Source organism: Muscardinus avellanarius (assembly GCF_963383645.1).
Source record: "Muscardinus avellanarius genome assembly, chromosome: 6".
Lineage (NCBI taxonomy): Eukaryota > Metazoa > Chordata > Mammalia > Rodentia > Gliridae > Muscardinus > Muscardinus avellanarius.
The window spans coordinates 94,426,981-94,556,167 of record NC_137791.1 but is presented as its reverse complement, the minus strand read 5'-3'; the positions used below and the strand labels follow the sequence as shown (position 1 = coordinate 94,556,167).

The 129,187-nt window shown below is 39.9% G+C and overlaps 2 protein-coding genes across 2 annotated transcripts; one reads left to right on the top strand and one right to left on the bottom strand.

The window, feature by feature from the left end:
* Positions 1–32,305: 32,305 nt before the first annotated feature.
* Positions 32,306–59,794, top strand: TMEM165 (transmembrane protein 165; the record flags this gene model as incomplete). The annotated part of the gene is made up of 6 exons (XM_080697427.1): positions 32,306–32,512; positions 47,591–47,816; positions 53,038–53,213; positions 54,294–54,476; positions 58,936–59,041; positions 59,718–59,794. 6 exons carry the CDS (start codon positions 32,306–32,308, stop codon positions 59,792–59,794), a joined length of 975 nt encoding a protein of 324 aa, XP_080553553.1.
* Positions 59,795–69,001: 9,207 nt separating this feature from the next.
* CLOCK (clock circadian regulator) lies at positions 69,002–121,748 on the bottom strand (the record flags this gene model as incomplete). Its single annotated transcript, XM_080697064.1, has 20 exons — positions 69,002–69,178; positions 74,753–75,014; positions 80,850–81,052; positions 81,741–81,950; positions 82,858–83,010; positions 85,647–85,736; positions 86,888–86,988; positions 88,133–88,274; positions 94,545–94,620; positions 95,128–95,275; positions 96,509–96,615; positions 96,920–97,002; positions 99,439–99,557; positions 99,694–99,807; positions 102,895–103,015; positions 108,186–108,275; positions 113,729–113,820; positions 118,062–118,210; positions 119,454–119,513; positions 121,702–121,748. 20 exons carry the CDS (start codon positions 121,746–121,748, stop codon positions 69,002–69,004), a joined length of 2,544 nt encoding a protein of 847 aa, XP_080553190.1.
* Between the last annotated feature and the right edge of the window lie 7,439 nt (positions 121,749–129,187).

Here is a 129,187-nt window from a genome sequence, read left to right as displayed (position 1 = left end):
AAACGGTGGAGGCAGTGGCAATGCCAGTGGTCAATACTCGGGGGAGGCAGAGATCTGATACATTACACCTGGAACCTTTGAAATAATAACCACAGAGAAAGTGATCGGAACCTGCTGAGGGGTTAGGCGGGCGCCGGGGCCAGTGGCCGACATCAGAGCTTGCTGTGAGGCAAGGCCACTACTGAGGCCTCCGTGGCCGGGATTGGAACCTGCAGAGGGGTTAGACCGATGCTAGGACCAGCGAGGCCGGCATTGGAGCCTGCCATGAGGCAAGGCTTGTGCTAGGGCCTCCGAGGTCGAGTCCGGAACTTGCTGAGGGGTTAGGCCGGTGCTGGGGCCAACGAGGCTGGCATCGGAGCCTGCCGTGAGGCAAGGCCAGTGCTGGGGCCCCCGAGGACGGGACCGGAGCCTGCTGAGGGGTTAGGCCGGTGCTGGGGCCAGCGAGGCTGGCATCAGAGCCTGCCTTGAGGCAAGGCCGGTACTGAGGCCTCGAGGCCAGGATAAGAGCCTGCCGAGGGGTTAGGCCGGTGCTGGGGCCAGCGAGGCCAGCATCGGAGCCTGCCATGAGGAAAGGCCGGTACTGGGGCCTCCGAGGCCAGGATCAGAGCCTGCCGAGGGGTTAGGCCAGTGCTGGGGCGAGTGAGGCCGGCATCGGAGCCTGCCGTGAGGCAAGGCCGGTGCTGGGGCCTCCGAGGCCGGGATCAGAGCCTGCCTTGAGGCAAGGCCGGTACTGGGGCCTCCGAGGCCAGGATAAGAGCCTGCCGAAGGGTTAGGCTGGTGCTGGGGCCAGCGAGGCCGGCATCGGAGCCTGCTGTGAGGCAAGGCCGGTGCAGGGGCCTCCGAGGCCGGAATTGGAGCCTGCCCTGAGGCAAGGCCGGTACTGGGGCCTCTGAGGCCAGGATAAGAGCCTGCCGAGGGGTTAGGCCAGTGCTGGAGCCAGCGAGGCCAGCATCGGAGCCTGCCATGAGGCATGACCAGTGCTGGGGCCTCCAAGGCCAGGATCGGAGCCTGCCAAGGGGTTAGGCCAGTGTTGGGGCCAGTGAGGCCGGCATCGGAGCCTGCCTTGAGGCAAGGCCGGTACTGGGGCCTCGAGGCCAGGATAAGAGCCTGCCGAGGGGTTAGGCTGGTGCTGGGGCCAGCGAGGCCAGCATCGGAGCCTGCCATGAGGCAAGGCCAGCACTGGGGCCTCTGAGGCCAGGATAAGATCCTGCCAAGGGGTTAGGCTGGTGCTGGGGCCAGTGAGGCCGGCATCAGAACCTGCCTTGAGGCAAGGCCGGTACTGGGGCCTCCAAGGCCAGGATAAGAGCCTGTCGAGCGGTTAGGCCGGTGCTGGGGCCAGTGAGGCCGGCATCAGAGCATGCCGTGAGGCATGACCAGTACTGGGGCCTCCAAGGCCGGGATCGGAGCCTTCCGAGGGGTTAGGCTGGTGCTGGGGCCAGTGAGGCCGGCATTGGAGCCTGCCATGAGGCAAGGCCGGTACTGGGGCCTCCGAGGCTGGGATCGGGGTCTGCCGAGGGGTTAGGCTGGTGCTGGGGCCAGTGAGGCTGCATTGGAGCCTGCCTGAGGCAAGGCCGGTACTGGGGCCTCCGAGGCCAGGATAAGAGCCTGCCGAGGGGTTAGGCCGGTGCTGGGGCCAGCGAGGCCGGCATCGGAGCCTGCCGTGAGGCATGACCAGTGCTGGGGTCTCCGAGGCCGGGATCAGAGCCTGCCGAGGGGTTAGGCCAGTGCTGGGGCCAGCGAGGCCGACATCGGAGCCTGCCTTGAGGCATGACCAGTGCTGGGGCCTCCAAGGCCGGGATCGGGCCTGCCGAGGGGTTAGGCCGGTGCTGGGGCCAGTGAGGCCGGCATCGGAGCCTGCCGTGAGGCAAGGCCGGTACTGGGGCCTCGAGGCCAGGATAAGAGCCTGCCGAGGGGTTAGGCCGGTGCTGGGGCAGCGAGGCCGGCATCGGAGCCTGCCTTGAGGCATGACCAGTGCTGGGGCCTCCGAGGCCGGGATCTGAGCCTGCCGAGGGGTTAGGCTGGTGCTGGGCCCAGTGAGGCCGGCATTGGAGCCTGCCTTGAGGCAAGGCCGGTACTGGGGCCTCCGAGGCCAGGATAAGAGCCTGCTGAGGGGTTAGGCCGGTGCTGGGGCCAGTGAGGCCGGCATCGGAGCCTGCCTTGAGGCAAAGCCGGTACTGGGGCCTCGAGGCCAGGATAAGAGCCTGCCGAGGGGTTAGGCCGGTTCTGGGGCAGCCAGGCCGGCATCGGAGCCTGCCTTGAGGCATGACCAGTGCTGGGGCCTCCAAGGCCGGGATCGGGCCTGCCGAGGTGTTAGGCCGGTGCTGGGGCCAGTGAGGCCGCCATCGGAGCCTGCCTTGAGGCAAAGCCGGTACTGGGGCCTCGAGGCCAGGATAAGAGCCTGCCGAGGGGTTAGGCCGGTTCTGGGGCAGCCAGGCCGGCATCGGAGCCTGCCTTGAGGCATGACCAGTGCTGGGGCCTCCGAGGCCGGGATCTGAGCCTGCCGAGGGGTTAGGCTGGTGCTGGGGCCAGTGAGGCCGGCATTGGAGCCTGCCTTGAGGCAAGGCTGGTACTGGGGCCTCAGAGGCCAGGATAAGAGGCTGCTGAGGGGTTAGGCCGGTGCTGGGGCCAGTGAGGCCGGCATCGGAGCCTGCCTTGAGGCAAAGCCGGTACTGGGGCCTCGAGGCCAGGATAAGAGCCTGCCGAGGGGTTAGGCCGGTGCTGGGGCCAGCGAGGCCGGCATCGGAGCCTGCTGTGAAGCATGACCAGTGCCGGAGCCTCCTAACCCGGGAACGGAACCTGCTGAGAGGTTAGGCCGGTGCTGGTGCCAACGAGGCCGGCATTGGAGCCTGCCATGAGGCTAGGCCGGTGCTGGGGCCTCCGAGGCCGGGATTGGAATCCTGCCATGGGGTTAGACCGGTGCAGGGGCCAATGGCCAGCATCGGAGCCTGGCGTGTGGCACGTTCACTCCTGCGGCCTCCAAGGCCAGGACCAAAGCCAGCTTAGGGGTTAGACCAGTGCAGGGGCCAGCGAGACCAGAACTGGGGCCTCCCATGAGACAAGGCCGCTGCTTGAGCCAGCAAGGTCTGGATCACTCCACTGAGTAGCCAGGCCTCTACTGAGACCATCAAGAGTGGGATCGGTACTTGCAACGCAGCATGCACAGAGAAATATCGCAGAAAATATAAATTAGACGCTTCTCTTAATCAGCAATAACTAGGAGGAAAAGGGCAACAGGAAGAGGTTGAGCTATAGAAAGGGCCCTATAGTGAAGCAACTAATGTGACCAATCAGAGGGTATGTAATACTGGAGGACGGAGCCTCTTTAAAATGCAGGAGGTACATAAACAAATGTATCAAAGTAAATCACCAAAGAAGCGTGGGATGGAGGGAGAGGGAGGGAATAGGATGGGGGCTGGAGGAGGGCTAATTGGATAATGTGTGCTTGTATATCCTCTCAAGTCTTGTACTCCAATGTGATTGATATATGACTACAATGCACCAATTTAAAAAATAAATTAATTTAAAAAAACCCATAAACAAGGTCACGGTGCAACTCTCCAGCCCCCAATCACTCTCAGATCAAGATTAGTGTTTAAAGCCCAGCGTGGTGGTGCATGCCTGTAATCCCAGTACATGGGAGGCTGAGACAGGAGGATCAGAGATTCAAAGCCAGTCTCAGCAACATAGTGAGATTCTCAGTGACCTAGCGAGATCCTGTTTCAAAATTTTAAAAAATGGGGCTTGGAGTGTAGCTGAGAGGTATAATGCTCAATCCCTAGTAGAGTGCATATGAACACACACACAGTACGCACACACAGCAAACACACCAAGATTCATTTTTAATGACCCATTCATTGGGCCCCACCATCGGGCCCCAGGCCTCTGTAGGAAACCCTCTCTCATTCAGGTTTCCTACACACTGGCCTCTGTGCTGTTCCTGGGACAAGTTAATCACGCTCCTTTCAGGGACTGTGAACCAGTGGGTTCCCTCTGCCTGGGATGCCTGCCCCTCCCTCACTTTCTTCAAGTGTTGTTCAAACATCACTGTATTAGTTATTCATTGCTGTGTAACAAAGCACTCCAAATCTCAGCTGCTTAAAACAACAAACATCTATTGTCTGCATTTCTGGCTGTAGGATTACAGATGCAGTTTAGCTAAGCCAGAGGATTCTCTGCAGTCGAGGTATCCCCAGAGCCATAAATTTGATTGAGGTAGGACTGCCTTCAAGCCCACTCAGTGGTCAGAGCAGGAATCAGCTCCTGTGGAGGGCCTAAGTACTCCATGACTGGGAGCCTCCCTGGGCTCCCACAAGGGACCAGGTTCCTTTGGAGAAAGGGAGGAAGGGTGTCCAAGACAGAAGACACAGGGGGCGGAGGTGGGGTGAAGCCTGAAATCTCAGTACTTGGGACTGAGACAGGATAGCAGGTTCGAGGTCAGCCTCAGCAACTTAGTGAAGGCCTATTTCAAAATAAAAAATAGGGCTAGGGTGTAGCTCAGAGGGAGAATGTCCCTGGGTTCAATTCCCAGTCCAAAAATAAAAACACAGTCTCTTTGTAATCTAATCCTGGAAATAACATCCTTTCACTTTGGCTGTATTCTGTTTGTTAGTCTAACCCACATTCAAAAAAAAAAAAAAGACTTACTTCTTTAGTAAGGTGACCTCCTATTCAAAATTGCAGTTGCAGCGGGGTGTGGTGGCACACACTTGTCATCCCAGCATTTGAGAGGCTGAGACGGAGGATCTGGGTTCGCGACCAACCTAAGCTACTTAGTAAGGCACTTTGCAACTCAGTGAGACCCTGTTTCAAAATAAAATAAAATAAAAAATAAGGCTGGGGATGTCACTCAGAGGTAGAATGCCAGTGGGTTCCATCCCCAGTACTGCAATAAATAAATAAATACAAAATTGCCTTTGCAACCTAACCCTCTCACCTTCCCCACCCCCACCTTCTTCTCTCTCACAAGTGTTTGTTTTGTTTTGTGATACTGAGGATTGAACCCAGGAGCTACTACCTCTGAGATACACCCTCAGCCCTATGTTTTATTATTTTTTAAATTTGGAAATAAAGTCTTGCTAAATTGCTGTGGCGGGTCTTGAACCTGTGAGCCTTCTGTCTCAGTCTCCCAAATACTGGGATTATAGGCTTGTACCACCATGCTTGGAATCACATAAATTTTAATTTTCCTTTACTATGGAATAAATGTGTGTTTGGAGCCAACTAGTTTTGAGTGGTTTGTTTTGTAGCAACAGCAAATGGTTGCACTATCTTCTAAAAAAAACCTCTGCAATACCCTTTTCAGTTATATTTGTTATAGATTGTCTGTGTTCCTTCAGTGAACACACTAGGGCAGTTCTTTTGTTTCTTTTGGGCTGGGTTGGGGGGGTTGTTTGCTTTTTGTATTGAATATTAAACCCAGGGGTGCTCTACCAGTAAGCTATATCCCCAGGCCTTTATTTTATTTTATTTTGAGACAGGTTCTCACTGGGTTGCTTGGGCTGACCTCAAACTTATGATCCTCCTGCCTCAACCTCCTGAGTCACTGGAATCATAGGCGTGTGTGAAAGCACCTGGCTAGGATCATTTTTATTATTATTGTTTTGTTCACAGATGTATCCCTGGCACAAAAAGCATGCCTGATATGCAGAAAACAATATATATTAAATGAATAAATTTATTGTCATTGTGGGGGGTATTTGTTTGTGTGTGGCACTGGGGATTGAACCCAGGGATGTTATACTTCTGATATTCATCCCAGCCCTATTTTATTTTTATTTTGAAACAGGGTCTTGCTAGGTTGATGAAAGTCTCACTATTTGCTGAGGCTATCCTTTAACCTGCAATCCTCCTGTCTTAGCCTCCCAAGTACTAGGACTACAAGCACGGGCAACCACGCCCAACTTTCATCACTGGTCATTGTTATTTATCTATATAAATTACTAATTCTCTGCCTTACTATAGTGCAGGATTGTAATATATTTTTTTACAAAGATTGATCACACCTTATATTGACATGTGTATAAAGCAGCCATCCAACCACTTCCTAAGATTAGTGAGAATCCAGTTGCTGCGCCTTCTTTCCAGTCTAAAACTGAGCAAGGCCCGTTTTAGCAGGAATGCTGCACGGCAGACTTCCCCTGGAACAGGTGCGCAGCATCTCCTTCTGGGGAATAGTATTAGGCACGGGGATTTGGGGATTTTTGGAATTGGCCTTGTTATCAAAAAGATACCTGAGACTTATGTTATTAATAGCTTCAAACTGTTTAAAATAATTCAAGATTTACTCCCTGAAACTGTAACATTTATGTATGAGTTGCACCTAAATTACCAAATGACTGATCTAAGAATTCTATAAAGACTCAGACAATAACAAGCAGAACAAGCCTTAAAGACAACTGATCCTCCCCAGGTTTTTCCCAAGCAAATATTAATGATAAACCTAAAACAGAGCCAAGACAAGTTATTCCTACCATTATAAATTCTAAAAGGCCAGCATGTTTAATCAGAGGTAGGCTATGGTAGAGTGGCTACTGAACCCCCAGTAACCCTACCCCCTTTTGGTTGTACAATGGGTGCGTGGACAGCCGCAGAATAGATGGGTACCAGGCACAGCCTTGGGACATGGGAAAGTATGAAATGTTCCTCTCCTTAGTAGTGCCTATCGGTTAAAAAACAATTATATATTAATATATATATAATATATATTATATATATTATATATATATTAATCAGAGAGTATAATGCTTAGCATAGTATATTATTTTGATATTATATTAGTAGTTAATAATAAACTCCTGATCTTTTCCATGATTGCTTGTAAGAGGAAATGTTCCCTTAAAAAAAGAAACTGGCCGTCTGTCACCTTGCCTTGATGTATTAGTTCTTTGTATACTTACTGATGGATTAGTTCTAGAAAAAACTGTAAGACTAGAGTGTAGCCAAAAAAGAAAGTATAAAATGCTCGCCAAAACCGAAAGTAGAGAGAGCCAAGATGTAAACTAAAGAGAGCAGCTTCACTCTCCATTGGGTCTGTGAGCTGTTTCTCCGCCGAACTTCACCGACTCCTCACTTCACTGCTCGCGGACCCCCGACCTTTGCTAGGGCTGGACCCCGCATCCAGTCATCATTCTGAGCAGTAGAAAATAAAATTAAATCAGTTAAAAGGAATGTTGAGTCCCCAAAATGTCACAATCTCACTCATATTTTTTTTTACCAGCTTCTAGAACAGGTATATTAAAGTCTGTTTTGGGAAAAGGACAATGATTAGTCTTTAACTGTTCCTCTCTCATGAACTTAAAAAAAAAAAAAAGAATTAGCACTTTGAGGTTTCTTGCTACCCTGTGATCTGTTGTTAACTAACTCTGACCATGACTTCTTAATATGGAGATTGTGTAAAATCTTTGAGGTTTAAAAAAATAAAAAATTTTCATACCAGAGCAACCATGTAATCTAGTTAATGGGAAGGAACTTGTTCCTCTATAATATTATTCCTCCTTTGAATCTGCCTTTCTGAAATGAAAGTAAATAAATTTTAGTGCAAATGTGGCCTGTAGTAAAATATTCATAAAGGATCGATCAGTCTTCCATCTCTCCCTTCCACCTCATTGTCACAGCTAGCTTGTACTTTCAATTCATCTCTCTCCTTTTCCATCTGAAACCAACGATACGATTTCCTTTTATGATTTTGTTTTGTAGGGGGTGGTACTAGAGCTTGAACCCTACCTCAGCAGAATGTCCTCATACATGTACCTCATACACCTCCGGCCCTATTTTATTTTTTCTTTTGAAACAGGATCTCGCTAAATTGCTAAGGGTCCCACTAAATTTCTGAGGTTGGTTTCGAACCTGGGATTCTCCTCTCTCAGCCTCCAAGTACTTGGATTACAGGCTTGTACCACCACACCAGCTATAATTTTGTTTTTAAGACATAGAAGCAAATGTCAAGTTTCAGAATTTCCATGCAACTAGAAATTAAAGCAATTGAAAGAAAAAAAAGCAAAGAAACAGGAATGTTCCCATGGTCTCCATAGTCTGCAAGTCTGAGAGTGAAATCGTTGGACATTTTCTGTTAGGCCCTTCCATGAAACTCAAAAGCTTACAGATGGAAGGAACATCAAAACCCTGATTTTTCTAAATTATTTATTAATGTACTGCATTATAAATTTCCCTAAATCTATTTTGAGTCCCAATTAGTAATATTTTTGGTGCTTTTATATCCTCTAAGTTTATTATATAACTTTACTCTCTTATAAAATTCCCTCTTTTATTCCTCAAGAAAAGGGTCCAGTGGCACATGCCTCACAGGTTTGAAGCCAGCCTTGGCAACTTAGCCAGTCCATCTTTTTTTGTTTGGTTTTTTTGTTTGCTTTGGTTTGGGTTTTTTTTTTTTCCCCCCCAGTACTGGGGATGGAACCCAGGGCATTCTACCTCCAAGCTATACCCCCAGCCCTACTTTTAATTATTTATTTATTTATTTATTTGCAGGTCTGAGGATAGAACCCAGAGGCATTTGACCTCTGAGCTACACCCCCTGCCCTATTTTATATTCTTTATTTTGAAACAGGGTCTCACTAAGTTGCGGAGGGCCTCACTAAGTAGCTGAGGCTGTCCACAGACTGCGATCCTTGGGTCTCAGCCTCCAGAATGTTGGGATTACAAGCATGCGCCACCACACCCGGCTCTTTATTTTTTTTGAAACAGGGTCTCACTGAGTTGCAAAGGGTCTCACTAAGTATTAGCTGAGGCTGTCTGAGAACTGTGATCCTCCTGTATCAGCCTCCAAAATGCTGGGATTAAAAACTTGCGCCACCATGCCCGGCTCCCATGTTTTCAAATAAAAAATAAAATAAAGCTGGGATTGTAGCTCAGAGGTAGAATGCTCCTGGGCTCAATTCCCCAGAACTACGGGGAGTGGGGAAGGTTTTGCTTTCTATTCTGGAATTCCATAGCATGTTGGACAAGATAGTTCTCCCTATCCATGATTATGATGTGATAGTCTTCAAAATTTTCATCTTCTCAGAACTTTTCAGATTGTCAGTGGTTATGTTTTGCTGTTTTATTCAAGAAGGACACAGGGTTTTGTTTTAACCCATATTTATTTCATTTACATTCCCTGGATCACATTCTCTGGAGTGTCTTGGGGACGAGGGATGGTCACTTAGAGACCAAAGAGCCTCATGTTCTGACTGTGTCAAACACACTGGTGACTTTCACTTATTCACACAGTATAAACTTATCAAGATCAAAAGGAAATACAGAGACACCTTAAAATTGTTTGGCAGAGGTTCACAGAGGCCATGCCTATCTATAGACGGAGCGCTCATTTTAACCTGCCTTGCAATAAATACCCAGGCCTACCTTTTATTTTATGACTTGATGGGATATATCTTCTTAACCATATAATTCAAACTTGACACAGTAAGTTAAAGAAGAAAGATCTCCAAGGCCATTATTACTCCTATTAGTGGAACAACAGCTCCTTGGCTTATCTACTCTAGGGGCAGTGTTTAATAAAGTCACAACAAAATGATGGGTTAAAAAAAAAAAAAAACCCTTGCTCTCTGCCTTCTGAAGCTCTGTGTTCTCTGATTAGATTTCCCTAGTCAGTCCTTCATGGTTTTGTCTAAGACAACCTTACACAATTACCTTTGGAAACTCTTGGTAAAGAATAATACCATCTTGCCAGGCGTGGCTGCGCACGCTTGTAACCCCAGCATTCAGGAGGCTGAGACCAGAGGATCATGGTTCGCGGACTTAGTGAGACCCTGTTTCAAAATAAAGAATAAAAAATAGGGCTGGGGGTGTACCTCGGAGGTTGAATGCCCCTGGGTTCCATCCCCAGACTCACCCCCCCCTCCAAAAAAGAATAACACCATCTTCATCTTGAATCTGGAAAAGTCTTCTTAGGAAACAAAGGAGGGGAGAGAATGGAGATGAGTTGAGAGTCTCTGTAAGAGCGGGCAAAGCCAGACATTCTCTTACTTAGAGCACATTTGCAGAGTGGGCGCAGGAAACACTAATGATATTCCTCCTCCTGGATCAGACAAGTAGCTTGGATTGTTTTTGTACCAACTTTAATCAATTCAATGTCTTAAATAAATGAAATCCTAACTCTTTTCAATTCCACGTCACTGCTATAAAAACAGAAGAGCAATTTATCTATCCGAACAAGTTTATTTAACATTTACAATATGCAGTGCATAGATGAAGGCCCTGGGGGAAAAACAGGTCTATAGAAGACAAGATTCCTAGTCTCAAAGAGCATGAATGTCAGTAGAAACATGATGCAAGTTTATCAACAGCCTTTTGTTTTAAATTAAGGATATGGAGGAAATCTGTCAGTGCCCATCATTGCCCAACTATTTCCCTATAACCAGCCCAAATTCTAATATTTTTAATTTTTAATTTTTTGTGGTACTGGGGATGGAACCCAGGGACATTCTACCTCCAAGCTACCCCAGTAGCCCTTATTCTTTTATTTTTAAATAGGGTTTCACCAAGTTGTGGAAGGCCTCACTAAACTGCTGGGGCTGCGATCCTCCTATCTCAGCCTCCCACGTTCTAGAATTACAATTATGTGCCACCATGCCCAGCCTAGATTTTGAAACTATTCTTCTTCTTCTTCTTCTTCTTCTTCTTCTTATTATTATTATTATTATTATTATTATTATTATTATGTGTGTGTGGTAATGTGGATTGAACCCTAGAGCATTCTACCTCTGAGCTACACCCCAGCCCATTTATTTATTTATTTATTTATTTATTTATTTATTTATTTTGGTAGTACTGGGGATAGAACCCTTCTACCTCTGGGCTAGAACACTTCTATCTCCGGGCTACACTCCCGGACCTATTTTTACATTTTTTAAAATTTAGAAACAGCTGTTAAGCTGTTAAGCTGTTGTCTTCAAACCTGAGCGATTCTCCTGTCTCCGCCTCCCAAGCTTGGGGATTACAAGTGTGGACCACCAAACTGGGCTTATATTTTTTTTATTTTGAAACAGGAGCTTGCTAGGTTGGAGAAGTGGAAACTCTAATACATTGTTGGTGAGATTGCAAATTAGTGCTACCACTTTGGAAAACAGTACGGAGGATCCTCAGAAGATATTATTTGATCCTGTAATACCACTTCTGGGCAACTACCCAAAATAATGAACACCAAGCTACCAAACTAATGAATGCGTACCTATGCTCATAGATGCACAATTCACGATTGCCAAACTATAGGACCAGCCAAGATTTTCATGAACAGATGAATGGATTATAAAACTATGAGATATGTACACAATAGAATTTTACTCAGCCATAAAGAAGAACAAATTTGTCATTTGCAGAGAAATAGATGAAACTGAAGAACATTTTGCTTAGTGAGATTAATCATTCACAAAAAGTTAAAAATCAGATGTTCTCCCTAAGATGCAGAAGCTAGGGAGAAAAAGGGCCATAGGAGGAACTCTGGATGAAGCAGGAGAAACCATAGATGAGCAAATAAGGTGACCTAGCTGAGGAGGATTAGAAGGGTAAAGAGGAAAATTCCCTAATGTGCATGATGTACATTCACAAACATATTAAAATGAATCACTAAACCAAACATAAGCAGGAGGGAGGGGGAGGGAATGGGGTGGGAATTGGGGAAGGGCTAAATGAGTGAGGTGTGCATGTGTGCCTCTACCATCTTGTACTCCATTAAAATATATTACTACAGCCGGGCATGGTGGCACACGCTTGTAATCTCCGCGCTTGGGAGGCGGAGACAGGAGGATCGCGCAGGTTCAAAGCCAGCCGCGCGCGCTGGCTTAGGAGACCCTGTTTCCAAATAAAAATGTAAAAATAGGTCTGGGACTGTAGCCTGGAGGTAGAAGGGCTTCCAGGAACCCCAGTACCACACACAAAAAAGAGATATATGACTACAATGCACCAATAAAAAATTTAAAACTAAAATAAATAGGGCTGGCGGTGTGGCTGCTCAGTTTAGTAAAGGGTGCCTGGGTTCAATTCCTAGTATCACCACCATCAAAAAAAGAAAAAAATGCTTTTTTTGTGTGTGTGTGATGCTGGGGATTGAGCCCAGGGGCATTCTACCTCCAAGCTATAGCCCCATTCCTATTTTATTCTTTATTTTGAAACAGTCTCACTAAGTTGCAGATGTCCTCACAAGTTGCTGAGGTTGGCCACAAACCTGCAGTCCTCCTGTCTCAGCTTCCCAAGCACTAGGATTACAGCCGTGTGCCACCACATCCCGCTGAAAAGAATTCTTAAAAGGCTTAGATTCTCTAATTTTGAAAACTGCTGTAACATTACAAAGCAAATAACCATAAGTCAGGTATGGAGGTGCACAGCTGCAATCCCAGAATTTGGGAGGATAAAATAGGAGGCTCACAGGCTCAAGGACAGCCTCAGCTACAGCAAGACTCTCAGCAACCTAGCAAGATCCTATTTCCAAACAAAACAAATTTAAAAGGGCTGGGAGTGCAATTCATAGGTAGAATGCCCCTGAGTTTAATCCTCAGTACCACAAAAATAAGACAAACATAGGTTTAGAAATAGAAATTACAGTTACGTCCAGACATAGTGGCATATACCTGTAGTACCAACTGCTTGGGAGGCTGAAGTGGAAGGATTGTTTGAGCCCAAGAGTTTGAGACTAGCCTGAAAAACACAGCAAAGCCACATCGTATGCGTGTGTGTGTGTGTGTGTGTGTGTGTGTGTGTGTGTGTGTGGTATTGGGGATGAAACCCAGGGGCATTCTACCTCCAAGCTACACCCCCAACCCTATTTTTTAGTCTTTTTATTTTATTTATTTATTTTATTTTTATTATTTTTTTTGTGTGTGTGGGACCGGGGATGGAACCCAGCGGCATTCTACCTCCAAGCAACACTCCCAGCCCTAATTTTAATTTTTAGTCTTTGATTTATTTATTTTATTATTTTTTATTATTTGTGTGTGTGTGTGTGTGTGTGTGTGTGTGTGTGTGTGTGTGTGGTACTGGGGTTCCTGGAAACCCTTCTACATCTGGGCTACACTCTCAGACCTATTTCATATTTTTATTTGGAAACAGGGTCTCTTAAGCCAGCAAGGCTGCCTTCAAACCTGCGCAATGATCCTGTCTCCGGCTCCCAAGCGCGGGGATTACAAATGTGCGCCACCACGCCCGGCTAGTCTTTGGTTTTTGAAATAGGGTCTCATTGAGTTGCGAAGGGCCTCATTAAGTAGCTGAGGCTGTCTGTGAACTGCGATCCTCCAGTCTCAGCCTCCTGAATGCTGGGATTACAAGCGTGCCCCACCACGCTCGGCTTAAGCCACATCTCTTAAGCACACACACAAACACATACACATGCACACACATCCCAGGTGTGTGTATACCTTTAATTCCAGTAGTTGGGAGGCTGAGACAGGAGGATTTGCAGGTTCAAAGATAGCCTCTGTGACTTAGCAAAACCCTATTTCAAAATAAAAAATAAAAAGGACTAGTAGTATATCTCAAAGGTAGAATGCCCCTGGGTTGACTCCCCAGTACCAATACACACACACACACACACACACACACACTCAAACACCTATAAGACTAGAAATAGCTCAGTGGTAGAATGCTTGCCAAACATGAGTAAGGCCAACGATCCCCAACATAAGGTTCAATCCCCAACACTGCAATGAACGGAAATTACATTTAAAGATCATTGCATTTTTCAGAAAGAAACGCGTTTTCTTTTCTTCTGTTTTTGTTTGTTTGAGATGGGGTCTCACTATGTTGCCCAGGATTGTCTCAAACTCCTGGGCTTAAGTGATCCTCCAGCCTCAGCCTTCCTAGTTGCTGGAACCACAGGTGTGCCAGTGGACCCAGCTCAAAAGCATTATTTTATATGAAGCGTTATTTTATATGAAGCATTATTTTATATGAATCAATTGTTGACAAGAAAGACAATTAAATTTTTTTGTAATATAAGATACAGTGACAGGATATAGGAAGAGTCCTTGTGAATTATTTACAAATCATTTAGACAGTTTCAGTTTCTTGTACAACTTCTACATGTTTGAGGAAACATTTTCTCATGTCTACGGAAACATTAAAGTGCCATCATATCCAGTACTTGGGAAGCTGAGACAGGAGGATGGCAGGTCCTAGGACAGCCTCAGGAACTTAGCAAGGCCCTCAGCTACTTAGCATGACCCTATTTCAAAATAAAATAGGTCTGGGGGTATAGCTCAGAGAGAGAATGCCCCTGGGCTCAATCCCCAGTACCACAAACAAACAAATGCCATCATATAAGTTTATACTTGAAATTAAGTTCAGACTTATACAAAACTAATATGTATGAAGAATTCATTCTGTTTAGAAAGACTAAACAGTAGGCCCACATTTTCATTTTGTGCTGGGCTCAGCAAATCAGCCCTGACCACAGGGAAGCATATTGCTGACTTTTGCTCTGAGTCTTGATGGAAGATAATGCACGCCCGTGAATGCTTAAAGAGTGAAATGTGAGAAATGCATGTTGTTAATGTGTTCCATGCAAAATCTACGAGGCAGTCGGCATTTGATCTATGTGAAAAATAAAATGTGCTACTATGGGCTATAGTGTAGAATTTGGTAAAAGTTAAAATCTGTTTGCATTTGGTCCAAGACTGTTTTACACAAGAAAAATTTGAGACAACGCCTTTAATAAGAGGCATCCATGTTAAAATGATGGTTTTTGTTCTTAAAAGTATGACTTTTTAAGGAGAAAACATCTATTCAAATGAGGGTTAAATTCAGTACAGCAAGCCTATTGGGTTATCCTTCTATCAGCATTCTATGATTTCTTTGAGGTACTGAGGATTGAACTCACGGGCATTCTCCCTCTGAGATACAGCCCCAACCCTATTTCTTATTCTTTATTTTGAAACAGGGTCTCACTAAGTTGCTGAGGGCCCCACTAAGTAGCTACGGCTGGCCGAGAACCCGGATCTTCCTGTCTCAGCCTCCCAAGTACTGGGATTTCAAGTATGTGCCACCATCCCTGGCTAGCATTTTTGTACAGAGAACTGTTTTTAAAAAAAATCAGATAAATGGCCACAAGGATTTGGGCACAGTTTCTATTTATATTTTTTTTTAAATGAAGACTCTTAATAAATTACAGTATAAACAAAATCACAATAAAGATGTCTTCACTTATTGTGGGTGAGGTACTGGAGATTGAACCCAGAGGTGTTCTACCTCCAAGCCACATCCCCCAACCTATTTTATTTTTTCATTTTTAAACATGCTCTCACTAAGTTGCTGAGACTGGCTTCAAACCTGAGCTCCTCCTGTCTCAGCTTCCCAAGTGCTGAGATTACAGGTGTGTGCTACCATGTCTGGCTAAAGATGTCTTGCTTTTGAAAATGAGACAGCAGGGGAAAGAACTGAAACCAGATAAATCAAATCTGTTTCCTATGGGGAGCTAAAAAGATCCACACAATTATAATTGTTCTTATTTTTGTATGATGATTGTTATATAAAACTAATTTATTGCAGAAATAAAGAAATACAAAGAAGATGCATATTTACCCAAAATAATTTTAGTTCTATTTTCTCAACTTTTAATGAAATTACATATTCCTAAGTGGTACAATTTATGTGTCAATGATGTCCAAGGGCTCTTTTGAAGTCACATATCTAGTACTTAAATTGTTGAAATAGATTCAGAAAAGCTGTAAGCATATACAGTATTACAATGCACGACATCATAAATGATACTTTTAAAATTAGGAAAAACAAGCCAGGCATGGTGGTGCACGCTTGTAATCCCTGCACTTGGGAGGCTGAGACAGGAGGATCGCATGTTCACGGCCAGCCTCAGCTACTTAGGCCCTCTGCAACTTAGTGAAACCCTGTTTCAAAATAAAGAAAAAGAAAAATAGGGTTGGTGGTGTAGCCCGGAGGTAAAATGCCCCTGGGTTCAGTTCCCAATTCTGCAAAAAGGAAAAAAGGACTGTGTGAGGAGAGTGCAGCGTCTCACTCCTGTCTGGCCGGTCAGGGTGAAGGGAGAAGGGAGGGGCCAGGGGTTACATGCTGAAAAAGCCACTGGCTTTTCTTGGCTCTGGTTCATTGCCTCCCCCTCTTGCCTCCCTCCAGTGACTCTCTAAATCACTACCTACCCACAGAAGTTTGGGTTTTACAGTGAAAATAATTTAATGAGTTAGGAAGAGGTCAGGAAGAAGAACATTTTGTTTATCAGGTAACATTCCATTGAAACAGTAGTTAGGAAAAAACAAAAACAAAAATCCCAGAGCTAGCTATTTATGTACAGGGCCCAGAAATAGCAGGACTTCACCCCCTCACTGAAGTGCTCTTATCATTATCACGGTGTACGTGGGATTCCAAATAGATGACGGGTTAGGGCCACTTTTGCACTGCAGGCCTAGAAGGGGCTGACCCCCTCGCTCCACTAAGTGGAGAAAAGACTGCACACATCAGGCTGCAGGCCAAACTGTTGTGCCACAATTTTTAAATGTTTTTAATTACTATGATGGTAAATGTTATATGTCAACTAGGCATATAATTAGGGCTCCTTTCTTTTCCCCCTAAAATCTCAATATAAATGTTACTGTAAAGATATTTTGTGAATGTGACTAACATCAATTTTTTTTTTTTTTTTTTTTTTTTGGTAGTAGGGATTGAACTCTGGGGCATTCTACCTCCAAGCTACACCTCCAAGCCAATTGTATATATTATTTGGAAAGAGGGTCTTACTAGGTTGCTGACAGTCTCACTAAGTTGCCAAGGCCGGCTTTGAACCTGTGATCCTCCTGTCTCAGCCTCCCAAGTACTGTGATTACAAGTGTGCACCACCATGCCCGGTTTCAATCAACTTTTAAATAAATAATGTGAGTGGGCCTTACAGAATTCGTTGAATGCTTTAAGAGAAAAATCTGAAGTTTTAGGAAAAAGAAGGAATTCTGCTCAGGACTGTAATTCAAAAGTCTTGCCCGTTTCTAGCTTGCTGGCTGCTTTAACAAGTTCAGATTTTCTGTGTGTCTCCTTTTGGTTCTTGTTTCTCTGGAGTATCCTAATGGATATAGTCACTATGACATAGACAACTAATTGTTGACACTAATAACCTTTCTCTCCTTTATTTTCTGTGGGGGGTAAAAACACACTGATGTAAAGACTACATTTCCCATGTCCCTCACAGGTAGTTGTAGTCACGTGGTTAAGATTTATCCAATAAGATGTGAGCAGAGGTGTCCATGTGTGCTCAGTATGATTTAAGACTCATATCTCCTGGGTACTGCGTGTCCCCGCGTTTTCCAGGCAGACCTCCATCTTGCTGCCTGGAACTGGGCTGCTGCGCTCTAGCAGCTCACCGCCATCCCCTGGGCTGTGAAGATAAGTGCCACACCCTGAGAAGGACAGAGCACACAGCTAGAAGGAACCTGCATTCCTGATCTCTGTGGGCTGCTGGGTGTGTGTTGAACCACCTTTAATGAAGAAAACATTTCTAATTTATGCTAAAGTTGTTTGGGATTTTATATTCTATTTAGCAAACATAATCCTTGTTTGATAAAATGGCCAACTGTTAAAATTAGGACATTTTACATAAAAATTCAGAATTCTGGCTTCTCCCTTGAAAATAGGGACTATATGATACACTTGAGGTCATGCTCCCCGTCACAGCAATTGACCCACACAGGAGGATGGATGCTTACTCCAGACAGGGATGGAGAGCTCATTGAGATTGCTCCCTTCCTGTACTTTTTACATTCCTTGGGGGCGGGGAGTTAAAAAATAGAAAAGAGCAAGTGCAAAGATCCAGAGATGGAAACAAGCTTAGCTGGGCGCGGTGCATGATGAATGAGGTGGAGAGAGTCCAGACATGAGAGTCCACACAGGGAGGCAGGGATTGATAGAATTTCATTCAGAGACGGGGACTTAGGACTTTATTCTAAGTGCATTTAGAAGCCATTACAGAATTTCAAGCAGGCAAATAACATTTATTTTAGTTCTGAAAGCCCATTCTGGCTGCTGGTTGGGTTATACATCAGCAAGAGCTGAAGGAAGGAGACCAATGAGGGGGCTATTTAACAGTCCACTTGAGAAATGGCACCTGGTTTGGACGGGTGGTAATGGCACCTGGTTTGGACAGGTGGTAATAGAGGAGGTAGAAGTGAATGGATTTGGGGTCTATTTTAGAGGTTGAGAAACAAAACTTGCTGGCAGATTGGACGTGGGCTTTGAGAAAATGATAGGAATCCAGGAAGTGGCTGCTGGTTCCAGTTACTAAGCCTGAATGGAGAAGCCTGAATGCAGAGCAGGTGTTTGAAGGGCAATCGAGAGCCCTGCTTTGCCCAAACTTTGTTTGAAATGCTTGTGGAATATTTAGATAGAGATGATAAGCAAATAGTGGGAGAAAGGAAGGGAATGGAGCATTATTTAGCATCTTTTGTCACTTTTCAACCTTTTATTCTAGACAGGAACCTAGGAAATTCCATTAATTAGTTCTGCACTGCCTTTTTTTTCTTTTTCTTCAGTGCTGAGGATTGAGCTACACCTACAGCCCCGTTTCATTTTATTTTATTTTTCCTCCCTTTCTTTCTCCTTCTCCTTCTCCTTTCCTTCTCCTTTTTCTCTTCTCCTCTCCTCCTCCTCCTCCTCCTCCTCCTCCTCCTCCTCCTCCTCCTCCTTCGTCTTCTTTTATTTTACTAGGGATTGAACCCAGGGACATTCTTCCTTTGAGCTATACTTTCAGCCATTGCCGCACTTTGAGGCTGGTCACAAACCTGCAATCCACCTGTCTGGGTGTCCCAAGTACTGGAATTACAAGTGTGTGCCACCACACTGCTTGAACTGCCTTTTTTTTTTTTTTTTTCGGTACTGGGGATAGATCCCAGGGGCATTCTACCTCCGAGCTACACCCCCAGCCCTATTTTTTATTCTTTATTTTGAAACCCGGTGTTACTGAGTTGCGAAAGGTCTCACTAAGTAGCTGAGGCTGTCCATAAACCATGATCCTCTGGTCTTAGCCTCCCAAATGCTGGGATTACAAGTGTGCACCACCACACCCAGCTCTGAACTGCCTTTAATGAAGAAAATACTTCTAATTTATTGCTAGATGTTATTTGGGGTTTCCCTTGGATGGGCCTTTCTGTAAGGATCCAGGGCTTCTTTCTAAGGATCCAGATCCTAATGATTTCAAGGGGTTTAGCATGTCTTGCGGGTAAAGCCATGTTTCATTTCAAATATTAGATGGACTTTAAAGAAGGTCAAGCAAGTTGCAAATTGCTATTTGTTCTTATCTGGCAATTCAATTTATCTAGTGTCTTTGGCTTAGCCGGGAGTAGCAGCGCAGGCCTGTAATACCAGTAGCTGGGAGGCTGAGAGGACGATCATAGGTTTAGAGCTAGCCTCAGCAACCTAGTGAGATTCTCAGCAACTTAGGGAGACCCGGTTTACAAATTAAAAATAAAAAATAGAGCTGGAGGTGTAGGTTAGAAGTAAAAGACCTCTGGGTTTTTATCCCCAATGCCTCAGTCTCTGTCTCTGTCTCTCTCTGTCTCTGTCTCTGTGTCTCTGTCTCTGTCTCTGTCTCTGTCTCTCTCTCTGACACACACACACACACACACACACACACACACACACACACACACACAATTCCTTTGCTTTCATTTTACATGATCTTCTGCTGACCCAGTGTGAAGTTTTTTGGTGTCTGCTTCCTCTCTCCTTTCTCATTTCTCCCTGACCTTTTTTTTTTTTTAAGTACTCAAGAGGGAACCTAGGGGTATTCTACTTCTGAGCTACATCCCCAGCCCTATTATTTATTCTTTACTTTGAAACAGGGTCTCACTAAGTTGTAGGGGGCCTCACCAAGTAGCTGAGGCTGTCTATGAACCGCAATCCCCATCTCAGTCTCCCAAGTACTGGATTACAAGTATGAGACACCATGCCCGGCTCTCCCTGCCTCTTGTCCTTGTCCTCTTTAACCAGCCTTTACTTCATGGACTATTAAAAGAAAAAGAAAAACAAAACAAAATGCCCTTTAAGTCACTCTTTGATATTTCTGGGGTGTTCTTTTAGCTCAGGAAATAGATCACCTCTTTCCTTCTTCTGAAAAGTCGAGGATAAGAACAAACAGTAAGAAAACAGACAGGAGCCAGGTTGAAAGAAGTGATTTTAGGTTGGGGAGCCAGGTTGGCTGGTCTAATACTGATGTTCAGATTCAAGAGCTGTCTCTACCCTGCTTCAAGCAGTGCTGGGCTTGGGGCAGACCCCAGGGAGAGAGCAGGTGTTTTCCCCTGATGGTTGTATCTCCCAAGAGGAAGACTGCTGTCAAGGTAGGCTGCCCAAATTCCTTGAGAGAGAAATGCTCACCGTGAAGGAACTGGCTGGTCCTGTGTGTTTAATTTTTCATAAGTTTGAGCTTCAGTAAGTAGGGCACTGTTAAATTGTTGTTAAATTCAACAAAAACATTTAAATTTCTCATTTGTAAAAAGGAGATAATAGTGCCTATCTTATGAAAAAGCTCATGTAGCCTATTGCTCTGCCAGGGCCAAAATAAGCCCTTGATTAAAGTTTATTACTACTGTAATGATAATGATCACCATTACCATGTTAGGTAATATGCTAGGTGCTGGGAAAATAAAGATAAAAGGTATAGCCTTACATTCTGGATGCCTTAGGCCCAGTAAGGACATGTGCCATTTTGGATCTTAAGTGTCCCCCCAAAGTCTAGTTATAATAATAACAATAATAAATTATTATTATTGTTATAATTATTATGATTGTTGTTGTTGTTGTTATTAGGTACTAGGGATTGAACCTAGGGGCATTCTACCTTTAAGCCACACCCTCAGCACTGTTTTATTTTTTGTTTGAAAATGGGGTCTTGCTAGGTTGCTGAAGCTGGCTGTGAATCTATGCTCCTCCTGCCTCAGCCTCCCAAGTACTGGGATTACAGGTGTGTGCCACTGCACCCAGCTAGCACTTTTTATTTTTTATTTTGATGAGGGTCTCACTAAGTTGCTGAGGCTGGCTTCAAACTTGCAATCCTCCTGTTTCAGTCTCCCAAGTACTGGGATTATAGATATATACCATAGTACCTGGTTAAAAAGTCTATATATTAAAGGCTTGGTCCCTAACTTAGTGGTACTGGGATCTTGTAAAATGGTAGAAACTTAGAGCTGGAGTCATATGAGAAGTGTTTTAGTCATTGGGTATTACCTTTCCCACTCCCCAAAGCAATAGTGGAACCTCAGCCTGGTCCTCTCTTTTTCATTTTCCAGCTATGAGGTAAGCTGCTTTGCTACACCATGTGTGCTTCTTTGACTCACAGACCCAAAAGCAACAGGGCCAACTGATCATGAACTGAAATCTCCAAAGCTGCGAGCCAAAATAAACCTTTTCTCTTTATAAGTTGACAGTCTTGAGTCTTTGTCACTGTAACAGAAAGCAAATGAGGTAGGATAGGAGAAATAAAATGTTAGGTAGAAAGGAGGCAAACTGGAAAGAAAAGGGAAAAAGTTTTAAAATAAATTTTTATTGGTGCATTATAGTCATATATCTCAATGGGATAAAAAAAAAAACTTGTGGAAATATACATGCACACAACACCCAATCAGCCCCTACCCAATCTCTAACCCCTTCCCTCCTCCTCCCTCCTACCCATGCTTGGCTTCCTGATTGACTTTGATATGTTTAAGTACATCATGTGCTTTAAAGAGTTTCCCTTATCCTCCCTCTTATCCCCTCAGATATGTCACCTTCATTACTCCTCTATAGGGTCCCTTCTTCATCTAGAGTTCCTCCTGTTACCCATTTCTCCCTAATATCTTGCACATTAAGAAAAGCATCTGATTTCTTATTTTTTGTGACATTTCACTGTAAATGCCATAATTTTGTTCTTCCTATGGCTAGGCAATATTCCATTGTGTACCTATCCCATACTTTTGAAATCCACTCATGTGTTGAAGAACATCTTGGCTGGTCCCACAGTTTGGCAGTGATGAACTGTGCAGTTATGAACATAGTTGTTCATGCATTAGTTTGATATTATGGTTCTCATTCTTTTTGGTAGATACCCAGAGGTGGTATTGCTGGATCATATGGTAAGTTCATTTTCCTTCTTCTGAGGATCTTCTATACTGTTCTCCAAAGTGGTTGCACCAACTTGCAATCCCACCAACAATGTATTAGAGCTTCTATTTCCCCACACTTAATCCCACTTCCTGAAAACCTGAAAGCCAGAAGGTGAGTAATTTTGTCAGGATGATCCACTCACAACCAATTTTTGTTTTTAAATAGAGGTCACTTGAGCTGGGCGTGGTGGCGCATGCTTGTAATCCCTGTGCTTGGGAGGCTGAGACAGGAGGATCGCACAGGTTTGAAGCCAGCCTCAGCTACTTAGTGAGGCTCTCAGCAACTTAGTGAGACCCTGTTTCCAAATAAAATATAAAATAGGTCTGGGAGTGTAGCCTGGAGGTAGAAGGGCTTCCAGAAACCCCAGTACCACCAAAAAAAAAAATATATATATATATATATATATATATATATATATATATATATATATAAATGTCACTTGGATCTGGAAATCTGCTAAGAGATTAGGCGAGGCAGCAGCAGCTTCTATTGCTTCCTGGCCACACAGTTGAAGAAACCTGCTGGCTCTTTGCTGTGGAGTAGGCCCCAGTTCCAGGCCTGCCACGCAACAGGCTCTGGGCCCAGCCTCGCTGGCTCCTGACCCGGACTTGCCCCACTGCAGGCTCCGGGCCCAGCCTGCTGGCTCCAGACCCAGTTTTGCCGCCTGGCAGGCTCTGGTTCCTGTCACTGTGGGCATGACGTTTATAGTGGTTCCCATTTTTCCCTCCACATATATTTTAGTAGGAGAAAACAGCACGTGTCCTTTGCAGAAGCTAAGAGCCCAATTCTCTAGCAGCAATGGATTGTATCTCCCCACTGAAAGTGGAGGCTCACAGCCTCACCACGGAGAGCGAAATCCGCTGCTCCAAGCACACCCTGACCCTCAGTGAAGCGCAGAGTAGAGGCCTTGAGTTGAGGTCCCCTGGGACACCCAGCACAGTGAATTGGTCCATCAATATGGGCGGGGTCCCTCCGACTTGTCCTGGGCATTTTTCTTACATAGTATGTTGTCTAGTATTCCTGCATATGTGTGGCAAGAGCAGCCTACTTTTTGTAAGGTGTGAGTCACCCCCCTGCCCCACAGGGGGCAGGGCCGGAAGCTAGGAGGTGGAGCTCTGCAATTCCGGAGGGGACCAGGCCTCCCGGCCCGGAAGAAGAGAGTGCAGTGCAGAGTTCAGAGAGGAGCCCGAGAGGGAGGGACGCACGCTCTTCCCTGCCACCGGCCCCCGCGGCCACGCGGGGGCTGGAGGCTGCTCTCCCATGAATAAAGATATCCGTAAGACCGATTATAGATCTCGGCGTGTCTCTATGCGACTGGGGGACACACACGCTCATTCAATCATTCATTTGGTGCCGACCCGTGTCGAATTGGACCTTAATCCACTGAGCCCCAAGGACCCGCGGCCCCACAGAGCCCGGCCAGCGCTGCTGGACCCTCCATCGGCCGATAAACTCGTATCGGACTTATGGGACTTGGTTTGGATCTCAGCTTATTTACCTGCATGCGCGGCCTCTGCGCGCCCGCCCGCCCGGCCAGCGGACTTCTGCAAAATGCTGAAAAAAGGTATGCGGCGCCGCCTCTGCTGGGATGGGCCGCCGTGCCCGCCCGCGGCACGCCGCGGCTTGAGCCACCCGCTGCTTGTATGGGCTGCACCGCAGTGGGCCCGAGCTGTGCCCCGCCCGGACCCGCCACGTCCTGGCCAGACCCGCCGCGCCGCGTGCCGGCACAAGACCACGCCTGGGCGGGCCTCTGCCGTCCCACCCTGGCCCCGAGCCGCTCGCGGCCTGGATGGGCTGTGCGGCCGGCCCGAGCCGCGCCCCGGCTGCGCCCTGGTCCGAGCCGCGCCGCGTGAGCACGCCCGCGGCCCGAGCCGCCAGCCGCCCGCCCGCGCGGCGTCTGCGGACCCCACCGGACTGTGCCACTTGGCGCGCCTTGGCTTTCTCTGCACCTGGCGTTGCTTAGACCCGCCGCCGCTGCCTAAAGGCACCGCACCATGCCCCGCCGCCTGGACAAGCCGCGCCAGACTGTGCTGCTTTGCGCCGCCACTCTGCCCCGACCCGCCAAGTCCAGCCTGTGCCGCACATGCCTTCTCTGCGCCTGGCGTGCTTAGACCCGCCCGCCCCTGCCTGCCACATGGCGCAGGCCCCTGCGCCCGCTCTCTGCTGATCTCCCGCGCTCCTTCCGATTCCTTCACCCTATACCCGCCCACCCCCACTGCCCGGACCCGGCCATTTCGGTAAGCACCCACATGGCATCACTGTGGGGTGGGGGAGGCCGCAAGCTTTGGCCCGCCATCTTTTGGCCCACGTGTAATCACTGGGGAGCCGCCATGTTTTTTTAACCCCTCCCACCTCATGGCCTCGCTGGAGGTCCGCCATATTTGACCCCTCCCACCTCATGGCCTCGCTGGAGGCCCCGCCATCTTTATCCTCGCCCAGTTTCCATTCCTAACCAATCCTAGGAGTCGGCGGCCATTTTTAAAAAAACTTTTCGCAGCCATCTCAGGCCAGATCTCCACAGCAGCCTCCCAGCGATAAGCTTCCTCTTAAGTGAGTAAGTGGGTTCCGCCTAACTCGGAGGGTTCTGACTGACTGACTGCTATTAAACCCGGTATACCGGTATCCTCCAGTTCTCCGATCGTCCAGGACGATTGCGAGGTGTGTAAAAGAGAAAAGAGACGTCTTCTCTCTGGCACTCCTACTCTGTACCGAACTAGGCAGGGCCCTGGGACGCTGGAGTTTCCTGCCTTTGTTCTCGCCCACTTACAACTCATGGGGGGAAGTCAGCCATCTAAGATTGAGATTGATTCTCAATCCCCGCTGGGCCGTGTATTATCTAATCTGCAGGCTCTTGGATTCTCTGGAGAACTGTCTCCTCAAAACCTCATATCTCTTTGCACTAAGGTCTGGCCGACATATGATTTAGCCAATGATAATCGATGGCCTGCCATGGGCACGCTAGACCCTAGGACGCTGATGGCTCTCAGTAAATATTGCACGCGTTCAGCAAAATGGTGTGACCTCGAGTATTTACAGCCCTTCTGGCGGCTGCATTTTCTGTTTTCCCCCTCTACCAGTTCTACTGCTGCCGAATCCAGCCAGCCACAGCCGCCATCTTGGACACCACGTGGCAACTCACAGGCGCCACCTGGTGGCCATTCTGGGTCACAGGCTTACAATTCTGCGGACCCACAGCAGCCATCTTGCGATAAAATGTGGGGGCCGGAGTCTAACCCAGCTGGGTTACAAGCCCCATCTTCCTCTCTCCTGGCCCCACTTCGCAAAGTGGCTGGGGCAGAAGGGGTGGTCCGGGTCCATGTTCCTTTTTCCCTTCCTGACCTCACTCAACTGGAAAAGAGACTGGGATCCTTTTCTTCCAATCCTTCTGGTTTTATCAAGGAATTCCAGCATATTGTGCAGGCATATGATTTAACTTGGCGGGATTTGCATGTCATTCTAACCTCTGCTCTAACTCCAGACGAACGTGATCGGATCCTGAAGGCAGCCAGAGAGAGGGCTGACCAGACTCATTTAACAGATCCAGGGCTTCCTATTGGTACGGCTGCAGTTCCATCTGAGGAGCCCCATTGGAATTATAATGTAAAGGAGGGAATAGAAATGAGAAATTATATGATACAATGTCTTCTTGATGGTATGTGAGATGCTTCCCATAAGGCGGTTAATTATGATAAGCTTAGGGAAATCACCCAGGGTCCAAACGAAAACCCAGCAGTTTTTCTTAATCGGTTGCGAGAGGCCCTTACACGCTATACCCGTCTAGATCCATCCTCTGAGGCAGGCTCGATCATATTGGCCACCCATTTCATTGGGCAAGCGGCTCCTGATATAAGAAAAAAGCTAAAGAAAGTTGAGGATGGCCCGCAGACTCCTATTCGAGACTTGATGAACATGGCATTTAAAGTCTTTAATTCCAGAGAGGAACAGGCCGAAGCGGAGCGTACTCTCCATCTTCGTCAGATGGCGGACTTACAGTCCCAGGCCCTGATTGCAGCCCTGAGGCCGGAGGAGGAAGGTCAGCCCTCCGGGTGGCAAGCGCCACCCAGGAGAGGACGACAGTAAAGACAACCACCTCCAGGAGCCTGCTTCAGGTGTGGAGTATATGGCCATTGAAAGGCAAATGTCCTTTAAAAAGCAGTGGACCTCAGGTACCTCACTACAGGGGGTCTACCCTTCTGGACAAGGACCCGCCGCTGGCCCTATTTGGTCTGACCAAATACTGACAGCTCCTGGAATCCCTCGTCCTTCTTTCTCCATCTTCCTTGCTGGCCCAGGGTAACTGCAGGTACAGGGTAAGCCAGTTTCCTCTTTGGTGGCCTGCTCGATCTTTCAGGCCTTAGTCTCCTTCTCAAATCTCGGTTCAGGGTGATGACAGCAGGGACAAATTCTCTTGCACGGTGTTGGGACCCACTAAACTTTGTTTCTCTTGACATAACTCTCTTTGATGTTTATATTTTAGCAGGTCCACTTGTTTACATACTATGATGCTCTCCCTCCTCGGATGCCAAATTGCCTAAGTACTAAACTTCTAAAATGGGTAACTGATGCTCCTAATGCAGTAACAGGTGTTTGACCAGACAAATCCATACTCACTCAATGCTGAAAAGAGTGGTGTGGGTCTGCTTCGGAAGTTGCTGCCATTAATAACTCTGGTCTAATGAAAAACTGCTAAAGGGGCGGTAGACGTTCTCCTCAGAAAAATGTTGCTATTTAAGTTAGTAGATCTAGTGACTGCCTTGCGTCTAAAAGGGCTTCTGCCCAGCCTGGGTTCCGCTCTCACAATTTTCTTTTTCTTTAATAGCACCTTGCCTGTTAGTCTCCTCAAAGCAAACCAGTCACCGAGCTCTCCAGGGTTACCTCCAACTCTCGCTGCGACCACAGCCACCTGCTCCCTTCCAGCGGCTCAGATTCCGACTTCTCCCGACCTGGGGCCCCTGACTGATGGCGCCCTGTCTCAGCTTGAAGCCGCTAGATGAGCAAAAACTCCATCCTTCTGCACCCCCTTAGTCAAAGCCCTTCTGCACCCCTTAATCAAAGAGGTTGGAATGTAAGGTGTGAGTCACCCCCCTGCCCCACAGGGGGCAGGGCCGGAAGCTAGGAGGTGGAGCTCTGCAATTCCGGAGGGGACCAGGCCTCCCGGCCCGGAAGAAGAGAGTGCAGTGCAGAGTTCAGAGAGGAGCCCGAGAGGGAGGGACGCACGCTCTCCCCTGCCACCGGCCCCCGCGGCCACGCGGGGGCTGGAGGCCACTCTCCCATGAATAAAGATATCCGTAAGACCGATTATAGATCTCGGCGTGTCTCTATGCGACTGGGGGACACACACGCTCATTCAATCATTCACTTTTGGGGAGATATTTTCAGAAATTCAAGGTGGATTGGATTGGATCTGTCTGCCTCTCCTGAATACTGGCCGCCGCTGCTACCGCCATTTTGGTTAGTATCCACAAAACTTTTTTTTACATAGTATGCTGTTCAGAATTCCTGAGCATATGGGACAGGAACAGTCTACTTTTGGAGTGATTTCTTCAAAAATTCAAGGTGGATTTTGTTGGATCTGTCTTATTCTTCTCAATACTGGCCGCCACTTTCTTGGTCTCTCCTCGAGTATGTTATTGTTAAGTATTCCTGTGCATGGTGTCAGGAGCAGTCTACTTTCTGATCTCTTCTGGAATATTCCTCCTAAAATCATGTTTCTTACAGTGGCAGGTGCTGCGCTGCAGTCTTGCCTCTAATTCCGCCATTTTCCACTTTCTCTCCTATGTTTCAGATAGGAAGTCATGACTGGAAATGTTTCTGTGTGTTGTCCCAATCAGCTATTAAATCAAAATCTGTTGTCCAGGGTTTCTCAGGGGGATGCATATCCTATTCAGCCGCTGCTAACCATCACCGCTGCAGCTGCAACTGCAGCCGCCGCCATCTTCCTCCCTCTTCAATATTTTTTTTAATAAAATAAAACACCAAGTGTCTTTTGCAGGAGTTGGGGGCCTAAGTACTTAGTAGCAATATGTATTATTTCCCCCTCCATGAGCGGAGGCCCACAGCTTCACCATGGAGAGCAGGTTCTGTTGCTCTGAGCACACCCAGCCCCAGCACTGCGCAGAGGCACACAGCGGCCAGGAGCGCCCTTGGCTCCCAGGAGGCATAGCCGACCTGATTATGCGGGGCTCCATCTGATACGCCACGAAAGTTTTTCTTACATAGTATGTTGTCCAGAGTTCCTGAGCATGTGGGGCAGGTGCAGTCTACTTTTGGGGAGATTTCCTCAAAAGTTAAGGGTAGATTAGAATGAATTTACCTGCCTCTCCCCAATACTGGCTGTTGCCACCGCCACTATTATGGCCCCGGAAAAATAGTTTTATTTATTTATTTTTGGTGGTACTGGGGTTCCTGGAAGCCCTTCTACCTCCGGGCTACACTCCCAGACCTATTTTATACTTTGTATTTGGAAACAGGGTCTCTTAACCCAGCCAGGCTGGCTTTGAACCTGCATGATCTCATTAAGTTGCAAAGGGCCTCACTAAGTAGATGAGGCTGTCTGGGAACTGATCCTCCTGTTTCAGCCTCCCACATGCTGGGATTACAAGCATGAGACACCATGCCTGGCTCCTCCCGAGTTTTAAATCTTTTTTTTTTTTTTTTTTTTTTTTTTTTAAAGGGAGTTAGTCACCAATGAAGACAAAAGGATAATGGCTCTACACTCTCAAGGTGGTGAGCAGGCACTGTTTCAGCCCTGAGCAGGCACTGCTAAGCAGGACTCTAGAGGTCACCAAGGAGAACAGAAAGAACTGATCGTTTTGGAATCTGACACCCGGAGCCTAGCTCTGCAGAGCCCAGGGCTGCATTTGGTGACCCTGGAACAGGCTGGAAAAATACCATTCCGGGCCAGACTCTGACAGTGTTTAGACTACTCTGTGCCAGGTACCCCCTAAGGATAGGGCTTTATCACCTCTTACTGCCTTATCTCAGTCTCCTGCTAAAGAGCATTGCTGCTTTGCCTGTGAGCCACTCAGCTGAGAAGCCAGGGTCCTCTCCTGCCTCCTAGCTAAGCCCCTGAGTCCTCACTGTCTATCCATTACTCAGGTGACTGGAATTTGGCCAGGAGCCCTTCCAGTGAGGAAGCCCTGGAGTGAGGGCTAACCCCGGGAAATAAGCCTAGCGCTTTCCATGAAGCAGGACAGAGCTAGTATTGCCCCATTCACCCTTTGGCCTCTATCTTTAGACTGGGCCACTCCTTTTGGGTTCCTGAAGTTGATCTTCAAGCCTCTACTTCACATCCCCCCCCTTTTTTTTTCAGCACTGGGGATGGAACCCAGGAACATTCTACACCCAAGCTACACCCCAAATGCATTTTTTATTCTTTGTGAGTGTGTGTGTGTGTGTGTGTGTGTGTGTGTGTGTGTGTGTGGTACTGGGGATGGAACCCTTCTACCTCCGGGCTACATTCCCAGACCTATTTTATATTTTTATTTGGAAACAGGGTCTCTTAAACCAGCCAGGCTGACTTCGAACCTACGCCATCCTCCTGTCTCTGCCTCCCAAGTGCGGGGATTACAAGCGTGCGCCACCACACCCGGCTTTTATTGTTTATTTTGAAACAGGGTCTCACTGAGTTGCAAAGGGCCTCACTAAGTAGTTGAGGCTATCCACAAACTGTGATCCTCCTTTCTCGGCCTTCCAAAAGCTAGGATTACAAGTGTGTGCCACCATACCTGGCTCCCTCTTTTTATTTTCTTTACGGTACTGAAATTGAACTCAGGGCATCCTACCTCTGAGCAACATTCCCAGCCCTATTTTATTTTTTATTTTGAAATGGAATCTCCCTACATTGCTGAGGCTGGCCTCAAGCCTGCAATTCTCCTGTCTCAGCCTCCCAAGTAGTGGGGTTACAGGCATGTGCCACCATGCATAGCTTCACATCCCTCTTATGCAAAACAAATCTATGCATAAAGAACAGGTAGCTGAAGACTTCCAACTTTTCTGTGAGTTTTACATTATGAGAGCTCAAACATTTGCAGTCCAGGGATGAACTGAGGCCAACAGTTGTACCAGAAGCAGTGTAGGAGGCATCCTGATAACTTACACAATACCAGAGCATGCATGAGCTGTAGCATGAAGAAGTAATACTATTTATTTATTTATTTATTTTATTGCAGTACTGGAAATTGAACCCAGAGGCATTCTACCTCTGAGCTACAACCCCAAGACTGATTTTATTTCTTGTTTGGGAACAGAGTCTCACTAGGTTGCTGAGAGCCTCATTAAATTGCTGAGGCTGTCCTCAGATCTGTGATCCACCTGTCTCAGTTCCCAAGTGCTAGGATTACAGGCGTGTGCCACCATGCCCTACTAAAGAAGTAACATTTTCTGTAAGGGCTACACTTAGGAAAGTTTTCCTTAACAGGTTTGAAAGTAGGAGTAGGACTTGACGAAGTAGAAGGGAATCAGACAGGAAGAAAAGCACTGACAACAGCTTTACTAATGGATGACAGAGGGTGGTACCTTCAGTGAACTCAAAGTTATCTTTGCTCACTTTACTACAAACTGCTATTTTTTTCTTTTTTTGTGTGTGGTACTGGGACTGAATCCAGGGACACTGTATCTCTGAACTGCACACCCAGCCCTATTTTATTTTTATTTTCAAACAGGGTCTTACTAAGTTGCAGAGGGCCTGATGAGGCTGCTGAGGTTGGTGGTGAACCTGCAATCTTCCTGTCTCAGCTTTCCAAGAACTGGTATCACAGGTGTGTGCCACCCTGCCCAGCTCCACAGACTGTTTTGATGCATTCATTACCTGTTCTAATATTTAGTCATAACCTCCCCTAGCTCTTTATTGAGTACAGGTGCTTTTTTTTTTTTTTCAGTGCTGGGGATTGAACCTAGAGGCTCTACACCACTGATTGACACCTTCAGACCTGTTTATTTTTTATTTTTATTTTGAAACAAGGTCTTGCTAAATTGCCCAGGCTGGCCTCAAAATGGCAATCCTCCTGCTTTGGCCTCCCTAGTAGCTGGGATTACAGTTTTGCATCACATAGCTTGGCCCAATATAGGTTTAATATATGCAAATGTATGTGAAGTACTTAGAATAGTGGTTGGCACAAGGCTAAAACTATTCTTTTTTTAAAGAATATTATTATTAGGGGTTGAGTCTCAGTTAAATTTTTGCTAAACATATTCTGGTGCTTCACCAACCATCCTTTCTGGTTGGTCTTCTAGTCTTACCTACTTCAACCTCCATTTTGCAAAAGTGCAAAACAGTCTATTTCAAAAGCCAAACATTTAAAAAATATACTTTTATTAGCACATTGCGATCACACATCATAATAAAAAAATGAAAAAGCCAAACATTTTAAGAGACCAGTCCAAGGTGTAGCACAAAACTAGACATGCAGAACGGAATGGCATTCCGGGACAAGGGCAATGTTAGACGGTTTTGGTTTGGGGGTATTTACAGGCAAACGATATCGTAAGGTGTGACATTTTACATGTTATTACCGAATCCCATTTCAGAGCTTCAATAGAAACAACAGCATTCTGACCTCCTAAGAACATTCTCTGTAGCAGGTCGTCACGCCCAGAGTGGCGCTGAAAATCGGCGAGGGAGCGCGGAACCTGGCGAGGTGTGGCAGTTCCTGCAGGGAAGTGCCACGTAACTAGCGGCGTTGGAACGAATTTGACACCCAAGAAAAGATGAGAACAGGGAAAGGCAGGTCTGGATATGAGGGCCGGATGCTCGGGAGGAAGCATAAGTAACAGCCGTGCAGTCCTGGGACGTGGGAACCCGAAAGGGGGCCGGGGGAGAGGCGCAGGAGAGATGCGGGACCAAAAAGATCCGCGGGAGCCGGGTACCTGCCCTGGGAGTCCTGTCCAATGAGAGCAGAGCACGAGCCGCACCTTAACCTGCCGGTGACGTCACGGCGCCGAGGCGGACGCCGGGCCAATGGGAGGCCGCCAGGGAAGGGGCGGGGCCGAGAGTCAGGCCAGGCCGGGCCGGGCCGCAGGAGGCAGTTGGAGCCGAGTGGCCGCTGCGGGCCCGCAGACTGCCGAGCGGCGGTGCGTTCGCGGCCTCCCGCCTCCCGCCGCCTCGGTCCCCTCGCGCATGCTGCGGGCCGCCCCCTGAGCGGCGAGGCGACGGACGGCGGCTCGGGCGATCGGGGCTTCCCGTCGCCCGCGCAGCTCCAGCTCGGCGGGCGGGATGGCGGCCGCGGCCCGGGGGAGCGGCCGCGCATCGGCGCCCCCGCTGCTCCTGCTCCTGCTGGCTCCGCTGCTCTGGGCCCCGGCCGGGGTCCGCGCCGGCCCCGACGAAGACCTCAGCCACCGGAACCAGGAGCCGCCCGCGCCCGCGCAGCAGCTGCAGCCGCAGCCCGCGGCCGCGCAGGGGCCCGAGCCCGCCCGGGCCGAGGTGAGCCGGCCGGGGTGGGGCGGCCGCTCGGGTACCGGCTCCGCAGCGCCGCCCCGGGCGCCGGGGGGAGGGCAGCCCGCCCTGCTCGCGGGAGGAAGGCGATCGGCGGAGCCGCGCTCCCCGCGAGGCCCGGCCTCGCCCGGCTGCTAGTGGGGGAAGGGAGAGGAGAGCCCCGCAGTGAGCCCACCCCGAACCTTAAGTTCCCGAGGACCTGGATGCTGCTCGGGAAAAGTCGGGGACTTAGGGATCAGTGTGTATCATCCTGGAAAGACGGAGCCCAAGGAGAAAGTTTTTAGCAGAGGGCGACTGAGAGACTTTTTTTTTTTTTTTTCTTTTTCCTCTCTTAGTTCACCCAGGATAATCACATCGGCCATTTCGTTGTTTGGAAGGCAGCAGTATCCAAAACTGCTTACCGCAATCCAGCTTGTCACAGCCTGTGGTTTTTGCCAAATACATATGGATTATGAACCGCGACTCTCACTTTTAAAAAACGTGTTTTGGCTTGGAGAAAGTAGCTCTGAGGAGCGCCGAGGAATAGTCAGTTTTTGACAGTGCAGAGTGCTGTGACCGTGTGGGATGCCGAAGCTAAATTTCTAAGTAAACCAGAATCCTGTATTTTGTTTGGCCTTCACTTATAAATTCTTAATCGGTGTCTTAGTCACTTGGCAGCTCTCAAAAAATTTCCTCTGTCTTGGGCTCCCTTGCCATTTTTACTTCCTACATTTCTACTTTGGTAGTAGGTCAACCTACTACCTCCCAGGGAGGGCCACCTCTTCCCTCCTCTGCATGTTCAGCCTCCCACCTCTACCCAATCTACACATCCAGCCGCTCTCCACCTAATCTTCTTTTAAGAATTCCGTCCTCAGAGATCTTGAGCGAATTACTCCTGCCTACTAATTTCAGTCCAGGCCTCTTAATAGGATGGATATTCAGGTTTCTAAATGAAACAAACCCTAGGTTTTTAGTCATCACTCCTTTGCGCGTATGTTATACTCTAAAAGACACGTGCTTCAGGAACTCCGAGACATGCCATGCTCATTTCTCACAACAAAAGACCTCCCTAAAAAAAGGCTCAGATCATGAAGCCAGTTGGTCAGGCAGGACCCTTCCCACCTTAAAAAACCAGCGGATACCTATTCTTGGTGGAGCCTGCCCTAAAATTTCCTGGTTAAAAGTGACTTCTCTCTCCTTTGAATAAAGTGACTTCATTTATTCATTTCATTTGGCCTTTCCAGTCTTTTGCTTTGTTTTTCTGTGTATTACCTGAGGCTGGAAATTTCTGAGAGGCTGATTTTAGTTTCATATAGAAAGAACTTTCTAAGAATTAGAGATGTCCCAAATGTACTAATTAATCTTGAGAAATAATGTAATTCTTCTTACATGGAAGTACTCAGGAAGAAGCGGAATAACTGGCCACCTATGAGGAAATTTGAGGTTACTGGGAAGTTAAGATTCTGTGAGCTGATTTCATCCTCAGAGCTGCCCAATAAGCAGGTCGAGCAGGTGCCTTTTCCTGTTCATGGATGGGGAAACCGAGCTTTGAATGAGTCCAGATCTTTGAGTCTTATCAGGTGTTCTTAGAATACATTTCATCATACTATAGCTTTTTTAACCCATTTATTTAATTAATGGATTTTAATGGTTGATTGGATATTGTGCTGATGTAGGTTTTTGATTCTGAGGCTGGGCTTTCCTTTTCCTCTTTTGGGATGCTTTAACATTTTGTTTCTGTGTTTATACTTGCATCCTGTTGTCTTGGATTCTCATAATTTGTGTGCACATTTCATCTGCTCCTGCTAGTCGGGTAGTGTCATGAGAGGATAGATACATCTTACTCATGGGTTTCTTCCATAAGACTTAGCCTATTTTTGGCACTTACTAAGTATTTTCTAGGAGTGAATTGAAGTATCTGCATCTCAAGTTTCTATGAGTTATTAAATGCTTTTAATGGAAAAACTGCCTGTAAAATGAACTCACCCAGAAAGAAGCTAGTGTGTGTGTGTGTGTGTGTGTGTGTGTGTGTGTGTGTCTGTCTGTTTTGCTGGGGATTGAGCCCAGAGGAATTCTACCTTTGAGCTGCACCCCCAGCCTGTTTTTTATTCTTTATTTTATTTTTTATTGGTACTGGGGGTGGAACCCAGAGACTTTTCTACCTCCAAGCTATACTCCCAGACCTATTTTATATTTTATTTGGAAACAGGATCTCACTAAGTTGCTGAGAGCCTCACTAAGTAGCTGAGGCTGGCTTCAAACCTTTGTGATCCTCCTGTCTCAGCCTCCCAAGTGCGGGGATTACAAGCATGCACCATCATGCCTGGCATATTCTTTATTTTGAAACAGGGCCTCACTAAGCTGCTGAGGCTGGCTGCAATCTGGATTCTCCTGTCTCAGCCTCCCAAGTACTGGGATTACAAGCGTGTGCCACTATGCCTGGCTAGGAAACTATTTTTAATGGTATATGTCCAAGCCAGGCATGGTGGTACATACCTGTAATCCCTGTACTTGGGAGGCTGAGACAGGAGGATCACAGGCTCAAGGTCAGCCTCAAAAACTTAGTGAAGCCGGGTGTGGTGGCACACGCTTGTAATCCCCGCGCTTGGGAGGCGGAGACAGTAGGATGGCGCAGGTTCGAAGCCAGCCACGCTGGCTTAAGAGACCGTGTTTCCACATAAAAAAGTATTAAAAAATAGGTCTGGGCCGGGCGTGGTGGCGCACGCTTGTAATCCCCGCGCTTGGGAGGCAGAGACAGGAGGATTGCGCAGGTTTGAAGCCAGCCGCGCACACTGGCTTAGGAGACCCTGTTTCCAAATAAAAAATGTAAAAAAATAGGTCTGGGAGTGTAGCCCGGAGGTAGAAGGGCTTCCAGGAACCCAGTACCACCAAAAACAACAACAACAACAACAACAACAACAACAAATAGGTCTGGGAGTGTAGCCCGTGGGAGTATAGCCCAGAGGTAGAAGGGCTTTGAGGAACCCCAGTACCACCAAAAAAAAAAAAAAAAAAAAAAACTTAGTGAAAACCCTCAGCAATTTAGTGAGACCCTGTTAAAAAAAAAAAGACAGCTTGTAATCCCAATACTTGGAAGGCCAAGACAGGAGACAGGAGGATCGCAGGTTCATGGCCAGCCTCTCCGCAACTTAGTGAGACATTATTTCAAAATAAGGAATAAAAAATAGTGTTGGAGGTGTAGCTTAGAGGTCGAATGACCCTGGGTTTGGTCTCCAGTACCACAAAACAAATATAAAGAGGTCTGGAGGCTTAGCTCAAAGGTTGAATTCCCCTGCAATCCCCAGTACCACTATCACCAAAAAAAGTATATGCTGTGTGGTATGGTGTGGTGTGGTGTGGTGGTGGTGGTGGTGGTGGTGGTGGTGGTGGTGGTGGTGGTGGTGGTGGTGGTGGTGGTGTGTGTGTGTGTGTGTGTGTGTGTGTGTGTGTGTGTGTATGTGTGTAGTTGCTAGAGGATCCACTAGATAAGATTAAGAAAAACTGGATATTTGTCATCTGCTTGAAATGTAGTTATATCCATTAATAGATTGGTTTAGAAATGTCGTTTCAGCTGATTATGTAGTTGTTAATTCTGGGGGCCTTATGAAGTTAAAAATAAAAGATGAGAAGCATTTGAAGTCAAGGGTTAATGTCCTGTGAAAACAGAGATGTGTAGTCAGGTCAGAGGTGTACAAGAACTGAGTCATTTACTATGATGAGAAGCCAAGGTCTCCAGCTCACTGGTGAGGGGAAGTGGGAAGTTGGCTTCCCAGCCTCTTCCCTGTGTCCACGCTACCTCCCTAGCTGGAGGACAGGGGCGGGGCAGCCACCAGGCCTGACACTGCCTGGCCCAGGTGACCTCACATCTACTTCTGAAATGGAACTGAAATGCTGATTCATGAACTTTAGTGTTCATCATTTACCTGCTGACAACTGAGTATCAGAAGTTTGTTTTAAAACAATAACTATTTAGGAAGATGGGAAAAATCTAGCTATGCAAAATAAAGGCCATGGTGGTAGAAACAGTGCCTGGTGACCACATTTAACTGGTCTTAAGGATCCTTGTCTTTAAAACTAGGGATGTGGTAGGAGGGACAGGTACAATATAATAAAAATTTTCCCTTCAATATTTTCATATGTTCTTGGCTTTTTTTTTAAGTTGGAAATTTGTTATTTTTTTTCTTTTTCTCCTTTTTTTTTTTTGTACTGTGGATTGAACCAAGGGACATTCTAATTATGAGCTGTACCCCCAGTCCTTTTGAATTTTTAATTTGAAACGGGGTCTTGCTGAGTTGCTAAGACTGACCTTGGACTTTTGATCCTCCTGTCTCAGCCTCCCAAGTACTGAGATTATAGGCATGCACTAATTCAGGCTTGTTCTAATTTCTTACATGTTATAATGTTATAGCAGACTATAAGTGTCTTGTTTTATTTATTTATTTATTGATTGATTGATTGATTGATTGATTGCAGTACTGGAGATAGAACCCAGGGGCATTCTACCTCTGAGCTACACCCCCAGCCCTATTTTTATTCTTTATTTTGAAACAGGGTCTCATTGAGTTGCAGAAGGCCTCAAAAGTAGTTGAGGCTATCCTCAAACCATGATCCTCTTGTCTCAGCCTCCCAAATGCTGGGATTATAAACATGTTGTTTTAATTATATTTTCATGTAATTTTTTTTTTTTTTTTTGCAGTATTGGGGATTGAACCCAGAGGCATTCTACCTCTATGCTACATACACCTCCAGGCCTGTTTTGTCCTTTATTTTGAAACAGGATCTTGCTAAGTTGTATAGGGCCTCACAAGTTGTGAAGGCTGGCTGCGAACCTGCAATCCTCCTGTCTCAGCCTCCCAAGTACTGGCATTACAAGGTTGTGCCATTATTGCCAGGTTCGTGTAATTTTTTTAATATGGTTCAAGTATTTTTTCCTTTATCTACAGTATGTTGATTTTTTTTCTTATATTATATGTTTTCTAAGCTATGTAATAAAAATGTCATTTGTGGTTTTTATCTACCTGATGGAGGTAAGGAATGATCAAAGTCCAGTTTAAGAGTCATATAAACAAGGGCTCACATTGCTGAATATCCATGTTCAGTTGATGTGCTCTTCACCTGCACATATTTAAATTGAACCTTTATATATCACTGTGAGAGTGGACTTCTGAAAGTGGAGGGGGAAGGAATCCCTTCTTCAAAGGTAGGCATTCAGGTGGAAGACACATTATAAACAGCCAGTCACATCTACAGGGTGCTTTAAATCAAGGTGGCTGAAATTCTAACGTGGGTTTTCTACATTGAGTATATTTTTTTCAGGTTAAAAAAAAGTTGGAGGAATTCACTCTGAATTCACAGTGATGAATAAAGCTCGGTTTATAAATCCATGAGAAAAAGTACTATTGATTGTTTGGATTCTTCCTTTTATATAGCTTAAATTTCTAGTAACGACTTAGTTTTTTTCTGTTGTTGTTTTCTTATTCCTTCACTGGGTAGAGTATACATACAAGAAGCATAAATACTTTTAGTTGGGAGATATCAGGTAGATTTAATAAAGGTAATTTATCATTTACTGCATATTTCAAAGTCCAAAGGAGAACCATTTTGATAGTAGACCAATAGATAAAACTATAAAATTCTACTCTCTAACCCAGTACAGGTCCTTGTTTTTATATTTTTACTTAACCGTTTCTTGGCATTTCTTCTGTTTTTTTTTTTTTTTTTTTTAACTGTGGTAACACCTTCCATAGAATCCTTTAAGCCTTTTTTTAAAGTTATTTTTATTAAGTTGCAATGCTACTCCATCCAGTCCAACCTCTATCTTTTTTTTTTTTCTTTTTTCTTTTCAGTACCAGGGATGGAACTCAGGGGCATTGTACCTCTGAGCTACACCCTCAGTCCTATTTTTTGTCTTTTTAGTTTTGAAACAGGGTCTCACTGAATTGTGAGTAGCTGAGGCTGTCCGCAAACCAGGATTCTCCGGTCTCCGCCCCTGAATGCTGGGATCAAGCTCTTTGATTTAAAGCTAAGATTGAGGCTATTCCCATGATGACTCTTATTTACTCATAATTACCTTCTCTGAATGAAATGCTTGTTATATTACTGAATTTATTTGGTAGTATTCTATCATTAAAATAATTCATTAAAGAAAATCAAGCCATACATGTAATCCCAGCTACTCCAGAGGCTGAGGATTGCAAATTAAGGCCAACATTGGCAACCTTAAGTGAGACTACCTCAAAATAAAAAATAACTGGATAGGATGTATCTCAGTGATACTATGCCTTGTTTCAATATCTGATACTACAAAACAAAAACAACCTTGTTTTTAATTTCCAGTACTAGGTATTGAACCCAGAGACATTCTACCTCCAAGCTATACCCCTAGCCCTATTATTTATTCTTTATTTTGAAACAGTTTCTCACTAAGTTGTGGAAGGCCTCACTTAGTACCAGTTGTGGAGGCTGGCCAGGAACCTGCTATCCTCCTGTTTCAGCCTCCTAAATACTGTACAGGCATGTACCAGTACACCTGGCTAAAGTATTGCATTTATTTATTTATTTATTGTGATACTGGAGATTGAGCTCAGAGGCATTCTACCTTTGAGCTGCGCCCCAAACCCTATTTTATTTTTATTTTGAAACAGAATCTCACTAGGTTAATGAGCGTCTCACTACTTGTTGAGGCTGTCATTGAACCTACCTCCAAGCGACACCCGCAGCCCTCTTTTTTATTCATCATTATTATTATTATTATTATCATTATCATTATCATTATTATTGCTGGTACTTGGGTTCCTGGAAGCCCTTCTACCTCCAGGCTACATTCCCAGACCTATTTTATACTTTTTTTTAATATTTGGAAACGGTCTCTTAAGCCAGCATGACTGGCTTCGAACCTGCACCATCCTCCTGTCTCCGCCTCCCAAGCGCGGGGATTACAAGTGTGCACCACCACACCCAGCTTTTATTCTTTATTTTGAAACAGGGTCTCGCTGAGTTGCAGAGGGCCTCACGAAGTAGCTGAGGCTGTCTGTGAACTGTGATCCTCCTGTCTCAGCCCCCCAAATGTTAAGAGAGACTTTGGAAACTGGGTTTATTTATAGTGTAATTGTTCAAGTCACATGTATATTTTTTGTGTCTATTTTTACAGTTTCTGAAAAATCTTTATGCTTTTCTTTTTTTTTTTTTTTTTGGTGGTACTGGGGTTCCTGGAAACCCTTCTACCTCCGGGCTACACTCCCAGACCTATTTTTTTTTTTTTTTTGAAACAGGGTCTCTTAAGCCAGCACGGCTGGCTTTGAACCAGTGCGATCCTACTGTCTCTACCTCCCAAGCGTGGGGATTACAAGCGTGTGCCACCATGCCTGGCTAATATGCCTTTAAAAATGAACATTTAGGCATTATCTATATAAAGATAAGACTATGCGTGTATAGTTTTATTTAAATTCCTCAATAATCTAGTTAGTTCATACATAGTTTAGATGGTAAAGCTAAGCCACAAAAAATTATTTAAATATTTCTGTTTAGATTTGGCATTTTAAATAGAGCATGAAGTTTCCAGATAATTCAGAAACAAAATTCTGGAAATGATTTTCCTAGAATTTCCATATTTGAAATAGGAGATGTGGTTTTTGGATTCACGTTCCTAAATGAATATCTTGTCAATATGGTGAGACAGTAACTTGGGAACCCTACTTTTTTTTTTTTTTTTTTTTTTTGCGGGTCTGGGTTGGAACCCAGAGGCATTTGACCTACGAGCTATACCCCCTGCCCTATTTTTTATTTTTTTTTATTTTGAAACAGGGTCTAATTAAGTTGCAGAGGGCCTCACTAAGTAGCTGAGGCTGTCCGTGAACTGTGATCCTCCGGTTTCAGCCTCCCAAATGCTGAGATTACAAGTGTGCGCCACCAAGCCCGGCTAGGAACTCTACTTTTTTGAAACCCAGAGAAATGATATAACTCTATTACCTCTGAAGTATTAAAGTATAGGCAAGCTCACAGTGATAATAGAGAAGTGCCCAGGAGAAGAAATGACAAGACAGGTCAAGTCCATGGTGACGGGCGGGAGCTGCTAGAGAAATGGGAGTGGCAGGAGATGTAGTCTTAAAGTGTGGTTGGGAGTCAAGCTAGAGTCTTCATGCACTTTGAAAGACAGGACCTAATGCTGTAGTTAAAGCTAAAATGTTAACCTGCATGTGCTTCCACTTGCCTGTAAGATTCTGGGGTTGCACCTGGGGCATTTTACCTCCGAGCACACCCCAGCATTTTTTTTTTTTTAAATAGGTTGCTGAAGGTCTTTCTCAGTTGCTGAGGCTGGCCTGGAACCTGCAATCCTCCTGTCTCAGCCTCCAAGGTACTGAGATTACTGGCTTTATCACCACTCCAGGCTCCCCTTCCGTGTGACTAACCTGGAGACACAGTAGCTCGGGAAGGGCATTGTAAGTCTGCTTTGTTCTTTCCATGTCTGCTGAACAATAGAGCTCAGGTTTCATCTAAAAGGTTCATTTTTTTTAAGCCTTTTTCCTCTACTTCTTTCTTGGAAATTGCATCTACCTGCAGAGCTCTAGCTAGTCTACCCTCTAGCAACCCGATGCTTACCTTGAGGCCGTCCTGTCCTAATCTCTGGAGACTCACTTCTGAGGACCTCTTGGAACCCTTCACTGGAAATGAGTCTTGTGACCTCAAATTGGACGTGTGTGAAACCAAACTCCTTATTTTAATATACTTTTAATTAATTAATTTTTGGTATTAGAGATTGATCCCCAGGGGTATTTTACCTTTTGAGCTACATCGCCCAGCCCTTTTTAAATTTTGTTTTGTTTGTTTTGAAACAGGGTCTTGCTGTGTTGCTGAGGCTGTCCTAGAACCTGTGTTCCTCCTGTCTCAGCCTCCCAAATACTGAGATTCCAGGTGTGGACAACCACATCTAGCTACATACCTTTTAGAAGTAGTAATATTTTTGTAAACCAGGCAAAAAAATCTCACAGCCATCCCTGGTTGTATCTCCTCAGCTTTTAAAGCCTATGGATTTTCCTCCTTTCTATTATGTGCATATATTTTTCCTTCTCTAGTTTGTTCTCAACATTGGCCTTATGCAGCTGACCTCGTAATTCATTGATCTTGTAGCTGGTATTCTCCACTCTTATTACTTGTAGTGCCTGAATTGTGGTTGTCTTATAATTAAAAAACTTTTAAGGGCTTCCTTCCTGCCCCAATATTAGGCCATAAATATAGAGAATTTTCAACCGAGGTCCAATTTATCCCTCATTTTGCCCAACTATTCATCAGATAGTTTGCTGCCTGGTCTCAACCTGCCTGCATTCTTCCTCATTGCCAGTGCAGGAAAGGAGGTGCTTGTATATACTGTACTACTCATTCAAGTCAGAAGCGATTAGTACTAGTACTGGATCCCTCTGAGGGGAAATGAATCTCACACCCAGCTTCCTCTATTGGTCAAAGGTTGCCCTACAGGTATTCTCCCATATTATCAGGTAGTGAATGAGCAAGGTTAACCTGCCTGATGAGGTCAGCAATGGCCTGCAAGGAATTGATCTCCTAGAACTGAAGTGGTTGGATTATGGGGTTTTTTTTGTGTGTGTGTGGGGGGGAGGTACTGGGGTTCCTGGAAGCCCTTCTGCCTCCGGGCTACACTCCCAGACCTATTTTTACATTTTTATTTGGAAACAGGGTCTCCTAAGCCAGTGCATGCGGCTGGCTTCGAACCTGCGCAATCCTCCTGTCTCTGCCTCCCAAGTGCGGGGATTACAAGCGTGTGCCATCACGCCCGGCTGGATTATGGGGTTTTTGATGTGGTGCATGGCAGGTATCTATAATTGTGTGGTTGATAAAAAAAAATCCAGAAGGTGGAGAAGAATGTAAAGTGAGAAGTACACCTTTTTTTCTTCTCTTGTATTAAAGTTTAGAGGTCAGCAAACTGTAGTTGACCACTGACTGTTTTTGTAAATAATTTTTATTTTATTTTTTTTAGTTACTAGGGATAGTACCAGGGGGATTCAACCTCCCAAGCCACACCCCTAGCCCTAATTTTTTAATTCTTTTTTATTTTTTATTTTACTACTTTTGTGGTACTGGGATGGAACCCAGGGGCATTCTACCTCCCAAGCTACACAGCCAGCCCTGATTTTTTATTCTTTAATTTAAAACAGGGTCTAAATGAATTGAAAAGGGCCTCACCAAGTGATTGATGCTGTCCGCGAATCACAGTCCTCCTGTCTCAGCCTCCCAAATACTGGAAGTACAGACATGCATTACCACGCCCAGCTATTTTGTCTTTTTTTTTTATTATGATTAATAGCTTTACATTTATACATGTTTGTAATACACTCCTGAGTGCTTCTTTTGTGGTACTTAGGATTGAACCCAGGGGCACTTTACCACGGTGCTACATCTTCAGCCTTCTTTATCTTATTTTAAAACAGAGACTCACTAAGCAGCCCTGGATCACCCTGAACATGATCCTCAGTCCTTTGGAGTAGTTGAGTTTATAGGTGTGCACCACCTTGTCCATTCCCTGAGCATTCCTATTTTTGTTGTGTTTTGTTTTTGGTACTCTCCAGTAGTGACTGAACCCAGTAGTGGTCTATCTCTAAGCCACAGCCCCAGCCCTATTTTTATTTTATTTTGAAAGAAGTTCTCACTAAGTTGCTGAGTGTTTTGTAGAGTTATTGCTGAAGACATGCTGACATGTTTGTGCCATGACTTATTGCATATAGTGTGCATTCAGTTTTATTTTAAGGGGGCAGGAGTTCAAGAGCTGGAGTTAGGTCTTGCTCAAGAAGTTGTACTTGAGTGGGAGCTTGAGGAATCTCGATGACTAGGCAGATAATGAGGAGGGTAAGATAGGACTGTGTCCCTTGAGGCTTGTGGTCAGCAGAAGCTTGGGTGCTTTCAGGGCGCCACCCAGTCCTGTGAGTGGTGAGCAAGCATGCACTGGAGTTTAAAGACAGTATAAAAAAAGAGACTTAAAATATTTTATTAGTAATTTTAAAATGTTACTTATCATTTAAATAGTATTTTAGATGTATTAGGTAAAGTATTACCAAAAATAATTTCATGAGTTTTGGGATTACAGACCTATGTGCCAGGCCCAACCTATTTTTTGTTTTAAAATGTGGCTATCAGTAAATATAAATTTACATCACCTGGCCCTTTTTTGTGGCTTTCATGGTTTCCTGTTAAGCAGTGTGACTCTGGCTTCGCCCATCCATCCAGATGGAGTGGAGCATAAAGTTCACCTTGGGAACTGGGGAGTTACTAAGTGGGAAGTATTGGATAGTTATCAGAGAAGTATTGAGACTTTATTTTCTAAGTATAAGAAGGTCCCTACAGTTTCTTAAGCTGTGAGGCGACATGAAATAATTGATGTCACGAAGATTAATAAGCTGGCCATGTTGTATGTGGTGCTACAGAAACTGAGTGCTGCTTTTTACTGGCTCTGTCCTAAGGACTTTATTCATTAGACCTCACGAGAGTCCCATGAGACATAGTTATCTTATTTTACAGATGAACTTGAGTCACAGGAAAGTGTACCTCCTGGCTCAAGGTCACACAGTAAAGCCTGGGAAGTAAATCCAGTCAGTCTTGAGTCCAGAGCCTATGAATTTAGCGACTGTTCTCTGTCACTGTGAAGGTGGAGTAGACAAAGGAAGTGAGCCTTGCATGTAGTGAGCGATAAGCAGGTGGGGACTCATCATTTTTTCTGATCCTGTTAATATTTTAGTTTTTAAAAATCTATTTTTACAGTGCCCTGATACTTTTCCCTTTTTATCACCATGGTTGATTATTTAACAGGAGGATTTTGGCCACTCAGGGCTGGCTCAGTATGTAACAAAAGCTATAAATTGAGAATTCTTGTGTTCTCTAGAATAGGGAGGTTTTAGGAAAACGTAGCTTTGTTGGATCTTTTTGTCTTTTTGGTGGTACTGGGGATTGAACCCAGGGTTCTACCACCAAGCTACACCCCAGCCTTTTTAAAAAATCTTTTTATTTTGAAACAAGAGTCCTGCTAAGTTAGCACACACTGGTCTCAAGCCTGTGATCCTCCTGTCTTAGCCTCCCAAGTACTGGGATTACATGAGTACACCACTGCATCCAGCTATATATATTTGTTGTATTCTCAAGGCAAGTTTTATTTTATCTTCTGTATTTTATAGAGGAACAGAGACTAAATAATTTAGTCGGGTTTGTATGGCTGGAAATTATAAAACCCGAAATAAGTAGTTTTGATCACTATTATGGCTTGACTTAAAAAGTACACGTTTTCTTTTTTAGTTTGGAACTAATTAGTCATAACTGGTATATAGTTATCCTTGAAATTTTTTCTGGATTTCAGATTCTTAAATTTTACAATAAATTTCTTCCTATAAGATTATATAGATGAGCAAATAAGGCAACCTAACAGGGGTGGGAGGGGGGAAGAGGGAAATTCTCTAATGCACATAATATAATTGAACACACATATCAATCACTAAGCCAAACATGAGAAGGAATGAGGTGGGGAGGGAATGGGGTGGGAACTGGGAAAGTGCTAATTGGGTGATGTGTGCATGTATAACTCCAACATCTTGCATCCCATTAAGATGTATGACTATAATGCATCAATAAATTTTTTTTTAAAAAGTATCCATTTGTGAGGCTCTCTGCAACTTAGTGACATTCTGTTTCCAAATATAGAATAAAAAATAGTGCTAAGGGTATAGCTTGTTGGTGGAATGCCCCTGGGTTCAATTCCTAGTACTGAACAACAACAACAAAAAATTATCTAGCAGAAAAATGTGTTAAGGAGGGTCTAGTTGAAACATCTTTGTCTTTAGGATGCTTACTGCTCATTGGATATCAGAAGAGAAAGGAACCTCATTTTTAAAGGAGCATAGGTAGAGTGAAAATGATGATGTAGAGAACCTAGAAGCCCTCAAGTGGCTTGCTCAAGAGCTTACTGCCAAGGTTGAAAGGAACTGCTCCGGTGTTAAATTTCCCCAACTTTTAGCTCGGAGGTCTAGTCTCAGTAATGCTTCAGTTTTTCTGGTCTGTCCTGTGTATGCCAAGTGTAAATCATGTGTTAAGGAATGACAGGCACACCAAAAATTTAGTGTTGCACCCCTTTCTCTGACATCTCTGACCAGGGCCTTTGTAAAATATGCTGTTTGTGTTTTTACCCTGTCCAAAGTGACTTGCAGTCTCAGGTTTCCTTTCATATCTTAAGTTTCTAGACATTGATAGGTTTAAAAAAATTAAAATGAGCTATTAGGATCAGAAGAGGCCTCTAGAAGTGACGTACTAGCCCAGTGTTTCCCAACTTGGGGACTCTTGATACCTTGGCAGATAATTCTTGGTGTGTGTGGGGCTGTCCTGTGTATTGTAGTAGCTTAGCAGTATCTTTGCTTCCACCCCGTAGGTCTCAGTAGTTCCTCTTTAGTTATGAAAACCAGAAACATCTCCAAACATTACCACATCCACGTGAGTTGCCCTGTGTAGTCCATTTCCTGTAAGTTATTAACCTAAAACCTTTTACCTGTACCTTTTTAGTTTTTCCTATTGGGACCAAAATGAGTAGAGAGACTCACATACACACCTTCCCATGATTGCATTGTGCTATCTTGTTGTTCCTGGCTGCTCATGAGCTTGTCTTAGAGCCTGAGTCAGCAAATTAGTAATGAACAAGACAGTAAATATTTTAGGTTTTGCAGGTCACTTCTGTACTGGCTACATCAGATCTCTGTTGTATAATTTTTTACTTCTTTCTCTCTCCTTCCTTTATTCCTCTTATCTCCTCACATCTCTTTCTTTCCCTCCCTCTTTTTTTTCTACTTTTTTTTTTTTTTTTAACAAAGTCTTAAGTATGTAAAAAAGCATTGCTTGCTCAAACAGGTTGGAGTTGGCCCTAGCAATAGCTTGTCAGTCCCGGTTTTAGAATCTCTTGCCGTCTTCTTTCTTTAAAGGATGGGGTCTCAGAACTATGGATATACTTTGGGGAAGGACTGAGCAGCACACAATACTGTTAGGCTTGTCACCAGCTCTTACTGCACAGTGCTTAAATATGTAAAGAAAAAAGGGCTTACTGTCCTTTCGGAGCTTTGTCTTTTTTTTTTTTTTAATGTCTTGGGGAATTGAACTTGAGGGCATTCTACTTCTGAGCTATACCCCCAGCCCTTTTTAAAATTTTTGTTGTGAAACAGGGTCTCACTAGGTTTCTGAGAGTCTCCCTATGTTGCCGAGGCTCTCCATTAACTTGCAATCCTCCTGTCTCAGCCTCCGAAGCATCAGGATTACAAGTACTACCATGCCTGGATCACATTTTCATATTAATACTAACCAAGATTCTGATTTGTCTTTTTATATGGCCGCATCACCTCCTAGGATGCTTTAGACTTCATTGTAAGACCATCCAAGCATTTAGTCATAGCTAGAGTCAACTCTTGCTTAAGCCTGCGTGAACTTTCTAGATCCTACTTTGTCCTTTAAGTGTCAGTGAAATTTCTCTCAGCTTCATGCCATTTAAATGTTTGAGAAACATACCTAGGTCTTCTACCCAAGTTATTAATAAATATTTGAATGAGACATAACTAAGAATGAAATCCTGTATAACACATACTTGGAAAATAAGGTAATTTTGCCGGGTGTGGCGGTGCACTCTTGTAATCCCCGCACTTGGGAGGTGGAGACAGGAGGATCGCGCAGATTCGAAGCCAGCTGTTCTGGCTTAAGAGACCCTGTTTGCAAATAAAAATATGAAATAGGTCTGGGAGTGTAGCCTGGAGGTAGAAGGGCTTCCAGAAAGCCTATTACTACCAAAAAAAAAAAAAAGGAAAAAGAAAAAAAAAAAGAAAAGAAAAGAAGGTAATTTTAATGTATGGACATAGCTGGTCTTCTAAAACGTTTGGGAGAATTGTACCTAGGTCTGCATTGTAGCAGCACCATCAGAGATGACTGTCAATGCTAGTGGCTTTCAGAATGATGGCAGTAAGAAAGTGTGATGACCATGACAAAAAACAAAAATTGAATCTTATATACACAATAAAATAATTTTGAATGATTTTTTAGAAAGTAACTGATAATTTTTTTTTCCAGAAAGGATTTACAGCAGCAGTCCCAGTTCATACCAATAAAGAAGACTCAGCTACCCAAACGAATTTGGGGTTTATCCATGCATTCGTCGCTGCCATATCAGTTATTATTGTATCTGAGCTGGGTGATAAGACATTCTTCATAGCGGCCATCATGGCCATGCGCTACAACCGCTTGACTGTGCTGGCTGGTGCTATGCTGGCCTTGGCCTTGATGACCTGCTTATCAGGTGAGTATGTTTCCCCAAGTGTGTTTGCTGAATGAAGGCGAAAGCATGTGTGTGGCACCAAGCCATTGAATCATTCATCTAGTTATCCTGGAATTTGGTTTACGGTTCATAATTTAGTAAAGAGCATTTTTTTTTTTAAAGCCAGGTTGCACTTTTTTTTTTTTTTTTTTTGACAGCAGGAACAGACTTTATTCTGGAGTAAAACCTGTAAGGAAGCAGCTAATTGGGGGGGGGGCAGAACCCATGAGGGTCAGAAGCACCCCTCCTTACAGGCTAGGGGCTTTTTATGTGGTGTCAGGAGGAGAGAGAGCAAAGCAGTCATGTATTTCTCCAACTGGTGGGCTTGACCCCGGGCCAGAGCAGGTAAATTTATGGGGCTGGGGTCAGGGGGTGGTTAGAGGAACTTCTCTTTATTCTCCGCTGTTCCTGGAGTCCTTAGTGCTCTGCCTCCTCCCGCCAGGCCTCACAGTCAGACCTCATGGTGCCCACTCTTATGGCAGCTACATTTATTTATTTATTTATTTATTTATTTATTTATTTATTTATAATATATTTTTATGCCGGGCATGGTGGCGCACGCTTGTAATTCCTGCACTTGGGAGGTGGAGACAGGAGGATCATGCTGGTTCAGAGCCAGCCTCGCTGGCTTAAGAGACCCTGTTTCCACATAAAAAAGTTAAAAAATAGGCCTGGGAGTGTAGCCCGTGGGAGTGTATCCCGGAGGTAGAAGGGCTTCCAGGAACCCCAGTACCACCAAAAAATAAATTAAATTAATAAATAAATAAATTAATAAATAAATATATTTTTATTGGTGAATTGTAGTCATACATCTTAATGGAATAAAAAACTTGTGGAGATACACATGCACACATCACCCAGTTAACCCTTAGGCAATCCCCATCCCATTCCCTTCTCTCCTTCCCATGCTTGATTTAGTGATTGACTATGCTATGTTTTTTAAAGTACATCATGAGCTTTAAAGAGTTTCCATCTTCCCCCCTCTCATTTCCTCAGATAGGTCACCTTAATTGCTCCTCTGCAGGGTCCCTTTTTTTTAATCTAGAGTTCCTCCTGTTACCCATTTCTCCCTAGTTTTTGCATATTAGGGAAAGCAGCTGATTTCTTATTTTTTGTGACATTTCCCTATAGATGCCATAAATTTGTTCTCCTTTATGGCTGGGTAAAATTCCATTGTGTTCATATCCCATAGTTTTATAATCCACTCATCTGTTGATGGACATCTCGGCTGGTTCCATGGTTTGAGAATGATGAATTGTGCAGCTACGAACAAAGATACTTGTGCATTGGTTTGGTAGTTTGGCCGGCTGTCTGTCTGTCTCTTTCTTTTCCTTTCTTTCATCTTTCTTTTCCTTTTCTCTCTGTTTCTTTTCTCTTTTCTTTTCTTTTCTTTTCTTTCTTGCAGTACTAGGGATGGAACCAAGGGGCATTCTACCTCTGAGCTACATTCCTTCCCTATTTTTTAGTCTTGTTATTTTTTGAAACAGGGTCTCTCTGAGTTGTGAAGGGCCTCACTAAGTAGCTTAGGCTGTCCGCGAACCATGATCCTTCCATCTCAGCCTCCTAAATGCTGGGATTACAAGTGTGCACCACCATGCCCAGTTTGCACTTTTCTAAATGAAAGAAATAATTTTTTTTTTTTTTTTTTTTTTAGTACTGGTGATTGAACCCATGGCCATTTTACCTCTGAACTATACCCCAGCCCTGTTTTATTTTGTATTTGAAGACAGGGTCTCATTAAGTTGCAAAGGGCTTCCCTAAGCTGCTGAGGCTGGATTCAAACCTGCAATCCTCCTGTCTTAGCCTTATAAGTACTGGGATTTACAGGCATGTATCACTACCTGGCTTTAAATGAAAATTTTAACTATTCTGACAAGATACATACTACTTTGTCATTTATTCAGTGGTGTTTTATCTTGACTTTTACTCTTTATTTAGCTTTTTTTCTTTGCAGTTCAGGTAAGCTTATCTATATTTGATGTTTTAGACATAGAGTCCAGGAAACCACAGAGAATTACATATTTTCCTATTGAAGGACATTTGGGAGGTAGTTAATAACTGAGAAATGACCTTTGGTTTATTGTTTTATTAAGCTCTCCTTTCACATTATGGTAAGGGAATCCCTGTGTGTGTTTATATTTGATTTATTACTTCATAAGCATTAATTATATGAAACCAAAAATAATTTTTTTTGCAGTACTGGGGATGGAACTCAGGGGCATTGTACCTCTGAGCTACTCCCCCAGCCCCATTTTTTAGTCTTTTTTATTTTTGAAGAACGGTCTCAGTTGCGAAGGGCCTCACTAAGTACCTGAAGCTGTCCACGGACCGCAATCCTTTAGTCTCAGCCTCCCAATTGCTGGGATTACAAGCATGAACCGCCACACCCAGCTCAGAAGAAAAGATTTTTAATGATTTTTCTGCTGATAGACTGATCAGTAAGGTCTTCTTTCAGTTTTGCTACAAGCAGAGAATTTGAAACCATCAGGTATACAAAAGAAAGTTTTCCTGAAATTTATCAAAATACCATTCTCTCTATATACATATATATGTATATAATGTATACATATATACAACCTAATTTATATAAGTATAGGATAGAGATAAATATATAGTACTTTAATATACCGTACATTTTTTTTTCAGTTGAACTAGCAGTGTTTGTGGGTGTGTAAAACCCAGGGCCTAACAGTGCTAGGCAAGCCCTTTACCACTGAGCTACTTCCCCAATCCTTTTTAAAAAACAGGGTGTAAGTTGCCCAGGCTGGGCTTAAACTTGTGATCTTCCTGCCTCAGCCTCCTCAGTAACAGGGATTTATAGGCATGGGCCACTGGACCTGGTCTAATATTCTTGTTGCTGAAGCTGGCCATGAACCTGTAATCCTGCTGTGTCAGCCTCCTAAGTGCTGGGATTACAAGTGTGTATTACCACACCTGGCCGCAGTTTTTTGTTTTTTTTTTTCTCCCAGAACTGGGGATTGAACCCAGGGAAATTCTAACTTTGAGCTACACTCTCAGCCCTATTTTATGCTTTTATTTTGAAATAGGGTCTGACTAAGTTGCTGAGGCTAGCCCTGAACCTCCTAAGTACTTGGATTACAAGTGTGTTTTAGCTTTTTTTTTTTTTTTTTTTTTGCGGGTCTGGGGATGAAATTCAGGGGCATTTGACCTTTGAGTTATACCCCCTACCCTATTTTTTATTCTTTGTTTTGAAATAGGGTCTCACTACGTTGCAGAGGACCTCACTAAGTGGCTGAGGCTGCCCGCGAACTGCAATCCTTGGTCTCAGCCTCCTGAATGCTGGGATTACAAGTGTGCATCACCATGCTCTGCTTACAAATATGTCCCACCATACCTGATGCTTATTATCTTTTTAGACTTATAATTAGAAATATTTCCATAGCCTTTTTTTGATCTATGACATCAATTTTTGAAGAATTCATTGTCCCTGTATTCTTCATGAAATATTCCTCATTTTTTGTCTTTATCTTTGATTTTTTTCATGATAAATTGAGACTATACATTTTGACTATAAAACATAGCTGATATTCTGTTCATGTAGCACATCTGGAAGCACACAATGTCCATTTCTTTCATTGGTTTGTTAATTTTGATTACCCACTCCAGATTTCTCTTTAGCTTCCCTTGTGACTAATATGCTGTTTGTAGGGAGACACATTAAGACAGTATAAATACCATGCTCCTTATCTTAGTTTCCTATGGATTTAGCTTGATTCTTTGATGATGTTCTAATTCCAGTATCTGTCCCACATTTACCACTGAGCTCTGGCATTCTACTGTAAGCAAGTGTTCTTTTTCTCCTATTTGTTTGCCTGTTTACTATCAGTAGACTCTTTTAATTACTTTTTCCAACAGTTTGTATGATTACATTGTCTCAGGTTTTGGCTAGTGGGAGCCTCTTCAAGCTGTCTGTCCCTAATCCAGTGTCCTTGTGATATGCTGCCATCTCTCTCTCCTTTTTTTTTTTTTAACTGGAGATTGAATCCAGGGGCATACTACCTCTGAGGTACACCCACCACTTTTTTATTTTTACTTTTTACATTTTGAAACAGAATTTTAATACATACCTGAGGCTGGCCTTGAACAACTTGTGATCCTCCTGCTCCAGCCTCCCAAGTACTGGTGGGATTGCAGGTGTGCAGCTCCACTCCTGGCAGCTTTCACCATCATCCCTCCCCCTTCTTTACTTTGCCGTGTAACAAGATGTTGCAGGTTCATCTTGTACCTACTCTACCTAGTCTCGAATTGCTCGTTTCTTGAGAAAACTTAAGACTTTTAGTGGCAAGACCTGGGTTTGGAAGGTGGTCTCTGTTACTTGAGATAGCTTTGTTTCTTTGGTTTTCAGTGGACAGCTAGAAAGTAGATGTCTGTATTGTTTATGTGTATATAAAGAGCTATATGGAACTTTTAGTTTTCTTTTATAAAATGTACTTATTTTAAATAGTTAAAAAGGAGCAGAGTTTGAATCGTGTTATGTGAGAATCTTGTCATGATTCTTCACCATAGTTTGTAATTTAAAGATTTGCGATAAAGAAATACCACCTATATATGAAAGTTGTATGGCTTCCAGGTTATAAAACCTTGGGATCTTTAGAGAGCATCAGAGATAACCTATCTTAAGTGCTGTGCCCTACACCACATAGGTGGTGAGCCAGGCCCTGGCCACATGGGTCTCGAGGGAAAGTAGTATCTTAGGTAAGGTCCCTGTGTGAGACATGCCATCTTCAACTGGGCCAGTGATGCCTTGGTAAGCCTGGGTAGGGGCTAGGTTAGACTTAAGGTTTTAGTACTGGTCAAGGAAAAGAAATGGAAATTTTTTTTTTTTTTTTTTTTTTTTTTTTTTTTTTGTGGTACTGGGGTTCCTAGAAGCCCTTCTACCTCCAGGCACTCCCAGACCTATTTTTACATTTTTATTTGGAAACAGGGTCTCCTAAGCCAGCATGCGTGCCTGGCTTCGAACCTGTGCGATCCTCCTGTCTCTGCCTCCCAAGCGCGGGGATTACAAGCGTGCGCCACCACGCCTGGCAAGAAATGGAAATTTTTAAGGTTAATTGATAAAAATTTCTAATGGGAACCATTTTTCCTTTAACAGTGGTCCTTTATGATTTCTTGAAGTTAACTGTCTTTGGTTGGTTGTGATAAGTACTAATTTACCAGATACACTCTTGGCATTTTCTTCCAGTTTTGTTTGGCTATGCCACCACAGTCATCCCCAGGGTGTATACATACTATGTTTCAACTGCATTATTTGCCATTTTTGGCATTAGAATGCTTCGAGAAGGCTTAAAGATGAGCCCAGATGAGGGTCAAGAGGAACTGGAAGAAGTTCAAGCAGAATTAAAGAAGAAAGATGAAGAAGTAAGTTGCCACACTGTTAAATTTCTGGGCTAAAAAGGCCCTCAGTGATGAATAAACACTATTCAGAGTTTTGGTGTTGTTTTTTTTTTGGTGGTTACATCTGTATGTTATATCTGGGCTATACAAAAACAGCTTGTTTATCTTCCTTTTTTAATTTTTTTTCCTTTTTTGCAGTACTAGGGATTGAACCCTGGGGCATTCTACTTGTAAGCTATACCCTCAGGCCTATTTTTAGTTCTTTATTTTGTTCTTAGCTTATTTTTTTTTAAAGGGGTTCTTTTTTTTTTTTTTCTTTTTTTTTTTGGAACCGGGGATCGAACCCAGAGCGCCACACCTGCAAAGCAGGCGTTTTGCCACTGAGCTACATCCCGGCCCCTTTAGTTCTTTATTTTGAAGCAGGGTCTCATTTTCAGAGGGCCTAAGTAGCTGAGGCTGTCTCTAAACCCATGATCCTCCTGCCTCAGCCTCCTAAGTACTGGGATTACAAGTGTGCGCCATCACACCCAGCTATCTTCCATTCTTAAAGCTGACGGTTCTGAGTTAGTGTGAATGTGACAAGAAAGGAAGCAGAAGGATGTATACTGAACATGGCAGGTTCCTTCATTAGATGACTATAAGTTCCTGAAAAGCAGAAACTATTTTATAATGTATATGTTTCTTCCATAGCATCTAGGATAGTGATTGGTAAATGCTGGGTTTTTTTGTGTGTGTGGTTTTGGGGATGGAACCCAGGGGCATTCGACGTCCGAGCTACAACCTCTGCCCTATTTCTTATTCTTTATTTTTGAAACAGGGTCTCACTGAGTTGCAGAGGGCCTCAATAAGTAGCTGAGCTGTCTGCGAACCGTGATCCTCTGGTCTCAGCCTCTGGAATACTGGGATCACAAGCGTGCGCCACCACGCCCGGCTTTGATAAGTGCTGTTTGATTCAGCTTGTTGAGGATGAACAGAATTGAAAATGTAGTAATAATCAGTGGTTCAGAGGAGAACGGAGGCCATGTAATTTAAACACGTTTAAGAGAAAGATTATTTTGTGCTATTTTGGTTTGATCCCTAGTATTAATGTCATTTTTGTTTTAGTTTCAACGAACCAAACTCTTAAATGGACCAGGAGATGTTGAAACGGGTACGAGTACAACGATACCTCAGAAAAAGTGGCTGCATTTTATTTCACCCATTTTTGTACAAGCTCTTACATTAACATTTTTAGCAGAATGGGGAGATCGCTCTCAACTCACTACAATTGTTCTGGCAGCTAGAGAGGTAAGTGACATTGGGAGAAGACTTTTTATATCAAAATTGAACATGTTACTTCACTCAGGTAACACTGGAAAGTGTTGTGGCTCAGGGATTCTTTCTCATGCTGGACTTTCCCATTTAACCATATTGCCACACCCTCACATTAGTATCCCACTTTGTTTTTGGTCTGAAATTCTTGTATCCAAATTTAATTGATCTCTCTTTTTTTTAATCTTGCCAAGTCCTTTTCCCTAAATTTTGCCAAAGCAAAGCTTTGTTTTGCCTTGATTGGCTTTCTTTCTCAGAACTTATCTTTTGTGTCTTTGTTGAGAATACAAATTGGTATAATATTGAAGGCCAGGTTAGCAGTAAATACCAAAGGCTAGCTGGGTGTGGTGGTGCATACGTGTAACCCCAGTATTTGAAGCCAGCCTGTCTCAACAACTAAGTGAGACCCTGTTTCCAAATAAAAAACAAAATAGGTTTGAAGGTGTAGTTCGGATGTAGAATGAACCTGGTTTAATCCACAGTACCACAAAAGAAGAAAAAAAGTAAAAAAACAAAGGGTTTTTATAATATATAACTTTTTCTGTTCTTATACTAAAGAAACAACTGAGAGACAAGGGTTCCATGGGATATTTATAAACTTTATTGCAATTGAGTGTAAATTTAGAAGCAAGACTGATTTCCAATAAAGGAGACATCATTTTTATGATGAGAATTTTTTTTTTCTTTTTGGTGGTAATGGTGTTTGAACCCAGGGACACTACCTCTGCCCCAGCCCTGTTTAATTTTTTATTTGGAAACAGGGTCTCATTAAGTTGCAGAGGGCCTAAGTTGCTGAGGCTGGCCATGAACCTGCCTGTCTCAGCCTTCCAAGTTCCGAGATTACAAGTGCACACTACCTTCCCTGGCTGACATGGAGAAATTTTAAAAGAAAGCAAAATGTTGACAGTTCTCATCTGTGGGTACTACTGTCATGGGTAGTTTATTTCTCTATAGAAAATTTTGTTAAGTCTTAGCTATAGAATACCAAGTGCTAGAATGTAGGCTAAGAGACCTCAGATCTTCTTTCCAGCCTTTATATTGATGAACAGAAATAACCTGGGGCCCAGATTGATGGGGCAACTCCAGTGAGGAACAAAGGTGGTTGACAGCAGAACAAGGGCAGACCCACAGTGGCTGTTTGCCCTGGCGCCCTTTCTTTTGCGTCTTGTTCGGGATTATTGAGCGCCATTTATTTAAAATACACTGATTTTCTATTTACAATACTTTCTCCCTTCATAGGGGAACAGTAATGTTTTATGAGAGGTGCATCTGTTGGGATGGAGTTTGCAGCTACCTTTCAGGCTCTTCTTGATCTTAACTAATATCTATTTTTGTGTCAAATTATACTGTTATATGAAAAGTTTTTAAATCCTTGCAAATGTCCACCATAGAAGAAAAAGTTTCTAAACATAGATTGCAGTTTAAAATATTAAGCATCGTGAGGGCCAGGACTAAGGTAGTTGGGAGAGGCTATTTCTGTTAGAGAAGCCTCAAAAACAGTATGTTTGGGGAAGGGAGGGAAAAACATCATAAAGAGGAAGTGCAATTTTTTTTTTTTTTGGTTGCTTCTGGGGGTGGAACCCAGGGGAGTCCCTACCTCCAGGCTTTACTTCCAGCCCTATTTTATATTTTATTTGGAAGCAGGGTCTCACTAAGTTACTGAGAGCCTCACTAAGTAGCTGAGGCTGGCTTTGAACCTGTGCAATCCTCCTGTCTCAGTCTCCCAAGTGCTGGGATTACAAGCGTGCGTCACCACGCCCAGCAGCAACTGCATTTTTTTTATGATTCCTATAAAATAAACTTTTTTTTGGCAGTACTGAGGATTGAACCCTGGGGCAATCTAACTCTCAGCTACACCCCCAGCCCTATTTTTTGTTCTTTATTTTATTTTGAAACAGGTCTCACTGAGTTGCAGAGGGCCTGCCACTTAGTGAGACTGTCTGAGAACCTGTGATTCTCTTCTCACCCTCCCAAGTATTGGGATTACAAGAATGTGCCTCCACACCTAGCTTTAAAACAAACTTTTTTATTGGCTGTGCCCTATATCCTTCATTACTTCCCTTTTTACCAACTTTCAGTTTATAAGAATTGGGATTTGAAGTGGCCACATGGTAGATGTGGGCTGGTTCTCCTATAGGCTTTTCAGTTCCACAGGGACTCGGGAGGCTCTTGGCTCCCATCCGTACAGGCACACTGGTCCTCGGCATCCCGGCAGCATGGCAAGTGCCACCTTCTTTGTGTGTCATCTGAAGTGAGGGTGGACCTTCGTCACATAACATACTGCCCCTAACACAGCACTCGGGGTGAGCCACCTGCACACCACCAGCACTTTGGTGGTTGAGTCTTAGCTGTAGAATACCAAGTGCTAGAATGGTAAGCTAAAAAAAGAGCTGGTCCTCTTTCCAGCCTTTACATTGGTCAACAGAAGAATAACCTGGGGCCCAGACAGACTGGGTGACTGAGGGAGAAAGCTGGGATGAACTCTTAAAGGACAGAAATAGTTATTTTAGTTCCCTTCATATTTCTCTGTTTTGTATAATCCTTGTGGTACTCTAGTTAATACATTTTACTCTGCAACTCTTATTACTGCTTCTAATGTAATCTAATGTTCCCAAGTTGGATTTTATGGAATCCTAGTTTCTTTAAATGTTAATGGGTACTAATATTAATGAGTACTAGGAATGAAAGGGGTGGGGTGGGGAATGGAAAAGTTTCAAATAAACTTGTCCATAACATACCCTCGTTTTTTTTTTTTTTTTAATTCAGTATACAGATTAACAAAGACTGAAAAATCCTCTCTCCAAGGAATTATTTTTTTGGTGGTACCTGGGATTTAACCCAGGAGCATCATAAAATCGCCTCTTGGCGATTTTATTTTTTTATTTTGAAACAGGGTCTCATTAGGTTGAGGAAGACCATGCAGTGTTGCTGAACTGGCCCTGAATCTGTGATCCTCTTGTCTTAGCCTCCCAAGTATTTGGATTACAGGCATGCACACCCATGCATTTTTTCATTCCCACCTGTAACTGGTAGTCCCTTTCCTCCTCCTGTATTCTGGGATTCTGGACCCCGTCTTCCCCACCTCTCCCAACTTAATTAAATCTTTGCCTTTCTCCCATCCTGATTTTGTGAGCATTTTTAGCATGCACATTTTCCCCACGCCACCCTCATCGTTAGGGGGACAAACCCTTTCCTCAGTTCCATTTCTCTTCCAAATGCCACTTCTCCTTCCTAGTCTGATGGCTTGGCTGTGACAGAAATAAACACCAGCTCTAGTTTCCTGCTTACTGAACCCAAAGAACTCTTGGTGATCTCACCAGGGATATTGGTTGGTGCTTTGAGCTCCCTGTAAGCGATTGACAGTACTTGCTATGGTTCTCTTGGGAGGTGAATTGCCTGGCTACCTTTTCACCTTGAGTTGCTTAGCAACAGCCTTCTTTTCAGGGTGATCATACTGATTCACTATCAAGCTCAACTGATTTTTGACCTTCACTTGTGTGTGTGTGTGTGTGTGTGTGGTACCTGGGGTGGAACCCAGAGGCTTTTCTACCTCTGAGATATACTCCCAGACCTATTTTATACTTTAACAGGGTCTAAGTTGCTGAAAGCCTAAGTAGCTGAGGCTGGCTTCAAACCTGTGTGATCCTCCTGTATCAGCCTCCCAAGTGCTGGGATTAAAAGTGTGCGCCACCACGCTGGGCCGGCCTTCACTTTTAACTTATGTCCACACCCACAAACCCTTTCTCTGTTTTTAATCAGACTGGTGTTTACCATGATCCAGAGAATTTCATGTCAAGCCAGATAATCTCACTGACTCTCACCAAACAAAATCAAATCTTTTGCTAACACTTGCTCATTGTGTGTGCGTGTGTGGCACTGGGGACTGAGCCCAGGGGCATTCTACCTCTGAGCTATACCCCCAGCCCTATTTTACTTTGTAACAGTCTCACTACTTGCTGAGGCTCTCCTTGAACCTGTGATCCCGTCAGTCTCCCAAGTACTGGTTTGACAGGGATATACCACCACACCCATCTGTGCTCATTTTTCAGGGCTATCTTTTCTGAAAAAGATCTTTTCTTCACTGATTTCCCCCACTTTTTGCCTCTAGCTTGCTCCTGTAATTTGTATTTACTTATCAGTAGTTTTTAACACTGAGCTAAAAGCATGGAGAATAAGGAACAGGGTTTCTGTTCTCATGAAGCACAGCCATACTAGTTTTTAAACTGTGTTTAGGTCTAAGGTATATATTCCTTCTAGCAGCTATTATGCCTTTCTGTAGTTTTAATACACCAGAATTTTTAAAAATGTTTATGTACCCCACACACACAACTTGACTACCGTCGTTCATGCTTTGTAATAGTTACCTTTCTCAAGTAGCAGTTTCAACCTTTGGTTTCAAACTACCAGCTTCATGCTAGTTAACTTTTGCTTCCAGGATCCCTATGGTGTAGCAGTGGGTGGAACAGTGGGACACTGCTTGTGCACCGGATTGGCAGTAATTGGAGGAAGAATGATAGCACAAAAAATTTCTGTTAGAACTGGTATGTTTTTATTCTTTTTTAATTATCCTAATGTTTTAGAATTACCAAGAGATTACAAATAGGGTCTCTTAAGGAGTAATTAATTACAAAGGCCAGGTGTATCCTGTAAGAAAGAACTTAAATAAGAACACTCTAAATATCACCTATTACTGCAAACTCAGACTGCTTTCCCCATAGTTGTAGACTTTAGTAAAATGCAAATTCACTTAAAACATTATTGAATTTGTATAGCTTTTTAATTACCATATTTTCTGACCCAGTAAAAAGTCGTTTTGTAGACTTAAGACTGGAATCATAGGTAAAGACCATATATATTGATTCTACTGAAAATTTCCTATGCAGCTATAAATACTTAAGCTCTAAAGATTAGATAGTGTTGGTCAGAAGCTGCTGAACATTCTCTTATGACTGGGCTTATGTAGAGCTGTAGCTTTGCTATTGCTTGTCAGCACTGCTAGTTACTACCATTCTGCCTACAACAATGCTAGAGAACACAGCTTGTTACTGTTCAGTCAGCCATGCCCAGTTACTCTGCTGTGTGAATGGGTTGTTTTCAGAACTAGTTTACTACATTGAAAGAATGAGCACAACTTCATTGGCTCCCTCATAATATTGCTTGCAAAGTATCAGGATAGGAAAATTTTGCCTTAATTAACTTTTTTCTTTTCTCTTCCAGTGACAATCATAGGAGGCGTTGTTTTTTTGGCGTTTGCATTTTCTGCTTTATTTATAAGTCCCGATTCTGGTTTTTAACCTGTATTTAGTATAAGATAGGTAACTCTTACCTTTCTGTACATAGTGTACATTACAACTAAAAGTGATGGAAAATACTGTATTTTGTAGCATTGATTTGTGAATTTGACCCTTAATGAAAGTATTATGTCCAAAAGAGATAATCACTGATTCTACTCATGAAATGGATTTTTTAAAAGAAACCTTCTAAGTGTGGACCTTTTTTCCAGCTTAATTATGTATTGCATTCCCATTTCTATTGTTATATATGGAGCCATTATGCAGTGGAGTCTACCACTTGATTTTTTTCCTGTGTGAGGCATTTTTATTTAAACAGAATTTTTTTTTCCTGGCACTAGGGATTGATCCCAGGGACATTGTCTCTGAGCTTCACCCCCAGCCCTATTTTATTTTGAAATAAGGTTTCACTAAGTTGTGGAGGGCCTTGCTAAGGCTGGCCACAAACTTGCGATCTTCTTGCCTTGGCCTCCCCAGTACTAGGAATGGTTACAAGCTAATGCCACTGCACCTGGCTTACTGAGGCATTTTTAAATGTTTACCTTAAGATTTTTTTTGGGGGGTGGGGGGAAGTTTCTATTTTTTTTTTTAACACTTCCCTAAGCCAGTAAGGAGTAGTTTAATCAGATGTCTTTTCAAAATTAGGTTGTTTTTACTATTATATCAGTAATATGATGCAATAAAAATTGTTTTTGCTAGTTCCATTCTTTTAATTGGGTAGGACACCCAATATAAAAATGGTCAATATTTGACAATGTGGAATTACCAAATTAAAAAGGAATACTATGGATGTATTCATATTTTTTCTATATTCAATAAACAATGTGATATGGATACAATGTAAATAAAGTGGTATCACTGGTGCTTGTTTTTTGTGTTAATACGTCATTTAACTTTTCATAAGAGTGTTATTATTTATAGACCCATTCTAAAGTAGATGTAAAAACCATACTATGTAGTTAAGAGCCAGGTATTATTCCAAAGCACTGTCTTCACTTAAGTTCTATGAGGTAGTAGGTACTAAGAAAAAGCAACTTACCTAAGATCAGCCAGGCAGTGTGTCTCCAGAGGCTGCGGTCATTCATTAGGCTGAGATGGCTTCCCTTGCCAGCCAGAGTCCAAGTACAACTGAACTTTTACTACTCCACCCAAGCAGCATACAGGCTAAGTTCTAATAGCATAGGTGGCAATTCTGCCATTAATAGCCTCTCTCAACCTGAAAGACAGTCTTCTATGCAAATACCCGTGTGTTCCTTGTGTGGAATGTGACAGATTCAGAGTGATTCAGGTTTACTGAGCTACTACAGAGGCCTATGATTTAATTTGTAACCTGAGCTTGTGAAAGAACTGAGTTAATTCTAACATTGTTCTGCATAACTACCTGAGAAGGGCTGCTAAGCAGTGAAGAGAACTAAAAGTGGTACTCGGCTAAAGAGTAGCACCTATTAATGAAGAAAAGCCTTCCTACCCTCCCCCCCCAAAAAAAAAAAGTATGCACTACAAGGTAGAAAAACAATGTTCATGAATTGAGACAAACTTCAGATTAGGTCCCCATAGTTCACGTTCACTTAGTGGTCTACAACCCTACCACTGCCTTAATTTATAATAAATAAAAAGAGGGAGGAATTATCACCAGAAAGGACAATTCCTTGTGGAAAGTAGCCAATCACAAACACATGGACTCAAGAGATTAGGTAAGTGGCCTGGTTCCAGTACTAGCGTACCATGAGTAACAAGCAGAGCTTTTTGAGTCACCACAATCTTGTAGCATGACATAAACTACTTAACACATTTTGATTATTCAGACCCAAGCTACAAGGTAAAAGTTAGGCTCCACTGTTGAATAAAAGAAAGAAAAATGTCGCTGACAGTGATTTTAAAATATTTAATAGTCTTTCTTGAAACTCCAAAATGTGGTTCTTACAAGTTATGTGCCACATAAAGCAGGTGTAACTTTTGGAGAAATGCAGGTGATACTAAAAAACATAGCACTGAGGTATTTTTTATTTTTAAAATTGAAGGAAACAAAGTCTGGATCTAATAATTTTTACATTTACTAAAAGAAGAAAAATCCCACAATGCTACTGCTTGGCTCTTTTGCTATAATTTTAGGTTCTGAGTACATTACAAGAGTCTATGGGAAAGCATTAGAAGAGTACATGTAGACTTGAAAAGCTGTGCACATCATAACCTGGAAAAATCATACAGCAAGAGGCCTGAGTGGAGGTAGGCTAATAACACATTCTGAATTTCTTAAAGGATAGCTTTGAAAAACAAGTGTAACCAATTATAACACCAAATTAAAATAGCAATATTAAATTGGTAACAAAATGATCCACATATTTTATACAATATTGTATTTCCAAACATAGCTCATGAAAATCTGAGAACCTAATATAGCACCGTTGAAACCATTCATGCTTTTCTGCAATTCAGGGTTTTGGCAGAATACCTGAAAAATGCTATTCTGATTTATATAAATTAATTTGGAGTTCATTTAAATGTTTGCTTTACAATAAACATGATATTCTTATCTCAAGATCAATCACCATTTATAGTTCTACCCTTTTGGAAGAATGATGGGCTGCATCTACCTTTTATTTTAAAATCAAGAACCAAGCAGTAAAGACAGTAATTCAAGAACAGCACACTAAACCACACAGAACATTAGAAAGAATTTGGTGTATGTTTTTACAATTACTAACTTGATGTTAACAATTAAAAATTTACAAAGATAAAACTTTTTTTTGCACTAACTGGTTTCAATACAGCGCTGCCTTTAACCTGTCTTTGGGCTTCAATCTTAACATAGAATGAATATGAAAAGCGTCAAACTCGAGGCTCTTTACCAACTTAAACCTTATTAAAACAGACTTCAAAATAATCTAGAATGGTTTAAATTACAGCTGTTTTGTTTAAAAAAGAAAAGAGACACATTACCTGGACAATTTTTTTTTTTTTTTTTTTTTTGCTTGAAGGTGATTGTCTAGTTATATATCAATTTGAAGATAACAGCTCTTTCTACATTTTACCTTCTTAGTACTGGCATACCCATTGCCAGCAGTGAACTTGCACCAGTATAGGCCAACTCAAAAACATGAAACATCTGAATATCATTTCTTAAAGCGATGTCACAGTTTCCTCAGATTTAAAAGAATACATTTGAAAATAGTGTATCTTCAATTTAACCCTCAGAATTAAAATGATTCTACATAATTAAATCCAACCTGTGGTTGAAGCATCTTTATGACCATTCTGAGGGATCTCCCTGTGTGTTATCACCTAGCTTAGGAGATACAGGAGCTATTCTGGGAGTCCCAAAGTGGAGGATTCTATTCCAACATATGTGAGCAAGAAGGATCTTCAAATATCTAGGCTTTAAGTGTTTAGGCACTGCTTTATGGTACAGTGCTATGTATGGAGGTTTTATTTATTTTTTTCCTTAAAAAAAAAAAAAAAACAAGCAACACTACAACTCTATAAAGAAAGCAAACTTTTGTGGTAGCTTTTCAGTGTGTGCACCCATTGTTTCATCTTTATTTAAGGATACGGTAATGACAGCCATTTAGAGGATGCTGTTTCACGAATACTTCCCTAAATGGCCAACATGAGGCCACGTGTGCCAGTGGTTCTGTCAGAATGGTCTTTTGGCTGTGTTGGAGAATTAATCATACAAAATGTGCCCATGAAACAGAAAAGGCAACAAGTGAACCTAAAAACCAATGGGAGCTAAGGAGAAAAAGCAGAGTTGAAATGAGTTACCTTTTAAATATTTTCTTAAGGGGAAAGAGGAGAGTGTAGGGGCAACTGGATCCGGGCCCTCCACTGCTGTCCTCAAGGGGATCAGATTTGGATTATTAGTGGAAGTCCTCAGGGCTGATGGCCAGCCCAAGGAAAAGCCAATTCTCTAAGTACAAGATGGTGCAAAACAAAACACAAAGCCAAAATTAAATACATGACACTGAGATCACTTATGAGAAGACAACGCAGATATTAAACATATAAATAAATACATTTAGCCATTTTTATTTAAGAAACCCAGAAAACTGCTGTCAAAGCAATTATTTCGGCCACTTTCTAAACTCATAAATACCATTTTGATTGTCATTTAGTGCAGCACCTCAGTGTTTGCTGGTGGTGGTGATGGCAATTCACTTAATAGTCTCTTTAGAAACCATATAATTACATCCTCTCACACTGAAGAACATTTCCCTAGGAAAATCCAGGCAACTTACAAAATATTGTTAAGTACTCAAAACAAAACCCTGCAAGTAAATTTAAGAAAAACAAGGAATGTAGTGTTATGACAATGGGGGAAAAAACTATGCAAAACAATCATGTGGAAAGAAAATACTTTAATTTTTAAATATCCAACTTTGCTTAATTTCTTGTGAGCTGCTCAACACTGTTTTAAATATCCTAGATTAGCGATACCAACAAAATTCATCCCCAGTGTTTCCACAAGAGACATAAGACCAAAATTACACTTTTCAACCAAAGTAGTCTTTTTTGTGCAAAAATATTACAAGAGCTTGAAATTTCAAATGGAAATGCTGAAATGACATGCCAACATTTCAGGGCACATTTAAAACACTCAGAATAATTCTTGAAATTACTGTATTCTAAAATAGTACTACCAATCACTTTTAGATGAGTTCTGCACATCTACTCATATGGATGCAATTTTCCTAGACCTCTGAAGATAAACAGGCTCATTGGTCTCTTTTGGTGTCCACACAATAGGCAAGATAGGTTTACAATAGTGTTTAAATGGAACTAGGCATCTACAATCTCTTAATTCCAACACATTCAAAACAAAAGTCAAGGGTTCATTTGGCTACCTTGAAATCACTCCCATAAACCTACTACGGTTCACTGGATCTAAACATTTCTCAGAAATGTGTCATTTTATAATTTCACCTAAGTGATGATTTGGGGATCCTTTAGAAATGGTTAATGCCTAAGATAATAAACTTTATCAAAATGAATAATTGCAATAAAGTGCTTGTTATATTTCAAAATGATGCTTTCAGACTGTGGTATGTTAAGTATGTGCTATTTTTCCCATAAAGGATCCCCAGGCATGAGAGTCTGGTCTTCTCACCTGTCTCAAAAAGCAGCAGCACTATCTTTTGGTAGGCTGACAATAGGCACATTACCCATGCGGATGAGGCTATACTAGGGCTATGGCAAAAGGGGGAGGAAATTAGAAAAGTGGGAAGCATGTGGAGGGTTCCTACTATACTCATAATTATATACAAATATATTAAATATGCTATAAAAATAGTCAACTCTTTTCCTTTGCAATTACTTCAGAAGCTCCTTTTAGAAGAATGCTCACCTAATCCAGACAAACTTAAAAGGTCTCTTTCTCCAAATGTCCACTCCCTTTGTGCTGGTTCTTCTCTGCCACTGAAAAAGTTCCAATCGGCTTACTACTGACTAGACACACTCAGCAATATTAATATCCAGTGTTTATACCTTCCGATGTGGACTTCCATGGGACTAAGAACAGGACCAAAGATACAGGAAAAGTTACAGATTGAATGAATTTTACACACATGTTGGTCAGTAAGTCTTCAATCACCGAAGAAATAGAAAAAAGTAGAAACATAGTAAAATGCAATCTGCATCTCACTTAAAAAGAAGTTTGCCTCAATGTAATGAAAGCATTTTCAAACACAAAGAGTAATCCAGTTGAAAAGAATGTCCACCTGTGTAGACTACTATTTTAAGGGTCCCTTTCTAAGGCTTCTCGAATCAGGGCTCATCTCCCTTCAACACAATGCTCTTTACAGAGCTGCACTGCTTCAGTACTCCTAACTTCAAGAGACTGCTTTAAGGCAATGACCAACAAGTACAGCACATCTAAAGAATTCAAACACCTTCACTGTTCTGCACTGCGTATTCTAGAGTAAACGATTCAAAATCACTGGCATTCTCTTATTACTAGTACATTCCTATGTCACATCTAAGTGACAAAGCAGAGCACAGCACTCTAAAATCACCCCCTGAATTTAAGATGGAGTTTGGAAAAATGAACTGTAGTATTTACTTACATCCCGTTCACCACATTTGCTTTTCCTCCCTTATTTTCCACTGAAAAATGGGGAGTACTTTTAAGTGTCTGGGTTCAGATCTGACATCACTCCCAGCAACAATTTTATTAATCCCTGCAGCTTTTCATTTGTTTTCAATGCCACAGCAGTCCAAAGTAAGGTAACTAACTATAGAGCAGCTAGCATTTTTCCTTCCCCGCCAGAGTTTCTTATCAAAACGCCACCCAGAATAAACTGTTTTCTTAAGAGAAATTGAATCCCTGTGACAATAAAGTGGAGGGAAGGCAAGATTTTTAAGAAGCTGAAAGGCGTTCTTGTTTGGAATCTTTTCGTGATTTAGGTTTGGGATTTTAATTAACTTTGGCTACAGAAATGAAAGAACAACAGGCAACTGCTGAATCTTCATCTGAATGCTCAAGTGGAGAAGGGGACAGGACCAGCTCTCCAACCTCACTCCAAGAGAGACAGAGAAGGTGCAGAAGCTGAGAGGCAGCTGGTACTGATTCATGTATCCAACATAACTCCCCACACTGACAGCAAAGGAAAAGCAGCCTGATGCTTGTTTAGCGATTGTTCATTTCATGCAGAAAAGAGACGATCTATGAAGAGCAACAGGAATTTTAAAGAATAAAATTTGCTTTTCTTCCCTAAGTCTTTGAGAGGATGGAAAATATTTAAAGGGGTTGGGGTAAGAGAGCAAGTAAACAGTTTCACTGGCTTATTTTATACTTTGCTTCTGTTAATAAGTACATAGTAGTCACAGTTCATGATCTTTCTTTTAGGTATGGTACTTAGACAGTAAGCCTTAATGTAACAGTTCATAGCTTTTGTTAGCTAAGTCCTTATCACTAGGTACTGCCAATAATAAATGAGGCACAACTCAGATACACATGGAATGGCATAAGATTGACAAAGGCAATTTGGAAGGGGAGAGAAGCAATGCTGTTTCTGTATTGTACAATATCAATTTTGCCATGTCTATGTATGTTCAAGTACATACATATCCTGACAACTATTCTTGGTTGATATTCATGGGAATGTCAGGGATCTTCTGGATGGTCATTTAATTAGAACTCCAGGATGTGTTAATTATAAACTGGTATCTAGCCACACTTCCTTTATAGAAGGATAGGTACCATTTTCTTTGGTTCTTTTCTTTTTCAACATTAAGCTAATTTAATTGTGGTCAGATATGGGTTTTTTTTTTTTTAATAGAAAAACAGTATATCCCTAAAAGATGGTAGCAAAGCTGAGGACAGAGAACTGACTAAGCATTCCCCTGAGCCCTTTATCTAGTAATTCTGCATTAGCTTAGTTTCACTGATTGAAAACTTTTCTGTTTAAAATCCTCAATTGTTATATATTTTCTTTAAAGTTCTATTTTGACTTACTATTACACTTGTTCTCTCAATATTTTTATATTGTAATATTTCTACTAATTTTTCTTCTATTGTTGTAAATTTAATTATTAGTACCATAAAATCTAAAAATGCCTTTTTAATATATGTAACTTATGTTGGAATTTATTATCATTAGAATGATATTGCCAGATGAAATCTTAGTCCATGTTTAGAAAGCATGTGAGTTATAATATTCTAGTGTTATATTTAAGTCAAAACCAATTCCTACTCCCTTTCATTGTAGGAATATCAAGATCATATTGACCAAATATTTACTGGTAATTCTTAAGTGACTAAGTTTTAAAGGAAGATGCAAATTTTGGAAACAATTTTGGGATCACATTGGTATCTTTAATAATATCAGGTTGTCATCTTCTGTTTCTAAATTATTTGTACCTTAGTCCAAGAGACTCATAGCAGTCTTCACTGGAACTTAGGAGAATAATGACATGGACACTCACATGCTGTTAAAAATGTACTAAGGTTTCAAAACTGCTACTGAAACCAGACAATAAGTTCAAGATGGTGAGTTATCACCTGAATTAAAATCAAGGCACTATGGGTTTTTTTTCCCCTTCAAACAACCCTGAATCATTTCTGACTAAAAGAAGCATTGAATTGTGAAGGATAATAAAAAAAATTCCAACAAATCCTAAAAGTTAAAATTCCCACCATACGAATGGTAAAAAGTGCCAAAAATATTTTGTGTGCAAATTTTACTCCTATAACTGAAACATTCTTGAAATTACTTTCAGGCTTGTTGAAAACCATTTACATAAATATTTCCAACTATGACATATATCAAAATATGTGATCAAACTCCCAACCATCTAAAATAAAGCAGTGCAAATCCTATTTTCAAATATAACTGAAAAACAATGAAATGAGGGATATTTCTGAACAACTGAAAAATTCTGTCGCATCAATAATTTAACCTGAAAAAAAAAAAATCCATTTCCAGCAGCACATCATACCTCACTGAACAAACTGTGACATCAGAGCCAAAGTATAATCAAAAAGACATGTGCCCCGGAAAAGTAAATAGAACACTATTATATTGTAAACAAAAGGAAAAGTAGAGGCTGATGTATCAGTTTGTACATGGTATCAGAATCTAATGAAATGTAATCATAAGGAAGATTAAATGCTTTCATGCATCATACAGAATGTTTTGCTTTTTCTCCTTCATCCAGACATACTTATTTTTATAGCATCTGTACACAGAGAATTCGAACCCACACAACATTCTGAAATGACTGTTCCATCATTATCTGAAAAGGGAGAGGGGCTTAGGGGTGGAGGATACTGACTACTGAACTATCTTCATGGCATCACTGTAAGCAAACCCCTGACAAGATAGTGGTGTGTCCTCTGTAACACTTGATAACAGGCACAGAACCACTAAAAGTTACTCACATTGTTAGTGCCTTTCTGATTCACTGGAGGTCATTTGTAGCTGAGCTTCTTAACATTTGGCAATATACTCTTTTTCCATCAAGAAATATCAGGGCAACTGAAACACTGTCAGAATTGGCTATATCTCTATGACCACTTCCAGCTGGCTGGTGTTTAAAGTACATCTGTACTACTAGGCCACATTTTCCCTATCAACTGATTTCAGGAACTAGAACACCCAATACTGTATCTCATGAAACTGCTGGAACTTTTCCTCCTGTCCTCGGGTCAACTGAGCAACTCTTTACAGGCCACCGCCTTCCTCCTTTGGTGTCAGAGAGGAAGCATATGTGCTCCTATGGTTGGACCTTGGAAGGATCAGTCAAGCTGTCAGTCCTGTGCCGACTAAGTTGCTGCTGTTGCTGAGACTGGTGCTGCTGGTGATGTGCCTGAGGGAAGGTGCTCTGTTGTAGTGGAAATGCAGCGGAGAGGATGAGCTGAGTTGAAGGATTCCCGTGGAGCAACCTAGAAGTCTAAAAAGACAAACAAGATTATGCGATACTGCTTTACCCCATTACACTGTCCACAAAAGATTTACTCAAGTGGTCCACTATCCAAAGAACCAAGATCTTTAAGTTTTTATTTTTGCTTTTTATGAGGTTTTTTCTCCCATAACAAAATTTTATTTTTCAAAGGTATTTGGGCTGGATATTCCACAGTATAGAAGAATTGAGACAACAGCTACTCTTTCACTTTATGTCCTACTGGCCCATTTTAAGCAGAGTAAAACTGAAGCATAGGTTTGACTATTTGAGACAGGAATATCCCATGATCAATACAGAATGCCTTCTGCTGGTTAAAGAAGCAAAGCCAGCTGAAAGGGCAGGCCCTGAAGAGGCAGCGGTTTCAAACTCAGGTGGCTCTGTCTTTGGATGTGTGATTTGGTCAAGCTGTTTACTTTTCTGGGTCTCAGTTTCTTCATTTACAAAATAGGAGTGTCTATTACATCAGATTTTAAAAATTTTTCTTTTTTTTTTAATACTGGGGATTGAAACCAGAGACTTCCTATCTACAAACTATACCTCCAGCCCTATTTTATTTCTTTACTTGGAAACAGGGTCTCACCAGGTTGCTGAGAGCCTCACTACATTGCTGAGGCTGGCTTTGAACCTGCGACCTTCCTGTCTCAACCTCCAAAGTACGGGATTACAAGCATGCGCCATCACACCTGGCACATCAGGTCTTTATAAATATTAAATATTAACATTATTATTTCAAAATGTCATAAAATTAAGACAAAGTTGGAGGCTTAAGTCCTGTATGTAGCAGTGAGATGTCACAAAAACAAACAAAACAAAAACAAAAAAGCATCTTTAGTTAGAAGTCCTACAGCTGAGTTTTGCAAGGCCATTTATAACCTGCCTCATCTGGGACAAATCTCAATTCGTTGCACCTCAGTTTCTTTCACCAAGTTTTTGTTTTTTACTTCTGCCTTGTCATTCATAAACTGTTATGAATAAATTCATAAAGAGAACTAGCTAAGAAAAAGTTAACTGTTTAAATGAAAGTCCTTCCTCCAAACAACACACTTAAACATGGCTTTTAACTTTGGAGAAAATAGGAAACACAAAGAATTTTAAATAATGTGGAGAGAGACCTGAAGAAAAGTGGAAAGGGACTGGGGGAGGGAAAAAATAGGACTGAGGAAGGAAACAGTTCAAATTTTATGGCAATAAATAAAAGTAGTAGCTGGGTGTGCTGGTACATGCTTGTAACCCCAGTTCTTGGGAAGGTCAGCTACTTAGTGAGGCAACTCTATAACTTAGTGAGAACGTGTTTGAAAAGAAAGAATAAAAGGAGGGCTGGGGTGTTGCTTGGAGGCAGAATACCTTACGGGTTAATATTCAGTACCACACACACACACAAAAAAAGGTAGTACGACCAATTTCACTAACATATATGAAGAGGGAAGAGGGGGACACAGTGGGATATGGAAATACATCAAGAGCTTGTGCATGTGTGTTTGATATATAATTGCAATGGAACCTCACTATGATATATAATTAAAATGCACTAATATTATTTTTAAAGAGAAAATAAGCCAGGCATGTGGTGCACACTTATAAATCCAGTACTTAGGAGGCTGAGACAGGAGGACTAGGACTGCAGGTTTGAGGCAAGCCTCAGTAATTTAGCAAGACCCTGTTTCAAAATAAAATAAGGTTGGGGTATAACTAAGAGGTAGTATGCCCCTAGGTTCAATCCCCAGCAGCGCGCGCGCGCGCGCGCGCGCACACACACACACACACACACACACACACACACACACTGAGAGCGTGAGAGAGAGAAAATAGTTCTCAAACTAAAAAAAAAAAAGATAAAGATGTAAGTGGCTGCTGTTTCCAAATGTATATGAAAGAAACATGCAATCACAAAACAAAGACAGATCCTTTAACCTTAAAGATTAGCTTTAGAAAGGACCTTGAGGGCTTTTTTCCTCTATTTATTAGGACGACTATGTAAGACAAAGAATTCCGAATACTTATGAGCTTTATAAGATTGTGAAAGAAGTACATTTTGAAAGAAAAGTACAAATTGAAAGTCAAACTGTACATTATTTACATATGAGTCTATGAGGAGCATTCCCTACCTTATTTTTTATGGTTCCTTTAAAAAATGCTTCTTTTGGGAAGAATAGGGAAAAAAAAGAATGTTTTTGTTTGTTTGTTTGGCAGTACTGGGGATGGAACCTAGGGGCATTCTACCTCAAAGCTACACCCTCAGCCCAATTTTTTTTTAATTCTTTATTTTGAAACAGGGTCTCACTGAGTTGCAAAGGGCCTCACTAAATAGTAGCTGAGGCTGTCCTCAAACCATGATCCTCCTGTCTCAGCTTCCCAAATGCTGGGATTACAAGTGTGCGCCACCACATTCGGCTAAGAATGTTCATTTTTTAAAGGGCCCTGCCTTCCCTTATTGGCAGATTTAGAAGGCAGATCTGAAGGCAAGTCTTCTCCTTTCTTTTTAAACTTTTGCTAATTACACTGGCTATATTTCCTCTAGAGAGTAGATTAGAACCTGCACTAAATTTACTGATTTAAGTTGGGTGTGGTGGTGCACACTTGTAATCCCAGTACTTGGGAGCCTGAGACAGGGGATTGCAGGTTTGTGGCCAGCCTCAGCAACTTAATGAGGCACTCTGCAACTTAGTGAGACCCTGTTTCTAAATTAGATATAAAATAGGTCTGGGTGTATAGCCTGGAGGCAGAAGGCCCTGGGTTCTATCCCCAGTAAGACAAACACGCACACAAACACACACATGTTATTAATTTATATTAAGTGAGTCCAGTTATTATATTAATAGTGAGTCCAGTTATTAATGACTATAGTACAGACATAAGGTCTAAGAGTCTGGTTGACTCCCAGAGATATTTAGGCAGCTAATCTGTTTCAGTTTTCCATATCACCAAAATAAGAACTATATTTGAACCAGGATATAAAGAGTGATCAAAGAGATGCAAATCAAAACTACCCTGAGATTTCACCTAACTCCAACTAGAATGGCAATCATTCAAAACACAAACAACAACAAATGCTGGTGAGGATGTGGAGAAGTGGGAACTCTAAAACATTGCTGGTGGGATTGCAAATTAGTGCAACCACTTTGGAAAACAGTATAGAGGATCCTCAGAAGAACGGGAACAAACTTACCATTTGATACAGAAATACCACTTCTGGGTATCTACCCAAAAGAAAGGAAACCAAAATACCAAACTAATGCATGTGTATCTATGTTCATAGCTGCACAATTCACCATAGCCAAACTATGGAACCAGCCAAGATCTCCATCAACAGATGAATGGATATGTACATATCCATTCAACTGTGGGATATGTACACAATGGGATTTTACTCAGTCATAAAGACAAAAACAATGACATCATTTTCAGGGAAATGGTGGACATCATGCTAAGTAATATTAGTCAGTCACAAAGAATAAGAAATCAGATGCTTTCCCTAATATGCAAAAGCTAGGGAGAAATGGGTAACAGGAGGAACTCTAGATGAAGAAGGAAAGTCTATAGATGAGCAAATAAGGTGGCCTAACTGAGGGGATAGGAGGGGGGAAGAGGGAAACTCTCTAAAGCACATGATGTACTTAAACATATCAATCACTAAACCAAGATGGGAAGCAGAAAGGGGGAGGGAATGGGGAAGGAATTGGGTAAGAGCTAATTGGGTGATATGTGCATGTATGTCTCCACCACCTTTTATTCCATTAAGATGTATGAATACAATGCACCAATAAAAAAAATTTAAAAAGTGATAAATTAAGACTGAAATTATGTTTGAATATACAGTATACTACTTAATTGCCTAACCATATAATTATAAAACAGATGACATAGTCTTGGTCCAGTCTTCAGTATGTCAAACCTAGCCTAAATTCAATTTTTTCCCAGCTAAATCAGGGGACAAGAGTTCTATTTCCAATGAAGATACTGAGATCCAAGGATTGTTCTGTTGATTTCTTGCTAAGGCCTCTAATCTAGGCAACTTTCTTCTCTATCCCATGGATAATTAGATCATATATGCCTTATTTATATGAAATCTTTGTTTTTTGATGAACCTGAGCATCTACTACAATTTGAAATAGTTCTTGCTTGGTGGATGAGAGTATCACTCACTACTTGATGAAACTGTCCTTACACCCACAATATTCCTGTCTCAGCCTCCCAAGTACTCAGATCACAAATCACAGGTATATCTGTCTACGCTTGGCTACATGTTTGTTTGTTTGTTTGTTTGTTTGTTTGTTTGTTTTTTGGTGGTACTGGGGGTGGAACCCAGGGACTTTTCTACCTCTGGGCTATATTCCCAGACCTATTTTTATACTTTCTTTGGAAACAGGGTCTCATTAAGTTGCTGAGAGCCTCATTAAGTAGCTAAGACTGGCTTTGAACCTATGCGATCCTCCTGTCTCAGCCTCCCAAGCCCGGGGATTACAAGCATGTGCCACCATGCCCGGCTGGCTACATGTTTGTTTGTTTGTTTTTTGGTGGTGGTACTGGGTTTCCTGGAAACCCTTCTACCTTCGGGCTATACTCCCAGACCTATTTTTTATATTTTTATTTGGAAACAAGATCTCTTAAGCCAGCAAGGTTGGCTTCCAACCTGCACAATCCTCCTGTCTCCACCACCATACCCAGCTTGGCTACATGCTTTTAATCAGTGAATTATGAATTGTTATCACTTATACATTAAAAATGAAGTTTAGCAAATTTAAGTAACCCAGCAAAGGTCACATGGCACGTAGTAGTACAGCAGTGACTTGGCAACAGGACAGCCTAACTTTACAGCCCAAGCTCTAACTATGACATACTCTGCACTTCCGTGTGTTTCTCCTGACATTAAAACAGAAAAAAATTTTCTAATAAAGTCAGGCGTGGTGGCTTATGCTTGTAATCCCAGCACTTGGGAGGCTGAGACAGGAGGATCGTGTAGGTTCGAAGCCAGCCTCAGCTACTGAGTGAGGCTCTCAGCAACTTAGTGAGACCCTGTTTCCAAATAAAATATAAAATAGGTCTGGAGGTGTAACCCGGAGGTAGAATTCTAGATTCTATTCCAGTACCACAAAAAAAAGAAAGTTTTCTAATAAACTTTAATCCAGCAAAATGACTCTAAGATAATACCTGTGCTGAAAAATAAATCCCTCCTGAGCATCTCTCTATGAAATGTAAAGTTTGATGGGTATTTAGAAAGATGAGGAAAAAGAAAAGAACTTTGCTCAAATTCCAGAATCTCTAGGCTGAAAGAAAAAAATAGACTACAGAAATGCCCTGATGTTTGCAGGCTATAGGCCTCTTACTTTATCCAGCAGTTCAGATAACACAGTATGACCATGACAGCTCTAAAAGTCTCCCAATGATTCCACATGGGAAGGAAAATATAGCTAACGAGAACAAGCTTTTTATCTTTCTACAGAGATTAAAATTGTACAATAGGCTTTTATGGGTTTCCCAGGTTACAAATCTCTTCACTTTATGCCTAATTCCATTATAAAGAATATAAATGGGCTTGAGATAGCTTCCTGTAGGGGCTGTTACCTGTAAAAACTGCTGTGGTGATTGAGTCAGCTGAGCCTGAGATGGTTGCTGAACTGAAGGAACCTGTTGTTCTTGGGAGCTTTGCTGCTGCTGCTGCTGCTGCTGCTGTTGCTGCTGTTGCTGCTGTTGCTGCTGCTGTGCAGCAAAAGTAGGATAGGCAGTCACCACTTGGCCCATGAGCATAGTACTAGGGACCATGACAGCCCCACAAGCTACAGGAGCAGTCACTAATTTGGTCACAAGTTGCTGACCTTGAGAAAATCTGTTAGAGGAAAGAAAAAAAGGAAATAGTGTCAAATGCATAAGGTACACATCATACAAGGTATAAGTTGAACATGTATCTAAGATAATATCGCAAATTTCCTTTATAAAAGCTCTATGTTTCTATTTTGCTGCTGCTTCTTTTTTTTATGGTACTGGGGATGGAACCCTGGGCATTTGACCTCCAAGCTACACCCCTAGCCTGATTTTTTAAAATTTATTCTTTATTTTGGAACAGGGTCTCACTAAGTTGCAGAGAGCCTCACTAAGTAGCTGAGGTTGGCCACAAACCTGGAATCCTCCTGTCTCAGCCTCCCAAGTACCAGGATTACAAGAGTGTGCCATCATGCTCAGACCTATTTTGCTTCTGTTTTTAAGGATTCCCTTTGGAATATCACAAAAATAAAAATGTAACAAAATTAATATGAAAACCAAAACCCAAATGACAAACAAAAATAGAACTTAAAAAAAATTCATATTCAAAGAATGAAGTTGAACCTTTAGTTCACATTGTACACAAAACTAATTCAAAATGAATCAAACACCTAAACATGTGAGCTAAAACTATAAAACTCTTAGAAGAAACCATAGGGGGAAACCTTCATGGCACTAGACTTGTGCAATTATTTCTTTGACAATGCTAAAAACACAGGTGACAGAAGAAAAAAAAAAACAAACGGGCTGGTTAAATCCCAGCTACTCCAGAGACTTCGTCAGGAAGATCGCAAGTTTGAAGCAAGCCTGGACTAAACTTAGTGAGACCCTGTCTCAAAATAAAGTAAAAAGGGCTGGGGCTGATAATAGCCCAGTGTTAGTGTTTGCCTTGTTTGCACAGGCCTTTTATAAGTTTGGTACTAGCATTAAACCGGGGCATTTTACCTCTAAGTTATAGCCATAGCCCTTTTTGGTTTTTACTTTAAAATAGGTCTTGTTCAGTTACCACTCAGGATTCCAACCTGCAGCCCTCCTAGCTTAGCTTTTCATGTACTAGAATTATAGGTATATACCACTGCACCTGGCTCATAAGGCTCAGGGTTTAATCTTGGTAATGCAAAAAAAAAAAAAAAAGACAAAACTGGACTACATCAAAGTAAAAAGTGTATACATCAAAGGACAAATCATAGTGAAAAGATAATCCACTAATATGTTTTCTAATCATATTTCATGTGTCTGTAGCTTATCATAATAACCAGACTATAGATAGAATTCTAACAATAATCAACCCACTTAAAAAGTGGACAAAAGTCAAACTTGAATAGGTATTTCTCCAAAAACAGATATATGCATGAACAATAAACAAATGAAAAGTTGGTCAACATCACTAATCATTAAGGAAATGCAAATCTAAACCACAATGAGAAGGCACCTTATACCCATCAAGATGGCTACTATAAAAAATTCAATAGGAAGTAACTAGTGTTGATAAAAGTGTAGAGGAAACTGGAACGTTTGTGTACTGGTGGTGAGAATGTAAAATGCTGCAGCCACTATAGGAAACTGTAGGGAAGTTCCACAAAAATTAAACAGAATTACCAAATGAAGCAAGTCCACTTCTGGATATAGAACCCACAAGAAATGAAAAGTTGGACTCAAATATTTATCCCCCCCATGTTCATAGCAACATTGTTCACAATAACCAAAAAGTGGAAACAACCCCAAGTATCCACTGGCAGGTGGAATACATAAAATATAGTACAGGCATACAACAAAATACTGTTTGGCCTTTAACTATCATAAGGTAATTTTAATAAAATATGGATTAATCCTGACAATATTATGTTAAGAAAAATAAGGCTGTAATGAAAGGACAAGTAATATATGATTCCACTTATATGAAGTACTAAAGCAGTCAAATCACGCAGACAAAGCAGAATGGCAGCTGCCGAGGATGGAGGCAAAGCTGCAGGGGCGTGCTAGGGAAGGCTGGGGGTGGTCAAATGCTCAGGTCCTATGAAACCTCAGCTCGGAAAAGCATTGGGGTGATAGTAAAGCTGTGGGAACGAACTTAATGGCCAATACTTTAAAATGGTTAATATGGTAACTTTCTTATGTATATTTTATAAAATGACTAGGTAACTGGGAGTCAGATAATGTGGCACAGGGTTCATTTGCCATACTGGCACTTAGTTCATGAGTAAACTTAAAAGTATCATAAGACGCCAGGCGTAGTGGCGCATGCTTGTAATCCCCACACTTGGGAGGCTGAGACAGGAGGATCACGCAGGTTCGAAGCCAGCCTCCACTGGCTTAAAGAGACCGTTTCCAAATAAAAATATAAAAAAATAGGTCTGGGAGTATAGTCCGGAGGTAGAAGGCCTCTGGGTTCCATCCCCAGTACCAAAAACAAAAAAAACCAAAAAACCAAAAAACTCAAACTATCATAAGGCAATTTAATAATTACATTTATGAAGAAATTTACATTAAAAGTTAGTATCTTATAAACACATTAAAAACAAATGACATTCTAACAAGAGTACACTCAATTTGTAACCTAGCAACATATATCCAGACCCATTGTGTGTTAGAATTTACTAATTTTTCTTCCCTTCCTTGCCTTCTATTTTTTTTAACAAGTACAAAAAAAGATGCCTCTTTGGGTAACGATATTATTTCCATATGCCTTTTCCACAGATAAAAGTTTATTTCTAACACTGGCCATCATAGCTAGAAAACTGAAATAAAACCTTACTAAAGGTACAGCATGACATAACTGCCTGTTTATATATTAACTTTACTATTTAATTGTTCCACAGACATAACAAATTTACTCTTTTGTTTTACAACAAATTTACATTTACATTTAGGAAATGAACCCAGAACTTTGGTAGGCAAGCACTTTACCACTGAAATAGCCCCTAAAATAAATTTCGAATCCATGCCAAATTTAGAAAATAAAATGCTATATTTTATATACTTCAGAGGAAAATGCCTGAGTACAACAAAAACAACAAAGAAGCATAACAATTAAAAATTTCTATATAAAGCTCAAAACAAACAAGTACCATTTAAAAAGTATATCTAGTCAAAGTGCTGACAATTTTTCTGTAATTTGAAATTAATCTCTGAATCACCCAATGGCTCTCCAATAACAAGGTGATACGAATATAAAACTTTATGCAGCCAGGCCTGATGGTGCACACCTGTAATCACAGTACTTGGGAGGCTGAGACAAGAGAATCACAGGTTCAAGGCTGGACTCAGCAATTCAGCAAGACCCTCAGCAACTTGGGTCTTTGACCATATCTCAAAATAAAAACTAAAATAAAGAATCTTTGACCATATCTAAAAAAAAAAAAAAAACTAAACTAAAAAAGGGCTACGGGTATTACTTAAAGATAGAAGGCCTCTGAGTTCAATCTCCAGTACAAAACCAACCAAACAAATAAAAAAATGTTATCCATCTCGGGTACGAAAAGACATTTTCTAATCTACTCATGCTTATCTCACACTTCTGTGGCTTTGTATATACTGTTTCCTCTGTCTACAATGCCTCCCTTACACTCGTCTCTGTGCACAAACTCAAAATTAAGCTTTTTAAGGGCAAGTATACTTGCAGTGACGCTTTTCCTGACCAAACACCTGCCTTCATCTGTTTGCCTCAATCTATAAAAACTGTTTATATTAAATGCTAGCCGGGCATGGTGGCGCACGCTCATAATCCCAGCATTCGGGAGGCTGAGAGAGAAGGATCGTAGTTTGAGGACAGCCTTACTAGTTAGTGGGGCCTTTTGCAACTCAGTGAGACACTATTTCAAAATAAAGAATAAAAAATAGGGCTGGGGTGTAAAAAAAAAATACCAACTTGCTTATGTTTTTACTGCTTTTACTAGTCTGGTCTTTCCCATGGGTAAAGGACTGTGCTATACTCATATATTTAGGCTTCCTAGGTTTGCTGAAATGTTTTTTCCCCCTCAAGAAACAGATATGCATAAATAGTTGCTAAATTGCACTATCCAAAATGCACATCAGCATTTTAATCGATATTTTTCTTTTCACTCTTTAAATCTGGTCCTCTGGCTCCAGGTGCAGCTCAACGGTAGATCACTGCTTAGCATGTGCAAGGTCCTAAAGTTGAATCTTTAGCAACAAAAACAAAAGAACATCAAACCTTGCATTTCTGTGGATGCACATTCATAAAACTTCCTTTCAGAATGTAAGAGGTAAAAGTTGGACTTTTTAAGCTGAAGGAACTCAACTCCAAAGGGAAGTTCTCATTGCCTATGTAACCCTGCAGCTTCTTTACTCGGAAAATTATTAATATGATTTTAATAAAGATATGCTTCATACAACAGAAAAATATGTTAAAAAAAAGCCGTGTATCTATGGTAAAACAAGTAAAAATTTAAAGTATTTAAAATTGAAGATTTAAGACTACAGAAACCTATAGTTGTTAACAGACAGCTTCCTGGTACATGAATGCCATTTTTTCAATAAATTTGTTTCTAAGTTGACTTTTCACAACTCTCACTAAAATAAGTCAAAGATAATGGTTGCTTTTCTAGAACACATAAGTTTAGTACAGTATATGTTTAAGCACTTGAACTGTAAATGAGGCACCTAGATGTGAGTTCAGAGCCACCTCCTCACTAATTTCACCAGCTATCAGTCAATTGGTCTTTGGCCAAATTATTAAAAACCCACTTTTTTCTTACCTGGGAAATGAAAAAAGAGCTTAAGATACCTTAAAAAAAAAGAATGAAATGAGGTAATATATTTTGAGCCCTTAACAAATTTGAAAGGTAAACCACTCTAACCACTGGAACTACATGAAAGCCATTTAACATCTGTTTTGAAAAGATAAGTTCCACAGTAACCAAATCATACACTTTAGATAACATTGTCCTATAGCATTTAGATTCTATAACATATGTTAGCCCATTTTTTGGATAAGAAATAAAAGTTTTTTCTATTATAAAGTCTTTTTAATGTGATTTTTTAAAATTTCAAACTTAATAACAAGTGGACATGTTGAACACCTATAATTCCAGTACTTGGGAGGCTGAGACAAGAGGATCTGGGGTTCAAGGCCATCCTCAGGAACTTAAAAAGGTCTTTAGAAACTTAGTGAGATACTATTTCAAAATAAAAGATAAATTGGACTTGGTGGTATACTCCTATAATTCCAGTACTTGGGAGTTTAAGAAGGAGGATAACATGAATGAGGCCAGGCTCAGCAACTTAATGAGACCATTTCAAAATAAAAAAGGTAAAAAGAGATGGTGTGTGTGTGTGTATACATATACATATACACACATATATAGTCTTGGGTTTAGAACTCCCTGGGTTGAATACCCAGTACCAAATAAATAAAAAATAAAAAGTAGAGCTGGGGGTGTAGCTCAGAGGTAGAAGGTCCCTGGGTTCAATCCCTAGTACCACTAAAACCAAAACAACAATACCCTTTAAGAACAATGTCTGCAGAGAGCAACAAACTAAAATCATGTGGTTTTTACTTTATTTTTTCATGCTGGAGGACAGAACCCAGGGCTTTGTTCATGCTACGTAAGTGGTTTACAAATGAGCTACATCCCTAGTCCCAAATTGCTGCTTTTTTTCTTTTTCTTTTCTTTTTTCTTTTTTTTTTTTTTTTTTTTTGATGGTGTGGGGATGAAACCCAGGGGCTGCCCTGTTTTTTATTCTTTATTTTGAAACAGGGTCTCACTAAGTTATGGAAGGCCTCACTAAATAGCTGAGGTTGTCCGAGAACCTCAATCCTCCAGTCTCAGCCTCCCAAATGTGGGGATTACAAGTGTGCGCCACCATGCCCGGCTCAAATTACTGCTTTTAATCTATCAAATTACAACTCTGAAAATGACGAATGAGGTAAGACAGCTACCGTATCTGTCTGTCCTGAGTAAATGTTGTTACTGCAGCACTCTGCGTACTGTTTTGTGGCATACTGGATGGAATCTGAACCATGCTTCCAGCTGTGGGCTGAGAGATCACCATAGTGTTGTACAGTGGGGCTGTGAGAGTACTCTGCGTCTGACTGGGAAGAGATGTTTGCTGACTGTGCCCACTCAGTACACTCTGTTGACTCTGTGAGAAAGGAGAAAGTATTACAGAGAGATTAGCTGAATTAAGTTATTTGGGAAGTATGCTTCCATTTTAATAACAAAGCCTAACAGAGAAAGGGTAGCAAGATATCTAATCACATAAGTGTGAATGGTATTACTACTAAAGATGAATTAGTCTTCAAATCCTTGCTGGAAGGGAAGCTATGACTTTAAAAGGAGCACAATCCTAAAAGAGATGTTAGAAAATAAACATTTTAAATATACTCCAAATGAAAGAACGATAACTGGGCACTGAAATTTTTCATTTTATATTTTTCACTTAGAGTCACAAATATACATTAATTATGAAAATTTTCTGGAATGTTGATTAAAATTCCACTGCTCAACAGTCTGTTCTGCACATGTGGTAACATGTTCTTGGTCAACTTGCTTTGTAAATCAATGCTTTTTAAAAAAACATAGAAGTAATGTTTAAGTTACAAGAAACTGGTATCATTAGGCTACATCCTCTCACAGATCACAATATTTTTACATGCCAAAATATTGGAAATATTTAACACTAACATAATTTTGAAGAAAATACTTATTGATCACGCAATATTTTATGCTCTAATTACCATTCAAGGATGACATAAGATAGAGCTTTATAGCACACACTATCACAAATTTCAGTCACTGAGCACTCCACAGCCCCCAGCTCTCAACATTACCTGAGTAGATGTATTCTGTAAAGTCTGTTGCTGTATCAGGTGCTGATTTGTGCCAATATGTCCAGTATTTATTCCACTTTGAATTTGGTTAGTAGGAACAACCTGGCCTTGCATATTTACAGGTGTAAGTTGCTGGATGCTAGATGAATTTCCAGGAGAAAGCTGAACTGAACCAAAATTCAATCCAGGGTTTGACTGCTGCAAAAACATCTGTAAAAATAAAGATCACATTTAAATGAAAAATTTTTTGGTGTGGGCTGCAGATCAAAGACAAATGAGAACATTAAAAGCAAGCAAGCACCAGGTGTGGTGGCACACACCTGTCATCCCAGTACTTGGGAGGCTAAGACAGGAAGACTGCAGGTTCAAGGCCAGCCTTATCAACTTGGCAAGGCCCTCAGCAACTTAAGACTCTGTTTTAATATGAAAAGTAAATCAGGGCTGGGATGTAGCTCACTGGTAGAACACACCCCTGGGTTCAATCCTCCAGTAACATCCATTCATGCATATACACACACAGGCCCATGAGTGCATCAAATTACTGGATAAAATATGAAACTTCATACATATTAATTATTCCAATAATTCTAATCTTATCATGTTTCCAATTGTTAGAAAAAGTGTAAGTTAGTACTACTCAAAGGTCTGTGGGTGGATAGCTTTGTATCACCCATCATTTATAACATTTATGACATATATAGAAGTAATTTTCATTTTAAGCTTTCCATTAACAAAGTCCTAGTCTCCTAGACTGATCTTGATGGCTAAATGCATAAAACAAATATAGATGATACCTACAGGTATTTTATTAAAACTACTATTTACAAATTCTGTCCCTTAAGGTTTTTGATATAATTTTATGATATGGATTTGAACTTACTAAAATTTGGACTTCGTCAGTAAATCTGGAAAAAACAAGCATATTGGGAGAAATAGTCTTAGAAATAACTCTCTTTGGAAACTCTAAGTATAACCATTTATAGCAGGTAACCAATGGGTATTGACCAAACTGAACTGGTAAAAAGCATTTTATTTTTCAATAGAAAAAATCCACTCCCCAGGAAGCTAAAATGCAAATGGAAGACTTCATTTGGATTCGAATATAACAATCGCTTACCTGCAGCCCTTGACCATGAACCATTTGAAGCTGCTCCTGAATTTTCCTTAGCTCTTCTTGTTGCCGATGAATATTTGCCTCTATCATCCGTGTCCGTTGTTCCAACTGGTCTTTCAGATGCTGCATGGCTCCTAATTGAGCTGAAAACTGAAACTGAAGTACCACATGTGGAAAAGTTTAATACATTTTAGAATTACTTGCTTATAATTGTCCAATGTGAAAAGTAAGCAGAACATCACTAGTTAAGACTGCCGTGCAATCACCAATGTGCTGCTTCTCAGCTCTTATCTGCCTGTCTTAATTTTTTTGTCTAACACTGGAGCTGGACCTTAAAAATATTTCTCCTTTACCAGCAGAACAAGTTAGGTATGTCAGCAGGTGGTGCTGGAGTGGTACTGAAAAGGAAGCTGCTCGTCTTCCTGGGTCTGGTGCTTATCCTTGTTGCTCTAATGTCAGGGGAGTTGGTGGGCAGCTCTCCAGTGGGCTCGTCAGCACCTCAGCAGGCAGCTGTCCATCTAGTCTCAGGAGTAACCTAGCGGGCAGCTTCCCAGCACATCTGCTCTACAGCCCCCCGCTGTAGTGCCTCAGCCATAACTGCCTACAGTGGGCATGACAGCCTGGTGTGAGAGAAGAGGTGGGGATTTTCCAAGTCTGTCCCTTCCTTGGGTACTCTCCCTCTGACTACTCTCTACCTCGCTTTCCTATATTCTACAGATTTGCTTTCCTTCTTTCAGGTACCAGCTGCATTTTTATAATACCTCTGTTCAAATCTTTGGTATGTTTCTTAAATGATTACAAGTATACCTTGGAGTTAGCAGAAGACCTTAGTTCATACCATGGCTGAACCACATACTAGAAAAAATTACCTTATCTTCATTTCTACTCCTCACCAAATGAAAACAGCCCACACCTGGCATTCATTTATATCAAATTCTATCATGCCTACAATGTCTATGTATACCTCAGCAGAATAACCCAAAGTTACTAAAATATTACGGATAACCAACATTACTATTTTCACCTCATATGGTCCTTAGACAAATTTAAAACCTGCTTTTAAAGACTAAGCAATTATGTATGAATGAATGCATTTATGACTGAAAACAAAGTTACTTGACTTAAACTTTTCAATTTTATTTATTTCTCTGTTTTATACCTAAGTAATAAAGAGCTCCTATTTTTCACTGTTTGTAATTTAGCCACACTTTAGTGATTCATCTCTTAGGTCTATACAGGCTCATTTGATTCCATAAATACTTAGGGTATGGTATGGTATGGTATGGTATGGTATGGTATGGTATGGTATGGTATAGTATGGTATGGTATAAAAGCAGAAATCTATCTTAAAATACACTCCCCTACAATGAACTGGGAAATACCTCCTAATACTTTTTAACTCTATCTTCAAATGTTTTTATTAAGGATAGGAAACACTACTTTCCAAAGCATACAACGTTGACTTCTGAAACTGACAATAACCAGACTATATAATATATTAGATTCCACTAGATTTGAGAAATACAAACAGTATCTCAACTCCTTCATGTCTTCCTAAATATTATATTCATGTTATACAAATATATTTTACTGTACCTAATTTTATTTATACCTTAGGTAAGTATTACATTGTTACCATTTTAAAAGACTTTCTAAGAGAAATAAACACAGAACACAGGAAAACAGGAAATAAAACCACAGAAGAAAGAGGCAAACTATTGAGCTTTATTAGTGAATGACATATGAGACTGAATGCTTATTGCCATGTTCAACATAGTACACATTTCATGAAAATATCCCTATGGAAGGATGTTCAGAAATGTTTTATCAGTATCCCATGAGATTTAAGAACTAACAATATTGAAAGTATGTCTTTACATAAAATTTATTTACATAAAAATTATGTTAATACTTCAAATCGGATTGGAAGACTCAATGCTGATTAAAAACTGCCAAACCTAAGTATAACATCTAACAATACAGTGCTATTATAAAGACCTAACATGACGTTATATTACCAGAATTTAGGATTTTGAAGTTACAATGCCAAACAAAAAAGTCAGAAGCTTTTACACTTTGTCACTATGCATTTATATTCTTAAGTATTTGAGGCATTGATTGGGTTATAAAATCCCAAGTTGGAAACTTGTGATCAAAAGTAATACCATCACTTTAAGAATCACTCTCCTTTGTCTTGTTTATTTCTATACTTAGGTCTCCCTTGGGACTTAAGCCAGGTAGCAATTCTCCTAGAAAGCTTTCCTTAACTTCCCCAGGCTGCAGTAGGGGTTCAAATGATGGGCAAAGACCATATAACAATGGTATTGTCGTTACCTACGTTCTCCTTATACATAGTAGCCATGGAACTCAATAAATATCCTATATATAAACAAACATACAAATAAAGTTATTCCATTCTTCTAATATCCATAGAAAGAAAAAAATAAACTGCTATATTTCATCTTTAATATCTTCATGTCTATGCAGTATTTTTCAATAGAAGGGGAGGTGTTAGAGTATATTAAGTAGTATACTTCTTTGCTGTACATCCTGAAAGACATTCAGTGCCTCTGGCCCATGTCTACCTAGGGCCAGTGATATCCTATAATCATAACAAACAAAAATGCCCCGTAATACTCTAACTGCTCCTAGTTAAGATTCATTCTATCTATAGCTATGTATAGCCACATATTAATATTTACTATAAATACTATAAAAATATTTAATCATATTTGCTTAAAAGCAATTTATACTTTGTAAATAACTCAACTAAAACAAACAAACAAAAATACCTGGGACATGCCTTGTGGAATTGGTAAATTTGCAGCTTGAGACATCACTGGCTGTGTTAATGATGGACCAATAGACTGGGAATTTATAGACTAGAAACAAAATAAAAAAATAACATTTAAATGATGCTCATTTCATACATGAATACCTCTACAGAAATAGGGACAAGATAATGTTTATCACTGAACTGACGATGTGCCTCTTACTTCTATTAGCTGAGTACAGGTTTGCCTTCTTCTCTACTTCCTATTTAACCTGTACTCTTACAAGGCACCTGCCATAGTACCTTGTATGAGGTCTCAGGAAGAGTTGGCTGCACTTAACTGAAGGTGATTGGTATTTCCAACTTAAAATATAAAATGGCTCTCAATTATTAGCTCTGCACAACTGAAAATAAATCTAACATTTCACTTGAAATAATGAAAATTATTTATATATATGAAAACCAGTTTACAAATAAGAGATCTTGAGTGTCATATACTAACAACTATTTTATCATTACAGAAAGAGATAATGAACTAATGAATTTCTTAACATTTAGGTAGTTTTCCCCTTAATAAATCTTTATTCAAAAGAATATTAACTAACTAAGCCAGGTACAGTGGCACATGCCCATAATCCCAGTACTTGGGTGGCTAAGACAGGAGGATTGCAGGTTTGAGGCAAGCCTTAAAAACTCTGTGAGACCATCAGCAACTTAGTGAGACCTTGTAACCCCAGAACTGGAGAGGCTGAGACAGGAGGATACTGGGTTTGAGAACAGCCTCAGCAACAGTGAGACTCTTCGCAAGCTAGTAAGACCCTATTTCTAAACAAAAAATTTTAAAAAGGCTAGGGTATAGCACAGAGATAGAATGCCCTGGATTCAGTCTCCAGTACCACACAAACAAACTAATGATAAAAAATAAATAAAAGCAGCCAGGCGTGGTGGTACACGCTTATAATCCCAGCATTTGGGAGGCTGAGACAGAAGGATTGCGCTATGTGGACAGCCTCAGCTACTTAGTGAGTTCCTTTGCAACTCAGTGAGATCCTGTTTCCAAAAAAAAAATAAAAAGACTTAAAATTAGGGATGGGGGTGTAGCTTGGAAATACTTGTTCCATCCCAGTACTGCAAAAATAAATAAATAAACAAACAAATAAATAGTAAATAAAAAGGACTAAGGGTATAGCTAAAAGGTAGATGTGCCCCTGGGTTCAGTACCTAGTACCAAAAGAAAAAAAAAGGAACTTAAGCGCTTACCTGACTACTAAATGATGATCTCCTTTGTGCCATCTTTTCATGAGCTGGTAGATGCTGTCTGGGAGGAGTGCTAGTATCTGTTGGAATTTTTGTTGGTGTTGCTGAAGTTAGTAAGCAAAAACAGAACAGCATTAGTGCTTATAAGCATTGTTTCCAAAGATTAATTTCAAAATGTACTTCAGTGAATAAAAATGGTTTTCTAAATCACTCAATAAAAGTGAAATTGATGAATATAAGATTCGTCCAATAAGTCTTTCCTTTTTAAGAGCAAAGAAGTTATATGAAATAGAATTTTTTTTTTTTAATTTAAAAAGTTACTAAGCCAGGTATGGTCACAAGCTTGTAATAGCAGTACTTGGGAGTCTGAGAGAGGATGAATGCAGGTTCATGACTTGCCTCAGCACCTTAGTGAGATCCTGTTTCAAAATCAAAGAATAAAATAGGGCTGGAAGTGTAGCTTGAAAGTAGAATGCCCCTGAACACCCATGTGTGTGTGTGTGTGTGTGTGTGTGTGTGTGTGTGTGTGTGTGTGTGTGTTACAAAAAAGTTACTACATATATAGTACATATATACATATACATATACATGTATGTGATATACATATAGATATCACATACAAAAAATTACTATAGTCATTCCCTTAGTATCCACAGTAATTAGTTCTAGGATCCCTAGTGAATACAAAAATTTATGGATATTCAAAAGTTACTTAAACAAAATGATATAGAATCTGCATATAATTTATGCAATCTTCCTGTATACTTTAAATCATCTCTAGATTACTTATAATAATACCTAACATAATAAAAATGCTACGTAAATAGATGCTATAATCTATTCTTAAGGAATAATGACAAGAAATTTGTACATGTTCAAAATGTGCTGATACAATTTTTTCCCAGAAGATTTTTTATCTGTGGCTGGTTGAATCTAAAGATAGGGAGCACCAACACAATTTAAGGACAATTATGCATGTTTTCATAAAGACACTAAAAAAGCTTTCAAAAAACAAACTTAAGGAACACTTACTTAATAACATTACCACTTACATATTTTATAGGAAAGTCAACATTAATTCTTTAACTTAAGCAATGCGCCTCTTATCAAAAAGGTTAATATACTTTAAATTGTAAAAAATGTATATAACTTCACAGAAACATTTGTCAAAAGATGTTTATACCAATAATAAAAACAATTTAGAAGTGTTCTCTTCAACATAAATCTGCTTTCAAGGTAAGTACTCACAGGAAGGGTCTGAGACTGCTGTGTGAGATGATTTTCTTGAACTCCGAGAGGATGCAGAAGGGGTTGGGCTATGATCAAACCTTTCTAATGCCTCCTTGAGACTGACTGTGTTTATGCGATTATCAGACCCAGAATCTTGGCTCTAAGTAGGCAGAGAAAAATGAAGGTTTTCTTGAGGTTCATTTCAGATATCTCAAATTAGCAATACTGCTTGTGAACAAAAATGAATAAATATTTTTAAAATTCAGCTTTTATCTATAATAAGGCAAAATTATTTGTATATATATATTTGATAAAGAAATGAGAAATTTTGGGAAGAGTACTGGGGGTTGACCCCAGGGAATTGTATCCCACTGAGGTACATCCCCCAGCTTTTAAATTTTTTTTTCTATTTTGAGATGTCACACTAAGTTGTTCAGGCTAGCCTTGAACTTGTGATCTTCCTGCCTTAGTCTTCCATGTAGCTGAGATTACAGGTGTGCGTCATTGTACCTCACTTAAGAACTTATTTTTACAGCATGAAAGTTTTGGCTTTATTCTCTATACAAAAACAGCAAGAAGACTAAAGATGCATTATACCTCACACCATATTCATCAGATACAAAAATTAGCTCAAATTAGATAAAAAATTTTCAATGAAAGCATGTCTCATAACACTGAATTTGCCAACAAAGTAGACTTGATAAAAATTAAACTGTTGTGTATCAAACAACACTATCAACAGAGAGAAAAAATAAACCAGAGCAGAAGAAAATATTTGCAAATCATGCAACTGATAAGGAGTAAAGAACTCCTACAAACCAATAATGAAAAACAAACAACCCAGTCAAATAATGGACACAGAGCTAGGCGAAGTGGTGCACACTTGTAATCCCAGTACTTTTGAGGCTGAGACAGGAGGATCATGGGTTTGTAGCCAGCCTCAGCTACTTAGTGAAACCTGCAACTTTAGTGAGACCCTGTTTTAAAATAAAGAATAAAATGTAGAACTGGGGATATAGCTTGGAGGTAGACTCCTCCTGGGTTCAATCCCCAGTACTGGAAAAAAAAAGAGCAAAGGACAAAATACATGCTTCTCTAAAGAAGATATGTAAACGGCTAATAAGTACATGAAAAGGTGTTCAACCTCACTAATCAAGAAAATGCAAATCATACTCACAATGAGTTATCATCTCATACCTATCCGAATGACACTATCTAAACAAAACAAAACAAAACACCCAGAAAATAACCAGTGTTGGCAAGGATGTGAAGAACCTAAACTCCTGTACCTTGATTGTGGAAATGCACAGTCACTATGGCAAACAGTATGGCAATTCCCTCCAAATTAAACACAATTATCATATGATCTAGCAGTTCTACTTCTGGATATATACCCAAAATAATGAAAGTGAGACTTAAACACCTATTTGTACACCTATGTTCATGCCAACATTACAAAAACCAAAAGGGGAAAGAAACTCAAGTATCCATTGACCAATGTATAGATAAGCAAAATATGATATGTGCATAAATGGAGTATTACCCAGCCTCAAAAAGGAAGACAATTCTGACATAAGCTACAACATGCTTAGCCCAGAGACCATTATGCCAAGTAAAAGTAGCCAGTTACAAATGGACAAATGTGGCATCATTCTACTTATATGAAGTACTTAAAGGAGTCAGATTAATAAGCAGAAAGTAAAATGGAGTAGAGGAAAATAAGAGTTTAATAATGAGTATGGAGTTTCAGTTTGAGATGAAGTATTTCTGGGCATGGATGGTGGTAACAGCTGTACTTCAGTGATAATGTACTTAATAACAGTAAGCTGTACTCTTAAAATTATTAATTTCCTGTTATGTGTATTTAACACATTAAAAAAGAGAGTGTGAAGCTAGGTACAGTGGTACATGCCTGTAACCTTAGTACTTAATAGGCTGAGGCAGAAAGATCACAGGTTTGAGGCCAGTGCATAGTAACTTAGTGAGACCTTGTTTCCAAAAAAAGAAAAAACACAACAACAGCAACAAAAACTACGGCAGGGGTGTAGCTCAGAGGTAGAACACCATGGGGTTCAATGAATGAGTGAATGAAGGAATTGTTAAGATTACAAAATAAAAATGACACTTGGGTTTATAAACAAAGTACTGTAAGCATCTCTAGAACTTAGCATTTGAAAGCTCAAAATATTCACTTGATTTGGATCTTCCTATAGAATTTTATTTATTTTTTTGGTGGTACTGGGGATGGAACCCTTCTACCTCCAGACTACACTCCCAGACCTATTTTATATTCTATTTGGAAACAGGGTCTTTTAAGCCAGCAAGGCTGGCTTCGAACCTGCGTGATCCTCCTGTCTAGAATTTTAATTTGTACCTGGATCAATTATCCAACATCCTATCCTGTTTCTCAGCTTTGTATGAACTCATCTCCATACCGTTTTCCCTAAGTCTACACCAGTCACTCAGTCCCTGCCTTGTCATCAACAAACACTGCTGCACCTCTAGGAGTACAAATTAAATGCCACTGTTCTAATTCTTCTAGCTTGCTTGCTCAAGGGCCTGATGGAAGCAGTTACAGCCAGCCCAAAATGAGTGCCTCCTTCAGATGGAGCCTCAGTGCTAGGTGGTGGCACTCAAGTGTTTATGGTGGCCTCGCTTTCCTACTCCTCAGCTGCATGCCTTTTCCACTTTCTTTTTTTGTGGTACTGGGGATTGAACCCAGGGGCTTCTGAGCTACACCCCCAAGCCCTACCTAATTTTTTATTTTGAAACAGGGCCTTGCTAAGTTGCTGAGGCTAGCTGCAAACCTGCAACCCTCCTTTTCGAGCCTCTGAAGCACAGGCATGCATCCCCACACTGGCTCTTCTCTCCACTGTTCTTAAACCTCTGTCTACAGCTTTCAAACGACAGCTCTGCTTTATGTAGATGAGAACACTTATCTTATCACCATCAAAAGTATACCCTTACCTGATAATATAATACAGCACATATACTAATATAATCATCTTTTTTCCTCTTTTAATAATAGGGCAAAGTGTCCGACCAAAAGCTCTCTATATGCAGCAGTAAGCAAGAAACATGTCCCTGTTCCTACTGCAGGAAAGCTACATAAGAAGAGTAACAACACGTGTATGTATACATATCTACAAATGTATATACACACAAACAATATGACCTCAAAGTTATCTGTGTTATAAAGGAAAAAACTAGGGGTGCTGTCATCCATTGCTTTGTCTTCTCTAACCTGGCAATCAGTTTTTTGTTTTCTTTTGGTGTTATGGGGGATTAACTACAGGAGCATTCTACCTCCGAGCTACACTCCTAGCCCTTTTTATTTTTTATTTTGAAACTGGATCTCACTAGGTTGCAGAGAATCATTAAATTGCTGAGGCTGGTCCTGAACCTACAATCCTCCTGTCTCAGCCTCTCAAGAACTGGGATTACAGGTGTGTGCCACTATGCCCAACTTGACACAGGCCTATTTTGTCTCCAACTTCCACTGCTTTATAGCCTCTGAAACCTTCCAAATGCCTTCAGTGTACATAATTTTTTTTTTTTTTTTTTTTGGGGTCTGGGGATGGAACCCAGGGGCATTCAACCTCAGAGCTACACCCGCCTGCCCTATTTTTTATTCTTTATTTTGAAACCAGGTCTCACTGAGTTGCAGAGGGCCTCACTAAGTAGCTAGGCTGTCTGCGAACCCTGATCCTCCGGTCTCAGCCTTCTTAATGCTGGGATTACAAGCGTGCGTCACCACTCCCGGCTTAGTGTTCATAATTAATTAACAAATGTTCCATATTCTCAACCTCAACTCTGAACATTTCTTCACTGGATTGCTCTAAAATCCAAGTTGCACAAAAACATCACTTTCTTTATAGGCTTCTTCAGTGGTGGCTGTTTTCTGTTTCAAAACTCCAAGATCACAGCTCTACAGGTGCAATCCCAAGGCCTCTTACAAATGTTTTCAGATCACTTTCCCTTCCTCTTTCCCCTGAACTCTCAGCAACAAAGCTAACACCATACTATGTAACTCACTATATCTTACTGTAGTCATGTACTAACCCTGTGGTTACTTCCCAACAATTAAATTTTATCTCCTTTCAGTATTCCTCTCATTAAGTATTAATCCCAAAGTTACCTACATTCACACATTCATGACCTCTCATTTCCTTGGTGTCCTCTCCTCTAAAGATCGTGACTCCCACCAGTCCTCAGCCAAATTCTTACTCATACCCTAGAGTCTTTACCAGTAACAATAAACATTCCATACTCTTAAAACATACTATTCTCTGACCCCATATTCATTCTCTTTAATATCCTAATTCCGTTGCCTTAAGCAGAGCTCATTATGTTGATTTGATTGCATTTTCACAACTCACAATAACATCTCCCTTTGTATCTTCTCTCCCCTCTTTATCCAGTTTAAATATCTTTAATGCATATATCTCTAACTCTCTAACTTCTATGTTCATTACCACACTTCTGGACAAAATTCGCAAAGCTGGTTAAACCCAATCTTTTTGCTGTTCTTTATCAGCTCCTGCAGAGCTGAAAATGGCTCAAGAAACACAACATGGTGACTATTCTCACTTCAAATTAATGACCAAGAACCTTAGGTGGGCTCTTATTCTGCCTGCCAGCAGGACATATTCCCCAGCACATCCATTTTCTTCTCTCCTGTATAACCACTTAGTATTTTTGCTTCTCTTCCAATTCCTCTTCTAATCTGACTCTTGGCTGGTCATTTTGGTTCCTATTTTACTGAGAGCACTGCTACAAAGTTCCACCACTTTACCCATCTACTGGCTGGGTTGTACCAGCACTGAGATTTTGCCAAGGAAGCATGATGAAGGGTAATAGGAGTTAGGGAGTGGAAGATACATACAATTAGCTATGAATTTAAGCTGGATAAAAAGGAGACTACATAAAGTGAGAGTGTGATTGTGAAAACTGTGGTATTCATATATTCTATCCTTCGTGTTGCTATAAATCAAGGATCAACCAATTCTTTCTGTAACATTGACTATTTCAGAGGGTCAAAATCTTTTAGGTCCTATAGGACATATAGTCTCTCATAATCATTCAATTCTGCTGTTGCAGCACAAATGCAGTCACAGACAATAAACAACCAAATATGGCTATGTTACTTATGAACATGAGTATGAATTTGATATACTTTACATGTGTCATAAAACACTTATTTTTTAAAAACTATTTAAACATATAAAAACACCTATATTTTGTAGGCAGTACAAAACTAGAGGGACAGATTTGCTCTATCAGCCATAGTTCGCCAACTCTTGCTGTAACTGAATAATCTGCCCCTAGCTAAGCCCAGTCCTGCCCACCTGTGTTCTAGATCCTTGTCTCTCTGACCTACTCAAGAACACTGATCTAACATTTCCAGTTCTATCTCTACCATCATCAACATTTTTTTTTACTCCATCAGCTCATTAGTGCTATTATATTTCCCTCATCGCTATTATATTTCCCTCATCTTAAAAAGCAAACATTTTCTTTAAGCCCATCTTGCTGGTATTTTCTCTCCTTGGACTTCTTTGCATGTTATTGTGATGAAAATGGTCAGGTGGAAAGGAATAAAAGGCAGGCTCTCCATCAAGGAATCAGGCCCTCAGTTCAAATGCCTGTGACGAACAACCATGCTGACAATTGCTGAGTGAGACAGAAACAGACTGTGCCTCAGTTAAACCTTGAGATGGTCGTGGTTCCCACTGACACTTGACTCCAGCTTTGTGACAGATCCTGAGGCAGAGGGCCCAGCTAATCTGGGTCTAGATTGCTGACTAACATAAAACTATGAGGTAACACATGTGTTGTTCTCCATCACTAAGTTTTGGAGTAATTTGTAGCATAGCAATAGATAACTAGTTTATTATACTTCTAATAACTAGTTTATTATTATTATATATGATATAACAACGAAAGAAACCAGAGTTCAAATTCTAACTATAATTTTCTAGCCATGTGTCTTTGAGGGAAGTTCTCTCCCCCCCTTGAAATTTGAGTTTCAGTATTTTCAAACTGAGGATATCACCTATCAGATAAGGATATCTAAGAAGTAAATCACATTTCATAATATATATAAAGAACCTAGCAGAGGGTAGCACATCAAAGACAATTAATAATGGTAGTTTTAATCTGAAATTATTTGGTGTGATGTTTCTCACCAAATTATTGCTAGATGGCAGAACCTTCAATTCTTTCGCAGAAACAAATAATTTGAAAATATTTAAGAGAAAATATTTAAAATGGAGAAATAGTAAGGTATAATTATGTCCCGTAATTATATTGTAAGTGAGGAACTGAAATACTTGAACAATTACTTTCCTGTCAATTATTGAGTTTGATAATTCACTGGAAAAAAATTAATTAAATATTTTTCTAAAAAAAGACTTTAAAAAAAACATACCTTGTCAGCAGCTGTCTCAGGAAGAGACTCTTCAATGCCCAGTTCTCGTCGTCTTTCAGCCCTAACTTCTGCATAACTATAAATGGGAAGAGTCAGATTTTAGTGTTTGGTCATTCATTAAAATACTGCAGAGTTGCAACCATTCAGTGTTGTTATAGTTAGCACTTCATCACTAATTCTATCAATCACTATTTTCTATATGCTACACAGACCTAAAATACATGGACAGTGTATGGTCTTAATTCAATTTGTATTTTTCTAGGTATCTCAAAATTTCCTATGATTCTAATAAATGATCTTAACTACACAGTGTATAAATTAACAGAAACTAAGTAAAAGAAGGGAATACTCTTTATGATTGATTCTGGTATATAAATAACAGTACAATTTCTGCTGCTGTACACAAAACTTATGTCAAACATTCAATATTTTTCTACTACTTATATTACATTTATATATATGCCTGTTAGTAAATTTTATAATACCTTGAAATGATATATTAAAAACCAGAAAATCACTATGTAGTTCTTAATAAATCATGCATAAAACTTCCGTTGCCATAATCATAGGATGTTACTATTACCTTACTACAGTGTGAGTACAAACAATAAACTCTGGCCTTGAATTCCACTGATGATAAGTGATATAATAATGAGTTTGGAGCCAAATCCACTGTTGCCCTTTGGTCAGGAACCTATAATAACATGATTTGCCTTTCCCATACTGCATTACTAAAAAGAAAAAAAAATTGTTCATATTTAGTTATAAAGTATCAGGTGCTTTCACCAAAAGATACTATTTACATCTAATTCTATACATGCAATTGTATTTCTGACTTTCCAAAAACACATATACAAATTATAAGAAAATGCTATTCTTCAGAGCTAATTTAAGGTTCCTAGCAATTATCAGATATTCCAGTGTCCAATTTTACAACCAGTTATTGCTGATCTTGTATGTTTTTCATGTACAATAAACTCCCCAAATACTCAAATATTCACTCTGTTGACTCCCTCCCACCTAGAAATACTAAGGGTAACAATAAGAACTAATTACCGGTGATGCTTTTCTCCAGATACTGTCAAGTATAGTATATTTGAGGATTTCTTTTTGTGTGTGTGTGTGTGTGGTATTGAGGGTGGAACCCAGGGGCTTTTCTACCTCCAGGCTACCATCCCAGACATATTTTATACTTTATTTGGAAACAGGGTATTACTAAATTGCTGAGAGCCTCACTAAGTAGCCAAGGCTGGCTTCAAACCTTCTGTGCGATCCTCCTGTCTCAGCCTCCCAAGCACTGGGATTACAAGATTATGCCACCAAGCCCAGCTCAAGAATTTTATTTTTAACTGGAACTTAAGGAACCAAAATCAAAGTAACTTCATTTGTTTGAAGGAACTGTCATTCCTAACATATGTTCTGTAGCTTTTAAGTCCTAAATTCTTTTAGCAGATGCTAAGCAAAAAATGGGTTTTGTGTCAAATTATTTAGGAAAACTCTTTACATTTTTTTTTAACTGTACTAAAAGATTTTGCTGCCGGGCGTGGTGGTGCACGCTTGTAATCCCCATGCTTGGGAGGCTGAGACAGGAGGATCACACAGGTTCAAAGGCAGCCTCAGCTACTTAGTGAGGCTTTCAGCAACTTAGTGAGACCCTGTTTAAAAAAAAATATATATATATATATAAAGGTCTGGGAGTATAGCCCAGAGGTAGAAAGCCTCTGGGTTCCACCCCTCAGTACCACCAAAAATAAATAAATAAAAATAAAATAATAAAAGATTTTGCTTTATATTATAACCAATATGGTAAAAATCATAGGTTAAGTTTAAATTAAACTTGCTCCTATTTTACATATCAACAAAAATGGTTGCAAATTTGTATTTTACCACCTTTCATTAATAGGACAGGATTTCTGGTTATATGATTTAAAAACTTATCACTCAAAATATTAAAATGTACTTACAATGTTCGTGACATTTTGCCAGACTTTCTAGGTCATCCACATGATAGTAATCATAGCCTGATGTTCCCAGAACTTCAAATGGCAAATATCCTATTATTGGTGGTGCCCTAAATGACATAATAAAATAATCAGTATTATAATTTTTCCATAAAAAACACTCCAACTAGAAACCAATTTGGGAGGAGCTTTGTATTTCTGAAAAAAAGATAACGGGCTGGGGGTAGAGCACTTGCTTAGTGTGTGAGGCCCCTGGGTTTGATCCCGAGATCCGACCCCCCACACACACACACAGAGGAAAAGAAAACTAGATAATAGATTTAAGTTTTCCAAAAAACTTGTCTTTTAAATTTATTAATGTCAAGAGTAATGTATGACTATTTTTTTTTTTACAAAATTTTAAAATGAAGTTACCTGTGATCTAGAAACAGAAACTTCCATTCTAAACTATGTCTAGATGTAAACTCTTCATTGGGTTCTTCAACAGTACACATTTCCTATAAATAAATAAAGTTTAGAAATACTTTGCTGTTTCCTTAGAAAAATCCTAAATATTTTTAGCTATAAAAGTCATTATTAGATAACGTTTACCTAAACAAATTTGTAACACATTTTAATTTTCTAGTACTAAAGATGTGGCTGGCTAGGAATGTAGCTCAGCAGTAAAGCATTAACACAGTAAGCAGGAGTCCTGCATTTAATCACAGCAAAAATAAAAATTTTAAATGTGGCAATAAATAACACTGGAATGCAGGCTTCTTATTCTACATATTTTCCATCCACTCACATGCCTAAAGCCCTAATTCTGAATTCACTCTCTTGAATTATACATCTGTGTATGTCTGAATGTCCCCATACATCTCAAACTCAGTATGCCGTAAAATGAACTAAAAACCTTACTCCTCATTCCCAGGTACAACATTTTCCAACTCATACCCATGTAGTGGCTGAGTCTGAAAATCTTAAGTTATAGTCTTTCATTTTTACCTTTCAAAATTTAAATGGATACTACTAAATCCTTTCAATTTTACCTTCTAGGTATTCAAAACATGGATTCCATCCATCCGTTTTCAGTAATTTAGTGTCGTACTCTGCCATCACTGATTCACCTGACTGCACTATCACCTCACCAGTCTCTTTGTTTTTCAAGTTGTCTTCTACCCCGGAGTCCTGATCATCCTAATACTCAAGTTGCAGAGGGTCTCAATAAGTAGTTAAGGCTGTCCACAAACTGCAATCCTCCTGTCTCAGCCTCCCAAGTACTGGGATTACAAGCATGAGCCACCATGTTCAGCTCTCTGTGAATTTTTTTAAACTTACTTCTCACTATCACTACCCCTGTTAGATACACAAACCTTAGATATGGTTATATCTACCAAAGTACTACAAACCTACTTCTGTGTCCTTAAATGACCTTTTGAACATAATAGTTAAGAGCTGGGGCTTTGAAAGAAAAAGAATAAGAAGTCCCAGGTTTCATCATGTGATAGATGAGACTTTGGGCAATTTTCTAAGCCTCAGGTTCCCGAGTATAAAATACAAAATGAGCCGGGTGTGGTGGCGCACGCTTGTAATCCCCGTGCTTGGGAGGCAGAGACAGGAGGATCACACAGATTTGAAGCCAGCCATGATGGCTTAAGAGACCCCGTTTCAAACAAAACAAAACAAAACAAAAGTATAAAATAGGTCTGGGTGTGTAGCCCAGAGGTAGAAGGGCTTCCAGGAACCCTAGTAGCACACACAAAAAAAGAGACCCTGTTTCCAAATAAAATTATAAAAAATAGGTATGGGAGTATACCCCGGAGGTAGAAGGTTTTCCAGGAACCCCAGTATCACCAAAAAAAAAAAAAAAAAAAGAGGATCATAATAGTATCTGCCTCATAAGACTGTTATAAGAATATAAAAATTAAGTGGGATAATGTATATATAGTGTATATAGTGTATATATAGTACAGAGCATGTAATAAATACTTGAATTTAGTCATTGCTATTACTTCTTAAGATCCAAACAAACAGCATAAAACTGGTTTAAGATTTTCTGTTAACTCAAGGCCAGGTGTGGTAGTGCACATTTGTAATCCCAGCATTAGGGAGGCTAAGACAGGAGGATTGTGGTTCGCAGACAGCCTCAGCTACTTAGTGAGGCCCTCCACAACTCAGTGAGACCCTGTTTCAAAATAAAGAATAAAAAATTGGGCAGGGAGTGTAGCTCGGAGGTCAAATGCCTCTGGGTTCCATCCCCAGACCTGCACAAAAAAAAAAAAAAAAAAAAAGAATAAAAAATAGGGCTGGGGTATAGCTCAGAGGTAGAACGCTCCTGGGTTCCATACCCAGTACTGTAAAACAAACAACAACAACAACAAAAAAAAACCCAGTTAGATTTTCTGTTAATACTACACCATGGTGACTCCCAAATTTTAAATTTTTGCCTGGTTTCTTCTTTGAAGTATTTCCCTTGCCCATTTTCCAACTAATCATCTGCTTCTTGAACACAGGAAGTAAAACACTAAGTTTTAAAATTTGAAAGGTACATTATATGCAGTAAAAGCCATTTATACACTTCAAAGAAAAATTTTAAGAATATTAACTAAATTACCTAGATTTTTTTAGACTTTCTCCTTTAATGTAGATAGTAAACTATACACAAAAGCACCTTAAGATTTTGTGCAAAAATAGTACAATAATATATATCCACTGTTTAATAGCAAAGGATATATACTAAACACCATTTACCATTACCATTAATTTAGTGAACATTTTTGTAACTTAAAAATATGACCATGCATATTTTATGACTAATGACCACCACTACTTCAGTGTTTGCAGAAAGTTTCAGTCATTCTGGAGAGAACAACAACAACAAAAATTATGTAAAGACAATTCTCACAGTATAAACTGAAATCCTCTTTGAGTAATTAAAATTAGAAACATACCTTGATGAATTGAGGTGTAGCCAACCTGACAGTAGCTACAAAACAAACTCTATCTTCGTAAGAAGGCCTATGTGTGCGTTGTATAGTTCCTTCAAAACCATTATGTGCTGAAGTAGATACTAAAATAGTAAAGAAATATGTATCAGCAGTTATTCCAGTAAAACCTAGCTGCTACTGATATTCAAAAATTTATGTCAAAGATCTTAAGAGAAATACCAAGTTAAAATACATTGTAAGAAAAGGATGTCAACTCACCGTTATTTAAAGATTTGAAATTTCCTATGAATCTCACATACTCATACGTAGATGGCTCCTTTGGGTCTATTGTTCCTCGAAGCATATGGCAACAGAATTCTAATTGATTTTTTGCTGAAATAAATGATTAAAAATCATTTATCTGTGATATGTCACATGAAGTAGATTATAAAAGTTGTATTATAAGTTCATATCCATTTTCTCCAATAGAAGTCTTCAAAGAAATCTTATTTAGTCCGCAAAAGTAGAGTAACTTTAGAAGACCTTATCTTGTACAACTTGTTTCTTCATTTTTACCTGTCCTTCTCATTCTTCACCTCAGCTTCAATAAAAAGTTCTGCTTTCCATTCTAAAGTGAATTGTTTCCACCTCTACCTTGAACATACTTTCCTATCATCTCTAGGACTACAGCCAGACCATGCTACTTACTTTCCTTTAGCACCTACAAGATTTTCTTCTTTGTGTTCTTTCTATACTTTGAAAGGTCTTCCATCTACAAAAAGGGGGAGAGTTCTTCATGCCAATTTTTTAGTATGACAGATCTCCTTCTTTGTCAATATGTATGCGTATCTCCTTCCTTGTCAGTTTCGACGCATTAATTTTCCTTAACTTCATGTCCTGTGGCTTTCATCCTTGCATCCCTACAGTAACTTCTAAAGATTACTAACATCTGTATTATCAACTTTGGTAATTTTTGCTCATTGTCTCCACCTCTTGTTAAAACGGACATTCCTTATACCCATTACATGAAATTGCGCTCCTATCCTACTCACTCTCTTCTGTGAATCAATCTTTAAGTTGGGAGCTTTCACAAGGTTCTTTCGATCATCATCTTTAGAGATCCCTTCTAAACTGACTGGTCTTGGAAAGTGTATTAGCTGCTATAGTTCTCTCCCAGCCTCTAACATTTTATATAAGATGAAGTCTCATATCACTATTTGCTCTCTGGACCATTTCCACTGATGTTCCATCAGTAATTTAAACTCAAAATATTTATAATTTTTTTTCTTCTAATCCTTCAGCACTACGTATTCTCTTCTTTTCCTTGGGTCCTTACTTTCTGCAGTTTAAATTTGATCAGGTCTTCCATCTTCCTCTTTTTCTTCCTAAGTTGGCTGTCCTCTTTGCCTTATGTAGCTTATTTCCCAAGTCAGAAACCAAATCCCTAGCCCCTCTACATGTTAATTTGGTCTCTCTTCTTCTCATCACAAGTCCCAAACCTAACTAACCTGTCACTGGAACCTGATAAATATTTCACCAAGAAAAGTCATAAATTTTTCCAACTGAAAACTAAGTACTATTAACTCAGTGTAGTCACAAGTTGTCTTGCATCTAGGTAACTGAAACATTTCTTTATTACGCCTCCATACTCCTGCCTCTGACTCACCCTTGCCTCCTACTTAAACTAATACTACTTTCATCCCTCAAGGACTCACCCCCAACAGTGCACTCAAGGACAAGTAAGTTTTCTTCATTCACTATATCAAGCTTATGCTTTTATATCATTATGGTAACAGATGGTTTTATCATCTAACTCAACAAGTTCAAAAATCTATCATCTTCCCCAATCCCTACCCAACTTGGTCATCAGTGCCTAAATCAAGTCTATTAGGTTTACCTACCTAATAAAACCATCCAAATCTCCTTCACAGCTCTCCATCATGTTAAAAATAAAACTCCATAGGAGGAAATATTAGGCCCTTTATAATTCTTTTTCTATTTTCTTCTCTAGACCAGATCACATAATCTGTATCATCTCACCTTCATTATGGCCAAAATGATCTACTGAGTTTTCTAAATAATGTCCCCTGTGCTTTAATCCATTTATTTCTTTAGCATGAAGCCCTTTCTTCTGGGAAAGAACTTTTATGTGTCAGCAGTTTAACTATGGGATTAGCAAGCCATTCAATTAAGACTTCTCTCTTATGAAAAGTACTATGCCTATCCTTACCTCTGATCTTGAAAGCAGAAGCCTGGAGTCTACCTTTCTGTCACAGGCTTTGATTCAGTTCTCCAGCCAACTCTGCCCTTGTGAGGATCTCCAAAGCCAACTCCTCCTCCTTTGTCCTCTTGCTGCTCTCTCAGGGTCCGTCCTAACTTTCTAATTATTCTCTCCTTGCTCTCTCTATATTTAAGCTATGTCATTCAATCCATTATTTAAAACACTATTTACAGGCACACAACTGGTTTCTGAATCTATTAGATTCAGCCTAAATCTTTCTCATAAGTAGCAGAGTTAGAGTGGCCTATTGGTCAATGACATGCAAATTTGACTATAAACAATTCAACAGTCTTTTAATAACTTCTGGTCTCTAGCTTATCTCAGCTTCACCCGAAAAGCTATCCATTCTTGTCAAAGATACATACATATAAACATACATATATGTATATGTGTAAATATATGTATCACAGTGCTTATTACACTACAGCATTTGAAGATTTAAATACAAAGAAACTCTAAGATGACTGACGTCATGATTACCAGATGAGGCAAAATTTTTAAAGCATAAAATTAAGATTAAAGAAGATATATAATAACTGATAGTCAAATACAGTGATATTAACAATTTGGGATTTTACAGGGCATAGCAGAATAAAGAAAGAGTTGCTCTGGGTCAGTTTGATTTGTCCAATGAACCTGGTAGAAATTTCTGATTATTCTCTAATATTTTGTGATTCTTGATAGCAGAGAATGTTTTCCCCTATTTTGGCACTCTTTGTGGTAAAGTATAAATTACTGGCACATTAAATATCTAAGATTGCCTAACTTAGTTGGTACATAATGTTTTAAATTTTAAAATAAACATAGAATTTTCCCCATAAGTTGAGTGCCCAGATTGTTAATAATGAGGAAAATGAGTGTTTAATTTTCAGTCACTATATACAATATGATTTCATTTAAAACTTAAAAAGATACTGCCAAGTTCCAATTTTGTGTAAAATAGTTATATGGCATAACTGTGGTTAGATTTATTGTAACAAACAAGATGAGATTTCAGTAAACTCTGGAACAGATTTCAGGCTTTTATTTGAACATAATTTCATTATGTATTTTTTGATATTTAAAAAGCATCTAATAGGGAATATGGAACATACTGTATTTTAATTTAGTTAAATATGTCTGTTTCATAAACTTGCAAAAATAAAGAATAAGGCTATCAGATATAACATCTGAGTTTCTACTTAACAGCTACTACTTACATTTTAAGTATTCAGGGGTTAAAGAATCACTTTCCAGCAGATGGGTAGAGAGTATTTTATAAAACTCTGAATGTTCCCCCTCTGGGATAAAATTAAATATACTTTGATCCACAAGATCAGACTGAAAAAGAAAAATTTTTAAATAAAACATTTAATGACTCAAGAGGCATTTATTTTAAAATTGTATAATCACTATCAAACAACAGAAGAGCATATGATTAACTTTTAATTATCTGTGAAAAACTGGTCTAAAGACTATAGCTTAAGAAAACAAAATTGAAGCCAGGCATGTCTCCCAGTACTTGGAATGCTGAGATAGTCACAGGTTCACAGCCAGCCTCAGCAACTTAATGAGACTCTCAGCAACTTAGTGAGATTCTGTTTCCAAATAAAATAGAAAGTAGGTCTAGGGGTGATGCCCAGTAGTAAAAAGGCCCTGGTTTACACCCCAGCAAAAAAAAAAAAAAAAAAAAAAAAAAGAGAAAGTTGGAAGGTCAACATTACCTTCTGGATTCTGATATCAATGTCATCAGATTCATGATCAAGATGACCTTGAAAGCCTGATAAATTATTTGCAAAGCTGAGTTTCACCAAATGCGAACATTTTTAAGATACAATAGGACTAAGAATTAATTAGAAAGATCTTAAGCTACAAGACAAAGCTTTACCATTTATTCAAATCTGTATCAAATGATGGTGTCCTTCAGGACTACAAAGGACCAGTGTCTGGCTAAATAAAGAACTGACTTTGGTGTCATTTTATTATTTTATTTTTGGTACTAGGGTTTGAATCCAGTACAATATAAAGGGACTAAGGTTAAATGACCTCTAAAATCCCTCCTGGCACTTTTGTGTATGACTCTATGACAAAAAGCATGAGCAGGAAAAAAATTTCATAAATTTTGTTTCTAATCTCAAGATGAATAAAAGACTTTATGACTGATTAGCTACAAATTAGTTAAAATGTACCTAAATTTCACTATTAATTTTCAAGTATGAGAAAAGTAGTCTCTTTGGCAGAGCTCATAGATTCAGTATTACAATTTTATAATCAAATTTAAAATTTAAGTCACTATTGACCATTTAAAGTGTCAAGTTTTAGCCAGTGGTGGCGGCACATGCCTGTAATCCCAGTACTTGGAAGGCTGAGACAGGAGGATAGCAAACTGGAGGACAGTCTCAGCAACACAGCAAGAATCTTAACCTAGAGAGATTCTGTTTCATAATTAAAATAGGACTGGGGATTTTCGCTCAGATATAGAATGCCCCTGGGTTCAGCCTCCAGTAACAAAAAAATAAAATATAAAGAAACAATTTTAATTTTTCAAAAAAAAAACCTTAATTATAAATACCATAGCCTAATTTAGGGACTGTATAAATGGTTCTTCCCTTCTATAGTCAAAATTCTCTTTTAGACAAAAAGATATACATACTAAAATACAAAAAAAGGGATATCACTGTTTTTAAACCTTATGTTAGCTAAGCAACTCTTACAGGTCTTTTGTTCTTTACGTTTTTTGGTGCATTACAGTCTTACATCATAATGTACTTCACAGTGGTAGAGACGTACCTGTACCCAGCACCTGGTGGACTTTCCCTTGGCTCCCTCCCCATTCCTCATACAGGGTATCAATATTGACATTGATATTCTCACATATGTATATAATGTTGATATAAGTAATTCATTCACTGATCTCCCTCTCCCCTCACCCCCTTGTTTCACTCAAGTCTTTCCTCCATTATCTGATGTCCTTTACACCCTAGCTTCTGCTTATGAGAGAAAGCATATGGCCCTTTCTGTGACTGGAGTCTCACCTAGCATAATGTTCTCTAGCTCCACCCAGAACTGGAGAAGATCTTTGCCAGCTATTCCTCTGACAGGGGACTGATATCTAGAATATACAACATACTGAAAAGAACAAAAAGAAACTAATAACCCAATCACAACATGGGCAACTCAACACATACTACATAAAAGAAGATACAAATGGCCACTAAATAAATGAAAAAGCGTTCTTCATCACTAGTATTCAGGGAGATGCAAATTAAAACTACCCTGAGATATCATCTAACCCCAATTAAAATGGCAACCAACAAGAAGTCAAACAACAATAGATGTTGGCAAGAATGTGGGGAAACGGAAACTCTTGTACAATGCTGGTTAGTGATGCCACTATGAAGATTAGTGTGGAGAGTCCTCAGAATACTGGGATGGAGTCACCATACGAGCCAGCTATATAACTCCTGGCTACCTTTCCAAAGCGACTGAAATCAGAATATAGTGATAAATGCATATCTATGTTTATAGCAGCATCATTCACAATAGCCAAGTCATGGAATCAGCCTGGGTGTCCATCAACAGAGGAATGGATTACAATATTATGGGATATACATACAATGGAATTCTGCTCAGCAATAAGAACAAAATTATGTCATTTTCAGTTTAATTATTAATGACAACACAAAACAAAATAACATTTTCTTTTTATATCAGATCCCAAACAGGGCTAATTTTCTCATAGTAAGATTGTGATTATGTTTTCTAGCCATCAAAAAACAATTCAGAAACATCAATAATGTGAAAGTACCCAAGGTAAGTAAGTGGAGAGCAGTGAAATTTTAAATAAAGCACTCTATCATTCATTATAGATAAAATAAATGCAGTGGATCAGCACAATCTCCCTTGCTCAAAAATTCACCTACCAAATTTACATTCTTTGGATAACACAACCAAAATCTAGAAGATTTTAATAAGAGAGGAACCAGAGTCTGGGGGCATTGGGGGCATTTGGGAACGCTCTGTACTATTTTCTCAATTTTTCTATAAACCTCAAATGTGTTCTAATATTAAAAGAAAAACACAAAAGGGAATGCGAAGAGGTAGGTGTGTGTGTGTGTGTGTGTGTGTGTGTGTGTGTGTGTGTGTGTAAAACAATCAAATAACTGATCTCAATTAAAACTGTCATGTTTGTCTATTTCAAAATATAGCTATCCCTCAATATAGATCTGCTACCAGTGCAATATTAGGGAGAGATTTTAAAAGACAGCTATGTCAAATGTCCTACTCATTATCATCCACTCAATAAATAATCACTGAGTGCCTCTCTAAAAACCAGCCAGAACTCCTATGGATACAGAGATAAAGGTTCCTGACCTTAAGAATCTTACAGCTACCTTAACTATCAAAATAAAATGATAGTTCCTTGTGTCATGGTAGTTATTTTATTTTTATATATTTTTTTGGTATTGGAGATTGAATACTGTGAGTATTCTCCTTCCTAGCCATATCCCCAGCCCTTTTGTTTTTTATTTTGAAAAAGAGTCTCAGTAAGTTGGTGAGGCCGGACTTGAGCCTGTGATCCTCCTGTGTCTCAACCTCCCAAGTACTGTGATTACAGACATGAGCCACCGTGCCCAGCTAGAAGCAAGCTATTCCTTCTTTCTTTGTTGGTGGTGCTGGGATTGAACCCAGGGGCATTCTAACTCTGAGCTATACATCAGCCCTATTTTATTTTTTACTTGAAAACAGTCCTCCTAAGTTGATGCAAGCCTCATTGAGTTACTGAGGCTAGTTTCAAAGCTGCGATCCTCCTGTCTCAGCCTCTCAAGTGATGAGATTACAGGCATGTGTCACCATACCTGGCAAAAATGGGCTTTTCAAAAATGTAAACACACTGCAAATGATGCTCTGATTATGACTAAATAAAAACTATTTGGGTACATAAATGAAAGAAAAACCAAGACAATTACATATGGTTAAATAGCATATAATTACAGTTATTCTCAATTTTGTATATCATATCTTAGTCCTATAAAGGAATTCTTTTTTGTGTTTTCTTGCTATCTAAATATTATTTAAAAAATAAGTGTTGCCAACCCAGGTGTGCTGGTGCACGCTTGTAACCCCAGTACTTGGGAGGATAAGACAGGAGGATGGCAGGTTTGTAGCCAGCCTCAGCTACTAAGTGAGGCCCTTTCCAACTTAGTGAGAACCTGTTTCAAAATAAAGAATAAAAAATAGGACTAGGGGTGTAGCTCAGAGGTAGAATGCTCAGAAAATCTCCTTACTCTTTCTGTCTGCACAAGCCAGCTTACTTGTATCTTGCTATAATTCATGCTTTGCTCTCAGATCATTATTTGAATATTGGTCTTATCACCTATTTGAGTTTACTTTCTAAAGGAAGGCCCCAGGAAAGCAGTTAAGTCAAGTTACTTTCTGTGGGAACCAGAGAAATCAGTTTATTACTCACTACCTGGCTGTAAGTGTTGAATCCACTCTCTTATGAAGTAGCAGAGTAACCAAAGGAAAAAAAAATGCTTTTTAAATAGCTCTTAAAAGAGACATTTGCCGAGCAGTTTATCTACATTGCTACAAATTTTTTAAAAGTACATTAAAAGGATTTTACAATTATTATTATTAATATTTATACCACAAGACCCACCTTAAATAAGAACTTAACAAAAAAACCCTGCAAATTCATTTTATTTTATTTTATTTTGGTGGTACTGGGGTTCCTGGAAGCCCTTCTACCTCCGGGCTATGCTCCCAGACCTATTTTTATACTTTTTTTATTTGGAAACAGAGTCTCTTAAAGCCAGTGCGGCTGGCTTCGAACCTGCGCGATCCTCCTGTCTCCGCCTCCCAAGCATGGGAATTACAAGTGTGCTCCACCACGCCTGGCTGCAAATTCATTTTAAATACCATCAATTGCAGCAGAATACTTAACAGTGTTTGGCACAGAATACATTTTCAATAAACACATGTTGAATAAAAAAAAAACATAAAACCCACAATTCAGGCATTCACCACCCTAATCAAAATTATACAATGTACTTCTAATTCTTTATATATATAATTCTTTTGGGTCCTACTGATAATGAATATGGCCATTATTATATTATTAATTGAAGTAAAAAATTCTGTATCTACAATTTTTAGTATGTTCTTACAAGTCATTTTTTGAGAAAATTATGAGTTCCCTAGCTACAAGTATCCCAGTAGAAATGGTTAATCTCAAGATATTCTTAGTGTTTGAACATCTTCATGAGATTGATTAAAAGTGGAAACACTGAAAAGTTTAGTATAAGAATAAAAAAGGAAACAGTGGTTAATGGGGCCACTGAATATTAAGTTATTACTACAGATCAGAGTTATGAGCAAAGAGACACTTAAAGCTTTCACCCTTGCCCTTTTACCACTGTTCAACATTGCTCTCCAGGTCCACTTCCTAATGCTTTAAGACACTTTAAAAAGGACACTAAATAGGAGATTGCGTAATTTTTATACTCACTGGTAAATGTTCAAGTAATGAAGTTACACTCTCAGACACATATATTATACTTCCATCTGTCATGATTGCTAAAAAAAAACCATCAAGAGCCTGAAATTAAACATAACGATCAGTTAAATGAAAAGAAAAAAGTATTTCACAGGATATAAATAAATAAATGACAAAGAACTTAATGTGGAAATGTCCAGAATACTGTCAGAAGGCTAGCTTTACCCCTTTATAGCACCTTAACATATGTTTTGTTCATCTTTAAATGTTCCTAGGGGGAAAAATTAATCTCTGGCTATCTTCTGGATAGGTTGTTTCTAAGTAGGGACTCTGTGTCCTGTCTTTATCACTATGTTTATTATTTGATATGACCATTTATACACTTTGGCTTATTTGAAGATGTTAATATCTCCGAAATACACATACCACCAAAAATAATGCCTTGGCCACACAAGAGAACAAATCATTATGATTTTGGATATATTAACAGAAGAGTATGATTGAAGTGTAAAAGATACATGGGGAATAAATTGAAGGGAGTGCTAGGGAAAGTTAGCAAAAAGACTAGGCTGAGGACAAATAATGAAAGGCTTTGAATATCAAGTTAAAACAAAAAGATATAATTCTGTACACATGGAAAACCAAAAGAATTTAGGAGGAGGAGTTGCACTTCAACACAAGTAGCCTGGAGGAAATAATGAAATTAGTAGCAATGAGAAAAGAAAATATTAAGCAAACACTGAGAAATATGGACTTTTTTCAGGAGAGATGTTAGAGCAGGGCATACAAAATGTCACAATAGAGCAATCCAACACTTCATACTTTTCATAATAGAGCAAATCAACACTTCATACTTTTCAAAGTATTTTCATTTGAGAAATTTGGCAGAGGGACAAATGAATAAATGAGATCTTCAAAAGACGGAAGTACACCACAGATGAATCCTTGGGGAAAATGACTTATATACGGGGATGAGGAGAAGAAAAGACCCCCAGAGAAAATCAAGGAGAAGATAGAATATGCTGTCATTAATGAAGTGGATAGAAGCTGGGCATGATGGTACACTCCTAAAATCCCAGAAACTCAGGAGGCTGAGGCAGGAAGATTATAAGTTTTAGAACAGTGTGAGCTAGCCGGGCGTGGTGGCGCACGCTTGTAATACCGTGCTTGGGAGGCAGAGACAGGAGGATCGTGCAGGTTTGAAGCCAGCCGCGTGTGCTGGCTTAGGAGACCCTGTTTCCAAATAAAAAAATATAAAAATAGGTCTGGGAGTGTAGCCCAGAGGTAGAAGGGCTTCCAGGAACCCCAGTACCACCCAAAAACAAAACAAAAAAGAACAGTGTGAGCAATTTAGTGAGGCCCTATCTAAAAATAAAATAAAAAAGAGCTGGGGGTGTAGCCCAGTGGGAATGTTGCCTAGCATGTGTGAAGTCAAGGTTTCAATCTCTAGCAAAAAAAAAAAAAAAAAAAAAGAAAGAAAAGAAAAGAAAAAAAATTGAGTATGACATAGTAGTGAAGAGGAAGAAGGATGGCTTGGTGTCTAATGAGATCAAACAAGACAAGGAATAGGACATGAATTCTGGTTATTTTCCAGAGTTATGTCAAGAGAGGGTCAAGTCAGGCTAACACAAGTTTAGAGTAAATAGATGATCAGAAGACATCATAACCCATTCACTCATGAACTTGATAAGTGAGGAAAAGAGAAAGGAGAACAGTTTTAAGCAGACCAAATATTAAGAGAATGCATTAAAATAACACCAACAGTAAATGAGCAACAAGGACATGAGTAGGCTAAGGAAAAGGAAGATCCAGTGGAGAAGGTTAAAATAATTTCTCATTTAATTAAAGGTGTCTCTCAATGGAGAGTAACCTCTGACAGGAACCATGTATATCATAGTCATCCTTGTATCAAAAGCACTTAACATATGTGTAATACAAGTAAAAAAATATTTGTAGCATATAAGCTATGAAAGCAACCTCTAATTCTAAGCAACTACTGAAGGTACAAAAAAGGTGCCCTCCACTACCTCCTCTGCTATTAGGGGAGAGATCCAGATAGCAAAGAGAATTTTTTAGTAGATTCCTATCTTCTAGAATGACTCGGACAACCCCTTTTGTAGTTAATTGGGAGGGGGGTAGAAATCTTGTAATTTAAATCAACATGAATTACTAGAACTAAAATTATAATTTTTAAAGTCATAACTTCACTTTTAGATCTAAAGCCTCCTTTTTTTCTCTTTCAAAACAGGAAGAAAATAAGCAAAGAAAAGCTTCCCAAAAGCAATCTTTTTTTTTTTTTTTTTAAACGGGTCTGAGGATGGAACCCAGGGGCATTCGACCTCCAAGCTACACCCCCTGACCTATTTTTAATTCTTTAATTTGAAACAGGGTCTCACTAAGTTGTGAAGGGCCTCACTAAGTAGCTGAGGCTGTCCGCGAACCATGGTCCTCCAGTCTCAGCCTCCTGAATGCTGGGATTACAAGCATGCGCCACCATGCCCAGCTCCAAAAGCAATCCTGACATGCAAAAAAACCTCAGGGTCCAAAACTGTTTTGAGTAGAAGGACAAAATTTCCCATGAAGGCAGGTAGTATACCAAAAACTTAAAGAGGCCTTGGGGAGGATAATCAGAGAGATATGGACACATAAGGCAGAAAACATCTTGTTCCAAAGACTGAAGACCTGAAGTTTACCCTCTCCCCACATTGCATAAATTTAAAAAAAGGATTTGCTAGTGAAAACTCTCGTCTTCCTCTTTGAGATCTACCTGACTTACAGTAGCAATTGTTAGTCTGGGAAAAACTGGAATGGAAGTTCTCAAAAAGAGGATAAACACTTCCTGTGGATCTACAGGAAAGATGAGGCTGAAGCAGAGCACTGACCCTCTCTATCCATTACTGTAGAGTCCTGCCAGCTGCCAAAGGGGAAAGACTACATAGTAGGTGATTTAACATAGGGATGATTATGCAGAGAGCGCATCACACTAAACTGTCTTGATTATGCTGCTTACTCCCAGTCCTCCAAAAGTATTAAGAAATATTCCTTAGGCAACAGAGACAAGAGAGAGAGGGACAGGTAGCAATGAGGGGCTGGAGCGAGACAGCCATCACATAAGTTGTAAGTGAAGAAAACTTATTTGTGGGGTACTGAGGATAAAATTCAGGGGCATTCTACCTCTGAGCTACACCCCCAATCCTAGTTTTACTCTTTATTTTGAAACAGGGTCTCACTGAGTTGCAAAGGGCCTCACTAAGTAGCTGAGGCTGTCCGCAAACCATGATCCTCCTGTCTCAGTTTTCCAAATGCTGGGATTACAAGTGTGTGCCACCATGCCTGGCAATAAGTGAATTTTAAGACCCTGGTTCCAAATCTTTCATTAACCAGCTGTCTGACTGTGCACAAGCTACATCTCATAGCATCTTTGTAAAATGAAGAGGCTGAGCTAAATGATCTCATCTCTTCTACTGGCAGTTTTAACATTCCAAAATATGGCCTATAACTGAAATTCTGCTGTCCCAATTACTTATAATTTGATCAGCATGATTAGCCAAGAATACAACACAAATGAACTTCACCCAAATGAAACCAGGTGTATATAAGCTATGAATCAATGTTTTTCATATTCAATCAGCAGATTTGAAAAGATTTTAATTAGGCATGTAAAATCAGATGTGAGCAAACATCTTAACTACAGGGAGTAATATATACACATATAACTTTTATACAATAACAAATTCCTTAACAAAATTAGGAACTATGGTTTGTAAATTAAATATACACCAATTTAAAGAGCTAATTGCTGGTTATAGAGCTAAAAGTTCTTTGCCATGGTTAGCTTTAGTGAAAAAAAATTTGATAAGAGGCAGTATAAAAAGCGGACACTGACAGCATGAGCATGGTGCCTGTAAATTCAGTACTTGGGAGGCTAAAACAGGAAGATCGTAAGTTTGTGGCCAGCTTTAGCTACCTAGTGAGGTCCTCTGCAATTTAGTGAGACACTGTTTTAAGATAAAAATTAAAAATAGGACTAGGGAGTAGCTTGGAGGTAGAATACCCCTGAGTTCAATTCCCAGTACCACAAAAGTAAAAAATAAAATAAAAGATAAAATGGGGTCAGGAGTATAGCTCAGAGGTAGAATGCCCCTGTGGTTCAATCCCCAGTACCAAAAACCAAACAAATAAAAAAGGCTCCCCCAAAACAAGCAGACAAAAAAAAAAGTAAACTTTTGTGGATGGTTATACAAGGTATTAAATTTTGCAAATTAAAGCAAGATGCTGCGGACATAGTGGCACATGCTTGTAATCCCCGCACTTGGGAGGCTGAGACAGAAGGATTGCACAGGTTCAAAGCCAGCCTCAACTACTTATTGAGGCCCTCAGCAACTTAGTGAGACCCTGTTTCCAAATAAAATATAAAAAAGTAGGTCTAGGAGTAGAGCCCGGAGGTAGAACGCCTCTGGGTTCCACCCCCAGTACCACACACACACACACAAAAAAAAAGATGCCTTGAATTGTTTGTTATAAATAATTTTGTTATAAAAGAACTGCTCATTTCCTTTTTTTGTTTTTTGTAGTACTGGGGTTCCTGGAAACCCTTCTACCTCCAGGCTACACTCCCAGACCTATTTTTATATTTTTATTTGGAAACAGGGTCTCCTAAGCCAGTGAGACCGGCTTCAAACCTGCGCCATCCTCCTGTCTCCACCTCCCAAGCGCGGGAATTACAAGCATGCACCACCACGCCTGGCTGCTCATTTCCTTTTGAAAGTTTCTATTTAAATAGAGAACATCTGCCTTTCAATGTATACTTCATTTTTGTATTTTCCAAGTATTTCGTTTACTATTACTTGTTTTTAGGCAAATTTAATTGTTTAAAAAAATACAGTGGATACTCCTACAGACTGAATGTTTGTATACCTTTGAAAAATTCCCATGTTGAAAGCTAATCAGAATGTGATCTCACTTGACAGTGGGGCTTTTGAAAGATGATCAGGGTGAAGCCTTTATAAATGGGATTAGTGTCCTTATAAAAGAGGTCCCAGAGACATAGCTTCTTTGTCCCTGCTACAACCTAAGGTCACAGGAAGGAGGCCATCCCTGAACCAGTAATCAAGAGCTCTCATCAAACATTAGGTCTCCTGGTTCCTTGATCTCTAACTTCCCAGCCTCCAGAAATGTGAATTTTTGTGTTCACAAACTTATCCAGTTTATAGTATTTTGATAAAGCAATTCAAATGGATTAAAACACATTTTGTAATCTTTGTTAGATATAGTTGTCCTAGTCTCAGGTTGAGAACACAATAAGTAGAGGTATTTGACTTTTATTAAGCTTCAAAAAACGTTAAGCCCTACTGAAAATATGAACATTTGGGGCTACTCTACTGCACAATATTTTACACTTACAATACTTAAAATGTACAATATGAATACAGTACATTTACATGGAATTAAGACTTTTTAATATTAATACTTTTACTAAAGTTATACTAAAATTAATCCCACCCTAATATTTCCTTGAGAAAAACAATACTTTCAAAAATTAATTATGGACATACCTCTAACATTAATTGTGTAAACTCTTCATTACTAAGGAATGTAGGCTTCCAGTCCTGTCGAATTTCACTAGCATCTGACTGTGCAGTGATTTCTGTAAATAGATTAACACATTAGTGGCATACTATAACCAGTGGGAGGAATACAAAAATTCTACAAGGCTGCCTTCTCTTTCCCCACTCTAATTAAAAATGAGAATGGTAACATTTATTGGTCTACATATCAGGAACCCAGGTTTTGGTATGATGAAATATTTGAGTTAACATGTGAAGTTAACCTGGTGTTTTATTCATTTTTTCATTGCTATGACCAAAATACTTCACAAGCACAACTTGGAGGGAAGAACACTTATTGGCTCACAGTTTTCCAGGCTTTGAAAGTTTTGGTCTAGCCAGGCATGGTGGCGCACACTTGTAATCCCAGTACTTGGGAAGCTGAGACAGAAGGACTGTGGGTTCATGGCCAGCCTCAAGCTACTTAGTGAGGCCCTCTGCAACTTAATGAGACCTTGTTTCAAAAATAGATTAAAAGTAGGGCTTGGAGATGTAGCTCAGATGTAAAATGCCCCTGGGTTCAATCCCCAGTACTGGAAAAAAAAAAAAAAAAGTTTCAGCCCATTGTTGGCTTTGCTTCAAAACAGAAACTACAGCAGTAGCAGGGTGTTAAGAGCATGGTGGAGGAGGAAAAGTCTCTCATCTCATGGTATAAATCAGAAAGGGCCCAGGGATAGATGTTGTTCCCTAGGCCACACCCCGGTGATCCACCTTCTACAGTCATGTCCTACCTCCAGACCTGGCTGCACTAGCATGTGAGCTCCTCTGGAGAACATTCTATATCCAAACAATAGCATCTTAAATTTGGTCTCTTGGTAATACCACATTTTCCTTCCTAGGGACTTTTGATAACCTTTGTGGCTGATAGGCCAGAAATTGTTCCATGCTTGACACAATTATCAAATGAAAATGAAAACAAGTAGCCTGGTATGATGGCAAATGCTTCTAATGCCAGCCTGTGTGACACAGTCAGACTCTGTCTCAAAAAAATAATAAAAAGGGCTGCAGATGACGTTCAGTGGTAGAGTGTCACTGTTCAATTCCTAGTCCATGAAGAAAAAAAAGGGGGGGGGATAAAGAAATAGATTAAATAAAAATTATTCCCTATATTTTGAAGAAAATGTTCCCTTTTTTCCTTGCCATTCAAATAGTAATATCTAAAGGAAGTCAGCCTAGAGGACAGGGCCCAAGGTCAGTCAGTCTGTCTCTAACATGACCTGAGGCCTGCCTATTGCCAGGCAAAAAGATTCCTTCTCATCTTAGGTGCCTCTGCTTAATCAAGGAGAATGAATTAATACTTTGGAAAAAACTTCATAAAGATATTCCCAGACTAACTTTTCTTAATGTCTTCTTTGTACATATCTTACTGATAGGGAGCTGGTCCATAATCATTACTATTTTGTTTTGCTACATACTTTTAAGAAATTTAGTTATGAGAAAGTTACTCATAAATACTAAATTCTGAACTGATTAGGTAGTAACATGTTTTTTTTTTCCTTCATTTTTAAATGTGAACATTTTACAAAAATCAGGCAGAATAAAAAGTTATGGCATAAGCTATATTCTTTATACTTTATTTTGTAATAAAAATGTAAATTACATTATATATATATATATATATATGAATAGAGTATATTAAATTTTCACCCCAAATCTGGCATATTAGAAATGCCTATAAAAGTTATAAAGTATAGCTAATTCTGAGGCATACAGTCTCCTTTTAAAAATTTATATCAATTATATACATTTAGAGAAAAAAAATTAGGTCTGCAAGCAAATCCATTGAAGTTTAAACTAACAGGCCTATTTTAGAGTGACTAGAATTCCTTTTCAAGCCAGATGTGATGGTGCATGCCTGTAAGTTCAGTTGTTGGAAGGCTGATACAGGAAGATCACAGCTTCAAAGTCAGCCTTAGCAACTTAGCAAGGCTCTCAGTAACCGGCAGAGATCCTTTTTCAAAAATTTAAAAAAGGGCCGGGCGTGGTGGCGCACGCTTGTAATCCCCGCGCTTGGGAGGCAGAGACAGGAGGATCGCGCAGGTTCGAAGCCAGCCCCACGCGCTGGCTTAGGAGACCCTGTTTCCAAATATAAAATGTAAAAAGAGGTCTGGGAGTGTAGCCCGGAGGTAGAAGGGCTTCCAGGAACCCCAGTACCACCAAAAAAAACCCCCCCAAAAAAAAATTAAAAAAAGGGCCATGCGTGGTTGTACACACTTGTAATCCCTGTGCTTGGGAGGCGGAGACAGGAGGACCGCGCAGGTTCAAAGCCAGCCACACTGGCTTAAGAGACCCTGTTTCCAAATAATATATATATATATATAATAGGTCTGGGAGTGTAGCCCGGAGGTAGAAAGGCTTCCAGGAACCCCAGTACCACCAAAAAACAGGGCTGGAGGTGTAGCTCAGAGGCAATGAGTTTAGTTAGAACAGTATTTATAAAGGTAAAATGTAATGACAGTGATGCAATAAAAAAGAGAAACAATTATGACATATTTACAAGAGAATCAATGGAATGCGGTAACTGTGTTATAGTGATAAGGTTGATTGAAAAAAATTCCAAAGTATTCTCATGTTCCAGTACTGGATGATTTAAAAGAAAAAAAGGCATAGAAATGGAAAAGGGCCAGTTAAAAGAAAAGAATGGCTTGACAGAGAAAATGAATTCAGTTTAAGATATACTGCATTTGGGGAGGACATGCAAACAGTAGTAGCTGAAAGTTATATGAAAATATAAGGCTGAAAATTTTTAATCTTTTTAAAGGGGTTCTTTTTTTTGTCATTTTTTGAACCAGGGATCAAACCTAGAGCACCACACCTGCAAAGCAGGTGCTTTGCCACTGAGCTACATCCCAGCCCCTGAAAATTTTTAATCTTAAAAATATAGTTTAAATCAATAAGACCCCAAATTTCAATTCTGCAAATATTTCAACAGTATATATTAAAGTATATTAAAGTAGGATGGAAATAATAAACTGGAGTTCTATATTAGTTAATATAGTTATATATTAAATTATATTCTTAAAATACTTATTTTTGTTATATATATTTTGTTATATAAGTTTTATATGTGTTTCACATCTGGTGCAATGGCACAAAATGGGTTAATAGAGATGTTATAGCTAAAGTGATAAAATTAAATCAAGGAAAAGTAAAGAGAAAGTGAGAGCACAAGGATAAGCGCTTGAGAAATGTCACATTTACAGGGTAGAAAAAGAGGAAAGGCCGGGCACGGTGGCACACGCTTGTAATCCCCGTGCTGGTTTGGAGCCAGCCTCGCTGGCTTAAGAGACCCTGTTTCCACATAAAAAAGTTAAAAAAATAGGTCTAGGAATGTAGCCCGTAGGCAGAAGGGCTTCCAGGAACCCCCAGTACCACCACCCCCCAAAAAAAAAAGAAAAAAAAGAAAAAGAGGAAAGTAGTTTCAATTAGAAAAGGGAAAAGCAAAGCGATTTCATGGAAACCACGGGAAAAGAAAGCTAGTGAAACTTTATTTTTTAGATTTTTATAAATTGAAATAGCTTTTTAACCCTTATTTGATCTGCTTCTTTTCTTCCCTTCAAATACACCCACAACCTTCCAGTACAAACAGGCACCCAACACAGTGAAGTCTCCCTGCTTCTCTTTTGCATATTGCTATTGTCTTGTGAAATGTTTTCTTTACTAAATCTAAAAGAACCAGTTGAAAAACTACTTTTAAGCTTTTCCTGACACATTGTTCCTCTATGTTCCCACTAAAACTTTATAGATTATAAGCAATACATTATAATCCTTTGTATTGTAATTATCTGTTTACAAGTTTATCTCACTTGGCTTGAGTTACTTAAGGGCCAAAAATGCTACCATGCATCATAAGAATCTAGGATATAGTAGATACTAAGTAACTGTTGAATGAAAGAAAGAACATATCAGTACATCTCTTAAAAAGGCAATTGACTTCTCTCAAAAACTGAGACCTTGTTTCAAAATTAAAAAAAAAAAGGGGATGGGAGTATAGCTTGGAGGTACCAAAAAAAAAAAAAAAAAAAGCTGAGGGAGAGGGCAGGGTGTGGTGGTATACAGCTATAATCTCAGCTATTTGAGAGGTTAAGGCAGGAGGAGCAACTTTTTTTGAGGCCAGTATAAGCAACATAGCAAGATTCTCATCTCAAAAAAACAAAACAAAAAACAAAAAACAAAAAAAACTGAGGAAGGATCCAATTTTGCATATTGGTGCCAAGATTCGCTATACTTTAAGGAAGGGTCTATTATAAATACCATTCATTTTAGAAAGTTAAAATTTTACCTTTATGTTTTCGTAAAAAATCAATGCTCTTCTGTAGAACAGTAGATTTGTCCATCTTTCTAGCATTACCAGGAAGCATGGATCCCAATTCTTTAATGAGAACATTAAATTGATCTCTACGTTTCTTTTCAGATTTGTTTCTAGATACTCTGGTGAAAAAAATATAATATGCAATTTTTATACAAGATATTTAATTACACAAATAGTTTGAATACTCAATTTGAACACAGCATAGTAAGTATTTCTATAAAATTGGATGTTAGAAATAGTTATTTCTTTTTTTTTTCTTTCTTTCTTCTTTTTTTTTTTTTTGGTGGTACTGGGGTTACTGGAAGCCCTTCTACCTCCTGGCTACGCCCCCAGACCTATTTTTATACTTTTTTATTTGGAAACAGGGTCTCTTAAGCCAGCGCAGCTGGCTTCGAACCTGTGCAATCCTCCGGTCTCAGCCTCCCAAACACGGGGATTACAAGCGTGCGTCACCACGCCCGGCTCAGAAATAGTTATTTCTTAGGTTGCTAACAATATACCATTAATTTGGGCAATAATTCATCATCTTAAACAGTTCATTACTAAAGAAACTTTTGTATATTAAATGGACAAACACATTTTAATGAAAATACCAATAAGACAAAATTATATTCACACTGCAATTTTTACTCAATTTAATATTCATCAATAGCTATAAACACAAAATTATAAATATTAATGAGATTTACTTTGTTAAAATACATATAATGTATAAATGCAAATTATTAAAAATGTTACTATATAAAATTAGTGGGTAGGAGAAATCTATTAATCTAAGTTATAAATCATAAATAGAAATATAATGTGAAACTCTAACCCCGGGCTTACTCATGTTTATTCTTTTTTTGTACTTCTGAAATTCTGTATTTCAGAAATACAAAGAAAGAATTTTGTTATCTGTCTCTCCATTAGGATGTAGAGCCAAACTTTTCATCTAGGCATTTAGTCATAGCGTCTTAAAACAATAAGCAATCAAAATACATGTGCTAAATAAATAATTATTCTTCTATATGAAGCAGTAATCAGTAAACAAAATGCTCTTGAAACCTGCTCAATTGTTTATAAAGCAATTAATCATTTTATAGTAATTCTAATTAACTGCTCTATGAAGTCAGATTTCCAAATTCAGTTTTTGTTTAATCAAATCATACTTTCCCCAAAAGTCAAAGGATAATTTTACTTAATTTATAAACAGCATATTGGAAAGGATAATTTAATTTATAAATAGCATATTGGTTGTCAAAGCTTTTCCACTTTACTAATATATCTAAATTATCAAAGCAGATAGCTTTTGGAAATTACTAATTTTCTATTTATTTACTACTACACTTATGTATTATTCATTTATTTCACATTAAATACCTTTTTGCTTTGTCCTTATCATCTTCTTCCACCAAGCCATCAAAAATACTACTGTCATCTCTAAAAGAAAAAAGAAAGCGGACAGAGAAAAGTGAGTCTTAGTCTTCACTAAGCAACAACAACACTGAAATGACAGGTGAATCTACACAGTTATATCCTAGGATTTTTCTAAAGTTAGGGAAGCACATAAATCCAAGTTCAGTAAATACTAACTTGCTTTCAAATAAAGTTTAGCTATATCTAATTATTTTTTAAAGTTTCTTATATATGTAAATTTTTAAAGTGTTTATACTTATACAACAACATGCTAAACAGGAACTTAATCTGTTTAAATATCTTGTTTCAAACTTTTAGTAACCAGTGAAAACCTACAGAAAGTCTGTGCATTTGCCACTGAATAAAATTATCCACATGAAATCATTTTTGAAGACACTTTATAAAGTCATAAATTACTCAATCATCACAATATCTAGCATATTAACTTATATTAATATTTCTGGTCCATTTGACAAATACTTATTAGCACTCATGTGCCTGAGTCTATTCTGGATATGGTTACAAAGACATATTGCTGCTCTTTTTCCAACAGTTTATAAGCTTTTATATTAATTCCTTATTTTTATTCCTTTAACTGTATCATTCTATATAAAGCCTATGGCCTTTATAAAGCATCTGTTGGACTCACTATTGAAATCAGTTGCAAATCTTGTTTCATGGAGATCCATGAATAGACTTGGAATTCCACTTAAGAAAAGTTCTGTATTGACACGCATTTTTTTTCTGAGGAGAGAGCCAATAACTTTCATAATACTAAGATATATAAGGAACCCATATTAACAATTGCTGCTTTATGTCTGAACGCAGACATCATCACTAGATGTCATATTATCTACAATGAAAACTGGCAATCATTCAGAAGCCTAATGCCAAAATCAAATTTAATCCACTTGAGGCAGTGAAGAAATACTTCTTCTGAGGAAAAGAGTTCTCAGAGATTTCATCTGTAACTATGGCATAGTCAAAGCCATGGTCATAGTACAGGCAGGCCACTCTAAGGAAATGCCTTGCCTCTCAGGTTCTAGGTTCTGACAGAGTGTACATATATATCTTCACTATATTTAGTTCACAGAAAAGAAAGAAGGCTGCCTTTGGATGTCAATACTTAGTTCTGTGTATAACTATCTGCAAAACTCTTTAAGAATCTCACAGTACAGATCAATCACATAGAACAGATAAAAGGCACTGTAATTTTAGTGTCAAATCAAAACAGGTTAAAATTCCAGCTCATAATGCATGGTAGTACATTCCTGTAATCTCAGTACTTGGGAGGCTGCGATAGCCTCAGCAACTTAGTAAGACTTTCAGCATCTTAGTGAGACCCTGTTTAAAAAAGAAGAACTGAGGTGTAGGCCAAAGGTAGAATGCCCCTGGGTTCCACTCCCAATGCCAAAAAAATAAATAAATAACAATCCAGTTCACCACTTACCAGTGCAAACTCAAAACAAATTTGACCTCCCTGACCTACATCTGTAAAACTTTATGTAACCATTATGAGATTAAATGAAGCGCCCTTGTAATCCCAGCGCTGAGGGAGGCTGAGACAGGAGGATCCCAGTTTCAAAGCCAGCCTCAGCTACTGAGTGAGGCTCTCAGCAACTCAGACTCTGTTTCCAAATAAAGTAAAAAAAAAAAAAAAAAGAAAGAAAAAGAAAGAAAGAAACAAATGCTATCAATTAAATTTTAAGTCAACTGTAAAATGTTAAAATGCAAAAATACCTCACAAAATACACATACATACAACTTAGAATAAAAAAAATAAAGATGTTCATTCTTTTTCAAAGAGTGAGATTTAAAGATTATAAATTCAACTAATGCTCTCAATTACAGCTACCTCTTATCAATAAGTCAAAAATACTAAGATGGCTGAAGAAATGGAATTAGCACCAAGAGATTTTAGAAGGTGCCAAGGAAATACCTGTGACTGTTACAATTTCCTTCAGAGCAGTTTTTGACTAAATCATTCAAAATTATGATTCAAGACCCATTTAAAATATATGCTATATACTACTGATTTGGGATCTTGAAAATAATGATGTTCTTACTTATTATTACTCCATGTGTGTTCAATATAGAAACTGAATGTAATAATGTTTAATCATAAACATCTATTATTTTGATGTAAATATTTTAATAGTGAATTTTGAAATAGCCTTATATAATTCAAAATAAAGAGTTTCTAAGAACATACCTGTCAACAATTGAGCTCATTTTACTACAGCTTACGGTAAACAACATAACATATTACGTTTTCGTCTTGTGGTAGACATTTGTACTTCTCCTTGGGTGAAAAGAAAAATAACGGTCATTAGTTTTATAAAAAATTTACATCTAAAAGCAATCTTGAGAAATAGTATATGTTATCATAGAGATGTCAAATATTTTATTTGTACTGAAGTCTGGAACATTATTTTTAAGCATGCACCTTTGTGCAGAAAACATTTGAAACTTATTTTCTTAAGAAAAGGAATATGGAAAAAATTTATCATGACTCACTTTCTTTGTACTATGAAATGAAATAAAAAGGCCACTCTTAATGTTTATATATATATATATATGACTAACTGTAAATAGGCTCTAGCAACATCATCTAATTGTAAATATTAGTTGAAACACTATGGAAGGCTTTGGGAATACAAAGAAGAAAGTCTCTAAGTAATTATAATAATTATAATTAGAGATATAATGAAGGCATATATTGTGTAATGGCATCATCAGGAAAGGAACAATTAGGTGTGCCCATGAGAATTAGAGAGGAAAGAAAAAATATTCTTAGCAGGGTTGTGGATGTAGCTCAGAGCAGAATGCCCCTGAATTCAATCCCCAGTACCAGACAGACAGATAAACAGATAGACAGACAGACAGACAGACAGACAGACAGACACACACACACACACACACACACACACACACACACACACAGGAGGGAAATAGGAAATATTCTTGATGAGTAGAGTCTTGCTAATGAAAATATGATCATCAGCATCAGCATTCTCTGAGAACTTGCAAAATGGTAAAATCTTGGGTCCTATCACAGTCTTACTGGATCATAATCTATATTTTCACAAGATGCCCCTATGGCCATTTAAGTTACAGAAACAATAAACTCAATAACAGAAAGAGGTAGTAGCTGAAAGGCTTCTAAGCCAAAGAAATGGCACAGGCATTTCTACAATGAGAGAACATATTTGAGACACTCAAGAGGTTTAACGTTTTCTTTATAAAGTTAGGCATGTTACAATTTAAATTTAAAGCATAAAGTTGAGAATAGGAGTACAGGTGTAAAAGCAAGTCAAAGTAGAGAAGTCATATTTTTTTGGGGGGGACAGTATCAGAGATTGAACCCAGGGCCTCCCACATGCTAGGCAAGCACTTCAGCACAAAGCCACACCCCAGATTTTTTTTAAACAATGATTATCTAGAATTCACTTTTATACTAAACAGTCTATTAGTACACCTGTCCCGATGTTGCCCCCAGCCATTTTCAAATTTTATATGAGACAGAGTCTCAATTAAGTTGTACAGAATGTGCTCAAAGTCCTCCTGTCTCAGCCTCCCAACTAGCTGAAAAAGGTTGTGCCCCCACACATGGTCCAATGTAATTATTAAAAGTGTCCTCCTTGGCTCTCAGAAGTATCTTGTTTTAGGCATAATTTATCAAATTCCACTAAAAAAAATAAGGATTTTAAGGGGCTTTACTGGGGGGAGGGGTGTCAAACAGAGGTACTCTACAACTAAGCTACACTTTTAGCCTTTTTAACATAGGATCTCACTAAGCTGCCCAGGATGGTCTCAAATTTGTGAACCTCCTGGCTCAGCTTCCCTAGGAACTGGGATTTTAGGCATGCTACCATGTCTGGCTCAACTTCCTTTTTAAGTGATTGTATTTGGAATTAAAATTGTTATGACTCTGTAAATGCAATTTACAGTTGAGCATGTATAGTATATTTACTTTCCCTTTCTGAACAGTTTTTCCTAGTTAATAATTGTTTTATTGCTTAACTAGTTTTGTCCATACCTATTAGCCATTTACCTACAAACTTTACCCTATCTAAATCTACTCTCTCTATACTCTACCAGTTTCACCTTTTCACAAATATTTCCCTTGAAACCTTTACCCTGTTTCCATTGGGACTACGGTTATTCATCTATTACACCTGATGACCAGCTGTCATCTTGGGATGGCTCTTCACCATCATCCTGGTAATTCTCCAGGTTTCTAGGTAAGATGCATGCTTTGATTCATCTTTTATTGTTTCCTCTTTTATTTTTGTTAAGTAATGCCCTTAATTCACTGTCCGAAAGAGGGACACAGCAGGTAAATTTTTTAAGACTTTTAAAGTCTGAAACTGTCATTAGTGTATTAGTAATCAAGAGTTTAGTTAGCTACTAAAGAGTAGGTTAAAATTCACTTTTCCTTTAGAATTCTGAAGACTATTGTCTCCCAGTTTCCAGTATGGTATCAAGAAGTCCAAATTCATTCTGATCACTAATCCTTTATATGTGACCAACTTCTTTCACCCAAGAAACCACCCTGTGTCCTAAAATTTAACAGTGATTTATTTTGTTTTGGATTTATTGTTATATCTGTGTTGGTTATTCAATAGGCACTAACTAAAAACTCATGTCCTCTCATTCTACAGAGTTTACTTGAATCATTCTGTATTCTTTGTTCCTCCTGTTTATTTTTTTATTGTCTTGCTGGAATTCCTATTATTGGAATGTTGGAGACTTTAAGACAGTTGCTCCAATTTTAATCACAATTCCTCTCCCATTTTCTCTTTATTTTTGACATAGCAACTTTATTTTTCAACTCTTGCACTGAGTTTTTCATTTTTAATTGTATTTCTTATTATTTCCTTTTCATGTTTCATGAATGTAGAATCTTTTACCTTTCTGAAACTATTAAATGATAGGCTTATGTTAGCTTAAATTTCTTGTTGTTGTTGTTGTCTTTTTGTGGTACTGGGGTTCCTGGAAACCCTTCTACTTCCGGGCTAAACTCCTAGATACTATATATATATATATATATATATATATATATATATATATATATATATATATATATATATATATATATATATATACAGGGTCTCTTAAGCCAGTGAGGCTGGCTTTGAACCTGCGTGATCCTCCTGTCTCTGCCTCCCAAGCGCAGGGATTACAAGCGTGCGCCACCATGCCTGGCGTTTAGTTTTAATTTCTACCTTCCTATCTGGTCCCAATTTCCTCTAATTTGACTTATTTTTTTTTTATTTGACCATAATCTCTTACTTAAGAGAATTTCCTCAGATACATAATGTTTTCTGGCCAGTGGTTCATACTTGTGTAGGTAGTATGAAAAAAATTGTTCGAAGCTCTATGTACTAGTTTTTGTTGATTGTGAACTCTACTGCAGAGATGGCAGCTGGAACTATTTCTTTGAAAGAATTTTCAATGTAATTATCTTCAGATATTTTCTCTTATACTAGTTATAATTCACAGACCAAAAAAAAAAAAAAATATTCTTAATTCTTACCTGAAGAGTACCAAAACCTGGTAGCCTGGGGTTTTAATCCTATTTTCAATGCTACGCCCAATTCTCAGCTATCTTTGTTGATTTTATCCTTGCTAGAGAATAAATAAATCTCAATACATCCAACTAAGACATGGAAGGGGAAACTGACTCAAAGTTAGAAAAGAAGAGGTATGGAATAAAACACCTCTTCATAAGTCTGCAACAAACCATCCTGTTTTAGTACCACCATCACTCCTATTTCCAGAAGCAGAGTGTTTTCAATTCATGAAAAACTTAGAGGTCCTATATTGGTAAAAAAAAAAAAATTTTCTCAGCTTTCTCACAGCTTAGGACTCTAGGATATGAAAGAAATGGACTATACTTCATTCTGCTTTTCAGGTTGCAAAATTTTGTTGCTATTGTTCTACCTCACTTTCTCGTTATCCTTTTGAGATTATACTGTGTGCAAAAATCTTTGTACTTTATTTAGCTTTCAAAAAGCTAAATATATTTCAAAAAGAAATATACTTCAAAAAATACATATATATATATTTCAAATATATATTTCAAAAAAATATATATAATACATAAATATATTTCAAAATAAAATGAAATTTAATTCATTTAATTTTTTTGCTATTGTTTGCTATCTCAAAATAGAAGTCCCGCATTCTCCCTCTCCACTCATTAGACTTTCATCCATACTGCTCTGATGAGACTGCTCACTCTTAATAATCAGAAGCACTCATGTTGCCAAATATATTCTATTTGACCTCTTGGTAGATGACCACTAGAATATGCATTTATAAAATACTTCCTGGTTTCTGTGATATAATATTTTCTTGATTTTTTCACTCATCTCACTGGCTGCTTATCCTACGACCAATACTGGCATGTGCTAGAGATAATCAATATATACTTCTTAGAAGAATTAATTCAGACATTTATCTCTGAGATTTTCTACATGCAAATGACTGAAATCTATCATCTTATACTACAAAATTATATACAGATTCACATGTGTGTGTACACTGCTTTTTTGACACTGTGTCTATAGGATATATATATATATATATATATATATATATATATATATATATATATATATTTTTTTTTTTTTTTTTTTTTTTTTTTTTGGTGGTGCTAGGGATTGAACCCAGAGGCACCCCCCAGTCCGGTGTTTTATTCTTTATTTTTTGAAACAAGGTCTCACTAAAGTTGCGGAGGGCCTCATTAAGTTACTGAGGCTGGCCACAAACCCGGGTCCTCCTGTCTCAGCCTTCCAAGTACTGGAATTACAAGCATGTGCCATCACGTCCAGCGATTTTTAAAGTGTCCAAAATATCACATAGCCAAAATAGAACATTTGACTTTCTTCTGTAAATGTGTTTCTCTTCCAGTTTTCTTTTTGAAGATCCTCCCCACTACTGAGTGGGCTCCAGCCACACTTGCACTCAATGTTCATCAAGCACACCACCATCACTCTTGTTCATTCCCGCTGCCAGTAAAGCTCTTTTCTCAGATATGCATTTGACTAGTACCTGTCATCCCATGCTTAACATGACTCTCTTAATAAGGCCTTCTCTGACTACTAATGAAAGCTGTTATCTGTCTCTATCACATTATTTTAATTCTCTGCACAATACTAATCACAATTTTCTCTGTGTCTAATTTGTCTTCCAGAACTCAGTCATCATGAGACCAAGGATGGCTTCTGATTTGTTTCCCCACTCTATTTCAAGTACTTAAAAAAGTATCAAAGAGCCGGGCGTGGTGGTGCATGCTTGAAATCCCAGCACTTGGGAGGCTGATACAGGAGGATCGCACAGGTTCGAAGCCAGCCTTAGCTACTCAGTGAGGCTCTCAGTAACTAGAGAGACCCTGCTTCCAAATAAAGTATAAAATAGGTCTGGGAGTATAGCCCAGAGGTAGAAAAGCCCCTGGGTTCTACCCCTAGTAACACACACACACACACAGACACACACACACACACACAGTATCGAGGACTAAGATGGCAACTTAGAGTGAGAGCAGGATTCAAGTATGCTGAGATTCACAATTCAACCACCAAAAAGACTGTTATTAAACAAAGGAAGAAAAGCAGTGAAAAACTAAAAAGTTGAAAAGCAATAAAGAGCAGAGGCCTCTAAAGCGCTCCACGCTCCCTGCCTGGAGAACGTAACTGAAGGTTGATGCAGTCCCACCTGGGTCAGGCCACACAGGAGGAACTGGTGGCTACTGGCACTGCAGCTTCAAGAGATTTCCAGGAAGAAACTGTGGACTATTGTGAGGCTGACAACTACAAACCATCAGTAAAAGCAGCTGACGTCTTGCTCCATGTTTGACAGGGACTTGACAGAACAGACAATCCAGCCAGATACCTCAGAAGTGGCTGAACCCATATCTTCAGGAAGTGATCCAGAGCAGCATCCATCAACAACATAAGTTAACAAACTATTCCAGTGTGGAAAGCTGGCTGTACCCAGTCACAGGGACTTACAGGGCAAGAAAACAGACTCGCAGGGGGCCTAAAACCTTGCAAATCATCCCTGCAGAGGTGGAGGCGGGGACTACTCTTGGACACTGTAGAAACATGAATTAGTAGATAGCCCCTAAAGACAGATGGGAAGGAACTGAAGTTCACACTTCTCGGAGCCCTTGTAGGTCTCTAGGGATCACTGTGGGACACCGACTAGCAGTACCAGGGAAATAGCTCAGTCTACTGAATTGCAGTCTTTGAAAGCAGTGAACTTGTGCCTGGCTGTGTTTGGACGCCACAAAGTACTAGCACTGAAGGCCAGCAAGGGCCCCCAGAAGTGTGGCCGCCCAAGACAAGGGTGGTATCCCTGAGGCTAAGAAACTAAACCACCCAAGCCCCCCAGCTTAGAACCCTGCATTCTCTTCCTGTCAGATCTTAGGCAAAAAGCTGCAGCAGTGCCCTATCAGCCAGACTGTGCCACGAGCCAGGCTATCACTTCATTGCAGCCCAAATCTGGAAATTCAATACTTTTTACGCCAGCAGAGTTTGTATCTGGCATGCATGCAAGCTAGAGATTTAAAGTAACTCTTCTGACCATAACAAGCAGATCTGAAGTGGTATTCCAGGGGCCATCAAAGCTCAGGGAAACAGACAAGTTTGGAACATAGCAATTTCTGGCTTGGCTGAGCTTAAGCCCGCTGGTCACAGAGGCCAGAGGTCAGCACTCAGCAGTATCACAGGCTCACAATCAGCAGAGCAATGGTAATCTCTGTGGTTCAATAAGTCCCAACAAGCAGGCAACAGGCCCTAAATAGAGCATCATAGTCACTGGCCCTGCAGAGGTTGGGCCAAGACAGCACAATGACTTGCAGTTAATCAGACATTCCTGCTTACCTGCACTAAGAACTATATCTAAAGAGGCTCTGGAAGACAAACTCAAAAGTTTGAGTACTTAAGTCAGATTGGTAGGGATGAATATATACTCCCAGCATATACCTTATTAAGGGATAACAAATAAACACAGGACTCAACATACGAAGAAAAAGATGCTAAGACAATAAAAACACAAACCTCAGAACTCTAAAAATATGAGAAAGAGAAAGAATAAGGAAGCAATAAACTCCCACAACTCAGCAAAGAAGATCATCAATACTGATCTACAATAAATGCAAGAAGGAGAATTCCAAATTTGATATTCAATATATGAAAGGCCTCACAGAAAGAGTACATGAAATGAAAGAGAAAACTGAGACTTTAAGAAATAACAAGAGCTGGGCGTGGTGGTGCATGCTTGTAATCCCCGCGCTTGGGAGGCAGAGACAGGAGGATCATGCAGGTTCGAAGCCAGCCGTGCACGCTGGCTTAGGAGACCGTTTCCAAATAAAAAAATGTAAAAATAGGTCTGGGAGTGTAGCCCAAAGGTAGAAGGGCTTCCAGGAACACAAGAAAGAAAGAAAGAAAGAAAGAAAGAAAGAAAGAAAGAAAGAAAGAAAGAAAGAAAGAAAGAAAGAAAGAAAGAAAGAGAGAGAGAGAGAGAGAGAGAGAGAGAGAGAAAGAAAGAAAGAAAGAAAGAAAGAAAGAAAGAACCAGAGAGAAGCTTTGAATGAAATGAAGGAGTCAATACATGAAGGCAGCAACAGAAAACCACTCTGGTTGGCTAGCCCACAGAGTATCACTCTTGGAAGACAGTTCATTCAAAAC